Source organism: Lissotriton helveticus, chromosome 7, assembly GCF_964261635.1.
Source record: "Lissotriton helveticus chromosome 7, aLisHel1.1, whole genome shotgun sequence".
Classification (NCBI taxonomy): Eukaryota; Metazoa; Chordata; class Amphibia; order Caudata; family Salamandridae; genus Lissotriton; species Lissotriton helveticus.
Window position 1 is genome coordinate 79,333,981 of NC_136068.1, and position 144,179 is coordinate 79,478,159.

Genomic DNA, 144,179 nt, shown 5'->3' on the forward strand with positions numbered 1-144,179 from the left:
AAGACGTCTTTGTTTCCAGTTGGAGCTGAAAGGAGGTGAATGCAGACACCCCACGGACAGAGCAGGCTGGGTGCTTAACAGGCTCAGCCCTTTCAAAGGCTAAGGCTATAGGCAACTGTAGGACTGTTCATAGGGCCACGGTGTAGACAAGGGCTACTGGGTCCCAAATCTTGGTGGTTAAAGTCATCTGCACAGGTGTCCTGGGTCCTGCCTTATTATTGCTCTGCAAACCTGGCCAAATGCATCCCTTACTGCACTTAATTCTCAGGATAACAAGAGAGAACAGTCAAAGGCTTTGGATAAAGGTAGCATGGGAAGGAAGAGTTTAGAACAACAATCAACTAAAACCCAATAATATAATATCAAGCCCAGTGTTTAGCTTAATAAAAAAGGAATATGCTACTTACCAGTATGCATCTGTTCTTGGCATGTAGGGCTGCTGACATTTATATCTGTGCATAGATCGCCGCCTAGTGTTGGGTCCGGATGATTGCACATTGTTGTCCTGGAAGAGTCTTCGAAGTATCACGAGATAGGCGGCTCCTCCCTTGGACTACAGTGCGCATGGGCATCCTCTCCATCTTCAGATTGTTTTTCGCCATTGTGGCAGAGATGTAGTGTAATACAGTAAGTGATGACCATGCCTGAGAATGATTCTGAGTGCTACAGCTGCGACAGGCACCGGGGAGGAGGGCGGGCGATCTAAATGTCAGCAGCCCTACATGCCAAGAACAGATGCATACTGGTAAGTAGCATATTCCGTTCGAGGCATGTGGGCTGCTGAATTTATATCTGTGCATAGAATAAATAGCAGTATCCTCCTTAGCAGCGGTTGCCCGTTGCTGCAGCAGTCTGAAAAAGAGTTCTGAGAACAGTCTGACCTACAGCAGCTTGCTGTTTGGAGTGTACATCCACGCAGTAGTGTTTGGTGAATGTGTGTACGGTGGTCCATGTGGCTGCTCTACATATATCCTCTAGAGGAATGTTACCTAGGAAAGCCATGGATGCCCCTAACTTGCGTGTGAAATGCGCTCGTGGGGGAACTGTTAATGTGCGTTTAGCTTTTTGATAACAGATTTGTATGCACTTAACAATCCATCTGGCTATACCTGACTTGGAAATGGGGTTGCCTTTGTGTTGTGGAGAGAAGGCAACAAACAGTTGCTTAGTTTTCCTGAAATCCTTCGTCCTGTCTACGTAATACAGGAGAGCTCTTTTAACATCTAGTGTGTGCCGTGCCCTGTCTGCCACCGAGTCTGGATTTGGGAAGAAAACAGGCAGTTCTATGGTTTGGTTAATGTGGAACTGCGAAACCACCTTAGGCATGAATTTCGGGTTGGTACGCAGCACCACCCGATTAGCATGAATCTGTATGAATGGCTCCTGAATAGTTAGGGCTTGAAGCTCACTAACTCTCCGTAGCGAAGTTATTGCTACCAGAAAAGCCACTTTCCATGTTAGAAACTGTATCTCACAAGAGTGAAGAGGTTCAAAGGGTGGTCCCATTAGTCTGGTGAGAACTATGTTTAGATTCCAGACAGGTGAAGGAGGGTGTCTGGGAGGAATCACTCTTTTGAGTCCTTCCATAAAAGCTTTAATGGCTGGCACTCTAAAAAGAGAAAGATGCTGTCTGTTTTGAAGATAAGCTGCCATTGCGGCCAAATGTATCCGAATGGAACTATACGCCAGATTGCACCTGTATAGGTGCAACAAATAACATATAATGTTTTGCGTGGATGCATCTGGCGGATTTATGTCATTATTAGAACAGTAAATGACAAACCGCTTCCATTTGGCCGCATAGCATGCCCTGGTTGTAGGTCTCCTTGCCTCTTTGATGATGTCCATACAGTCAGGGGGCAGGTTGAGGTAGTCAAACTCTATGATTTTAGGAGCCATATTGCAAGGTTCAACTGTTGCGGATCTGGGTGCTGAATGTCTCCACGGTTCTGAGTGAGGAGACTGGGCTTGAGGCGCAGCCGTTGGTGAGGCACCACTGAAAGTTCTAGGAACGTGGTGTACCACGCTTGCCATGCCCACGTTGGAGCAACTAGGATGAGCGTCATGGAGTGCTGCCGCAGTTTGCGTGCCACCAGCGGTATGAGCGGTGCTGGAGGCAAAGCGTACGCAAATCTGCCTGACCAGTTCATCCATATCGCATTGCCCTGAGACTGCGGGCGTGGGAACCTGGCGGCGAAGGTTTGGCATTTTGCGTTTTCCTGTGTGGCGAATAGGTCTATCTCTGGATGACCCCACTGCTGGAAATATGGTTGGAGCACTGAGGGGTGTATCTCCCACTCGTGCATTTGGTGGCTGTGCCTGCTGAGCAGGTCCGCCATCTGGTTGTCTTTGCCTGGGAGATGTTGCGCCATGAGGAACATGTTCCTTTGAATGGCCCACTTCCACATGCTCTGGGCTAGATGAGACAATTGTGGAGAGTGCGTGCCTCCCTGCTTCTGGATGTAATACATGGCAGTCATGTTGTCCGCCCGGATCAGCACGACTTTGTTGCACAGATGCAGTCTGAAGGCCTTCATTGCCATGAAGATCGCCATGAGCTCCAACAGGTTGATATGCATCTTTTGCTGCTGCGCGGTCCATAGTCCCTGCACTGTATAATGGAAGACATGCGCTCCCCAACCCTGGAGAGATGCGTCCGTTGTCAGCACTATCTGTGGTACAGGCTCTTGGAACGGTCATCCCCTGCAAAGGTTTTGTGTGTTCCACCAATGCAGAGAGTTGTATGCACGACCGGTCACCAACACTAGGTCTTTTAGATGTCCGTGAGCCTGGTTCCACTGTCGTGCTAAGCACTCCTGAAGCGGACGCATGTGTAGCCTTGCGCGAGGGACTATAAAGAGGCAGGAGGCCATCATACCTATCAGCTGCATGAATACCTGCGCTAGGAGCGATTGTTGGGGCCTGGATTTCTGAATGAGCAATTGCATGCTGTTGACTCTGGCTGAGGTTGGGTGCGCTGTCGCTGTTAGAGTGTTGATTGTCACACCCAGGTACTCATGTGCGGGCTGAAGGTGAGTTTTGGGGTAATTTAGTGAAAATCCTAGACTGTGTAGGAGGTGAATTGTGCGGGACATGTGGCTGGCACATTGCTGGGCTGACTTTGCTTGAACAAGACAGTCGTCCAGATAAGGATAGACATGGATGTGTTGTCTCCGAAGGTGCGCCGCCACTGTTGCTAAGCACTTGGTGAACACCCTGGGGGCAGTAGTGACCCCGAAAGGCAGGACCTTGAACTGGTAATGCTGGTTGTTTATGGTGAACCGGAGATATTTCCTGTGTGCCGGGTGAACGGGAAAGTGGAAATATGCATCCGTTAGGTCTAGGGTTGCTAGGAAGTCTCCCTGAGTGAGCAATGGCAGTACCTGATGTAAAGTCAGCATGTGGAAGTGTTCTGACAAGATGTACTGGTTTAGGGGTCTGAGGTCTAGAATGGGCATGAGAGGCCCGTCCTTTTTTGGGATTAAGAAGTACAGTGAGTACACCCCTGTACCCTGCTGATGTAAAGGCACGAGTTCTATGGCCCCTTTTTGCAGCATGCAGAATACTTCTTGCTGCAATAAGTGAATGTGTTCTGCGGACATAGGACGGTGTCTTGGGGGTATGTTGGGTGGAGTGGAAGTTAGTTCTAGACAATAGCCGTGTTGGATAAGGTCTCTTACCCACCTGTCTGTGGTTATGCCTTTCCAGACTGGCAGGAACTGCTGGAGTCTTCCCCCGACTGGTGTTATATGGTCAGGGGGCAGTGACAAGACGTCACTGTTTATTGGTGACGGAGGATCTGGCATTATTATTTCCGCGTCCTCTGCCTTTGGTGCTGTTCCCACGATAGCCACCCCTATTGTTCTTGTTATAGGTGGTCTGCGTGCCCCCTCTGTTGTATTGGGCTTGTTGTGATGCTTGACCTCTGGAGGCTCCCCTGTTACCGGAGCGACGAAAGGAACTGCCCCTGAACTGTTGTGACTGCAGATCCCCCATGGATTTTCCTGTCTGTGTCTTTCTTCATTTTCTCAAGGGTTGTGTCTACATCAGGACCAAAGAGAAAATCAGGGTTAACCGGCTGGTTGAGTAAAGTAGTTTGTATCTCCGGTTTAAAACCAGAGATACGTAGCCAGGCATGCCGTCTAAGCATCACACTTGTGTTTATGGCCCTAGCTGCCGTGTCTGCTGCATCTAGCGCACACTTGATGGACGCATTTGAAATTAATTTCCTCTCTTGTATCAGCATTTCTGCTCCTTCCTTATAAGCCTCAGGCAGGTGTTGCATTAGCTGCTCTAACGTGTCGTAGTGTGCCCTATCGTATCTGGCTAATAGGGCCTGTATATTGGAGATCCTCCAAATATTTGCTGCTTGAGCCGCTACTCGCTTGCCAGATGCTTCAAAGATTTTGGATTCTTTGTCCGGAGGGGGAGCATCACCACTGGTTTGAGAGTTTGCCCTCTTACGAGCATTAGCCACGACGAGGGAGTCCAACGGGAGCTGGCCTTTGATGTACGTAGAGTCCACAGGTGCAGGCCGGTACTTCTTTTCAATCCTCGGGTTTACAACCCGTGCCCTTGTGGTCGCCTTGAAGATGTCAGTAGCGTGTTTAAGGACACCCTTTAGCATAGGCAATGTTTTTACTGATCTTTCTGATGTTAAGAAAGTATCAAACAAAAAGCCCTCCTCTACTGGGTCAGCATGCATGTCCACATCATGGTTTCTGGCTGCCCTTTCAATTAAAGCGTTAAACGCAGCCGTATCCTCAGTAGGCGAGGTTTTGATGGTATAGGACTGAACTTCAGGTGTGGTGTGTGGCTCACCAGGGTCAGTCCAGGCTTGATGGTCATCCTGATCTGTGTCAGCAGGATAATTGAACTCCTCTTCATTGTATCCCTCCCCTATATCCTCATAGGTGCGTGTGGGCGAATAGGAATAGTCTTGTTCATAGGACTCCACAGGCTCGGAAAGAACAGGTGAGGTTGCCGAGTCTCTTTTTCTTTTCAGAGGGATTTTGTATGACTCCAAAGGAGTCTCTGGAACTATTTTCCGTTTGTAAATGGTGAGTCTACCAGTATCTGAGTCGATGAACAGTTTTGACTGATTGTCATAGGAGGGTGGTTGGAACATCACATCATCCTCAGTGGACTGAGTCCTCGAAACTACAGACACTTTCTTGGTAGGGTCGGTGCCCTTTTGTGGCTCTAAGGCTTTTGGTCGAGCGGTTGGGGGCAGTCCATATTTAATAGGTTGTGTAGATGAACCGACCTTTTTTGAGGGTGTTGTAGTTTTCAATCCGACCAACTTTGTTGGATCACTGGGCTGCTTGCCGCTTTGCATCGATTCGAGCTGTTGGTGCGCAACAGGTACGCCTTTGTGCTTCGATGCGACGTGCTCTATCGGGCCGGGTGCACTTTTCGACTCTAAGTCCTTGCCCTGAAGGCCTTTTGGCCTCGCGAAAAGTGTTTTAAGTATAATCCGAACTTGAGTCGAGAAGGTACATCCGAACCCAATGGCGGAAAAAAACAATCTGAAGATGGAGAGGATGCCCATGCACACTGTAGTCCAAGGGAGGAGCCACCTATCTTGTGATACTTCGAAGACTCTTCCAGGACAACAATGTGCAATCATCCGGACCCAACACTAGGCGGCGATCTATGCACAGATATAAATTCAGCAGCCCACATGCCTCGAACATATGATTTTCAGCTCACAGCTAAACTAAATATTGCACAATTCAATGGATAGCAGAATACTGCACTCTATCAGTGTGGTACTATGACCCCCTTCCATTCCTTGTAATCTTCCTCCATCCCACTAAGGCCAAGAGTCAGGTCACCGTGCACATCCTTCAATGGGTTTAGGCAGGATTAGGCTCAGGTGCAGTTAGCTCAAATGCTCTCGCTATTTTAACTAAGCAGCACAGTTAAACAACTTATCGTCCCACTCTCCTTAAACCACAGTCTCCAGCGGGTGCCCCAGATCGTCTTGTCGTTCTTCGTGCCCCATATCCATTTGGATAGGCTAAGCCCAAAGTTTACTTGCCGAGGTGCTCTCACCTGTCCCGGATGTGTGGTGGATATGGATACATCCTGTTGCCTTCGTAGTGTGGACTGTTTATTACGGGTCCGTGGCGTCAGCCTTTCCAGATGTTGTCGCAGGACAGATTTGGGAGGTGGGTTTTTGTGGCAATGCTCAGCTGAGCATCAGGAGGCTTCTTGGTCAGCAGCCAACAGACATTCAGCAGAGATCATTGCAGCCTACAGGACAAATCATCAGGTAGTGAGATCCTCAGGCAGCGGCAGCCTCTGGGCAGATGGGGCTCTCCACGCGGCGGGGACGCAGTTCTCCAGCTCTTGAAGGTAGCAGTGGCAGCATCAGGCGATCAAAGACAATGCCAGCTGGCAGGTACACATTTCTGGCACAAACTTGGCACAACTAGCTAAATGAACTGCACAGACACCAGGGGGACCTCTTCACAGTACTGGTTTCTTGACACAAATAAGCAGCCCTATGCTAACATGGTCCTTATCAAATGTCTAATGGTAGTCCCGTCTTAGTCTTCCATCACTGCAGTGCATGGGTCTCCACCCTCCAGCCACAGGATTGTAGACAGTACACTTCCACTGTCTGGGGAAACAACTGTCACCTCAATTTTGCACCACGCTACAGTCAGGAGCATTCAAAATGCACACCACTGGCCTCAGTACTCAAACTCCCACAAACACAGAGACCTATTACCATGCACGATGATGCAGCATCAAGTGGCATGCAAGATCTGTGTGCGCCCCTACAGAAAGAAGCAGTCGCTACTTTCCTTTGTTTTTCAAATACTGATCCAAGATGGCGGATGCAACTTGATTGGTAAATAAAAAAATAAAATGATAATTTTACTTACGCGAAACACATTTTGACCTCAGTGTCATAATGACGGTACTGAACAGAGCACATGCTTAAAGGAGCTAGTACTTCTAACCCGCTGGTGGTCAAGGTGGCACGCCTTAAGCCACATAGTTGGTCTCCATTTTTTAAAATGTTTCAAGGCTCCTCCAACTATGGAGAAGAATCTTCCAGCTGCTGCTGTCCAAAAAGCAATTGCTTTCTGACCTGGTGGTCAACCGGAGGACAGTTGCGCTCATCAGGGCTAAAAATCTCATAATGCCCAGGTCTAAACGCACCAACTAGGGTGGAAGAAGCTATGTAACATGTATAGCCAAAGCATGGAACCTCCCTTCCATTCACATTAAATCCATGGCCACTTGCTATCTTTCAGAAAAGCATTGAAAACTTGGCTTTTCTGTAATTAGTAATTTTCTTCAACCCGTTTAGCAGAGCTAGCGCCAAGACACCTCTGTGTATCCGCGAGCTTTAAAAGTAGCTGTAACATAACAGTTTTGATATGGCTCAGGGGAAACATTGAATCTGGCTATAAAAATGGGCTTTCACATATTTATGTTATAGTGATTTGTTTAGCACACTAATCACCCAAGAGGGTATCCAGGCGCTTAGTTTACAGGCAAGTTCAATTTCCAAATAAAGAATTTCTAAAAGAGTGTTGCTTCAATTTCAGATTCATTCTGAAACATAATACTAAGAATGAAATAGATAAGTTTGCAAGTCACTATCCGCTTTTAACTCAAAGTGTTGAGTCTCTGATGGAATAGGTGGGAATAGTTGATTTGTAGTTGAAATTTCTAAAGAACAATACTGCTTTATTTCTGAAAGACACCCTACGCCTCTTTCAGGTGTAACTGTCATGGACGACCTGCTAGGAGTCGTAGGCAGAAATCACCCGCCTTTGTGTTTAATGTTTCTGCCAGGAAGTGTATAACCAAGGAAACATATTGACGATTCAGCGAGTTCCCGAGTTATCGAGCAACCCCATTAGTTGCCTTATCACATGGCACTGTCTGTGACAACCTACAACAACCTCCCTTTGTTGTGGACAAGAAGGCCTTCACATATATATATATTTATTTTTCGCCAGAAAAGAGAGCATATAGGGGCATATTTACAAGGGCCAGATCTCTTCTTTTTTGGCTTTTAAAGCCAAAAAAGCGGAGATAAAAATATCGCCCTATTTACAAGAGGTTGATAACATGCATTAGCGCATGTTTGCACCCTTTTACCCGACGCCTCCCTTTGCATCTCTAATGAGATGAAAAGTGGGCGTCACTGGGCAGTACAACCTTGTAAATATCGCTGATGTGCACATCGAGATATTTACAAGGCTGCCCACGGCCGCTGTTTTCACCAAAAACCAACATCTGCTAAAATGCAGACTTAGCTATACTTACCATTGGGGTAGATTATGGTGAAACGACCAGAGGGTCGTATCAGCAAGGTTATCGCTGTTTTCCATGGAACATCGCTGGGAAACCAGCGATGTTCCATGGAAAACACCACTATCGCTGGGAAATTCTCGCCATTGCGCTATGCTTTGTTAATACAGCGCTAGCATGGCAATAATTTTCTGCGAAAGCCGGCGATAACTATTCTCTTGCTAAGCGCGGCCAGCAATAATTATCGCTGCCGCTTGTTAATATGCCCTGCAGTCAGATACAAAAAACATATACTTGGGGACATAGATACATATCTTGAAGAATAAATATGTTACACTAACCACAAATGTTCATATACCATTTTATACTAATAATTATTAGGCATAAAAGGATCGGCGTTGGTACATACATAAATATCTAATAGCCCATTATTTCATTTATAAGACAAAGCTTATAGGAGTGTGACCTAACATGACCCAGAAGCAGGCCTGTCTCTACATCCAGGGTCGCCGCCCAACCAGTCCAAAAGGGGGACCAGATCTTTTGTCCCGCTTTCTGGCTTGTCTACCCATGCAGTTATCTAACGCTCTTTCCTGGTTGTCCATACCCATGAGACTTCCCATCCAGGCCTGAAACGAGGGAGGTTCTGAGTCTTTCCATCTGGTAGCTATTAAAATCCTAACAACAACTGATACAAAAACAAAATTAATTTGGGTAATGCCTAAGGAGTAGTTTCTGTCCAGTAACTCCAGTTCTGTAGTAGGGGTATCTCTGTTATAGTCATAATCTAGTGAATAGTCCCGCCCATGTGCGTGGACCCCGGAGCAATCAAAAATAATCTCTTACAGTGTCAAAAAATGCAGAAAAGCATAGACACTTAAGAGAGAATTTAAAGACAGATAATGCAGCCTAAAAAGGCTACACTGTCCAGTACTTCAACTAGAAATTCCACCATAAAATCCACAAAACAGCAAAAGCCTGTACAGATTTCCATTGCTTTAACAGCAAACTCCCTCAGGAATGATAGAGAGAAGAACCTGGACAGACAAGCCCCATAGGCTGCCATTATGTGGCTCAAAACAGGATACTGTGCCTTTAAGAGAATCTTCCAGAACCTTCTCCCAGTATCCCAGAATGCATAGCAGGTCCAACTTACTTTCATTTCTTTTTGAAGGCGTAACACGCCAGACCTGTAGCATTCCGTACATGAATATCTCTCTCCACCGGGGAGGAGGGCGGGCGCTTACGACTATAACAGAGATACCCCTACTACAGAACTGGAGTTACAGGACAGAAACTACTCCTTCTGTAGTAGGGGATCTCTGTGTATAGTCATAATCTAGTGAATAGAATGGCAAGCCCATCCCCACACCAAAGCGGCGGTGGAGAAAAGAGAATCAACACCACTATTGTGCGAACAGATTTCGCAGCGAAGCCTGTCCAACCTGAGCATCTGCCCTAGCATCAGAGTCCAGGCAGTAATGCTTAGCAAAGGTATGAACCGACTTCCAAGTGGCCGCCTTGCAGATTTCTGCAATCGGAACATTACGGAGCAATGCTGTCGTGGCAGCCTTGCCCCTGGTGGAATATGCCTTAGGCTTACCTCCTAAGGTCTTATTAGCTTTTTGGTAACACAGCTGTATGCAGGACACAATCCACCTAGAGATAGACTGCTTAGAGGTCGCAAGACCCGTCCTGACAGATCCATAATTGATGAACAATTGGTCTGACCTACGAATATCACTGGTTTTATCCAGATAAAATTTCAGCACCCTCCTAACATCCAGGGAATGCAAAGACCTTTCCGCTGGAGATGAAGGATTCTGAAAGAACGTAGGTAAAGATATAGTCTGGTTGATATGAAAATCAGAAACAACCTTGGGAAGAAACTTAGGGTGAGTACGCATAACAACCTTAGCAGCATGAAATACAGTATAAGGTTCTTGGCAACACAACGCCTGAATTTCACTCACCCTGCGGGCCGATGTAATGGCCACGAGGAACGCCGCCTTCCAGGACAGGTGCTGCAACGAAGCCTTATGAATAGGTTCAAAAGGCTCCTTCATCAATCTGGACAGCACCACATTCAATTCCCATGAAGGCGAAGGAAGCCTGACAGGAGGGAACACTTTCTTCAAGCCTTCCAAAAAATCTTTGATCACAGGGATCTGAAAGAAGGAAGTCTGTGAAGGGCATTTCCTGTAGGCAGTCAAAGCAGCCAGATGAACCTTAATGGAATGGACATTAAGGCCAGACTGCGCCAGATGTAGCAGATATGGAAGGATGACATCTTCCTTGCACGTCGTAGGGTCATAGTTCTTAGACTTGCACCATATGCAAAACCACTTCCACTTGTAAGCATAAGAAGTCCTAGTGGAAGGTCGCTTAGCCTCCTTCAGTATGTCCATACAATCCTCTGGGAGATTCAGATGGCCATATTGCACTATTTCAGGAGCCATGCCGCCAAACTCAAAGACGAGAGGTTGGGGTGCACCATTCGCCCCCCGAACTTCGTGAGAAGGTCCGGCCTGCACGGCAGCTTCATGTGAGGAAGGAGAGATCGGTGAAGCAGGTCCGTGAACCACCACTGCCTGGGCCATTCCGGGGCAATCAGAATCATCTTCGCCCTGGAGTGGGAGAGCTTGATGAGAACCGCTGGAATCAGGGGAATGGGTGGAAAAGCGTACAGAAAGCTGTTCGACCAGTTGATCCATAACGCGTTCCCCAGCGTCCCCGGCTGGTAGTACCTGGAGGCGAAGACTCGGCATTTGCTGTTTTCGGCGGTGGCGAACAGATCTACATCTGGAGTTCCCCACCTTGCGAAGACTTCTCCTAGTACTTCGTCGTTTACGACCCATTCGTGGTTTTCCTGAATCAGTCTGCTCAGCTCGTCTGCCTGAACATTCTGCACACCTGGCAGATGAGTGGCCGTTATCGAGAGTCCTCGAGCCAGAAGCCAATGCCAGATCGCCTGCGCCTCCTGAGACAGAGTGCGTGATCTCGAGCCCCCCCTGCTTGTTGAGGTAATACATCGTGGTCGTATTGTCCGTCTGTACAAGCAGAGAGTTGGTCCGGAAGGACGGGTGAAAAGCCTTCAGCGCCAAGTGAACAGCCCTGAGTTCCAGGAAATTGATGTGGTACGTGGACTCCGACGGGGACCACGTCCCTTGAATCTGCAGATCTCCGGAGTGCGCTCCCCATCCCAGGAGAGAAGCATCCGTCACGATAGTCTGAGTGGGAATGTCCTTGTGGAAGGGAACCCCTCTGAGGAGATCCTCCGATGAACACCACCACTTCAGAGACTGAAGAGCATGCAGAGACAGTCGTATCTTGTCGTCCCAAGAGCCTCTCCTCTGATCCCACTGATCTTCCAAGCACTCCTGCAGCGGTCTCATATGCAGCCGTGCATGTGGTGTCAGGAAGATGCAAGATGCCATCGACCCCAGCAGAGAAGACACCGTCCTCACTGTCGTGGATGGAGTGGACATGAGAGCCTGAGCCTTCCGAAGGAGTGATAAACGTCGCTCTTCCGAAGGAGACACGCTTGCCGACAGCGTATCGATGGAGGCTCCAGAGTACTGGATGCACTGGACCAGAGTCGGGACAGACTTGGACATGTTGATGTGCAACCCCAGCTTGTTCAAGAGAACGCACGTCTTCTGGAAGTGTGCTTGAGCTTCCGAGAAGGAGGAGGCCTTGATCAACCAATCGTCCAGGTATGGGTAGACAAACACCTTGTTCTTCCTCAGGTGTGCCGCTACCACTGCCATGCACTTCGAGAACGTCCGGGGCGCAGACTTCAGCCCGAACGGAAGTACCGTGTACTGATAGTGATTGGTGCCGACTTGAAATCGCAGGAACTTCCTGTGTTTGTGTGCAATGGGCACATGGAAGTACGCATCCTGTAGGTCTATGGCGCAAAGCCAGTCTCCCCGCTGCAGCTGAGGATAAATCTGATGCAACGACAGCATGCAAAACTTTTCTCTGCGAATCCATTTGTTTGCCTGTCGCAAGTCCAGAATGGGCCTGAACTCGTTCTTGTCCTTCTTGCGGACCAGAAAGAACCGGGAGTACAGACCTCTTCCTCTTTGAGACAGAGGTACCTCTTCTATCGCCCTTTTCCTTAAAAGGATGTCGGCCTCCGCCTGGAGCTCGCGCAGTTGATACTGCGAGCTGACCGGAGGAATCGATGGAGGAGGGCTGATGAACCGAAGACTGTATCCATTGCAAACGATATTCAGCACCCACTTGTCCTGAGTAATTTTTCTCCACTCTGCCAGAAAAAATTGAACGCTTCCCCCCCACCGGAGCGGGTAACGGACGAAGGGGAAGTAACCGCTCAGGGTCGAGACCCAGCCGGGTCATTGGTCGCGGTAGAGGACTGCTGTCCACCTCTACCCCTCTGACGTTTCTGGAAGGGTCTTCTGTATTGCTGCTGTTGCTGCTGCTGCTGTTGCCCAGAAGACTGTCCCCTTCCTCTACCCTGCGACCCGAACCGTCGTTGGAACTGGCGGTAGGGTTCCTTTTCTTTGGGCTTCTCCAAGCCCACAGCCGTCAGGGTTTCAGCCTCGGCCTTCATCCTGGCCATTTCGTCATCTGCGTGTTTCCCGAAGAGGGTGTCGCCGGAAAACGGCAGATTTGCCACTCGTTGTTGCGCTTCAGGTTTGAGCGACGTCAGCCGGAGCCAAGCATGGTGTCTCTGATTGATACCGTGGCAGTATCCATGCGCGGCCAACAGGGAGATATCCGCCGCGGCACTGATGGCCTGGTTCGAAACCAGCATCCCTTCCTGGACGATCTCCATGAAGTCCTCTTTCCTGTCACGCGGGACAAGGTCCGCAAACTGTTCCATGGAATCCCACAGTGCACGGTCGTACCGCCCCAACAACGCCGAGTCGCTGGAGGCCTTCATCGTCGTGGAAGACGTCCCACACGCCTTCCAGCCAGCGGAGTCAATCCAGCGGCTCTCCTTATCCGGAGGCACAGTGGAGGACGGTGAGGTAGCATGTAGTTTCCTGGCCGCCGTCACAATCACCGAATCAGGCACTGGGTCCTTCCGTAAGAAGGCCGGGTCCGACTCTGGAGCCCTGTACTTCTTGACAAGCCTGGAGGGAGTGGCTTTCACCACCGCCGGCGTAAGGAAGAGCTGTTCAGCAGGCTCAACCAGTCCTGGCACCAAAGGCAGTAGGGGGCGAGACAGGTGCTTCGTATGCAAAGTCTCGAAGATCACAGAAGTCGTGGGCGTAGGGGCTGTCACCTTGATCCCCAACTTCGCCGCCCCTCCCAGGAGAACCTCCTGGAACGTGCCAATGTCATCTATCGGAGATACCCTCGTCTCCGGTGAATCCGACAATGTAGGTGAATATGAACGGTTCCCAGAGGCCGAACGGGACCTGGACCTATGCCTCCTATGGCAATGTCTGGATCTCGAGGAGGATCCGTGTCCACTCCTAGATCTGTCTCTCCTCCCTGAGCGTGACCTCGATCTCCTGGGTCTGGGACGCTCCGCCGACTTCCCCGGGTCGGACGTCTTGGGCTTAGGAGGAACCTTCGACTTAGGAGTTTTCTTCGGAGGTGTCGGACGTCTGGGCATCGACACCGATCTCGGTGGAACCGGAGGAGGAGCACCAGGCACCGGGGCCTGTGGTCCTGCAGGTAGAGGAGGCAATGGAGGAGGGGTCGGAGCCCTCGGAGGAGGACCTCTAGGCAAAGGAGGAGGAGGAGGAGGTGTAATAGTCTTCTTCGGGGTATACACCTCTGAGTACGACGTTCCCGGCGAACCACCATCCTGTCCTGACTGAGGGGAGCCCCCCACAGTCCTCGGCCTGTCCTTACGACCCCCTGACGTCGAAGACCGGTGTTCAGACGTCGAACGTGGTCCCCTAGACGTCGAGCGGCCCTTCGGCGTCGACCGTTTCACACGCCTCGGCGTCGACCGGCTTCTATGCCTCGACGTCGATCCCGACCAGATGGACGATCCTCTAAACCTCGACAACGAGCGCTTACGCCTCGACGGCGACCTCGACGACGACCTCTTCGATCGCCTCGACGTCGACCTCGATCGCCTCGACGTCGACTTCTTCTGCGCCGGAGACCTCTTCCGCCTCGACGGCGACCTCGCCCTCTTCGACAGCGGCCTCGACGACGAGGATCCCCTCGACGACGACGATGTCCTCGCCCTCGACGGCGAACGGCGGTGTCGCCTCGACGGCGAGCGCCGACGCCGGGTCCTCCGATGCCATCCACTCGACGCCGAAGAAATCGACACCGGGTTCGACGGCGGCCTGTGTAAGTCCCTCGACGTCGACGGGCGACGTTTTCTCGACCCAGAGCCCTTGGGAGACCGTGAACTGGCCGTGGACCTTCCTCTCGACGTCGTGGTCAGAGCAACCGACCCAGACGGAGACCGTGGATGTTTGCTCGACTTCCTGCCCCTGGGGAGCCCCCCCCAGAGGCCTCAGCATGGGCAGTAGAAGCCCCTCCAAACACACCTTGAGCCTTCAGTCTTCTTTCTTCCAGGCCCTGAAGTCTAATCTTCCTCCTGTCCTTCAGGGTCCTGCCAGAGAAGCCTCTACAGATCACACACTCCTCAGGGATGTGGGAAGAGGGAAGGCAGAGGATACACACCTCATGGGGATCTGACTTGGCCTTCTTCCTGGAGCACTCCGGGCATTTGTCAAATAATGCAGGCATTATGGACAACAAAAGGGTGCAGAAAACCAAGAAGAAAGTCACCAAAGTACTTTAAAAGTACCCAAAATCGAATTTAGTGAAAAAACACCAACAAAACCCTTGAAAAGGGAGAGCTCAATGCTCCAGGGTCCTGCTTGCAGGAGCCGGAAAAAAGAACTGAAAGTAAGTTGGACCTGCTATGCATTCTGGGATACTGGGAGAAGGTTCTGGAAGATTCTCTTAAAGGCACAGTATCCTGTTTTGAGCCACATAATGGCAGCCTATGGGGCTTGTCTGTCCAGGTTCTTCTCTCTATCATTCCTGAGGGAGCTTGCTGTTAAAGCAATGCAAATCTGTACAGACTTATGCTGTTTTGTGGATTTTATGGTGGAATTTCTAGTTGAAGTACTGGACAGTGTAGCCTTTTTAGGCTGCATTATCGGTCTTTAAATTCTCTCTTAAGTGTCCATGCTTTTCTGCATTTTTTGACACTGTAAGAGATTATTTTTGATTGCTCCGGGGTCCATGCACATGGGCGGGACTATTCACTAGATTATGACTATACACAGAGATCCCCTACTACAGAAGCAGCTGTTATCATATCCAAGCAGCATCTTCACAGGGCTGAGGTGAATCCTTCTCTCAAATAATTTGTCCCAAAATACCTCTAGGTTATTTTTCAAGGGTATTAACTTGTCACAACTATAGAACATATGTACCAACTCAGCTGGGCCTTCCCCACACCTGGGGCATTTATCATCCACCCTTTTTCACCATCCAAAAAACTTAGCTGGGATATAGATTGAAAATTGTCTTGTAATGTTGAACCTTCAAATTAGCTGAGAGGAGCGTCTTTGAGGCTAATCCAAGTGACATAGTTAAATCAGTGTCCGCCTCCTCTAATTTCCTCGCCCAAGTTGGTTCAGTCTACTCAAGATCGTCTGGCGTATTGTCCATTAAGATATTATAAGCATTTCTTATCATACTTACCTTACTTATCAAAGGTTCTGGAAAAGCTGGTCAACAGACGACTTTCCACATTTTTGGAAGTTAATGGGTTGCTGGACGCTTCACAGACAGGGTTCCGGACAAACAATAGCACCGAAACTACACTCTTAGCGGTGACAGACAGTATTAGGACCAAGGTGGATCAAGGTAGTACAGTCGCTCTGATACTCCTTGATTTATCAGCGGCGTTTGATACCGTACCCCACCATCAATTATTGAATACTCTGGCAGAGAAAGGAATTCAAGACAAAGCACTTGGATGGTTACAATCGTTCCTAGCGGATCGAACCCAATCAGTTCGCCTGGGTGACTATACATCCCCTCCGCGACCTATAAAATACGGAGTTCCTCAGGGGGCGTCGTTGAGCCCAACTCTGTTCAACGTGTTCGTCTCCTCATTGGCAACCATCGGCAAAAAGTGGGGTGTCGAAATGTGCTCCTATGCGGATGACACCCAGCTGATGGTCACCATTGACAAAAATGATGACTCTAAAACTAGACTGACGAACTGCCTGACTGAACTGGCAACATGGATGCAGGATCATTGTCTTAGACTTAATGCTGACAAATCCGAAATTCTATTGTTCGGCAGAGGCACACAGGTCTGGGACAACAGTTGGTGGCCGAGCGATTTGGGCTTGCCTCCCAACCCGACTATAAAAGCTAAAAACTTAGGAATAACACTGGATAAGGACTTATCCATGAAATCTCATGTCTCCATAGTTTGCGGCAGAGGCTTCGGCCTTCTGAAGATGCTCAAACGACTATTCCCTTGGGTTCCGACAGATTGCAGGAGAACACTAGTCCAATCACTATCGCTGAGTAGGTTGGACTATGGTAATTCACTGTTTGTGGGAATGGCAGACTACCTATTTTCCAAATTGCAGCTGGTTCAGAATGCCGCTGCCAAAGCCATCTGTAATAAAAGAAAATACGACTCAGCCAAAAAATGCATGCGTGAGCTCCACTGGCTCCCAATGCGACAACGAGCCATTTTTAAACTGTTGTGTATTTCACACAAAGTACTCCACGATACAGGCCCCATCATCCTACATGACATGATCAGATTTCATAAACCCTCTAGAAACCTACGATCTTCCGGACGTCATAGATCATCCATCACCCGAGCTCGGACTGTCAGGATGGGAGAGAGGGCCTTCTCTCACATTGCCGCAACAAAATGGAACGAGTTACCCCACAAACTCAGAACAACTGACTGCTTCCTTTCATTTAGGAAACAACTAAAAACATTCCTTTTCCCTAGGCCAGATCAATAATTTCCAAAGTGCTGGCGTTAAATCACTTGCAATTTTTCCTCAGCGCCGTGATGTCCTTTTAGGATGAATGTTAGCGCTTTATAAATAAAATAAATACAAATACAAATACTGTTGTTACTATTAATTGCTTCTAGGAGAGGGTTAGTCTCTAAAGAGAGATCCACCACGCATTGTTTGAAGAATTCTTTAACTTGTAAGAACTTAAAATATGTACTGTCAGATATTCTGAAATCATCTGTAGATCCAAGAATGGGTGCAGTTGTCCAAGAGAAAATATGTCCCCCCAATCCTAACAAGGCTGCATTGCTGCCATTGCCGTCCAAATATTTCATAAAAGAGCGGCGGGAAAAGCGAGGATCGCCACATAGATGTGTATTTATTATAATTTGGTATCTTCATTAGTTTCCTAGCTTTATTCCAAACTTTCAAAACATTTATCGTGCACTTGAACCTAACTTTCCTAAAGTAGCTCAGCTCCAATTGTCCAAGCAACGTACCCCATACTGCTCTCCCAACTGTCAGCTCATAGATAGTAGGAAGAGCAGTGGTGTACCCCCTGATCCTCCCCATCCTTATTTTCTACTAAAAATAATATGCCCATTTATTGAATGAGAGCCTATCAATAATAGAGCATTAGGCTTGGGGTTGCCTAACCACCACGTTCCTGTGGGAACATAAGAAATTTGAGCGAGCGCATGACTTTCCCATATTGCCGAATAAAGTTAGTAAACAGAGTCTAGTTTATTAACTATAGTGCTTTCAATCTCTATAGGTATAGACCTAAACAGATATAAGGACTTTGGTAGCATTAATATTTTAAGAATATTACTCCGACCAATCATAATCAGGTGTAACATATTAATCCGCCTTAAGTCAGCAGATACTTTACTGATTAAAGGGTTGCAATGAATTTGGCTGATTGGGGTTAGAATTAGCCCCAAAGTGGATACAAAGTAAATAGCAGAATCCACTCTGCATGGATCGGAATAATCTATATTCTCCGTACAAGTTATCTGCGTCTTTTCCTTGTTTAATAAATATCCTGAAGTTAAGCCATATTCCCCAGCCATGGGTACAACCTCCTTCATTGCGCTCTCTGGGTCTGTGGTAAATATGGCAAGGTCATCTGCATATGCCAGCACCTTTGTTTCATAGCCATTTGTGATTACTGGTTTTATACCAGGGTGGAGTAGAATTTGTTCAATAAAAGGATTAATGTATAGGGCAAATAAAATTGGGGAACAAGGGCATCCTAGTCTTGTCCCTCTAGCCGCCTCTATTCTTTCTGATTGCTCACCCCTTAATTTAAGTCGGGCATACGGATCAGCATAAATAGCCTTGATCTCAGTAATCATTCTAGGGCTGAATCCCTTTACCTATAGAACATCTCATAGGTACTTCCAAGCCACTCAGTCAAATTCTTTTTCCGTGTTCAGGATCAAAGCAGTCTTATTCCTGGTTACTTCAGCAATGTCAAACAGGGAGAGAGCACACCTTATATGGTCAGTGGTCACCCTGCATGGTATGGCAGGGGGACCACCAACCAGATGAGCTATGACCCTTCCCAGCTGTGTCGCCAGGATCTTAGAATACAATTTGGTGTCAGTGTTTATAAGTGATAGAGGTCAGTGCGAGGTGGGATTAATAATCGGTTTACCCTTTTTTTGGAATACAGATATCTGTACCTTTCCAAGATTCGGGGGGGAAGCCCACCGCTTTGTATCCCTAAAACAGATCTAAAAGAAATGTGGCTAGTTCAATTTGCAGTACCATATAGAACTCTAGAGGTATTTTATCAGGACCTGCCGCATTTCCGGAGGGCAGTTGGTGTAATGCATTTAGTACTTCTGTGAGCAAAATCTCCTCTTCCAATTCTTGTCTAGTAGCCTGGTCTATTTTTCCACCCAAGTCCAGTACCTGGGCAATCCTGTGCCCACCCCCGAAGTCTCATCCTTATAACGGTTTCGATAAAATTCCTCAAATACACATACAATATCACCAACTTCTGTTGCACTTGTCCCGTCCGCTCTCTTAATTGACGAGATTATTGTTCCTAATAGTTTTCGTTCTAGAATTTAATGCTATATTAGTTTCCTGTCGTTCCTATAGGTCTACATGTCTCAATTTCAAGTTCAGGTCATAAGTTTCGCATTGCTTGCTGCTGAGGTCCTTTTAAATGTTGAACACTGCTGGGGGATCGAACGGGTTCGTATTACAAGAAGAGGAAGTATTTATGTCCACCATACCACTATTCTGCGGACCCCCCCCCCCACACACACACACACACACATTCTCAGTACTTTCCATATGGGTCTGAGCATCAGTAATCGTAAGCATTCCAGCACAATCCTTTAATATGGTATTTAAAGGGGAATGAGAAATTGAGTCTGGCATACCTCCATCTTGAGGGGCAGATGTCCTGGTTTTGTCTTTAGTCTCATCCCCCGGAGGTGCAGAAGCTGTCTCTGTACTCCATTGTTGGGAGCCTCCTGCCGCTTAGGACTAAAGCTCTTCCAGGAGGTGGCTGAGCCAGCACACTATTACAAAACTGAACTGGCATCACCTGACAGTGTGCTGCAATAGAGTCTAAACCACTCAAAAAAAGTGTCCCATGTAGTGGGGGGCAAATAGTGCGCACCGTGAGGCTTCCTTCCTGACTAACATTACACACTCCTCAAAAGGTCAAGAAGACTGTACAATTCACTAGGCAGAACCAGTCTAAAAAGCACAGGAGCCTATGTGTCTTTAATGATGGTAAAAACACATGGCTTTCAGGACCTCTACTAACGGCAAAATTAGGTAGGTACAATTAGTAGTCAATTTGTAGCGCTTGTTGCACTCTTTAATGCACCAAGATGCATAAAAACCTAAAGAGCATAAAAACCTAAAGAGCAAGCACATAGCAAAAATGTATTTTTCCTTATTTACAACTGAAGGAAGCCTAGAAGCGTTGATTGCTCACCTTTTCACATATACTCCAAATCAATAGTATGTCCCTGAAAGGCACAAACACTTTTTTACAACGAAATCAAAAGTTAAAAAAAACAAGCATTAGCAAAGAGAATAGGTCCCGCTTCTGGGACCTTATAAGTATTTAGTTATGCAGCACAATATCCTTGGTGCAACAACATCAAATGTTGCATGGCTAAATACTTATAAGGTCCCATAGGCGAGACCTAGTGGCAATGCCAATGCTCGTTTACTTCTACATTCCACGTCCTTTCATTTTTTTCGCCCTATCTATTCCAAGTAAATGTAAGTTATATGTAATATATTATTTCTCACTATCTCGGGAAGTACACAGAACTAGACATATTTTAGAGGGCCATATAGCTGTGCTGTCACTCAAGTTCCAGTGATGATATCGGTTCAAGCAGCAGACCGGTTACATCGGCCTTACAGGCTAGCGTCTCAGACAACACTAGTTATTATCGCTCAAATAACTGCATTTAATATACACTTCAAAATGCATTTAAGCTGTTCGCTAGGATCAGCTTGTCAGTTTGTGAAAAACACCCAATTTGCTATCGAATGCAAACAATCAATTCTTCTAAGCAAAAAATTATAACTATCTTGAAATAAAAACTTTTTGGATTTAAAATAAATGCATATTTGATGCTCTAAGATTAGGTTGTCATCTTCATCAAGTACACACAGTTCTACTGCTGCAGTCTCATACAGGATGCCTTAACTTTTAATTATTAATCTAGAAATGCCTATCTTATTCCAAAAATTGCAAATCTTATCAAGGGATACAGGATTATACCAGGGGTAGGTGCCATTGTTATGGACGCCTCCATACGGGGCGTGGACACCATTGTTGTAGACATGTCCACACTATTTCAAGCATTACCACCATTACGACAGTACCAGTAGCATGCCAGTTTTGTGCACCATTATACTACTGATGTCCAAAGTATGAAACATATGCCACTGACATGCCATGAAATCACTCAATATTCCAATAATTAGCACCACTATACCCCAGTCAGCCTCATGCAAAGGGTGTACACCCTCGGTTATCAATCGCTTAGATCAAGAGTACAGCTCATAGCGCTTTTGTCTATGGGGAGGTGTGATTTGTACCTAAAGAATTTGGAAAGTCGCACCTGCGTACGGGAGTCTTTGTAAATTTGGCAGCAAGAGAGCAGTTATACTCAACAAATCTGGCTACGAGAGTGCTATCTGCAACCTTAAGAGAACAGACTACTCTGTCTCCCAAATTAAGTGAGATGACTGCTATGCCGTTTACCCCTGCAGAGCAGCCTCCGCTCTGCCTTCAAAAGCAAGGGGACAAAATACTTGATCTCCCAAATGAAGCAAGCAGGCGAATCCTCTTACATTAAACATGCAGCCGGATGGAGATAACCTTTATATGAGAGGGCCGGCTCTCACTGTATCGATTGATTGGTCCTGCTGTCTCCGCCGTCCCTCTAACTCGCGCAGACGGCCTGAAGTCATGCGTGATGAAGCGGTCGGCCTCGGTCCCCCTGTTAAGCGAGCACACAGAGTGGTTCGGACAGCGGGGTACCAGTGTGGAGCTGTGGTTATCTTATTTCCAACATTGGCATGCACAGTGCTTCGTGAGGCACAGGTAATTAAATTGCGCTTCCAGCCGAAGGCTCCCTGGAGATGTCAAAGCCTCTATTCTTTCACCTCTCGCGCGGGGAGCGTGCACGCGCTCCTCTATCGGCTATCCTGCCGCGTTGATAGGGGTAGGACACGGGCTACAGACACGTCCTGCTCCTCCAGGGAGAAAATTGGAGTTTGGTTAAGCAGGCAGCGGGGGAGCAAGGGAGAGAGATGTGGGAGGCTGTTCCAAGTACCTTCAATGACAAGTGCTGAAACACAAGCGCGGCCCCGCAGCCACGAAAGTTAACTGAGTGAAAACTCGTCTACTTGCAGGAGCGAGCAGGGGCACCATCTGTTTGCAAGACAATTACAAACAGATGTCGCCAAAGCACGCTCCGGCAAGGAAAGCGCCAACGTGCACACCTTACAATTGAAAGCAATGCAAAGCGTGCACGTTTTTGGGCAAAAAAAAGCTGATCAATTCCAAGAGGTCCCCTTCTATGCAGCGCATGCGCGATGCGTAGGCGAGACCTAAAATGCACTACCACGTTTTACCCTTCTTGGTGGTCAATAGCCATCAGAAGAAAAATTAATGCTTCTGGGGACTAACCATGCATAGATGTCATCCATTAAGCTCAGGTCATACTTGTAGCAGAATCCATTTCACAGCAGTTACATCAGCACAAACAACGTCAAAATATACAATTGTGATGAACATTAATGTTGACACGATCAGTTGAACAAAGCAACACTACACGTATTTGTCTCCTCGCATATCTTTTATTCTTTCAACGTAGAATGTTTTTTTTTTGCATTTTCTTTTTGTATTAAATGAACCCTAGATAACTAGATACAAGTTTCACGATGCAAAAGGGCATGAAGCCCGACTTCCCTCTTTATCCCGCCTCCCACATCGGTTCTCCTTGCGTTCCTTGGCTGGGGTCAAGAGTTGGTAGTAACCCAAAAGCATACTCAATTTTATTAAATTATTTGGTATCCAACTTCCCGCAGCAAAAACGAGAACTCCCACCCTCCACCCACACCCCAAGATTGCTAAACAGGGACACTGCCATGCTGGCATAAGGAACTAAAAGCTGCTTTATGGAGAAAAAGAAAACCATATATTTTTAAATAAAGTGAACAGAAGCCAGAGCAATGAGGAAGAGTAATGAAAAAAGATATCAGGCTTCCCTGCAAAAAATAACCTTCCCCTTCCCCACATTGTTTCTTCTGTTGGGCTCTGAACTTCAATAGAGGGTTCTTCATGTTGCCGTCTGTACCTGTGGGAAAAAAGAAAAACAGACCATGAAAAGAGATAGGGGGGGGGGAGGGAGAATAGGTGGGACTACAGTCAAAGAAGGCAGGTAGGAGGGGCATAATGATATTGGTCACTCCTCTGGCCGGATTAGCTTCGAGGATAGGTCCAAGAATTCACAGACAGTCACCTCCAGGGCTGTAGGGGTGGGGAGGAGTGACACTCGGACACAGAGCTGCTATGTGCTAAGAGAGGTTGGACTCTGGAACTTGTACTAAGATGAGCCTGTGACTTCCAGAACTGTATAGAACAAGGGACTTGCACAGATCGGGAAAGTCAACCAATCACCTGTAGAACTGGATAAGCACTAGGGACTAGCGGACTAGCACAGGCATAAAGAGCCAGCACATCTATGTGTTACCCGCATGAGGTTGGCACAGGTACACAGAACATGCCACCTCCATTTCCTGCAACAAACTTCTGAAAAAGCTTTGAGAACAAAGAAATGATAAAAATGGAATAAGATAACAAATGGTAAGTAGAAATTAACCAGGCAATACCTAAAGAGAATGATTTTCAGAAAGAGAAGAAAAGCCTCTGCAAAAGGATTATCTATTGGCTGGTTAATGTTTCAATTCTTGAATGAATCCATGGCACACACCCTAACCAAGAGAAAGACTCTCAGATGATGGCCATATTGTATTTTATCTATGAAAGGAGGAATCCACAATATTCCTAAAATTTCTCTTTGTAACCCACACCTAACTTACAAGAGGTCCAGTTGTATCTTCAGGGGGTGACACTAGCGTCACCCATCTCTTGGTCTTCACCAGTCATATCGCCGTGTCTGTCTGGAGGGCGAGGCCTCCGGTCCCTGGATGGCCAAGGGGGCCCCTTCCAATGCAGCACGTCGACGGGATGCACCTCCCCGCTGCTGGGGCCGGTAATGCGATGTTTCCCTCTGGAACTCTTCATCGAAGGCTTGTGCCTCACCTAGTGAGAGAAAGAGATACAGGGTAAATGAGGAAATTATATTTACTAATCAAGCATACACAACTAACAGAATAGTTTCTTGGTGCCAGAATAACAGAATTCTTAAGGGTACTAATGTAACAAGCTTGTAAAAACTGGAAAAGCAGGCCAATCCTGTGATCGTATAGAACATGCAGTACTTGGCAGCAGTTCGATTATCCCGAGCCATCTTACTGGGACCTGACTTGGATCTAAATGGTGACATGAAGCAAGCAAACAAATTTTTTCAACAAGCACTTTTACACCGTACACCACATATCTAAGACTGGAACTTTTAGCAAACACTATGTACAGGGACGTCAGTAGCTAGCCCTCAAATCACAGAGTTATTTCATGGGCAGAAAGAGCCAACAATTACAGAAACAGCTAAATAAGTGTTGAACCTGAGGGCACGGGCTGAAGAGAAAATGTAATCCTATTTAGACACAGGTGGAATGACTAGATGGGCAAATATGGGATGGTCTGCTGGGTTGTGTGCTCCTCTGATCGTTTTTTTATAAAGTAAGTATACTTAATAAAGTCACAATTTTTAAGGTCTCACAGCACTGAGCAGACCCAAAGGGTGGAAAGATAGCAACGTTGGGCAAACTATTTCTTCAGAGACTACACACCTTGAGATTAATTATCATTCTTGGGTGATTAGAAGAAAAAAGCATAATATTGCCAAAATGTGTGTGGAGGAGCCCATGAAATTGGCCTATAGAAAGCCATCTGAACATGCCTAGAAAAATCTACCGTTGCCACTTTTGCTCTGGCTGCATGTGTCTAATGAAAGGAAAAGAATAGTTTTCAATTTTTTTCTGAAATGTAGGCAAGGGATAGTCAATCTAAGATCCAGCAATAGATTAGTCCGGAGGTGGGGGTGAGGCAGAGTGGGAAAAGCCTTTCAACCAAAGGTAGGCTTTATACATGAAAGTTGATGGAAGGTGATCGAGGAGTGTAAAAAAATTAATCAACTTTTGGAAATTTCTGGGTAGTCACCACGGATACATCTGTACACCATATATAGGGCCACATTTAGAGTTTGGGGCATGGGTTACTCGGTCACGAATATGATGGTATTACAGGTGCCGTAGGATAAAATTACACTTATAATAAGGCAGACAGGATATCCGTCACTTTTGTGGCAGAGTAACCCCATCCAACAAACTCTAAATCAAACTCCTTATACCTTAAAGGAGAACGGAATTCGAATTGGTAACTAAATAAGATTAGATAAAAGGGGTTTGGCTGAAGAACAACAAGGAGCAAAGGTGACAAATCCGGCTGCCTGGTTTTTGATTTATTGCAACCTAGCAATAAGACCATCTGAGGAGCCCAAATACAGTAAATTACAGTAGTCCAATCTGGACTCAATCATAGCTGCTACTGTAGTTTTCCGGGTTATCTACGGCACTGAGGGGGAAGAATGAGCCTCAGTTTCCTGAGTCAGTGAGTGCAGGAATAAACTACTGCAAATATCTGTCCTTCAACCGTAAGCTTATGGTCTGGCTTAACCCCCAGGTTTTTTTTATCATAGACGGGAATAATCAGTTTGCCAAAAGAAGGTGACCAAAGAGTGATTAACCATTGGGCATGGTTTTTCCCAGTCACTAGGATCTCTAATGTCTAAATTAATTTTAAGTCAATTCTGAGCCATCCAATTTTTAACCTCGCTCAAGCACTTTTTGAGTGTTGTAACAGATGCAGAGTTACCCATCTTAAAAATTGCAACAGTGTGTCATCCACATAAGTGTAAAATGTATACCCAAAAAAACAAATCAGTCTCAGCCCCTGAAAGGAAGGTAAAAAGTCTAGGTGTTATTCTTAACGATCAATTATCCTTTTCTGACCAGGTCAATTCTATTACATCTTTCTGTTATTGCACCCTGAAGAGCATAAGAAAAATCCTACCTTTCATCCCGATGGATCTAAAGAAAACAGTAATTGCAACCTTAATGTTATCAAGGATTGACTAATGTAATGCCCTTAATTTAGGTGCAAATAAAGGGACCATATGCAAGCTTCAATCACTTCAAAATGCGACATCACGTTTGCTACTTAAAATACCCAAATTTAGCTCAGTGTCGAAGGGATCCGAGAGCTGCACTGGTTGCCGGTCCAGGCGAGGGTTCAATTTAAGTCCTTGTGCATTGTCCAGAAGACCCTTTATGGGACAGGACCTGCATATTTCAATAATCAAATTAGATGGCACATCCCACAACGCAACCTCAGATCATCGACTGCCTCCTTGTTAGTCATACCCAAGCTAAGACGCCTCGATATACATGTGCTTTATAAAACCTTTATTTCATTTCATCAGGAGGAGCAGGTAAATGCAAAACGGAATGGAGAAAGGAAGGCTATCTGAAGGACTCCTAAAGCATCAATAGAGATGGCAGATAGGGTGAAAGAGTTTGCCTGTGTTAAAAGTAGAAAAGTACATTGCAGTGCCAAGAATAATACCACAATGCTTATAAAATAAAAAAATATATATATTACGCTACAAAAAGACTAGGAACAAGAAAGGCAAGGAAGAACACATGTACTTGGTCCATGCTCCAGGGAGGAGCTAACACAAGAAAGGAAGGGAAGCCTCCTGGAGCTAAGCAATTAGAATATTGCAAAAAAGAGTGACCACGCAAACCACTAATGGTATGCTGTGCGCAGGTTGTAGGAGCATTGAATTGTAAACAATATGTCTTGTAAACAATACGTCTCGCAACACAGTGCAATGCACAGTGTAGGCAAGACCTAAAAACTAAATACCACCAATCTTTGAAAGCATGCCTGTTTTGTAACCCCACATCTCGCACCAAAATAAGTCATCCACACAACCTGTTTCACCTAAAAGCCATTTATTAGGCTACACCTTCAAATGTGTGCCACCATAACCACATGCACTTTCATCCACTTTTAATGCTACCTTTAGCATCCACTATTCACCCTGTTTAATCACCATAATCCAGTTAAAACACAAACCACCCCAACAAGTTGCAATATTACTCAACCAAACTCTCACACACAGGCAATCTACACCCTGCATGTTCAGCCAGATACAACAGCAGTCAGCCAAGTTAAGCACCACTATGGTCCTCATACTCATCACGACTTGCAGCACCAATCGCACATAATAATCTGATAGAGACTTATAGCCGCAGATTCCTTACCTTAGAATTATCCCAAGGCATCAGACTGGAATGCGGAATTTTTTCGTGTGCATTACCCCTGGGCGCTGGTAGGTGGCGTCAACGTTCATGGCAGAAGTGACGTGCGTGGGGCACTACCCCTGATCGCGGTTAGTTCTTTTCATTCTGCGCCAGTCAGCGCAGATCTATAGAGAGCTACCCCCAGCCATTTTTTGACTGACCTTTTTTGACTTTTTGTCAAAGACTTTTTTAATATCCTCTTCTGGCGTGGCTAGATGTCAATTAGGAAGGTTGGCTTCAAACCCGGCGGCGCCTGTCACCTTGTTTGGCTCTGCTGCCGATCACAACGCAAAGGCCTGCATCTACTGCCGCACCAAGCTCCTTGACGCTCGCCGCCCTCGATCCTGGTCGAGAGGAATGTCCCGGGATTGGTCACAGAGCCCAAGATCCTCGTCACATTCAAAGTCTTCTTCGGGTAAGTCCCACAACAGAAAGAAAAAGTAAGAAGTCCAAGTGGTCTTCGACTTTGCCCAGTCAGTCGAAGTCATCCGACAAGACAAGGAAGCGTTGGCATTCGAGGCCTGGCTCCGTGGGTGAGCCTGCACCTGGGCCTGTTTCACATCTTCCAGAGTTTCCGGGAGCTTCATATCTGGGCGACCCGTTTCCGCTGGTGAGCCTTCGTGCCCCGCGAGGTGCCCCCACTGGTTCTCCGCTGACAGTCCGACCCTGGCTGCAGTCAAGCTCCATGGATCCAAAGACGGATCCGGACCGGCACCAGTAGTACCACCTCGACCTTCCCTGGTGCTGGTCCCAATGCCGACACTCCTGGCGCCATCCCCAATTACTGGCATGGTTTCTCCTCCTACCGTGGTTATGGAGGAGGAAGACTCTTTTGCTATGGTGGTAAGACGGGCAGTCAAGGCCCTGGACCTTAGCCCGCCCTCAGTGGCAGTCAAGACTAACGTCTTGACAGAGGTTCTTCAGCCAGGACTAACCCACTCTACCGTTTAATGAAGCCCTCGCAGATGTCCTGCTTGAAACACAGGGGCTTCTGTGAACAGGACAACTGCACCAGCACCACCTCACCCCACCCCACCCCACCCCTCTTTCCCTCATCCAACATCCTACCCTGGAAAGCTAAGTGATTCAAGCATTCACCTCTTGTGTAAATTCTGCTGCATTCCCTCCCACCGGATAAGGAATCCAAGAGCCTGGATACCTTAGGAAAGAGAATGTTTTCTTCCACAAGACTGGCACTGTGATCCGTGAACACCACGTGCCTTTTGGGCCATTACTTCCACGCACTGTGTGATTCTGTAGTGCGGTGCTGGCCATGGTCCGCAGGAGGCGCAGGCCATACTCTCCCAAATATGACAGATGGGAGACATGCAGCCAAGTTTACGATCAGACGTGGGCTGGACACGACCGACTCACTAGGCAGAGCGGTTTCCTTCACAGTGGAATTGCAATGCCACTCCTGGCTGAGGACGACTGGCTTTTTGGGGATGTCCAAGTGTCACTTATGGACATGCCCTTTGATGGTTTCGGTCTCTTCGTAGATAAGGCGGACTCGGCGCTAGAGCACTTCAAAGATACCAGAGCTACGGCTAGGTCCTTGGGCCTTACCATGGCCACCCACCAACCCCAGTCCGCCTTTTGCCCCTTTTGTGGCCACAGAAGGGGCTTTCTGCCATGACTTTACCTGCCCTGACACCACAACCATAAGATTCCAACACTCTGCGTGGCCGAGGACACAGTAAAATGGGATCCATGGATCAGCCAGAGATAGAGCCAGAGATAGAGCCAGACCAGTCCCCCATGCCTGCAGCCTCCAAACCCCTTTAGTTTGCACTCCTTCCATCATGGGCACACAATTGAAGGCAGGAGGATATGCTATCACCTGCTCCACTGGAGGTCAATACCATCGGACCGTTGGGTTCTTCAGATTGTCCAAAGGAGTTACTCCCTCCCCTTTGTAACTTCCCCTCCACCCATGCTACCCACTTGCGACAGGCTGATGGAGGATCATCTCTCCTTACTCCGCCAAAAAGTAGCTGCTCTCTTAGCCAAGAGAGCCATAGAGAGGATGCCGAAACCAGAAGAAGGTTGTGGTGGCTATTCCCGCTATTTTCTGGTGCCCAAAAAGGATGAAGGCCTTTATCCTACCCTAGGCCTGTGCCCTCTCAATTGCTTTCTGAAAAGGGAGAGATTTGAAATGCTCACGCTCCTGTCAGCATACTTCCACATTTTCGTCCTGCTTGCCCTCAGGCATTACCTGTGGTTCACAGTGGGCCACAAGCACTTTCAGTTCGCCGTGCTCCCTTTTGGACTTTACCATTGCCCCTCGGGTGTTCACCAAGGTGACTGCCGTAGTTGCAGCTCATCTGCAGAGATTAGGGTTGCCAGTCTTCCCCCTATCACGATGGCTGGCTGTTAAAGGGGGGCTTGCCCCAGGCTGTCGTTTCCCACCTCCAGACTACAGAGTACCTCCTGCACTTGCTGGGGTTCAGTATCAACGTGCCGATGTCACAGCTGACACTCCCTGACGCTCCCTTTCATTGGAGAGATTTTGGGCACGGTGCAGTTTTGGGCCTATCCTCCCATACAGCGAGTCCAGGATATTCAGGCTATGATGACGATATTTCAGCCTCTATCCTGGGTTTCGGCAGGACGGACTAAGGCTGCTGGGCCTCATTGCATCCTGCTTGTGACACATGCTCACTGGCATATGCAGGCTCTGCAGTGGGAACTGAAGTTCCAGTGGGCGCAGCATCGGAAGAATCTATCCAACATGGTCCAGATCTTGGAGGGAACTGCAAAAGATCTGCAATGGTAGTCAAACCACGATTGTGGAAGACCCGTGTCCTTTCCCAACCAGATCTGACAGTGGTGACAGATACATCACTCCTGGGATAGGCTAGCCATTGGCGGGGGTGGAGATCGGAGGCCTCTGCAGTAATCCAGACTCCACATCAAACTATTGGAGCTCTGGGTGATCCAGCGGGCATTAAAAGCCTTTCTGCCATCCATCAAAGGGAGGCTAGTGTAGGCAACACCACCTCCATGTGCTACTGCAAAAAACAGGGCGCGGTGAAGTCGTAGACCCTTTGTAAGAGGCCCTGAATCTCTGAAAATGGCTGGAAAATCAGGGTATGTCTCTGGTGGTTCAGTACCTGGCAGGCTCTCTGACCGCAGAGCGCACAAACTCAGGTAAAGATGCATAGTCTGTCATACTGTCATGCTCCAGACTCTTTTCCACAGCGCGGGGACACGCCAGATGGCGTAACCAGGCGCTTTATAAACCCCTTTATTATTATGATTATAGTGGATCACGAGTGACTTCTCCATCCAGGGGTGGTACAAAGCCTCTTTCAGCAGTGGGGAGAGCTTTGGCTAGATCGGTTTACCACCACCAAGAACATGCATGGTCAGCGGTTTTGCGTGATGGAGTTTCCAAGGCAGCTCTCGCTCGGAGAAGCTTTTCGTCTTGAGTGGAGCTCATTCCTCCTGAACACCTTTCCGCCAATATCACTCCTGCCCAGAGTTCTCAAGAAGATCAGGAACAACCGGGCCCAAGTCATCCTTGTGGCTCCAGACTGGGATCAGAGTTTGGTATACTGAACTGTTGAGAATGGCCACCGGTCCTCCGTTCAGACAGCCCCTTTGGGAGGATCTTCTGTAGCAGCAGCAGGGGAGGTTTCTCCACCTGAACCGGTTACCGCTCCACCTTCATGGGTAGAGATTGAGCGGTGACAGCTTTCAACCTTCCGCCTAAAATCTTTAATGTTATCTTGGGAGCCAGATGTTCCTCTACCAAGCATATGCCTGCTGTTAAGGCAAGTTTGTGGCATGGTGTGCAGAGAAACAGGTTGACCACTCCAACCCCCCTTTCTGCTCCCCTCTCTCAGGCCCTTCTATTTATCATCTCTTGCCCAGCAAAGATCTGCATTAGTCACCTTAAATGGCTATCTTTCTGCCATCTTACCTTTTCTGCAGTTGCTAGATCAGTCATCCGTGTTCAAATCCCCAGTAGTGAATAGGTTTTAAAAAGGTTTACAACATGCTTCCATCTTTGCACAGCATTATGCCTCAGTCGTACCTCAGTCTCGTCCTTACATTTCTTATGTGTGCTCACTGTGAGCCACTGCACGACTGTCCTCTCAGGCTCCTTGTCATCAAGACAGCCTTCCTTGTGCCATTAACATCTGCCTGGAGGGCCAGTGAGCTTCAGGCTTTATTATCCAACCCTCCATACCTGAACATGTACCCAGACAAGCAAGCTGGTGCTTCGCACTAGAGCTTTCTTTCTGCCAAAAGTTCACCCCTTTTCTCTTGGGCATGTCTATCACCCTGGCTACCTTTTGCGCTCCGCCACATCCCTCTAAGGAAGAGGAGCAACTTCAGCGACTGGACCCAAAAAGAGTGTTGTTCTACCTTGACAGCATGAAAGAGTTCTTGATGGACGACCAACTCTTCGTGGGGAATGTCGGAGCAAAGAAGGGAAAGGTAGTGCAGAAATGGACCAGCTCTTGATGGATCGTGCTCTGCATTAAGATCCACTACTCATTGGCCAAGAAGCAACCCTCTGAGGGTTTGTGTGCTCATTCTACCCATGCTATGGCCGAGACCACTGCGTTAGCACACAGAGTTCCAGTCCTGGATACCCGCCAGGCAGCAATGTGGGCTTCTATACACACACAATCATGAAGCATTACTGCTTGGACAGTTGGGTCTTTCGGGACGGGCACTTTGCTTGTTCGTTCCTGCACGACTTTCTAGTGTGGACCAGTTTTGCAGACACCTCCAGTGAGGTATTGTTTGGGTATCTTTTCTAAGTTAAGGAATCTGCGGCTAGAAGGCTTTATCACATGTACAAGTTCCTTACCTATGGTAATGCCATATCTGGAAGAGACTCTAGATGCAGACTTCTTACGACCCACCCATCCTCCCCGCTGCAGGAATGGATTTCTAGAGACAGGATGGTTCCCCTTTCAGGGGCCTAGATTTCCACACCAGTGGTCAGTGTTCTTCATGGCTCCGTGCTCCTGGCGTGGAAAGACATCAGTGTGCTGGGGTGGCACCTATAGGCACTTCACGTGCCACTTTCAGCACGGACGATGCCATGCAGAGCGGACCACCACCACCTACTGGCTCACAGGGGTACTGCTCACGAAAAAGGTCTGGATCCAGTACGACGCCTGGGGATAATTCAAAGGTAATCATTTTAAGGTAAAGGATCGGTGGCTAGATAGATTCTCTACCAGATAAGGCGCTACCGGAGGTAAGTACCTTGTTCTTCACCCTCCATCAGTCTCTTACAGAAACAATTCCAGCACAAATTGCTCAATTCTAAATATTAATTTCTCTACCAGATAAGGCGCTACCGGAGGTAAGTACCTTGTTCTTCACCCTCCATCAGTCTCTTACAGAAACAATTCCAGCACAAATTGCTCAATTCTAAATATTAATTACTCTACCACTCATTTTCTCACAGGCACTTTCATACAACTCAGTCACTCACACCACTTGATAAACTCACTCACCTGTAGCCGCTCACATCCCCTACTTTGACTACCAAGTCACTGTGCCACTTCTTACTGCATCTCTGAGCACTCACTCACTACATCCCTTACCATAGACATGTAACACCATCCAAGTCACTTACCTTCCAAGGTCACTTACAGTGTTCACCGACAGACGCCAGGCAATACTAGTCACCAAGCTACCCATCACAGCACTTGCCTATTCCACACACACTAACACTCATCTGCAGCCACTCTTACTTGAGCCAGCTTGCCATACCATGTATTCATATTTGGACATTAAAAACACTACTCACCTTCGTAACCAATTCCATGCATAAGTCACAATCAGGTACGTTACACGGCCATTCACAATATAATTTGGCCACTTTTATAACAATATTCACATCAGGATAATTCAATCACAACATCACCTGCCTCAGGCATTTGCACCACTTAATCACAGTATCCCTTCCAGTAGTTGGCCACATCACTTATCACGTCACCTACCATAATTCCTCACAACACCCCAGAAACTTCTCATTACTAGCAATGCACAGCACAAATACACAGCCATTCAACCAGTCACCTACATCTACTCACATCCCCTCAAACAACTTTCCCACCTTACAATGTTATTCATATAATTCAGTCACCTCACATAACTCAGCAACACAGCCAGTGTTCACCCGAAGCTACTCACCTTGCTACAACTTAACCCATAGGGAACGGAACAAAACTCAACCACACACATCACCACTCACTCCAAACACCAGGTATAACAGTACTTGTGTACATTGTTCAATCACCATGATATAGTTACACAACACCAAGCACACCAACTATGTGCAAGAACACTCATGCACACAATTACACAGAGCCCATTAATGCACCACACTATTCAACCACATGCAACACCAGTAACTGATTATCACTAAGTCATCTACATTTTCACCATTACTTACAGCAGCAGTCGCTGTGCACAATTCACACACCATCATCTTAATACAGCGGCACTTATTCGAAGAACATCTTAAACTACTTCGCCATCCATTAACTAGTCAGTCACTTCATCACTTGCCACATTACTCACTGGGACATTCAAACCCTCGCAAGACATAACTCACCCCTCACGTTGATGAATTATTCACTGTTCTACTTATTGCTACATCTTTTACCACCTACTCACTGCACCTCTTTGCATAGTCAATAATGTCACCTAAACTACTATCCTTTTGTAACTTACAGCACTCACCTACAGTTATTTGGCAGTACCAGTCATCCAAACACCCACCAATGGCACTTGCCACAATCGCTTAAATCTTCCACTCGCACAAGTACTCATTCGCATCTACTCATACTCGAGCCTGTTTCATACCACTCACTTTCAATCAGTGGTTCAAAACACCACTCACCTACGTAAACAATAACGTTTCACTCACAATCTTGCACCTGAACTTGCACAACGTGCCTTAGCTGCTTGCAAATTATCATTTACTTTCAAAACAGTTCCTTGCAACATATCTTGCCTCTGCTATTTGTCACTTATCCACTATCACTTCAACAGCAGACCACAATTCTTATTCACATCACTTACATTTCCTGAATGTACCTCCGAAAAGACGAATCACCTATACACAGTAATAATCCATATTCATTTAACACCACCAGTCTAGCTGATGCCGAGTCTGTTGTAAAATAAATGAATTGCTGTGTTTATGTGTAGAGTGGAGCGAGGGAGAGATTAGTGCATCTGTAGCCATGCCTACCATCCCTGAGATATTGTGGCTATAATTCTCCTTCTGTATGTCCATGTTCTGATTGTGATGACAGATGGTTGTGTCTGGTAGTTAGTGGTGTACTTGATCTGTCAGGGATCATAGACATTTTTACTGTCTTCCCAAATTCCAAGAGCTGTTGGATGTTTCTTATCTATCCTGGGAGGGAAGTCCATAATTTTGCTGCCATTGCAGAGAAGGCTGTTACACTCGGACAGTCAGCTGAGGTGCCAACCTAGAAAAAAAGGTTGCTGTCGTGGAAGCATATTTGGAGTTTTCTTTGTATGAAAGCTGGAGCCTAGCAAGATCGATGTGGACAATACAGAGTGTGGACAATACAGAGTGTATCTCGCTATGGGTAACAAGTGCATTGCATGGAAGGCTGGTGAAAGAGAAGGGCCTCCACATACAGTTCACTTATGCAATTAAAAGAAGGCGTCCCCAGGCTAATGATGATCTGAATCTTATATAGAAAACCTGGACGAGTGAAAAGACATTAGGGAGTCTGCACGGTAGAGAATGCACTTCTTGTGACTTTATCATATCAGGATCAGAGAAAGAGACAAAAACCTATCCTACAGTCCTGTTCGGAAGGTTTGGGCAAATTTTGCATTGTAAGTGGGAAGCTGCTGTTTCCTGGATCCTCTTCCATGTATAATGCCCAGAAAAAGTGTGAACAGCCAATGAAATTCTGTGGGGATCCATGTACTGCCTCGAGATTGTACATGACTAGATAAACAGGCATGCAATCTGATGGGGTGAGCAGGCAGGGACAAGGCTACTATGAATGGGCTCCTAGAAGCTAATCAGAGGGTGAAACAAATGAAAGGCCTGCTACTTCAGCACATATGATTGGCTGCCATTGCCAATCAGGGCATGTCTGTTGTTACATCCCTCTGATTGGCTTCTGGGAACCCTTTCACAGTGACAATGGGTAGCCCACGCTTTCTATAACTGTTTTGCAGTGCATGGTAACACTGCTCAGAAGAGAGAAGAAGAAAGATATGGGTGAACAGGTCAGGAAAGACAAGAAACGCATGTAAAAAGATAAGAAAAGGAAAGACACTGCTTAGAAGGAGTGCAACTAGGAGTGTCTCATTATTCAATATCTGAAGTGGCCCTTAAATCCAGGAACTTATGAATGTGAAGATATGTCCCGGTTTCATGGAAGAATGGAAGATTTATAACCTGTACTTTGGAATTGTGCAACGTATAGACCCTGTACCGAGGTTGGCATACTCCAGACTATGTTTAAAATGGCTGTCCTAGGGTGGCAAACACCAGGCAAGACGGTTACTTTGGAAGTGATGTTGTACACTCAAACCTGAATGTTTTAACCTGTTTTCCGTGGACATGGAGCACTATGTATGTTTCCTTTTTATAGCTTACATCCTCGGATTGCTTTCTACCACTTCCAACCTGACATTGCTGGATATCTCAGAAAGCCACCTTCCTCTATACTCATAAAACTCTAAATTAAAAAACAAACTTGATTCAATTCCACTTGATTACTCTCCTTCCTTTCTTCAGTGACCCTCTTCTTACCTTCCATCCTCTGCATGCTTTCTATTTCAGAGTAAATCCTCCTCTCAGTCTCATGCCGGTATGCCTTACTCTTCTTATTGAAATTATGTAAAAGGCGGATACCTCATTTCATAGATCACAGCATCTCCCGCTTTAAAACCCTGCCTCTGCTTTTTTAAAACATCCTTCACAAACCTTTTTATTCTCTTTTACAGTGAATGACAGGGACGGATAGGGCAATGTAACTGTAAAGGCTGCAGTGATGTAAGAAAGAGAATAGAACACTGTGCATTCCTTCAAGGGCATCTTTACCTCTAGTGTCCCATCATGTCCAGTAGGTGGTAGTTGACTCTTTTTGACACAATTGGAAAACAGGATAATGTCAACCGGACTTTCTCTCTTCCATTGGGGAGGATGAAGGGTTGCTTATGATGTAAATGGAGATACACCGGAGACAGAATTAAAGTTCAGGTAAGAAACCATTCCTTCTCTCTCAGGAGAACTCCACTGATGAACATAAGCACTGGATGGAATAGCTAGGTTATCCCTCAAGCAAGGAGGGAAGAGACAACAACGTATTATATTTAAGCAAAGAGCTTTGTCAAAGAGGCTTGCTCTATTTAGGCATCTGCTCTAGATTCTGAATCAAGACAATAGAGTTCTTGTAAAGGTGTGAACAGATCTCCAATTTGCTTCCTTGCAGATCTCAGAGACTGGAATATTTTTAAGTAATGCAACAGTATCCGCTTTACATCTGGTTTAATGGGCTTTTACTTTCCAGGTAAGGTTTGTTAGCTTTCTGGTACTCCAGGATTATACAAGAGATTATCCTTCTAGGTAAGGTTTGTTTCGATATGGCAAATCCTGTTTGTAAAAGGCCATAGTTTACAAATAATTGTTTGGATTTTCTCATGTCTTTACTGTTGTCCAGATTAAATTGTAACACCCTCTCACATCAAGAGTGTGAAGAGATCTCCCCGCAGGAGATGAAGGGGTTTGAGAGAATGCAGGCAAATTCATGATCAGTTTGAAATGGAAGCCTGACACTACTTTAGGAAGGAGGTGAGTCCTCATGTAAGGTCTGTGAGAACATAGAGCCCGAATTTCGCTAACTGTGTACAGAGATTATAGCTACTAAAAAGGAAATGAGATGGGGAAAAAGGCAGAGATGAGTAATAGGAATGTGGTACTACCCTAAAATACACAAAAAATCCCAAGAAATCAAAGATTAAAATTAACAGAGTGTATTTACTTGCACGAAACGTATCTGGCTCCCACAAGGTTAGCCAACATCATCCCTGGAGCATCTGATCAGTACCTGAAATGCCAAAGATCACAGGAAGACTTTTTTTTCATGACATGGTATGTGATTGTGATTTGGTCACACAATTCTGGAAAGATGTTCTGAAGGTCTTAACTGAAAAAAGAGGTAAATGATTGGAGTACAATCAACTGGGGAAAATACATAGACCGAAAAATGCAAAACAAACTTGTAGGTCCACGATCTTGCAGCACTGTTGGCTAAGAGGAATATAGCGATGACTTGAAAAGCAAGTCACCGCAGTAGGTATCAAACCATGGCTATTCAACATTAGAAAGCCAAGCAGGCTGAACTATCTGCCATTACAACACAACAAAGATTTCAAAGCAGAGACAGCTCTCTTAATGAGGCAGAGACAGCTCTCTTAATGAGGCAGAGACAGCTCTCTTAATGAGGCACTATTTTGCTAACAGAAGAGGCCAAAAAAAAAATGAAAGTGTTCCATGAATATTGTATGTAACCCAAGTCATAAAACACCTCACAGGACCAAGCAGTAATCTATAGTAACTGGGTGTTCACCGAGTTCTCCCCATCAGTCAAGAAAACACGGATTAAAAAGAACTGTTCCAAAGTCAAGATGCATATTGCAATAATGGTCATGGCACAGGGCTGATATGTGTAGGCTCATAAAAGAAGAATGGACTGATATTATGCGCTGTGGATCTCACAGAATAAGTTGGTACGTAAGGGGGTGCTACTGTTTACAGTTTAAGTTTGTTATATTGTGGACAAGCGCAAAGAAATGTTTGCTCATCATATTTTGCTGTTAGCTGATGTACACATACAAGGGGCAGGATAGGACTTAAATCTGTATTACATGAAGAACTAGAGTAAAGAGTAATTAAAAAACACATAATAAAAAAAGGCAGTGCTGAGGTCGTAGAAGTGAAAAATACGTTTTTAAATACTATGTGTCCTACCTTTGTATCCCATTTCGTAGTTGTGTTGATGGAATGTTTTGTAATAAGTTTCAAGTTGCTGCTTTACAGATCTCGTGTAGGAAAATGTTTTGTACAAATGATTGTTCTCTAATGGCATGAGATCTATGTCGGATGTTTGAACTTCATTCTTGTCTGCTAATGCAGGTCTGGATCAACTGAAAGGAACCCAGCTGTCTGACCGTGGGAGCTAGGATAGGGTTAACATGTTGTGGTTCACTGAGCCCATATTGAACTGCTGGTCAATGTCATCCATAAAAGAGAAGAAACGTGTCCTAAGGAAAGTCCCACTGACTGGACTATCAAAAAGAAGACTTAATTTTGAACACAACTCAATGGAAAATGCTACTTACCTGTATGCCCAGTGTCTACTTATTCACCTCAAAAACCGCATGGTTGGAACGAGAGTATATCTGACAGTTGCACTAAGTGCAGGTAGGATGGGCACATGGGAACAAATGGTTTGGAGATGTGTGATGCTACAGGAGGACAGGGATAAGGTTATTCTGTTTATTCGGGATACGTTAGGAACCCCAATAACTGAAGATTCAAAGGATATGCTACTGGGCAGCTCTAGACATTTGGGCTTGAGAACAAGGAACTGGAGAGCCTGGGGATTTATAGCACCATTAATAGCTACATCATTCATAACAAATAAGTGTAAATCTAGTGAACCGCTCACCTCCACAAAGTATTAAGGATTTCCGTTAAGGCACATCCCTGCCGAACAAGACACACTCTGGGGGGGAATAGCACCATCTCACCTATAAACAGTCAACTTCCTCCCCATAATGTTTGAGGTCTTACACTAAGGCCTCCCATTGGTAAGCGATAGGATGGCATCGCAGACCCCTAATTTGCCTTCCTGCAGATTGCTCTAGTCTCCATTTCAGCCCAGAATATGGCGTCTGTTAGACAGGAAGCCATAGTCGGGGGCAAGAGGGCCTCCAGCGCATTGCAACGCATCGTTTAGCTAGCAGATCTGTAAACCTCGTAGAAACTTTATGCTGGGGAATCTTGGAGATATGCCCATCATGCAGGCCTCTACTTAAATTTAATCTGCTCATGCCCGTACTGATTGTGTTCCCAGTAGCTTCTCAGCGACAGGCATTCCCAAAGGACATGTTTGACATGTCTGCGGGGGTGGTAGCAACGAAAGCAGTCTGCGCACGCCCCCGGAAACATGTGGCCAGTTTTCTGTGGTGTTAAATAAGCCTTATGCAGGATATTTAATGGAATGAAGCAGAATCTTGTGCTTCTGGAGAACTTTCAGGGTGATGCCAAGGCCCTCTGCAATTCCTTGTCTTGCAATGCTCTCGCTGATAGTTCCTCCTATGCTTCTCGGAGGGAATTGTAGGGAGATTTTGGTGTGATCTCAGATTGCTCTGTACAACCAGGTTACCAATCTACGGCCATTTCCCGTAGTATGTAGTGCCTGCAATAAGGCATTGATGGGGGTATTCTCGGTCTCTATTATCGGAGCCTTCTAAAGGATCCTCTAATCTGCCTTTATCGCAGAAGCTGGCCTTTCAGGAGGTTGAACTGGACGTGAAGTGTGGGAAAGGCCATTAGCTCACCCTCCCAGAGTGTAGAGACCAGCTTCATCCCACGTCTCCAGTTCCCAGGCCACAGGAGGGCCCGATTCCGATGTGAATCCAAACAGGGGAAGTGCAGGGGTTCTGGCTAAAAAGCAACAAATAACTGAAAATTTACCAGTCGTGGTTACTACAGCGGCAAACACATGCCGTATCTTGTGCCATGTTCTGAGGGTACTTTGAAAGGTACACTCAGAACCACCACTATAAAATGGCAGAATCCTGATAATAAGATGGCTGACAAGTTTAAAATACTTAGCAGCGTGTTCAGTTTCGCTGTTTGGGCCTGGTCAACTGAGCATCTAATTTCTTGCAGATGGATTCCTACAAACCATGTAGTTGGCCACTGAAATTGAGCTGCCAATTAGTACCCATAAAAGTCTGGGGCTCCCACACTCCCTCATCCGGTGGGAGTCTCCGCTTCACCAGTTTTATTCTTAGCCACCACAATCCCCTAATGAGGGTTATCAGTAGGACGTCTAGCTGTCTGGAGTCCTTCTTGGTACCGCAAGGAGAAGATTTCATTAATAATACAGTAGTCTTGGGACCATCAACATCTTGGCGATTGCTATGCATCCCAGAACGGAGAGTAACAAAGAGGAACAGAAGACCACCTGGGCCCGCTAGGCTCTCGTGGCCCTCCCCAGGTTATTCGTTCAATAGGTCAGTATGGGTTGTGTATATTGATGCAGAGGTATCGAAACGTAGTTGTGACTCGGTGTAAGCTGTGGGCTGCTAGTAGAATCTATTTCTCCACAACTTTCGCGTGAAAGGGAAGACATGCGATTTCTCAGGATGGACTCTTAGACCCGAGACCAGGGCAAAGGCTAAGAGATCTTGTGATAGCGGATTGAGATCGGTCTCAACATCTCGGATGTACACAAGCATATCATCTGCTTAGAGTAATACAGCATGTATGGTATTATCCAGGGGGATACCCTAGGTTAGACCATTCCTCCATAGCCACATAACGAAGGGCTCGATGGCCAACGTTAACAGCAAGTGTGACAAGGGGTAGCCCTGTCTTGTGCTCCTTGCTATCGAAAACGCTGCTATGTGTTGGCCAGTTTTCCCTTGCTAGGTGTACACTGTAAAGGAGCCTAATCCATCTGAGCAGTTGATGAGGTTGTCAAAACCGGTCTGGTGTTTTAAATAAGCATGGCAGTGTTAGTTATCCATATGTTCCTTTAGGAAAGGCGGAGTATGTGGTGTAGTACAATTGACAGGGCCATTTGCATCGGTTTGCTGCCCTCTTCGTTTATCAAGTAGGGCTCCAAACAATTTGGGCGCTTTATCTTCTCAGCTGTGCCTGCACTCCAGAGAGCATCCGCAGGGTGCCCAACGCCCTAACATTTCACATGTGAGCTATGTATTTACCAGGGTTCATCATCACGATTTAGGGAAGAATGAACGGTGCGCCATGACTGGAGGGCTCCCTGAGAGTTTGGCATCTTAGTTGTGTGGTCTAGGGGCCCAAATAGAATACTGTGTCCAGTAGGGGCCATACTGCCTCTCAACACCAACGCCCGGTCTGGCAAGAAAACTGTGCCGGACCATAATAGTAACAGAGAAACTGTCCACTCTGCTGAGAGCAGGCTTGTAGTAAGCAATATGGATCAAGTGCGTAACCATGGCTGATTGGGGCGTGAGGCTGAGGCAACGGCTCTGCTGGGTGGACGGACATCCCTTTGTAGTCGGAAGGTTTCTAGTCAGTGCTTGGGGTTTATATAAGGGTCTTGTTAGACCTGTCTGCTTCTGGGAAGACTCTAACCATCGTGATTTATTTTTGTCCCCCTTAGCCTCCCAGAGTTTCTATTTTTATTTTTACATATGTCCATCAGGAATTTTTTAATGCTGTCAGGGGGCTAGGTGTTCCTTGGCGATGACGCCATTTTTCCCTCATAACCTGTGAGGCCTAGTCAGCCCCCTTGAAAATCTAGGGATCTCCAGAAACCTAAGATGGTGTCCACCAACTGCCATAACGGACACTACTGGAGGACAGGTCCATAGGATAACATTAGGGAACTTTCTAGAATTGACTAGAGACTTCTGCAGGTCTCAGGCCACCCTATATAAGGCCAGTGACCAGCAGCCATTTTGTGCTGACCCCAGAGTAGAGGAGTGAGGCAGTGGTGAGAGGAGGTGGACACACTGAGAGCAGCTAGTTTGTCACTGAGGCTGACAGTTACTTCAGAGGATTGTTCCCCCTTCAGCCTTTGACCGATCCCTCTCTCAAGACAACCCCTACTAACAAAGAAATCGAACTACTGAAAGAAGAAGATCCTTTTATCTCAGCGCCCTCAGCAAAACCACCCAGAACACCCTTAACTGTGGGTATTCCTGACTGACCATATCCAGCGCTGTGCTTACCGGTATTGTGGATCAGCTGTAGGAAAGGTGGGCGTCTGTGGCACCTTAGCGCCTTGAAGAGCGAGGGCGCCGTGTCTGCGCAACCTTCCTGAGAGGCCGGAGCTGAAGGTGACTGAGGAGGAGCAGCGGCGCTGTATTAGCGGATTGCGGGACCCCGGGGGCACCAGCTGCGTCAAGCAGAGCAGGTAGTGCTTCCGCGCATGCTCCCAGCGCGCCCGCTATCGAGAGCAGGAGGGGCCTAGGGTCGGGCAGGCCCAGGAGATCAGCGTCAACGTGAAGAGCAGCGTCCTTCCTATGAGCGAGTGCGGAGGCGGAAGAGGTACGAGAGCGTCTGCGCATGCCCGGAGGTTCAGCGCGACTGCCGGCTTAGCTGAGGAGACGCCGGAAGATCTCCAAGAGCGCCGCCTCGTCCACAGTGACCCCCCCTGCGTGCGAGCGCTCTCTACGAGGCCAGCGCCTAAGGCGGAGTCTGACCGGCCAGCCCTAGCGTCCTGATGATAACCGGACCATTGTGCTGAACTGCAACACAGCCTCGGAGGCGGGCGCCAAGTAAAGATCTGTGAACTGTGGCGCACCGACCGCCACGACAGTAAGGAGAGAGGGGGGTTGAGAAAGGAACGTGCTAAATCGTTCTGGGTGTAGCGCTAGTATCACAAATCACAGCGCTTAATCGAGTGACCTGATAACCCAGCAACGTTAAGTCCTGAACTGTGTCAGAATAAGCAAAGGGGGGAAAAAGAGTCACATGACCCCAACTTCACTTCTGTAGGCTTCTGACAAGTGGCTATTAAGCTAGAAATTAGTAGGGAACTTAACCTAATATCAGTAGAGCGCTGACAGGTCTTGCTGGAAGGAAGCTTCCCTCAGAAACTCCTAGTAATGGTTGTGAGAAGCTGTAAAACCAGTGGTATTCTTACAAATCACTCTGTGTGTGTAAGCTAACACAAAGTTAAGGTGCAGATAAAAGTATAAAGGGCATACCCCTGAATGTAGTAAATTAACCAGTGAATTGGCAGGTTGTATTGTTGAAGTATTGCTGACATGGTGTACTAATGTAAGTAATCCTGCATAAGGTGAAACTAAAGGGTTTCCTGTAAATTATCAAAAGAGTTACTTTTATATCGTACTGAAACCTTGTTATTTGAATGTGGTTTTCTGCCCTTTTTCCACAGCTGGAGGAGTGAAAAGTAATCTCTCTAGTAGAAGTGTAATGACTATTCCTAAAAGTAATTGATGTTGTAACTTGTATGATTTCAAATCCAAAGAGCCATATTATTTTTATAAAAGGTAACGGTATTTTTACAAACAAAGGTGTTGTGTCTTTATTTTAGTGGTTCATCACTGTGTTACTGTGGGTGAGACTTGTAAGTACTTAGCCAACGCCTCGAGTTAGCTGTAGACCACTACTGTGCCAAGCTACCATATGTAGGCTTGGGTAATCTAGGTCCAACATAATTGGTGTTTCAGCGGTGGGATCACGGATTTGTACTTACACTCACTTATTAGTAACGCAGTGCTAACCACAAGACCTCACCTGGAGTTTTCTCCCTGCGGCCCTCCTAATTTATATTTTTGATTTTTCTAAATTTACTTCTGGTGGTGGGTGGAGGTTAACCTCAAGTCACTTCGTGGTTTTCTCCTGTGAGTAATTTTATACCATGGCAAAGCTGGAGGTGAATCTTAAAGAGTTGGAAGCCAATACTGTGGCCCAACTCAGGGATTGGTGTCAGCAGAACGGGGTATTTTTCAATAAAGGTGCCAAGAAAGGAGAGTTGCTGACAAGCATAAGGGCATGGTTAGAAGCTCGCCTAAGGGAGGAACCAGAAATGGAAGTGGGTGATGGGGACACTGTTACTGAGGCTGCATTGCTGAACCAAATGGGGAGAGGGAATCTTCTGACAGGTCCCAGGCTACCTTCCAGGGCAAGCAGCAGTGTTTCAGACAGGGGCTTAACCGAAGCCGAGCTGGAAGATAGGAGGGAGGAGAGGAGGTTGAAGATAGAACTAGCCAGGATGGACATGGAAAGGGAGGATAGGAGGTTGGCACATGAGCGAACCATCAAAGAGATGGATTTACAAGCCCTAAACCGAGGATCCCCCAAATCAGAGAATGGTGGCAGCGATACCCAGACCAACATCAAAGAACCTAGACCGTACCTACCAAAAGATATTATGGCTTGTTATGTACCCAGTGACGACATTGCTAAGTGGCTAGCCGCCTACGAGGTCTCGCTAAGGGCCCATGGGATTCTGGAAGTCCACTGGGGAGGTGGGTTGTACAAATACATGCCCCCCACTGGCAGGGATACTTTGTTGGCTCTTGACCAGAGTGAACAGACCTACTATCCGGCTATGAAATCAGCGCTGCTCAAGAAGTTTGGGTTGACCCCTGAGAAATATAGGCAAAAGTTCCGGGGTAGCTACAAGCTGGGCACGCAAAACTGGGTAGATTTCTTGGACTACGCCAGGAAGGCCCTGGAGGGTTGGGTAAGAGGCAGCGAAGTAGGAGACTATGAGGGACTATATGACCTCATACTCAAGGAACACCTACTCGAGAAGTGTCTTCCCGAACTAAGACAGCATCTGGTGGACAGCAAGCTGACCAGCCCCAGGAAGCTTGCTGAGGAGGCGGACATCTGGGTTAGTACCCGGGTGTCGACAAAGGGGACTGGAGGGAATTCCCAGAAGCAAGGACAGGGCGCCCCCCAGAGGAAAGAGGGAGGGGAAACTAAGAGGGAGTTCTCAAAAGGGCCACAAAATACTTCGCAAGGAAGGGGCAGAGGATTCATCCCCAAGAGTAACCCCCCTCGCAACCCTACCCCTGGCCAAAGCCAGCAGCCAAGGGTTGTTCATTGTTTTGAGTGTGGTGGTGTGGGACACTATAAAGGAGATGTGAGGTGCCCAAAAAGACCACCCCCTCCCACTGGAGGAAAAGCCCCGGGAATCACTAGTGTAGTGCTCGGGGAGGAGATACCTTTGGTTAATGGAGGGGAGCGGGCGGGTGTCACCTTAGTGTCCCTGGGAGATAAAGAGATGGTTCCCAAGACCCAGCTGCCCTCTAATACTACTAAGTATGAGCAGTGGGTCACCATCAATGGCCGAAGAGGGGAGGCTCTGAGAGACACAGGAGCCAGCATGACTATGGTAAGGAGTCAGCTGGTGTCTCCAGAGCAGGTCATCCCAGATGTACTCCATCCCGCCGTAATGGCTGACGGCAGATTGGGCCACTATCCTGTGGCTGAGGTTCCCTTTGAGTGGGGAGGGGTTGCAGGTCCACTTCGAGTTGCCGTAAGCCCTGCCGTGCCTGTTGACTGCCTGTTAGGGAATGATATGGAGCACAATGCTTGGAGGAGGGTGGAATACCAGACTCACTCTGAGATGCTGGGACCCCCTGACTGGACTTGTGTCAGCACAAGGTCCGCGACTGCCCGAAGGGGGAGTTCATTGACGCTGGAGCCTGGAACAATGGCCCAGCCGGCTGCCAGAGAGGAGAAGGACAGGAGGCCGGAGGACCCTGCCTCGACATCTCCACCTCGTGAGACAACTGGACCACCTGCGGAGGTGGATCTGGAGTCCACCGGGGAGAATGTTGCTTCCCTGGAAAACCTACCCATCCCAACTGAATGGCATGTGGAGGGAGGTCCTTCCCGGGAAGAGTTCTGCAAAGCTCAGAAAGAGTGTCCTACTCTCGAGGGGCTGCGGCAACAGGCCAACGCCCAGGCAGCGGGAAACATTGAAGGGAGCTACCAGATTTACTGGGAGGATGGACTCCTCTACAGTGAGCCCAAGACACCTGGCCACGGTTCAGCCAGAGCCTTGGTGGTCCCTCAATGCTTTAGAGCCTTTCTACTGGAACTGGCTCATGAGATACCATTGGCAGGACACCTAGGACAGGACAAGACCTTTGCCCGGCTTGTCCCCCATTTCTACTGGCCTCGAATGAAAGTGGCGTCGGATACATATTGTCGGACGTGTGTGTCTTGCCAAGCCAGTGGGAAAACTGGGGTGAAGCTAAAAGCTCCCCTGGAACCACTACCCGTCGTTAGCACCCCCTTTGAGAGGGTGGGCATCGACATTGTAGGGCCATTGGATCCACCAACTTCAGCTGGACATCGGTTCATACTGGTTTTGGTGGATCATGCCACCCGGTACCCAGAGGCAATACCTCTGAGGACCATCACTGCACCTGCAGTGGCAAGGGCCCTGATGGGGATTTTCACCAGAGTGGGCTTCCCCAAGGAGGTCATTTCCGACAGGGGGACTAACTTCCTTTCAGCATACATGCGGGCCATGTGGAAGGAGTGCGGCGTTACCTATCGGTTTACTACTCCCTATCACCCACAAACCAATGGTCTTGTGGAAAGGTTTAACAAAACCTTGAAAGGTATGATACGGAGTCTTCCTGAGAGCCTACGGAAGAAATGGGACATCCTCCTACCCTGTCTCTTGTTTTCCTACAGGGAAGTGCCACAGAAGGGAGTGGGCTTCAGCCCCTTCGAACTTTTGTATGGGCACCCTGTAAGGGGACCTCTCAGCCTGGTGAAAGACGGATGGGAACAGACTCCCAGGAAGCTTCCCCAGGACGTGGTGAGCTACATGCTGGCCTTCCGGAGCCAAATGGCTAAGTTGTGGAAGCAGGCTTCAGACAACTTGGAGGCCAGCCAAGCAGTTATGAAAGAGTGGTATGACCACAACGCTCACCCAGTGGAACTGGAGCCTGGACAGAAAGTGTGGGTAATGGAACCTGGAGAGCTAAATGCCCTCCAGGACCGTTGGACAGGCCCCTTTGAGGTTTTGGAGAAAAAGGGGAAGTCTACCTATTTGGTGGATCTTAAGACCCCGAGGCAGCCCCTCAGGGTGCTGCATGCCAATCGTCTCAAGCCACATCATGAGAGGCCCGAGGTTGTCTTAATGCTGGTGACCGATGGAGCAGAGGAAGAAGAAAGTGAACCTCTCCCTGATCTTCTCTCGTACAAAGAAAAAGATGGATCAGTGGAGGGAGTGATTCTCTCGCCATCCCTGACTTCTGAACAGCAAAGTGATTGCCGCCAGATCCTGGAGCAATTTTCTCCCCTGTTCTCCCTTGCCCAGGTAGGACCCACCTGTGTACCCATGACGTGGACACAGGAGACAGCCCACCTGTGAAATCTAAAATCTACCGGCTGTCGGACAAGGTGAAGGCCAACATCAAAAGTGAAGTCGCCAAGATGCTGGAACTAGGGGTGATTGAACCTTCTGGTAGCCCTTGGTCTAGCCCGGTGGTTTTGGTACCAAAAGCTGCCCCACCAGGCACCACACCTGAATTGAGATTCTGTGTGGACTACCGAGGCTTGAACTCAGTGACTAAAACTGATGCACATCCTATCCCACGGGCGGATGAGCTTATTGACCGGCTGGGAGCTGCCCAATACTTAAGTACCTTTGACCTAACTTCAGGGTACTGGCAGATTTCCCTTACCGAGGAGGCGAAGGAAAGGTCAGCCTTCTCTACACCTGAGGGACACTACCAATTTCGTGTGATGCCCTTTGGGCTCAAGAATGCCCCTGCCACTTTTCAGCGGCTGGTGAACAGGGTCCTTTCGGGAATGGAAGCTTTTTCTGCTGCATACCTGGACGACATTGCTGTCTTCAGCAGCAGCTGGGAGGACCATTTGCAGCACCTGCAAGCTGTTCTTCATGCCCTCCAACAGGCTGGCTTGACCATCAAGGCCAGCAAGTGTCAGATCGGACAAGGGTCGGTGGTGTACCTAGGTCACTTGGTGGGCAGGGGGACGGTGCAGCCCCTCCAGGCAAAGATTGAGACCATCATCGCCTGGGAGCCCCCCAAGACTCAAACCGAGGTCCGAGCCTTCCTGGGCCTCACTGGATACTACCGTCGCTTCGTGAAGGGGAATGGCACTATCGTGGCCCCCCTCACTGAACTTACTTCCAAGAAGCAACCCCGACGGGTAGTCTGGACAGAGGCTTGCCAGCGAGCCTTCATGACCTTGAAACAAGCATTGTGTTCCGCTCCCATTCTCAAGGCCCCTAATTTTGCTAGAGAATTCATTGTCCAAACAGATGCGTCAGAACATGGCATTGGGGCAGTGTTATCGCAGCTAAATGATGAGGGCTTGGATCAACCCGTGGTCTTCTTGTCCAGAAGGCTACTCCCCAGGGAAAGGAGATGGAGTACAATTGAGAGAGAAGCCTTTGCGGTGGTTTGGGCTCTGAAGAAGCTGCGACCATACCTGTTTGGTTCGCACTTCCTAGTTCAGACTGACCATCGCCCCCTTCGTTGGCTGATGCAAATGAAGGGGGAGAATCCCAAGTTGTTAAGGTGGTCCATCTCCCTACAGGGAATGGACTTTAGGGTGGAACACCGACCTGGGGCAGACCATGCCAACGCAGACGGTCTATCCAGATATTTCCGCCTTAGTGATGAGGACTCCCAAGGGGTTGGGTAGTTCTCCCCACTTTCAGCTGGGGGGGACGCGTGTTAGACCTGTCTGCTTCTGGGAAGACTCTAACCATCGTGATTTATTTTTGTCCCCCTTAGCCTCCCAGAGTTTCTATTTTTATTTTTACATATGTCCATCAGGAATTTTTTAATGCTGTCAGGGGGCTAGGTGTTCCTTGGCGATGACGCCATTTTTCCCTCATAACCTGTGAGGCCTAGTCAGCCCCCTTGAAAATCTAGGGATCTCCAGAAACCTAAGATGGTGTCCACCAACTGCCATAACGGACACTACTGGAGGACAGGTCCATAGGATAACATTAGGGAACTTTCTAGAATTGACTAGAGACTTCTGCAGGTCTCAGGCCACCCTATATAAGGCCAGTGACCAGCAGCCATTTTGTGCTGACCCCAGAGTAGAGGAGTGAGGCAGTGGTGAGAGGAGGTGGACACACTGAGAGCAGCTAGTTTGTCACTGAGGCTGACAGTTACTTCAGAGGATTGTTCCCCCTTCAGCCTTTGACCGATCCCTCTCTCAAGACAACCCCTACTAACAAAGAAATCGAACTACTGAAAGAAGAAGATCCTTTTATCTCAGCGCCCTCAGCAAAACCACCCAGAACACCCTTAACTGTGGGTATTCCTGACTGACCATATCCAGCGCTGTGCTTACCGGTATTGTGGATCAGCTGTAGGAAAGGTGGGCGTCTGTGGCACCTTAGCGCCTTGAAGAGCGAGGGCGCCGTGTCTGCGCAACCTTCCTGAGAGGCCGGAGCTGAAGGTGACTGAGGAGGAGCAGCGGCGCTGTATTAGCGGATTGCGGGACCCCGGGGGCACCAGCTGCGTCAAGCAGAGCAGGTAGTGCTTCCGCGCATGCTCCCAGCGCGCCCGCTATCGAGAGCAGGAGGGGCCTAGGGTCGGGCAGGCCCAGGAGATCAGCGTCAACGTGAAGAGCAGCGTCCTTCCTATGAGCGAGTGCGGAGGCGGAAGAGGTACGAGAGCGTCTGCGCATGCCCGGAGGTTCAGCGCGACTGCCGGCTTAGCTGAGGAGACGCCGGAAGATCTCCAAGAGCGCCGCCTCGTCCACAGTGACCCCCCCTGCGTGCGAGCGCTCTCTACGAGGCCAGCGCCTAAGGCGGAGTCTGACCGGCCAGCCCTAGCGTCCTGATGATAACCGGACCATTGTGCTGAACTGCAACACAGCCTCGGAGGCGGGCGCCAAGTAAAGATCTGTGAACTGTGGCGCACCGACCGCCACGACAGTAAGGAGAGAGGGGGGTTGAGAAAGGAACGTGCTAAATCGTTCTGGGTGTAGCGCTAGTATCACAAATCACAGCGCTTAATCGAGTGACCTGATAACCCAGCAACGTTAAGTCCTGAACTGTGTCAGAATAAGCAAAGGGGGGAAAAAGAGTCACATGACCCCAACTTCACTTCTGTAGGCTTCTGACAAGTGGCTATTAAGCTAGAAATTAGTAGGGAACTTAACCTAATATCAGTAGAGCGCTGACAGGTCTTGCTGGAAGGAAGCTTCCCTCAGAAACTCCTAGTAATGGTTGTGAGAAGCTGTAAAACCAGTGGTATTCTTACAAATCACTCTGTGTGTGTAAGCTAACACAAAGTTAAGGTGCAGATAAAAGTATAAAGGGCATACCCCTGAATGTAGTAAATTAACCAGTGAATTGGCAGGTTGTATTGTTGAAGTATTGCTGACATGGTGTACTAATGTAAGTAATCCTGCATAAGGTGAAACTAAAGGGTTTCCTGTAAATTATCAAAAGAGTTACTTTTATATCGTACTGAAACCTTGTTATTTGAATGTGGTTTTCTGCCCTTTTTCCACAGCTGGAGGAGTGAAAAGTAATCTCTCTAGTAGAAGTGTAATGACTATTCCTAAAAGTAATTGATGTTGTAACTTGTATGATTTCAAATCCAAAGAGCCATATTATTTTTATAAAAGGTAACGGTATTTTTACAAACAAAGGTGTTGTGTCTTTATTTTAGTGGTTCATCACTGTGTTACTGTGGGTGAGACTTGTAAGTACTTAGCCAACGCCTCGAGTTAGCTGTAGACCACTACTGTGCCAAGCTACCATATGTAGGCTTGGGTAATCTAGGTCCAACAGGTCTCATACAAGTTCATCTGCTGTTTTTGAAGTCACATCTGAAAGGATATTGGGCGTGTTGCTCAGGTCAGAGCCTGACAAGTCTCCACTGGACCCCTTGTATTCAGGTGGAAATCGCCTGATCCGGATCGCTGCCGCTGGTGTCTGGGCATCCCGGATCTGCTGAGGGGGTTCTCAGTATGGGTTCCAACTCTACTGATTCTGGTGCGTCTGGGCCATGCTCATCGTTGCTCGCACCGGGGACTGTTTTGGGAATTCCTCCGGGTACCTGGAACAGCGGGCAGTTGATCAATCTATGACCAGGTTTCTTTCGGTGACATGAAAAAGTGGACTTTTTGGTTCAGAATTACTTTTAACTTTGCCAGGTAGAGTAAAGCGTATGTTAGAGCCAATTCCCGCAAATGCTTCTAGACTGATTGGAATGAAGTCCTGTAGTGCTGTACCGTCAATGTAAAGTATGGGAAAATCAGTACTGTGGTATGATCCACTAATTGTGAGCCTCTTTTTGGGCGGCACCAAGGAGATCATCTCACTTTCTGAAGTTCAGGATTTTTGCTACAATTAGTTTTGGGGATGATCCCGGCAGGAGGGGGCCGGTTCCTCTTTACTGTAAACATGGGATAGAGGAAATGAGGGCACACGTTTTTGGAGCAATTATTCACTAAAGAAGGTGGCATTGGGGCCTTCAGTTATAATGTATGCCCACATTACGGAGATTTGTACACCTCACCATCCTCCGTTCGGTTTTCTAGTATCTGCACTTGTTCCGTCAGGGGTTGGAGCTCATTGGTGGGGGCTTTTGACTGTGGTTCTAGTTCCTTAAGAATTGTTCCTGCTTGGGATCACTCAGTTTTTTATGATCATACCTCAATATGTTGAGGTCGATAGTCAATGTACCCACTTTGGCCTCCAGAGGCACTCAAAACTCATAAATTGCTGCTAGGATTTGTGCTGTATCACCGGACTGTGCTGGCGTATCAGAGGGCTGCAGTGCAGGTGTGATTTCATGTAGATCTGCTGCAGCTGGAGTTATTGATTTAGCATCTGAGCCCGCTTGACCCCCTCTCTCCCCCCCCCCTCCGGCGTTTGGCGTGTTGAAACTAGCACCCACCCAATGGTGGCATGCTCAACCTTTTTTGTGGATTGGATGCAGCAGCTCGATTGACAGAAAGAGCCCAAGGGTGGACGAGGAGTGAAGTACTCTCTGTTGTGTGAGATTATGGCCCACCTCTGCCCCAGGGCTCAGGGGTGGCACAAGAAGCCAGGGTGAGGGCGCCCCTCACACAGCGGGACCTGCAACCATGTCTTGGGCCAGGGTTTGTCGCTCCAGACTCTCTGGGACAGTCCAGTGCCAGGCCCCTCAGACCTGCACAGCAGCCCCAGGGCTTCTCCTGAGGAGGGAGGCCTTTCCCCTGCCAGTCTCAGGGAACTTTCGAGTCCTAACCTTCTTCTGTGGTCGTCTCAGGTGTCACTGATTCAGGCACCACTGGGGGGGCGGGGTTTAAGGGGGAGGAGTTCCTCCACCCCTCAATTCCTCTCTCCAGCAGCCACGGTCGTCCTGGTGTCAGAGCCCAGACTCCTCACCACATGCCTGCGAGTTCTTAACCGGGTCTCTGCACCCTTCATGGCAGTAGTGCCTCCCGGTTCATGGGACTTCATGTCCGCAGCGTTCACCCAGCACAGGGCTTCAACACTGCAACTACGTTGGGCGGGAGCTGTGGCAATACGCCGTTCAGGAGCAGTTTAGCAGTGATCGATGGATATTATGACAGATTTAGGGGGCTGACTGTGTACCTCAATCACCCTACGTCCTCCCCATTTTAAGCGTTTAACCAATCCTCCCCCCAATCTACTGAATCAAGATTATCACTCTGTGCACATAATGTAAACCAGTACAATACGCTTCCCTAAGCAGCGGATGGCTTAAAGTGGAGTGGCTTGAAGTAGAAGCACTTGAAGTAAACAAGTCCTTCAATACTGTTGGTCGAATTACTGGTTTGCTTCCAGTTTGTCTATCAACAAAGTAGGTCTTAATTGGGTGTAGTGATGCCACATAGCTACTTGACAAAAGTCAGCATATAGGATTTTCCCTGCATCCAGATTGTAGATAAAATGTTGGCAAGCAATCTGGCCCTGCCTAATTATGGAACACGAAAGAAGAGCCTCCTCCCAACTTATTGAATTCTGCAAGAAGCTGAAGGCCTGACATTTCAAGTAGTCCCACACCTTCTCAGCGCCAGGATACACTCACAGGTAATAGTGAGTTCTACAAATCGGTATAACATAGCAATTGGAAAATCCCCTTCCTTGATGTGGTTATGCAAAGGCCCCAAATAACTTGTATTGAGCGAAGATATCTTCCCTCTTCCCCTTCACGCCACTCACTCTCTTCCAGGTTGATGTAGTCCTGCTGTTCCTCCCGGTCTCCAGTACGATGGTTTCGAGATCGCTGAATCACATGCCCTCGTTCACGGATATGATGTCCAACAGACATCTGTTCCAAGCCGCTGCTGGAGTCCCGCACCGTCCGTCGCGTTTCTCGCACCTGCAGATGAATAAAGCACACACCCACATTCAGAAACCATCTAAAATCTACCGTAGAAGTTTCAATCTCCTACTCAGAAACACTTGGAGCCCCCACTCAAGACCATAAACAAAGTTATGCTTCATGCCCCTGCCAACTTGCTCAGGAATCCTCCTGTCCCCGCTATAGAACCTTATGGTGCTACAACCTAGAACACCACAAGGCATCTCAAGCTCACTATAGATCCCACAAAATTGGAGGGGCACAGTATGAGAGAACTTAAGTGGGGTAATGATAACCAATGAGTGATGGACTGGCGAGTCAAGAATGAGTGAGAAATAAAAGAAAAGTCATAAATGGCAACAGGAAAACTCGAAATAACCAAGGGGGAAAAAGAAAGAGGCAAAAGCAAAGGGGAAAAAAACATTGGCTATGAGAAAGCCACATCCCTCAATCCATTAAAACATAGAATCCATCCTTTAACATAGAACTCACCCCACCCGGAGTTGCACGCATCTGGGAGGTCTCCTGGTACACCTTGGGGGCGCCATCTGGGGTCATGTTGGAGTATGAGACAAACGTGGAAGACGAATACGACTGGCAGGCTGGCATCCCGCTCTGAAAAAGAGGGTGAGCGTTTTTCTAAAAATATAAAAACTGTCTAACAAATGCTGTATGAAGAAACATAAGGCTAAGTGGAGGGCAGGGATAATTTTAAGAAACTCAGAGTAGAACTTACCATATTGCCCATCATGTTATTCATCATTCCAAACATATCAGCAATCCCTCCGCCCTAACAAAAAGAAGAAAAGGAGTTACTAAGAAGGAAAGTTCCAGTCCATCTTCAGTCAATCTGTACATGGTGAGCACCTCTGAATCCAAACCCTCAAATAGTTTATAATACCAAGGTATGCCTTCTCTGAGCGCCAGACTCCTTGTAGACTTGTACAAGCTGATCAGATGGTGCTCGGTCTAGGTTATCCATTATTTATGCTTAGGGAGTTTGGACTCCCTCCACCCTTAATGCAAACCCCATATAAGTCTTGCATTTGGCAAATTCTCTTTTGACCCAACCCTCCAATCAACTTGAACACTTGATCGACAGTGTCTTTTCACATCCTTCACTCACCATTGGAAAAGCTCCAAATGGTGCCATGGCTCCAGGCTGGAAGAGAAAAGAGGCAGGAAGAATGATGTTGGTGTAGCTTACAAAACAGGAGCTCCAAATTTCTGCTTGCCACTGTCAGCAGCTGGAGCAGCAGAGCCTCACCTGCACTCGTCTCACTGGGGCTGGGGCCGGAGCTGGTCGAGCTGCCCCAGGTGAGAATACACCACCGTCAGTGAGAGGAAGGAAAGGACTGAAGCCAAAACCACCCAGGCCTCCTGATAACATCCGGTTCATTTGTTGCTGGTGCATAGCAAAGGGGTCCCTGCAGATGAGGAGACAAAAAAAGGAAGACGTTAAATGCACGAAAGACAAGAGGGGTTAATGCAGAGAAAGAGGTGGAGGTCGCGATACACATTTTTTCCCCTTCTAGCCATCTGCGGCCAAGGCATCTAAAGTGAGCAGTGGAACCATTGACAGAAACAGGGCATTGCAAGTAGAAGAAATAAACTACGTACCCAGAAAAGTTGTGAAAACCCTTAATTATGAGCATTTACATAAACTTTGAGGCATATGTACAGGGTACATAAGGTAGGGTAAAAAAAATATTTACACCCACTCCCCAAAAATATTTTGAGAAGTCGCCCACTCCTTCGCTCTAGAAGCATCCACACAGACACTCATTCTTATGATTATTTCGGGGTGGTGGAAGCCTACCATCAAGCCTTTCATTTTTCCTTTGTTGACCACTCTTTTTTGACCTCCCATCGTACTTTCGTATTCACTCTATTCATTTTCCTCATTGACTCTGCCAAGGTTCTCTTCAGTATCCCCCGTGTATGTCTCTGGAATCATAGGGTGTCACCCTAAAATTGGACACTAACAAAACACTTGGTAGTGTATATTTTCCCAGCACACACCCTAACTTTTTTGTTTTTATCGCTTAGAGCAGACTTTTCTTTTGAAACTTTTCTAGATTCTTTCGCAGGGCACATGAAAACTCAAGTTTACACCAGCCCCAAATAGAAATCTACAGGCCAAAACGCTCAGAGCACAGCTGTGTCATGTATTAAAGTCACTGGGAACATTCGGTGCTCCAAAAAGTCAGATTACAAACAGCAAGTGAGACTGTATTCCAAGGAGAAGAATTCACAATAGATGACAAAGACTATGCATTAAGAAGTGTGGACTGGCACCTAGTGATCGAGACTCTACTCCATAATAGAAGACTCCAGTGGTATGGAATTTTATAAAATATCTACTTGTCTCTGTAGGTGCCAATGAGTGAGATGACAGATTATGGAAGTGTTTTTACTGTATCGGAGCTCTCAAAAGACTATGACCATGTTAGGGCTCACATTCATTCATGGTTTGGACTCCAGCATGACTCAGATTTTGACATCCAAAGATCACCTTATTGGGGTTGAAAGTAGGCGGGAATTGAAATGCTCTATGAATCTGTGCAATCGTACAAACTAGTTTAATGGTATTCATAAGCTCTTCTTCAATTTTTTTATACTGAAAAAGGTTCAAAATGAAATGTACTTCTGACAATGACGGGAGAAAATATTTTTCCAGAGTTGAAAAAAAATGTAGGAAAAGTGAATTTGCAATTGCTTAGCAGGTTTTTTTTCCACAACTAATTTTATTAATTTTTGTTTTGACATTACATGATGGCCTATCTACATTTGTAGTGCAATAACAACCAGTCGCCCACCCCCAATGGTACCCGCATATGTTACCAAGATCAAATCCACCATTTCTCTCATGAAAACCATTCTTAAAGACTCTGTATAGGGGATATGTGAATGTAATGGGGACCAGGAGCCTCATAGACCACCGTCAAATTGCCCAATCTCTGTGATTGAGTGCACCCATTCAAAAAGCAACCACAAAGTAAACCAAAGCAAAACATATCCTTCATCTAGTGAGAAAAGAGGTCTTATAGGATAGTTACTGCTTTTACAGTACCTCTCGAGGACTGAAACCTGAAAGACGATCCTAGAGTAAATGGTTATTTTCTACGTAGTCTTGAAGTTGCTTCAACCCTTCTCTCTCCAAATTTTGTTTGGGAGGTTTGCTATCAATCTACAGATGGCTAGTATTTTGGGGTCAGCTATTAGTTTCCCTCAGCTCCTAATCACCTGCCATATACAGACAGGAACTCTTCCCTTAAGACGGATGCATTTTAGATAGCTCCCATTTGAGTATACAGTAGGCATAGAGGTTTTTGATGGAAAAAGTTGTGCAGTGCTCTGCGGGTAAAGTTTCAAGCTTTAGCCTGGATGCTAGATTCATCAGGTCTTTTAACTGCACAAACGTTATACTTGCAAACTATACATGCAAACTAAACATGGAATTTTGAAGTCAAATTTTGCTAGTATAGAGAACCAGCAGAGTCTACCGAAGAGTGATTTAGTGTGGCTCAATATGGAATCCTGACCACAATTATGGCTGGATTATTTTACGTAAGCTAGAGATGAGACAGCAAACGTTTATGATGCCCTAGCTAAGGGAGAATTTCCATGGTCAAAGAGCAATACACTGGCAGCGGAGAGAGCTAATTTTCTTCTCTACCGAGTAAGGAACACAATTATTTTCAGAGGAGGCGCAGATAGAATGGACAGGAAAACAGCAATCCTGAAACTTGTTCAGTCAAATCTTAGGTTGAATGTGAAGTAAAAGTTTCATATTACCCCCAACAACGTCAAGATTCACAATCGTGCATGAGGCCAATATAACAGACAAGAAGTTCATGGTCCCTCCAACCAACTCCTCCCCACAATCATTACCTGTTTTGCCAGACTGCACTCTGAGCCCTATAATGGTCAACTGATGCCTGACCTCCATTTATTAGAAATCTTCTGCTCACAACCCACACACTGCTATACCTAAAAGGAGGTGTTTGGTGTACATGTAGAATTTAAAGCCATGGATCAAACTCTCCGGTGGCTCAGTATAGATTAGATGTTAAGACAGGAGAAGAGAAAAGGCCTGTGAATGGATGGCAAAGGACATGGTATTTGGTGGTGAAAGCGACACACACACACACACACTACAATTTGACAAAAAACGAGTCAATAACTGAAGGGTCAGTCAGCAAACACTGTCTCTTACAGTTTAGCATGGAGAATTCTATGGCCAAATGAATCAAATGCTGCAGCTGCAATCAATATCAGGAAACTGACCATTGACAACTTTGGCCAGATAAACATTATGGGATGCAATCACTGCTATACGTCATTGCTGATACAACAAGCATTTGCAATGCAATAGGTCTCGCCTTTACGTGAGTTTAAGCTATTGGCATTGGATATGACAATGCATTTTATTTATGTTTTAAAAGCCAAAACTTCAATAAAAGGCATTGTCATTTACAATGCCATTAGCTCAAACTGGCTTAAATGTGAGACCTATTGCATTGCAAATGCAAGGCACTGACGCCAGCGCGCTGGGGTTGGCTAAAGGCATGGACAACGGGAGGAGGGGCACCAGGCACCAAAGCACGTTCTGCATGCAGTAAAAGAAAGTGAAGAAAATAGTGCTCACAGTCAAAATAACACGCACCCTTTAACAAACATAGTATAGGGGCCAGTCGCAATGGGAGGTGACAAATGAAGAGGAGGCGTTACTAAGGAGACTAACAATCCTATTTTCGAATCAGAAGTCAGCATTTGAGACGGACTGACACAAGCCAACGGCAACAAGATGAATGATGCTTTCACCTTCGAGTCTGAGACACAAAAGAGATGCAAGGAAGTGTGTACGAGAGTGGTATTTTTTTTAAAGATCACAACAAAACAGAGCGAACAGGGAAAAAAAGATGAAATGAGGAGGTAGTAAACCTGTGGATTGTAGGAAGAATGACGAAAGAGGCGAACAAAGAGAGAAGGAGTGAGAAAGAGGGGAAGGGTGGGAGTGGAGACAGCAAGAAAGAAATGGAACAAGGAAGGGGTGAAGAAGAACAATGTAGGGAAATATGGCATAAAAGAGAGAAAAGTAACAACAAAGAAAGATAAATACATAAAGAATATTGGAAAGAAAGAACCACAGAAATATATAAAGATAAAGTACATGTAAAAGAAAGGACGAGACAAAGATTGACAAGAAAAATAAGGAAAAGGAAAGATAGAAGAAAGAATGGGAAGGCGACAGACAGGAAGAAAGAGCTGCCTTTTAGCATTTTATGGCAGGCGCTTTGTCTCGGCCCCTGTCAGTTCCTGCTTTCGCCTGGACAATGCCCCAGACTGAGGTGTGAAGTCCCTGGCAGGATGAAAGTAAAGGCCGGGGTGCCAATCAGGATGAAATTGTCCCCGGAGCCCGACTCAGATACCGGGCAGCCTCTCCGTCTCTGGAGGTGGAGGGGGCAGTGCATCGAAACACAAAATGAGGGCACTGAGCGCTACACCAAACCCCTCTCTTGGGTCCAAAAAGCCCTGTCCTGAAGCAAGCAGATGATTGATTGCAACAACTTACGCCCACCTTAGAGGGCAGGGAACTCTGCCGTGCTATAGACGGGGAGGCAATGGACGATATAGCTCAAGCACTCTGTACGCAGAGTATAATGTATTCTATCAGCTCAGATCTAAGCAAAAAAATTATATAGCACACATGACTAGCTGCTTTGTCTCTTGGCGCTTAAACAGTCAGAAAGTGTTCTTATTATGCAAATGTATTCTTCAGCTTTGGGAAGCTGGCCCAAGTCGGGCATACCCCGTTATGACCCAGAGGCTAGCTATTGACCACTGCAACAAGTATGAACATGAAGGTGCATGAACCCGCTCGGCTATCACAGAGTTGTGAAGCGCATCAACACAGAGTTTCACTCATGGCCTGGAATCGTTGCGCAATCACCGACATAAATCATTGATCCACCTTACCTGTGTTCGCAGACGTCAGGAGCAGCAGCACGGCCGTCGGCCACACCAGCCTTGCCGATGAGTGAGCGTGGAGGGGCCGCAGCGCCTGTGCCAGGGAGCAGCCCCCTGAAGGTGTGCTGTGTCCGGTCCACGTGAGGTTTTCACCCCAATTGAGTTTCCGTAGTTCGACTGAAACATATAGGAAGACGGTGGCGGCCTAGAACCGAGGAGAGCATGGCTTATCTGCGTGGGTGTCTGCAGTGAGGTGTCTCTATGGCAGAGTCTGACGAGGCCACCGGGCTCAGAGAGCGCATTGAGGGAAGCAGAGGGGTGCGCATGGCAGGATAGAGTACATATCAGCCTGTGCCGGCAACGGAAGCATAGCGCTGGAAGTAGGGGTGAAGTAGCAGTGGCGCTGGAACTAGGGGCGTGCATGTGATTCAGCGGGACTCAGATAACCCGAGAGGAATTCATCGGGTGATGAATGGGCAAGATGCAACCTTTTTTTCTTTTTGCAAACTACTGTTTTCCCTGTTTTTCAAGCATGTGAATATTTATTTCATGTATGTGCCTGCAAAATGAAAGTGAACCGCTGGGGGTGGGCTCACGGTGCGCGGCATCAGAGATGCGGGTGCCGTGCTAATAACCAAGCATGTGGGAGAAGTCAGAACGGGTGACTATGGAGAGGGGGCATATATGAAGTGTGGGGAAATAGAGAGGGGAAGCAAAACAAGTCGGCCTGGAGCACGCCTTAGAAGAGACGCGGGTTGGCAGGAGCGTGACGCAGTGAGCTTGCACGTTGGCGTTCCCTGCGGCTGGCGCGTTCACAGACCGGTGTATGCTCGTGCACCGGTCTGTACCACTTGGGGAGGCAAGACAATAAGGCTCGGCAGCGCGCTTCGCGCTGCAACGCAGGCGAGCCCTAAAAATACACACTTCAGATGACCACATATCACATCAAATGACAGAGTTAAAAGTATTTTGCCCACAGCATGTTGTCCGCATACCCAACCACAACCCTTACTCCATTGAATCCCAACTTTTGTGAATGGCCTTGAAACACATGTGGAACATCTCTTCAAGTAAAGAAATGGATTTGTAAAGGAGGTTTCTACCTGGCCCTTTATTTGGCATTTTTTTCAGCAGCTGGACGGTTGTCCAGTGAATATTGGTATGGCGAAGTAGGGTCTGTATGAACTATCTTAAAGGCGCAGTCTAGGTCACAAGTTTGCATGCTCTTTTTCAAGCTGGAATTTATATTTCAGTGTTGCCATCACTCCCTCGCCAAGAGACTCAATATTTGAGTTAAGCTAGTGTGGGGTGTGTGTGTGTGTTTTAGTAGATTTTGCGGATTCTTTCAGATGTGTTTTCTAACTATGTTGAAATGGGGTGAAGAAAAAAAGAATTGTCAGAAAGTTTTAGATTTCTGACTGCAAAAAATGTTTTCAATTTCCGTGGATATGATCAGGCTGTGGGGTTTCTCTTGTTCTAGTGACTCCTTTTCCTAATCTGTCCGTTTTCCATGTGCAGAGCTTTGCCTATAATTCATGGAAATAGAACCAGGACAAATGATTTTAGTTCAAAGAAAAGGTGTTTTAATGCTTATAGGTCAGTTTTGAAGGCTGGTACTGAACCACAAGTGCAATAGGTGGGCTTCAAGGTCCGCTGACTCCCTGAAGGCAACAGAGCAAAGAGAGGGCTAATAAAGGGATGACAAGAGGTGCATTCATCCTTACTTGGCATTTTATTTATTTATTTATAACATTTTTTAAAGCGCGAACAAGATCCCGAGGGATAACAGAGCGCTTTACATTATGATGGGAGGAAGGACAAAACCAATATCTGTAGGCAATATCCAAAAGAGTACGGGAGAGAAAGAAAATACATTGCAGATTACAACTAGGAGGGTAATACAATAAAACAAGTGTAGGCGGATAACAATGTTCAAGGGGGAGCTGTAACAAAAATAAGAACAAAGTCAGCAGGTGCAATGTCAACGGGCCTGTTAGGGTATGAACTTGTTCATTAGGAATCTTTTGGCTTACACTTTGAACGCCATCAATGAGGAGATTCTGTGAACTTCCGGTGGGAGAGAGTTCCAAATCTTAGGAGTGGCTCCGGAGAAAGCTCAGTGGCAGCTTCTCTTTTTCTTAAGGATACGTGGTTTCAGGAGGAGGGAGGAGGTACTTTTTGAGGCTCTTACTCCACAGGATAAGGTAAGTTTTTTTGCAAGGTACGTAGGAGTATTTAGGTGAAGGGCTTTGGGTGTGAGAACAGCAATCTTTAATTGAATTTGTGCTTCAAAAGGCAGCCAATTGAGGGATTTTAGGACTGGTGATATATGATCTTTTCGCTTGGAATCCGTAACCAGTCTAGCAGCCGAGTTAAGTGCAGCCCTTGTGCAGCCAGAACGTATTTGGTAAGGCCACAGAGGGCAGCACTGCCGTAGTCTAACCTTGGCAAGACAAGCACTTGAACCGCTTCCTTGAAATCATTTGGGGGAAGGAAAGGTTTGATATTTCTTAGAGTTCTCATCAAGTGGTTGGCTCCTTTGCATACATTGCTGATGTGACCTTTCATGTTCAGGTGCTTGTCCATGGTGATAACGAGAGACTTGCCTGCGTCTACAATAAGAGGCATACAGTTGAAAGCAGTGAGGTGGCTCAGCCAGAGGTCTAACTTGGGGATGAGATTCGGGGGGGGAGATGAGCAGGATTTCCGTTTTAGAGGTGTTGAGCAGTAGCTGATTCTCCGTTAACCAGTTTTGAGTAAACATTAAGGTAGTGTTAAGTGAGATGATTTCCGAGGATGCGATTTTCAAATATAATTGCGTGTCGTCTGCATTCATGTGGAAGAGAATGTTCATGGAATTTAGGGAGTGAGCAAGAGGTTCCAAGAAAAGATTGAAGAGGATAGGAGATAGAGCGGATCCTTGGGGGACCCCATGAGTAGGGGAGAGGGTGGTTTGCCTTGACTCTTTGAGTTCTGTGCTGAAGGAAGGATGAGAACTATAGTAACACCGGATCAGAAAAACCCATTCTATTTTGCAGAATGGATAGCAGGTTGTCCTGATTAAACGTGTTAAATGCGGAGGAAGGGTCGAGGAGGATCAGGAGGCAGGATTCATTTTGGTCGAGCATAATTAGGATGTCATCAAAAACGTGAGTGAGAGCCAATTCAGTGCTGTGCCACTTCCTAAAGCCTGATTGGTGCTGGTCTAGGAGTTGCTAGTTCTCTATGTGGGCACAGAGTTGAGATTGCACACATTTTTCTAGTAGTTTCGCTAAGGTGGGGATGTTGGAAATGGGGCGGAAGTTATTGAGATCAGATTTGTCAGCATTAGTTTTTTTTAGTATGGATGTTACCTGAGCTGCTTTTAGGCATTCTGGAATTATGCCTTGTGCTAGGGAAGCATTAACAATCCTAGTCCATGTGGGGATGAGAGCATTCTGGATTTCTTTGAAAATAGAAGGGGGCAAGGGGTTGCTGAAGTGGTTGGAAGGGTTGATATTCTGAAGAATCTTGAAGATATCATATTCGGTAAAGGAGCACCACGATGCATTGTTCTTGGGATTTTTGGAGGTCGCTTTAAGCCTCACAGAGGAGTCAATGGGTGAGGTAGTAATGGGAGAAGGAAGTAAAGCCTTCTTAGCGGCGAGGTCAATGGAGATGGTTCGAGATTTCTCAGTGAAGAAAGCGGCAGGATCATCGCAAGAAGGTGGGTTGCCACCAGGATCAGATTGGTTAGACCCAACGACTGATTGTTGTTTGACCAATTCGAAGAATTTCTTGGGGCGGTTTGCCACTTGATTCAATTGGTGTCTGAAGTAAGTCGCCTTAGCACTCTTGATTTCTTTGTTGTAACGGCTCCTGGCCTCTCTAAGGAGTTTTAGTTGGTCGATGAGGGATTGACTCGCCATGACCGTTCAAGTACCCTAAGGTTGCAGCGTTCTGAGTTTAAGTTTTCATTATACCAAGGTTTGGATATTTTTGTTGAGGCATTTTTTGGAGTGGAGTAATATTCTCCATGATGTTGGAGAGGGTTGAATTGTAGGCGTCGGTGAGTGATTGTACCTCAAATATATCAGCTTGAGAGGAGAGGGCAGATTTACAGTGGGCAGATAGCTTGTCAGAGTTTATAGCTCTTATGTCCCTTTTCCAGATCTTAGATTTTAGAGGATGAACCTTTCTCATCAATACTTCCCTGTTGAAATAAAAGAGGATGCAGTGGTGGTCGGACCAGTCACAAGGGGTGATGGACTCAATGGAGATAGACTGCTCTTTAGAAATAATGAGGTCTAACGTTTCTCCTTTGTTATGAGTTGGTTGGATACAGTGCTGATTAAGATCTTAATCAGTTAAGAAAGATTTAATGCAAGATACAGCGGGTCGTTGGTGTTAGACCAATGAAGGTTGAAATCACCAAGGAAGATTTTTGATACAGCTGAGACGATTTCCATTAGTTTCTCAGTGAAAGGGAGATGGTCGCCCGGGGGGTGATAAAAGGTGTGAAGTTTGCAGACAGGTAGGTTCATACTTGATATAGTGAGACCGAGGTATTCACAAGAGGTAGGCGTCAAGGAGTCGGATTGAGAAACCGAAAGTGTGTTTCTGTGAATACATACTTGTCCCCCATCCAGTTTCAGATCTCTGTCAAGCCTAATTAGATCATGAGTGGAGGGTACTAGGAGGTCTAAGATGGGAGTGGAAGTTGGATTTAGCCAAGTTTCGGTAAGGATGATAATGTCTAAATCATTGTGTTGGATGAGGTCGAAGATATTGGTGGCATGTTTACTGGCTGACCTGCAGTTAAGTAGTACACATTTAAGACGGGTGGATTTGGGGAGGGAGACAACAGAGATCTTCGCCCAGGTGAGGTTGTTAGTGTTACTGCAACTAAGATTGTGACAGGGTTCTCTGCACGGGTTGGACGGAATGGAAGGAATTTCTCTCGGAGGGTCTATGTTAGGTTCAGACAAGGTCGTGCTGGAGTTGTGAGAGACATCTGGATCAACGGTCGAAAGGTGGGACTCAAATCCACTGTGACAGACGTTAGCGTTAGGTCGTGGGGTAAGTTTGGAAAAGGACGTGTTAGTGTTGAGTGAGTCACGTGTCTTCTAAGACCAGCAGGATCTAAAATTCAAACATATTTTCCAGCCTTCTATGTGACATGGTACTCAAGTCAAGTCACACCTAAGGGAATATTCAACTGGCACACTGACTTGGGAGATGCAGAGTAGGCTTCCTGGTAGTGCAGTTCCAATGTAGGTAAATGATGGTGCAAATGACAGAAGCAAGGTTATGCTCATTGAAGTTCCTCGAGAAAGAACAAGAAAAAAAATCAGACCAAGAGAGGGCAAGAATGGCTTAGGAGCTGGTAAACTTCAGAAACTATGATTTGTGTATGATGATACCGTCTAATGAACTGTTTATTTGAGATGAACGGAAATTGATGAAATAACAAATACGCTAATACAAAAACATTGAATCAAAATATTGCTTGGAGATTTATTCTTGAAATCATTTGAACCTTTTTGAGAGCGGTGCGCCAAGGGTTGCCTCTGATAGACATTGGAGGCACTTGTTTTTGTTGAAACTTCAGAAACAAACACACCCTGTCCTTTGCGTTAGACAGATCTTACAAGGTGCATAGAAGACAAAAGGCAATGCCATGGAGAGAAAAAAAGGACATCTTAAAAAACTATGATTTGAGATAAACTATGGTTGTACTGCAAAAAAGAGATGGCTATAAGAGAGGTCATGAAGGAGCCGTCTGGTAGAGAAAAGAGGTATAGGAGAGCAGGAGTAGAAAAGCTTTCATGGACGAGATAAAGAGGTTACCCGACAAATGGAGATTACCTACTAGAAAGAAGGCGCGAGTTCACTTAAGAAAAAGTGGTGGGAGGAGGAGGAGGGAGAACATGGGGTGTCATATGGGTAAAAGTCAGAAATGTGTGTGTTCTGTAGTAAATAAGGGGAAAGGCCATTGATACTTCTTGCCCATTCACTCCCTGGCCTGGTGGTAAAAATGGAAGCCTGCCTAGTGGTTAATGTGCATGAAAGTACAATAAAGTTGTTCTCACATTCTTAAAAATAAAATTTTAATAGAAAGTTGTGCTCACATCATGAACATGGCTGCCGGGTCTTCAGGATCTCCATCCCTCATGAGACGGAACATGCTGGTCCAGCCGAGGCACACGTCCTAGTCACAGGTACTCCTTTCGACTGAAAAAAATAAAGATAAAGATAAGAGGCGGGCTATAGAGTTCTTGTAAATGGATTTGTTACTATATGAGGGAGACAGTTTGTGAGGAAAGCAAATAATCATCAATCTTGCTTTCCAGCTTCTGCAAATATTTGCATCTAATCAGAGAGCATTCTACTTGCTTCATATTGTTCAACTTTGCAAATGTGTGTTCACATTTTTTTACTGGAACCACTGTCAGTAGTGCAGTCCCATCTTACAACTTTTCCTTAAAGTGCTCCCCTGAATAAGAAAGGCATTGCGTTAACGTACCATGAATACAAATTGGAACACCATTAACACACGGACACAAATATTACCTTAACTGCAGACCGTGCCCTTCACTGGTCCACAATGTGATACTTTAAACTACCAGTCAAAGGGTTTGTGCTGCAGGGGGTTGGGCCTAATTTTCCCAAGGACAAAGTAAACATGAAAACTTGGGAGTCCTTGACTCCAAACAATATGTCCTGGTTGTCAGGCTTTAGGAATTCCACACCAGAGTACTGACACTCAAATTACTTTTTTACAAACCTTTTTTTTCCATACTATCAAGCCATATCATTTTTTTATTTAAAAGTTCCAATATTACTTATTTCTTGGATACCATTTAGGTTCCAAAACACAATGGTATTTATTTAGCGTTGGTACAGCTCAGTTCATCTTCGAAGGAAGATGGCGGACTAGAGCCGCCTGTGTCTCGCAGCTCCGCTAAAGCTCCCAGCTGGCTATGCGGACATGGCGTGGGTGATCAGAGGGATAGGCTTGCCCACAAGAATTATTTACTGACGGGGTGCAGGTTCTGCTACGCTTCCCCAGATTTCCCTTCTGATACAGCAGATGCTTGGATCTGGCTGCAGTCTCAGGTGCCACTGGCAGACATCGAGGAGGGTCTGCTGGCGAGTCTGCTGATCAGCTAGCTCCCGCTGCTCCTTTGAATCGGGAGTGTACTGGCCACGTCTTTCTGCACAAGAAACAACGCTAAGGTGCAGAATGGCGCTGCCGAAGAACGTGACGAAAACTGCCCGTACTACCCGATTACAAGCCAGCCTGCAGGAAGAAGACAGCTCAAAGAGCGGAGCTAAAAGTGCTCCAGCAAGAATGGGCAGACCTGCATTACGGCTCTTGGAAGCAGGTATGGCGGCTGAGCTGATTTCAGAGGGCGAGCTCCGCATCCAAACAGCGGATGCTATTGTATTTGCATCGCTACTTTCTAGCTTTCTACTATTTTAAAAAATACCGCTTTTGATATTTTGGTTAAAATCTCATTTCTTAAACCCTGTTTTTATAAATCATTATCGCGCCCACATACTTGCACGCTAAACTGTGCCCCTCACCGCTTGTAGAGCGGATTACTTCGTGTACTTCACGGTCACTCGAGGCGCCTCGCCGCCATCTTGGGGCTGTCTTGGACGTCGATCGTGCCACTTGTCTGAGCGCTCTAGTGCTCAGCTTGGACACCTGGTGAGCCTCTATTTAAAGCTCACACCCTCCCGCACAGCGGTGACGCGCAGCGGAAACGCCTGACTCGCGCCTGAGTCAGGCCAGAGTCTGCCCGTCAGCGCTGAGGAGGCGTGAGAGGCGGGAGACTCTGAGCTTTCTTCGGCTGTTTCACGTAATTTCCTGATTCAGGTATGTCACGGGATTTCTTATTATCTTTTCAGGAACCTCAGGCCCCTTGTCATGGCTCCTTAGTCCCGCTAAACTGGTATGGCCCTATTAGCTGTGCCCACTGTCACCAGACTCTAAGCACTGAACTGCCAACCGAGACACCTACAGACGCTTTGTTACTTCGGGGCGGGCTAATTAATGCACGCTCCTTAGCGAAAAATGCTCAGAACGTCTATGACCTAATTACTGAATCTCAGCTGGACTGTCTTTTCGTCACAGAGACGTGGCTGAAGCCATGGTGTAACCCTGTCTTAGCCATAGCCTTACCTCCTGACTTCCTTATCCAGCGGCTGGACAGACATGAACAGCGGGGAGGGGGCCTTGCAATTATCTACCGAACACCTTCAGATGTTCCATAGAACAACTGACGGAAATAAAAGAGGCAGAAGCACTGGCTTTTTCTATGGCAATCCATAACTCCCTTGTTTTCTCTGGGGCTCTCATTTATCGCCCCCCGGGCCCCTCCACCAAATTTTTGGACTCTGTAGGGGACGTGTTGAGTGATCTAACTCTCAGGTTTTCTAACTTTTCGGTGTTGGGTGATCTCAACCTGCATCTCGAGGCCCCAAATGATCCTGGAGTCAGCGGTTTTCTGGACACAATTGAAGTGTTGGGTCTCACTCTTGTGAATCGGGAATCTACCCATCAGGCAGGACATCTACTAGATTGTATTTGCTCCAACTTGTCTAGTTTAACAGCCAAACCCCCCCGGCCTCAGGTATGGACAGACCATTTTTTAATTCCCTTTCATATAGTTGGGACCTGGAAACCCACTATAAACTTTTTAAAATGTAATGACAAACCCCATAGGAAATTTATTCCAGACTGGAAGTCATTAGCCAGCAGACCTGATATCGCTGAAAAACTTAAGAATAGGCTACCAGTCTTTGCTGATTGTACCTCTTTGGACTATCAGACCTTTTGTGACTAGATTGCTGGAGCGGGCACGCTGCTCAAACCATCTAGAAACGAGAACTCTAAACCTAGGATGACAAAAAAAAAATGCCCTTTGGTTTTCACCAATGCTTAAGCTTGAATTAGGCGAAGTGAAAACACTAGAACGGAGATGGCGTCGTAATTACGACACCGCTGCACGTACCATCTATCTAGCAGCGAGACGGAAGTACCACTCAAGAATAAAATCAGCAAAAAAAACATACTATCTACAGGCTATCTCTTCAGCAGGCCAGGAACAAAAAGCAATCTTTAAGATTGTTAAAGATTTTATGCATCCTTCAGCTCTATCGCAAGAGATCCCTCCATCGCAAGATCTCTGTGATGCGATATCTGATTATTTTGATAATAAAATCTTGACCATCACAAAGACTTTCCCATCTGGAACTGCTGCAACAATAGATGTTGACGAGATAGCGAAGACGACTTCCCCCCTCCGCTTTGATGAGTTCGCCCCAGTACCTTTGGAGGAATCTGCTAAAGCCATTTTGGCCAGCAAATCGGGTTCCCCGTTTGATCCCTGTCCCCCTCCGGTGTTGCATCTTCTAATAGAGATGGTTAATCCTATGATTAACAATATCATCAATTCCTCTCTAGCAACTGCAAGCATCCCTAATGATTGGAAACTGGCAGCTGTAAAACCACTCCAAAAAAAGGCCCTTGCCGATCCTACTACCCTTTCCAACCTACGCCCGATTTCCTTGTTACCCATTCTTTTTAAGCTGACTGAAAAGTTTGTCAATAGTCAACTGACTAACTTTTTGGAGAAGAATAACGTTCTCCATCCCAATCAGTCAGGATTTCGGTTAGAACACTCTACCGAATCAGCCCTACTTTTCACTGCTGAAACTTTAAGGGCAGCAATGGACCAAGGAAAGCAGGCCGTCCTCATTCTACTTGACCTGTCGGCAGCCTTTGATACCGTATCCCACAACATCTTAATGGACCGGTTGGCTGCCGCAGGGGTAGGAGGACAGGTGTTGGCTTGGTGTAGGAACTTCCTTACCGACAGACGCCAAATAACTGTGTTAGGCCCATATCAATCTGAGGCAAAAAACGTCAGCTCGGGGGTGCCACAGGGCTCTAGTTTGAGCCCTGTTCTTTTCAATCTATATATGGCACCTCTGATGAATCTGATCGCGTCATTCAGGATCAGTTCTATCTCATACGCTGACGATACCCAGTTGATTTTGGTGTTGGATAGGGAACGGCCAGGTTGTGGTAAATAAATAAATAATACCCTATTTTTGACTAGGCATAAATCATAACAGATAGCTCAATAAAATAAGAGTCAAGATTCGAGGTAGTAGGAGTTCTGCAGGTTTATTACAGCATAAGGACAGGATCAGGACAACCTGCATAGGAACAGAATGGCAGGACTAGAGTGGCCCGGCAGCTGCCGGGGCTAGGTCTGGGATGAGCGCGCTAACTTTTCATAACAATACACAGGCATATATACATAGCGCGAACACATAGCATTACATTGCAGTAGGCGTAGCAGTGGGTGGAGCAGAAGGTGTGACGCGTAGCAGTCGCGAAAGATAACAGTAAAAGTAGGTGTAACTGGGCGTATACATAGACATGTGGTGCAGACGTAACAAAATATGTCATGGAATGGGCGGAAACATTGGAGGGGGCTACCTAAGGAGCCGGGACCTCTAACCTGGTGGTGCGCGTAAACTGGCAATGACGTGTCACTAGGAGAAGCTGGGGGCTATGAACTCTGTGCTAGGAGCAGAGACTAAAGTCTGGAGGGTCGGAGCGACATGTACCTAAACCCTATCTAGTATCTGATGTTTAGGGAACATGTTGATATAAACTAGAAGTCATGAGGGGAAAAGCTAACTTGACTCTAAGACTGGACCATGCATTATTCTACATGTAGTGCGTGATGAAGAATATTAAATGACCATTAAATACAGTATTTCTCTAACGTGGAGACGAGAAGGCTAGACAATGACGGAAACTATTGATGCAGTTCAGTAGCTTAGGAATGCAGAGAAGGAGGACTAAACTGATAGCTGGAATCATAACATACTCTTGGCAGACTCAGAGGCAGAGCCAGGCTGCACCGGGCACTGTGAGGCAGGAAGTAAGTGAAAGGTCGAGGATACAGGTGGGGGCTGAATCGCTCCTTAGCGAGGCTTCAGGAGACAGGAGCTGAATCTAGGGTCCGGGCCCTTTTGAGGCCTAGAAACGGGGACTTTATAATGGAATAACGTGCACACTGAGAAACGTGGCAACATTACTTTACATAGGCCTGATAATCGTATTATTCACGAGGACTGGAAACTGACATACTAGAGGTGGACACAACTGTAATTGCGTCATTAATCGGACATGGGGAATAACATATGCATATTGGTCATGCACACATAACATATGATGGATGAGGCGTAGGGACACAGAACATGGCAAAATTTACTTTTCCACATTCCCTCCTTGTCACTACGTTTCCATCAGGAAACATCAATATTCATGATACCATCTATCATTTCATACAGTACCATTTGTTCATCTCGAATTGTCTTGGAACGGGATTTAGAACGGGGCTTAGGACTAGGAATACAAGAGGTAGCACAAATGCCGCAAATCGCAGGGCCACATTGTATACAGAGGCAGCAGCTAAATATGATCGCTACTGCAATACCTAGAAAGGACAGGACTTTCCATCCCCAGGCGGAAATTATATTCCAGAACCAACCGGACCATGTCCAGGTGCCTGGATCTTGGTGTAACAGATGGGCAATTTTATGAAGTCTGGTTATAGCTGAATAAACAGACGGCGCGTTATTAGGAATGAAAATGCAACAACTAGATCCGAGGACTCTACAGGCCCCGCCCCTATCGGCCAGTATGACGTCAAGGACGAGACGATTCTGTAAAACGACAATTCTCATAAAGGATTGCTCTTCGGTTAAGTTACCTAGAGCGGAGGCAGTCTCATCTACTACAGCTTCAAGGGTTCTTGTTAACCTACGGATTAGCTTACTATTTACAACTGTACCTAAATAAGGGAAGACACCTTTATCTATATCAATGAATTGCTCTGCAGCGGTTTCAGTATAATCGACAATCGGGAGGTTTCTCTTGTGTCTAGTGTGTACTAGATGTGTGTTTCTATGATAGTCAGGTGGGGCTAGAAAAACAGGTGGCAGTAGGAAAGCAATGTAACAGGTTCCCTCCCAATCGAGGGGCAGACGAACATATGCGGTTTGACCACAAACAAAATATGAATGACGTGAAGCTTTGAAAATAGATTTCCCACTGTCACTATACTGGATAACAGTAGTACATTCACTATGTCCTACGTGTACAGAACCATAACTACGGACACATAATTCGCCTTTGACTGGTAGTACTGAAATAGCAGGTGAGTCTGGAGTAGTATCAGACTGGACATTCAGGACCATAAAATTCGACGAATAATTACCTAAATTGTATACTTCATTTTCTAGATCTAAACCTGTTCTGTGGGGGAAACCTTGCTTGTCTGGGAAACATGTACTGTTAAGAAAAGACATATCTGTTGAGGATGACGTTAACGTGGACCATGCTCCACACGAACCATTATGTGAGAATGGATAAGGAAAGAGTGGCAGAACTCCCTTCGGCATCTGGAAAGGGGGGAGTCGACCACACACCCAACAATTAGTGGCATTGCTGGTCTGGTGTGAATAATGTAACATACAGATAAATGAATTATTACGCATAGCGAGGCGGTATGAATATTCGTGAGGAGGCAGATCACTAAACGTGTGCTCTACTGTAGCATTAGCAGACTTATTTACATGAGGAACTGAGAAACACAGGAAAAGTGCGTAGCTAGTGCAGGAAATCATTATGCTGATAAATAATATGAAACTTAGAAAAACGATACATTGAATTGAGTTTTGACTGACTCTCTCACCATGGGGGTCTATTTTATACATGTCAGAAACAGTCTAACCGTTTCACCTAGGGGAGGACTTATACAATCAAACTGACTGACTTATTTTACTAGACCTTAGTTTTAACTTATACTCCTGCTGCGGAGTTTTCTCTAACAGGGAAGGGGTTGTAACAATGTCTTTTGCGGGACAGTCCTTAAGAGCAATGTCTTGGCAGTCTTTAAAATCCTGGGAATCCTTGGAAATGTTTTTAGAAACGGGTTTCAGTCCATTGAAAAGTTTTACATGAGAAAGGTGGACCCACCCCTTCCTGCCTTCCAGCTTGACGGCAGTACGGGTGGTCAAGAGGACCTGACGTGGCTCCTTCCAACGAGGTTCCAGCGGACTTGATCTGTCAAAATTCCGGACCATCACAAGGGAACCTGGAACGATTTCATGCGGTGCCACCTCGGTATTGTCTGGAAATGCGGCAGCAACCTGTGAACGACATGAGTTGAGGGCAGACATCAAGGAAGCTAGGTAATCTGTCAACATATTACATGAAACATCGGTAATACTTCGGGGTCTAGGAGTACCCCACATGTTAGGGGGGCGGCCGAATACGACCTCATACGGGGACAGACCTGATCTGGAATGTGCGACCATGCGCATATAAAACAAAGCGACTGGCAGAGCTACTAGCCAGTCCACACCCTTTTCTTTACAAACTTTGGCAATGCGGATTTTCAGAGTTTGATTATGTCTCTCGACTAGACCGGCTGCTTCGGGATGGCGTACACAATGGAACTTCCACTGGTACCCTAACAAAAGGGAAACGTGCTTCATGAGTTCAGATGAGAATGGCTGACCGTTATCAGAATATACGACTCTAGGGAGTCCATATCTAGGGAAGAATTCACGAACCAACTGCTTGGCAGTGGTCGCGGCTGTGTAATCTGGGACTGGATATGCTTCTGTCCACCTGGACAAAGCGCATACAACTACAAGGACATACTTGAAACCTCGACATCGCTCCATCTGAATATAATCCATCTGGAGGACCTCAAAAGGGTGGTCAGGGGGCTGGAAACCACCTTGTTCCACCGGGACACTTTTACCTGGATTAAACTGACAACATATCATACAGGTACGGACTTTCTGCTTGGCTGCAGCTCGTAAATGCTTGTTGAACCAAATGTTCTGGATACTGTCTAACATAGCTTTTTCTCCTAAATGTGCTGGACTATGTGCGGTATTAATAATGACTTGAACCATAGAGTCGGGGAGAAACCATGTGGCTCTACCCTTTGTTAACCATCCTTGATCTGTCTGGACCCCTCCTTGTTCGGACCATTTCTTGATTTCATCGGGAGTAGCATGTAACTGGATATCTATGACCTCTTGTGTAGGGTCCTTAACTGTCATACATGTAGTCGGATCTGGAGTGTGTGTCATGTTAACTGGAATGTCTGGAGTCTGTGCTGTAAGCTTGGCTGTGCGATCTGCTAGATCATTACCTTGGGAAATAATGTCAGTAACTTTCGTATGTGCTTTGCACTTCATGATAGCGATAGATGTCGGTAAATGTATGGCATCTAACAGAGCTTGGATAAGGAAACCATGCTGAATCTTGGTTCCATGAGAAGTCATGAAACCTCTCTCCTGCCAGAGCACTCCGAAGTCGTGTACAACTCCAAATGCGTAACGTGAATCTGTGTAAACATTAACTTTCAAGTTCTTGGCGTGTATACAGGCTTGTGTCAGAGCAACTAGCTCTGCTGCTTGAGCGGACAGGGTATCAATACGGTGTGTTTCAATAACTTCAGTGTCAGTAGTCACTGCATATGCGGCGACTAGTTTTCCTGTACTAGTTCTCATACATGAACCATCCACATAAAGTGTCAGGTCAGGATCTGGTAACGGAATGTCTGTCAGGTCTTGTCTTGGCTTTGTCGTAATGTTGACTACTTCCACGCAGTCATGTGTGTCAGGATTTGAATTAACTGATGGTAACAGTGTAGCAGGATTCAGGACGTTGCAGCGTCTAATTTCTATGTGTGGCTGAAACAGTGTCAATTCATAACCTGTTAAACGTGCAATTGTCAAGTGCTGAGTTTGTGTTCGGTTCAAAAGAACTTCTACTGAATGTGGGACTTGTACTGTCAGGGAGTGTCCTAAAACTATGGAATCACTTTGTCTGATAGCTAGTGCTGTGGCTGCAACTGACTTGAGGCACGCAGGCAACGCCTGGGCGACTGGATCTAGTGTGCTCGAAAAATAAGCACAGGGCTTGGATTGACCTGCTTGATCTTGTGTGAGAACAGATAATGCTGTACCTTTACGTTCAGTAACGAAAAGTGTAAAAGGCTTACTGTAGTTCGGTGTAGCTAGAGCTGGAGCTTGGCATAGGGCTTTCTTTAACTCGTTGAAACTAAGTGTATGTTCAGATGTCCAAGGGAGGACAGTCGATACGGCTGCCTCCTGTGTCGTTAACTGTATCAGTGGCTTGGCTAGAAATGCATACTGGGGAATCCATTGTCTACAATAAGAAGTAAGGCCAATAAAGGCACGTACCTCCTTCTGGGTTCTGGGCTGGGGAAGACTCGCTATTAACTGGATACGGTCGGGTGTCAACTGCCTACCCCTCTTGGACAGCAAGTGTCCTAAGTAGACCACTTGCTGGACACAGAATTGAAGCTTCGAAGGGGACACCTTGTGCCCCATCTCGGCTAGGAAATACAGAACTGTCAGTGATGCACGCTCGCAATCACGTTCAGAACGGGCTGTGATCAGTAGATCATCGACATACTGGAGCAGGGCAGTGTCAGTTGGCATGTGAATATTGTCTAGTTGTCTCTTAAGTGCTTGACTGTAAATACTAGGGCTTTCTGTGAAACCTTGAGGAGCGCGTGTGAACATATAGCTCCTTCCATTTAAACAAAATCCGAAAAGAAACTGGCTGTCTGGATGAATGGGAACACTAAAAAATGCATTCTTGAGATCTATGACAGTGAAGAACGTGGCTTCGAAATCAATGGCTGTTAATAGGGAAGAGATATCTGGGACAACTGGGTACTGAGGAATAATACATTTGTTAAGCTCTCGTAAATCAATCACTAATCGATATACTGGGGGTGCATTTGGATCAGTACGTTTCATGACTGGAATGATCGGAGAATTACATACATTGGAGTCAGTTTCTACAACTACTCCTTGAGCCATGAGCTCGTCAATAATCTTGGATAAGGCTGCTACAGCCTCAGGTGGCAATCTGTACTGTCTGATTCGTGGTAACACTACACCTGGTTTGAGAGTCACACGATGGGGTGTGATTTGCATATAACCTACATCAGTTGGACCTTGCGCCCATAAATGCTGCGGAACTTTAGACAGTCTTGAATCAAAATCTCGTAATACATAGTGACCCTTAAAGTCACGTAGGAACAATCGTATTCCCTCTGGGGAACAGCAAATAACTGCACCTAATTCTTTCAGTGTCTTAATGCCTAATAGATTTTCTGGACATGACTTAGTAAGTAACAGATCAGTAGTACGGGACAATGGACCTACTTCTAGAGTGACTGGCTTTGAAATCTCATTAACTATCGGTTTTCCTGAAAATCCAAGGGAAACATTTCTTGAGCCTGAGAGCGGAGCCCCTGGAACTTCGGCGTGACTAATTGTGGTCCTACTTGCCCCTGTATCAATCAAAAACTTTCTGTCTTTCCCTAATACTTGACTGTGAACATAGGGACCTTCTTGATCTACAGGTATCTCGATGAGAGGCAAGCCTACCTCCCTCTCTAGGCTGTTTCATGAATATGGCTGGTACTCTGGATACTCAGACTGTGCATACTGGTACATCTGCGATGTAACGTGCTGTGTTGCAGCAATAGGCTGCGGTACTGTAACTGTCTGTGGTGCATTCTGTGACTGAGGAATCTGTGAAACTTGTTCTTGTCTAGGCGGACGTGGTCTTTCTTTAGTCTTACCGGTAGCTATGTTGTGTTTCAGAACTGCACACTCATTTATAAAATGACCTGGCTGTTTACAATAATTGCAGTTCCCTTTAACGGGAGCTGCAGGATGACTGGCTTGATTCGGACCCCTCTTCTGACTGTCTTGAGGAACAGATTGTGCAACTAGCACTTTCATTTTCGTGTCTTTCATACGTTTTCTCTCGTGTTCTTGCTCTTCCCTGATTCTATTCTGGTGATACTGAAGCATCTGGAGCATCTGGGACGGAGTATTTGCTTGCCAGGTGCTTTCGACTTTCAAAACTCGATTTTTAATTTGTGGACTTGAATTCTCGACTAATTTAGTAACGAAAAGGTGAGGGTATGACTCACTACTTGTCTTGAGACCACTGTTAATACTGAAACATTTTTCAAACCTGGAATAAAAATCACTAATATCTTCATCTTGTTTCTGTTTACAGGCTGAGATTGCATCCCAGTCTTCTTTTCTCGTTGTTAATAATCTGGGTAAAACTTGAATCAATAATTCTGGTAATTCTTTACATTTATCTCCAAGACCGGTACCTGGTACTCGTGCCTTGTCTTCAGCTTCTAGAGCTGTCCAATCGATCTTTTTCTCTCCCACCTCCCATTCTTTTTCCTTTAGCTTTTCATACACCCCTGCGGGCAACAGAACCTTTAACATTTTAATGACATCTGGGTATGTGTATTCTCCCATACGGAGCATGTCTTTTAATTCTCGATGGAACCCTGCTGGATCTTTGTCATGACAGGGAATTAATTTCTTCATTTCAAGAAGTTCCATCTTTGATATTGGAGTGTATACAAACACTCGTTGCATTTCGCCACCCGTTCCTCTAACTGGGTGGACTTCCCGTAACGGATTCTGTCTGTCTATATAGAATGGTTTACTTTCTGGGGGTGAGACATGAACAAAATGCGGGTTCAAGAACGTTCTATATTTGTGACGCTGTTCTAGAATGACACTAATTAAATCGGTACCTAGACCTCTCCATTTATACTGGAGTAACTCGTTCAGGATATCATGTAACGGACCTGGATCAGAGTGCTGACCCTCATACAGAGTAATGAGGTGCTGAATCATATACATACCCACCAGTCGCTGCTCGGCTGGGGGCATTTTCAGAAACATTTGTGCCACTATTTCGTCTGGAAAAGTGGTAGAATCAGTAATCCATCGGACGGCTGATCGGGCTAGTTCTTGTTCATGCATGGTACTTAACTCACTATAACCGATTCGTGATTTCAGAATGTGATCGGTAGCTTGAAATACTTGTTCTAGAGAACCTTGTTCTGGTGCTGAATGATGAAAAATAGACTTGTGTTCTAGGCGTAAATGGCGATCTGGAAATCTAGATTTTCCTACATACGCTATTCTGGCGGGATTCTCGTCGTCTTCCTCTTCAGGATCAGACATACTTTCTTTCTCGCTTACTTGTGCTGCTTTACGCTGTTCGTGTATCTTTATTATCTCTTTACGGATTTTCTTGTACATACTTTCCATGGCACCGACGGTCTTGTGCTTACCCTCGGCTATATTATCACTCCACCTTGTCAGGATTCTCATTTCGGCGGAATCTTTAGTCGGGTAATCTTGTTCTCTTATTAGACAATTGATCAGGAACTTTAATATCATGAGCTGGATCTCGGCTTTCCTTTGAGACATGGCCTCGCCAATACTTTCTGGATCATCCCCTGTACGGATGAAACGATATATTCTGTCTAGGTCTTCTTTCATATTTGGTAGGGTGACTAGATACTCGGCCACCTTTCTTACACGGAACGAATATAAAACCATATTATCCTCGCCTGGGACTGGATCATAGCAACATTCGGCAAGGGATTTTCTTATTTCTGCAACAGTCTGATGTCTAGGCGTACGCTGTGACGCTTGTGCATGTAATTCGGCTAACGTTAAACGCTTGTGTGGCGGCGGGGTTTGAGGAGGACCTCCTCCTGCGGCCCCTAAACTAGAATCATCGACGGACATTCTTCGTGGCGGAGCGGGAAGTTGAAATGCTAGCTGGACCGGGGGTACCGTAGCAGGTACTCCGGTGTCTGGAAGAGCGGGAAGTGCCTGATTTACAGGGACTGGCGGAGCGCGAACAGGATTTGCATATTCTGGGACTGTGTCGTCCAAATAGGACGAAATAAAAATATCAGCTGCGGTCGGTTTGTGACGTAGCTTGGTCGGAACTAATGGTGGCGGGAAATTACTGGATGCCTCTGGGGTCGCTTTTGGCAAACCCTCGGCAAGAAGAGGATACATACCCCTAATGAGGGCATGCCTCTGTCTGTCTGACTGTTCGGCTTTGACTTGTTCACCTATCTCGATTAATTCTCTTTCTTGGGCTCGTTCCTGGGATTCTCTACTTAACTCTGACTTTCTGACTTCCTTTTCGGTTCTTCTATGAGCTTCCTTGCGCCATAACTCGATGGCATCTTTCTGTGACTGTCTGGCTTTCTTTTTCCATAATGCTTCCTCTACTCGCATGATACATTCGGCATCCCATGTACCCGATACGGGCCATCTATACTTTTCTTCTAACTGTTTGGTATACTCTACCCATAAATCTAAATACAATATGGCACTTATGCCATGTTTCTGATACATAAAATGACCTGGACTGTCCCTCGGCGGAACAGGAACTGCTGCTTCCAGCAGACCCTTTCTAGTTTTTAACTGACGTAACTTGGAAAATATAGGCATGACTGAACTGTAATCTGGACACACTACAATACACAATAAACACGAAATCACGTCACACTCATACCACAACATTAAAATACATGAAGAACATTATAAATAACAGTTTGAACAGAATATTACCTGGAATACTGAGAGCAGAAATACAAGAATTTTCTCGAGAACGGAACAGACTAGAATTACTGGATGCACTGCTGTAACAGTACGGAACATACCGGTCCCATAAAGGAACGCATCAAGACCCGTATCCACCTAGGTGAACACTTCGTTTGTGAGTCTGGGTACCACCAACCCACGGACCAGGAGTCAATTTAGATTGGTCCTGTCTAGATACTACCCCAGCAATGGTACTCACCGGGCAGCACGGAACGGAAGGCCTCGGACGGGACTGGACTGCTACGACGACGAACTTCGGACTTCGGACTTCAGTTACGGGTGGGCCTCCGGATACCTCGGACCTTGAACTCTCGGCTTGGGCTCTGGTCGGGACTCGCCGCGTTCCTCCACCGTCTCGTTCGGATGCTGGACCGCCTCCTCCGTCTCCTCCGTGGGCCTGAGGGATACTTGGAGCAGAAATATCTGCCAGTGCACGGTATGGTTCCGTCACGACTGCAGAGGGTCAGGGGGTCGGCGTGGCTTCACCGACGCGTGGGGAAAGGGCAAGTCCCTATTCGGGCGCCATTATGTGGTAAATAAATAAATAATACCCTATTTTTGACTAGGCATAAATCATAACAGATAGCTCAATAAAATAAGAGTCAAGATTCGAGGTAGTAGGAGTTCTGCAGGTTTATTACAGCATAAGGACAGGATCAGGACAACCTGCATAGGAACAGAATGGCAGGACTAGAGTGGCCCGGCAGCTGCCGGGGCTAGGTCTGGGATGAGCGCGCTAACTTTTCATAACAATACACAGGCATATATACATAGCGCGAACACATAGCATTACATTGCAGTAGGCGTAGCAGTGGGTGGAGCAGAAGGTGTGACGCGTAGCAGTCGCGAAAGATAACAGTAAAAGTAGGTGTAACTGGGCGTATACATAGACATGTGGTGCAGACGTAACAAAATATGTCATGGAATGGGCGGAAACATTGGAGGGGGCTACCTAAGGAGCCGGGACCTCTAACCTGGTGGTGCGCGTAAACTGGCAATGACGTGTCACTAGGAGAAGCTGGGGGCTATGAACTCTGTGCTAGGAGCAGAGACTAAAGTCTGGAGGGTCGGAGCGACATGTACCTAAACCCTATCTAGTATCTGATGTTTAGGGAACATGTTGATATAAACTAGAAGTCATGAGGGGAAAAGCTAACTTGACTCTAAGACTGGACCATGCATTATTCTACATGTAGTGCGTGATGAAGAATATTAAATGACCATTAAATACAGTATTTCTCTAACGTGGAGACGAGAAGGCTAGACAATGACGGAAACTATTGATGCAGTTCAGTAGCTTAGGAATGCAGAGAAGGAGGACTAAACTGATAGCTGGAATCATAACATACTCTTGGCAGACTCAGAGGCAGAGCCAGGCTGCACCGGGCACTGTGAGGCAGGAAGTAAGTGAAAGGTCGAGGATACAGGTGGGGGCTGAATCGCTCCTTAGCGAGGCTTCAGGAGACAGGAGCTGAATCTAGGGTCCGGGCCCTTTTGAGGCCTAGAAACGGGGACTTTATAATGGAATAACGTGCACACTGAGAAACGTGGCAACATTACTTTACATAGGCCTGATAATCGTATTATTCACGAGGACTGGAAACTGACATACTAGAGGTGGACACAACTGTAATTGCGTCATTAATCGGACATGGGGAATAACATATGCATATTGGTCATGCACACATAACATATGATGGATGAGGCGTAGGGACACAGAACATGGCAAAATTTACTTTTCCACAAGGTGCCGAAGAAGATCTTAGGGATTGTCTTGCAGCAACTTTTAAATGGATGAACAACAACCATTTGAAGTGCAACGCCGGAAAAAAGGAAATTCTACCTATAGGGAACCACAATCTTTTCTCTCCTACAGCATGCTGGCCACCAGATGCTGAAGTGCCACCCAACACAATTGCATCCGCCCGCAATTTGAGCGTTAAATTTGACAACCATTTATCCTTTAAACCCCAGGCTGTAGCAGTAGCAGGTATGTGTTTTCAAATTATTAAAGCACTTAGAAAGTTTTTTGATCTTCTCCCTTTATCGGCGAGGAAAACTGTCGCAGTAGCCTTAATAAATTCTAGGCTGGATTATTGTAATGGACTTTATGTCGGAGCAAACAAAATCGTTCTCCATAAATTACAGATGGTCCAAAATGCGGCAGCACGCCTCGTACTATGTCTGCCTCGTAAATCGTCAGCCTCAGCAGCCTTAAACACTCTACATTGGCTGCCAATAGGGAAAAGAATTCTATTCAAACTTCTCCTAATTACCTTTAGGGCATTCCACCAACGTGGCCCAACCTATCTTCGAAATGGGTTTAAAAGATACTATCCAGCGCGCTGTCTGAGATCTGCAAACCAGAACCTTCTCACTCCACCCTATTTTAAACTGGCCACAAAGGGTGGCAAATCCATCTTTGTACTGGGAACCAAAGCCTGGAACAAACTTCCCCTTTCCTTGCGGTCTCTTTCTCAAGAGGCTCCCTTTAGGAAAGCATTGAAAACCTGGATCTTTTCTTTGCCTGACGTCTCGTACAGGACCCTAGTGTAATGTGTGTGCAGAAATTAGGACATCCTTTTCCTTTCCCAACTCTTCCATCTGAGTTGTGTGAGCGCCAAGATACTCCTTGGAGTGGAAGCTGCGCGGTATAAATGTCACTTACATTACATTACATTAGCGCGACTCCTAAAAAAAAAACATAGACTGATTCTGCTGAGAGTTAACTATCGCCGGACTCCACTGAGTGTAAAAGTGGAGCCTGAAGCTGGGGGTGAGTTGTCTGTAAACCTGGATCAGGGGGCGAGTGCGGACCTGGGAGACTTGGGGGGGGGGGGGGGGGGGGGGGGGAAAGGGGGGGAGTAATCAGCCATTCAAGAGGATGATATCTCAGAAATGCCTGCTATGAGGTGCTGAAGCATTGAGAGGGACGGACAGCACTTTACTGAGGAGATTACTGGGGAGATTAATGGAGAAAACCCCTGCAGCGCCTCCCAAAAGTGTGTAATATTTAGTCCTATGGTCGACGGGCGCAAAGAGGATACTCAAACCGGCCAAATGACCAAGTTAATGCCAGTGGTCAATCTGAGGCGACTGCGAAATCAAAGAATAAAAGGTTAAATATGTCCGGCGTGGCAGCGGCAGAGCTGCCACTTTAAGGAAAAAAGATAATAAGGGAAAACCCCCGTAAGAAATCTTTTGACCCACAAGGCGCTAGCCTGTACAATAGCTCTGGAGCCGGCCGAGGTGGTGGTTTAGAGAATAGTCCACTTCAGGAAGTGGGTACAGGCAAAGTGTGAGGTCAGGGCATTGATCTCTCGCCTATCTGGCTCTGGCTTAGCAAGGGGCCAAGGTACGAGGATACAGCCAGTACTGAAAATAATGAGGGTGGTGCGGAGCAAGAGCCATACCGACCTCCCCGACTTATCCCCTAATTTGGCAGGATACCCTATTCAGAGCAGTCCAGATAGTCTGCCCGGACGCAGCGTGGAATTGGCTAACAAAATACAGACCGCCTCCCTGGGGGCTGAGTGTGAGATTGAGGAAGAACAGCTTATGGCGAAGGAGCCTTCACTAGCAGTAATACTGCAGGCCTTGCAATAACAACGGCGTGAAGCTCAGGACCACCATGCGCAGGTTAGGGCAGACTATCTCAGCATTAAGCAGTCACTGGATGAAGTAACAGGGACGGTGGCTAACATTACGAAGGATATGACTGAGCTACAGAGTAGGGTAGCAGAGACAGAGGAGTCAGTTACTTCTATCGCGCAGACTATCCAGTCACATGATCAACAGCTCCAGGCTTGTCAAGCTAAAATTGAGGATCTGTAAAACAGGCAAAGGCGGAATAACCTAAGACTGTTTGGGGTGCCGGAGGGCAAGGAGGAAGCTGATCTCCACGCCTTCGTGGTTCGACTTCTTCAAAATGCATTTCCGGATCTATCAGACTGGAACTGGGATTGCCAAGTTCAAAGAGCACATAGGCTCCCCCTAACACAGAGGCCTAATGCCCGATACCCCCACCTCATTTTTATTTTTGGGGGGAATTCTTTGTTGAGACAAGTATTGTCCTTTAAGGCTCGTCCCAATTCACCAGTAGCGGTGGATTCTTTATACATTTTTTTTTAGATCTGACTTAAGCCGTGCTACTATGGAAAATGGGACAACTTATTGATCCACTTAAAGCGACAGGGGCTCAAGTGTTTCTGCAGGAACCTTCAAGATTGAAAGTTATTAAAGATGGAAAGCCATTGTTCTTTGGTTTGTACTTGGAGGCCAAACTGGCACTAACAAAATGGCAGAAGGATTGAATATATGACATGAACACTTGATGGACAGCTTGAATCATGCTGAATCTTATTTAAAAAAAATCTTTTTGATATTTTTCTGTTGTGTCTCTGCTGAAAGGGGGTTGTGGGGTTAGGGGAGAAAGCGGACTAAAATTCGATTTATATGGAGACTGGGCCTAGATGGCTAAGGGGGTAGCACTGGGGTAAGCCGGCTCATAGCCCTTTTTCTTTTTTCTTACACTTATGAAGGGCCAGCTGGGGTTGGGCTTTGTGGGCTGCTGAGACGTAAGCTGCCATTTTCAGTGGCAGCTGTTGGGGGAGGGTGATTCCTTCTTTAGGAAACGGAGGGGGGTGGGCAGGTTAGCTTCAAGAAGGGGAGAAGGGTATTCTAGGGAGCGGGGGATAAAAAGGGAAAAAGTCAAAAAGAAGGTTTGCATTTCCTAGGTGGTGGGAGCTCAGTGGGTACTAATATTTTTGCTTTGAGGTTTTGTAATTTAATTAAAATGGCATGGCATTAATCAGGTGCTTATCTTGGAATGTGTCTGGGCTGAATAGGGGGCCTAAAAGACAATTAGTGGGGGAAGAGCTTAGGGCATATAAACCTCATTTAGAACTTTTAACAGAAATACACTTCGCATATAAGGACCGGGGTTTTCTTGAACAGTTGTGGTTTCAGATTATAGTCTGTACCTCTCAAAATGTGTCAATCAGAGGGACGGCTATTTTAGTATCTAAAACATTAGGCTGTCAAATTCACAAAGTTCTAACAGATCAAAGAGGGAGATGGGCTATTGCTCAAATTGAAATTAATACTGTGAGATATGTTTTTTGTGTTTTATATGATCCCAATGTTGATGATACGACTATATTTGATGATATCTGTTTAGAATTAGTGGGATGGCAGGGGGTTGTGGTTTTGATGGGAGTTTTTAATTGTGTAATTAACTATGGTATGGATTGGATTCCACCAGCGGGCCACTTGCCCTAAGAATGATGAAGGTGAGAGCTTCTATTTTAGAACTTATTCACTGCAGGATGCATGGCGCTTTTTGTATCCAAATAAGCAGGGATACACGTATTACTCCGCGCCACATCGGCAGTATTCAAGGATTGACATGGCCTGGGTTTCAGATGCTATTTTGACGGGGGCAGATATGGAGATATGTCCTAGGATTACATCTGACCACAATCGCATAATTTTTTCTTTTTGGGCTAACTCCACTCTTACGTTGCTCCCTTATTCACTTTTCCTTGGTACTTGGTTACAGATTCGCAGTTTTGGGATTTAATCTCTAAAAAAAATTCAGAATATCTTACAGATAATATAGGGTCTGCCCCGCTTGGGTTGTATGGGTTGCTATGAAAGGATTTATTAGGGTAGTCACTCAACAGTTCATCCACCAACAGAATAGGGAACGGGAGAGACAAACTAAAGATGCTTATCAAAAGCTTATCAGTTGCGAACTTCAACATGCCAAGGCCATTCGTCTGCAAAAACCAGACCAGGATCTTCTGTATGTTTCTCTTCTGGAGCAGAAGGCAGTGATTAACCCGTTCAGCGCGGCGCAAATTTTCGTGATGTGCTGAACGTTCTTAAAAACGGGTGTGGTCGTGACGGAACGGTTTCGTCATGAGCATGGAAGGGGTTAATAGGGTTTTAAAGGAAAAAGTAACAGCTTGTTTTATCAAACAGAAGACACTACAATATGAATATGGGGATAGGATCGGGAATGTTTTAGCTCATCAACTTATGGATACCCGCCTTAAAACCAAGATTAAGGCTATAAAGGGTGAGGGTGGCACTTCTTTTAGATGCCCCCAGGAGATAGCTAATCAGTTTTCTATTTTCTATCAGCAATTGTATTCCCCAGATCCAGCACAAGACTTAACTGATATGCAGTGCTACTTACAAGGGAGCAATTTGCCGACTCAGACAGAAGAAGATTCTCTGCTATTAGAGCAGGAGATTGCAGTGGAGGAAGTTTTGGAGGTGATAGGGTGGCTATCATCAGGGAAGGCGACAGAGGATGACTCCCTCCCGGCAGAACTCTATAAGTGTTGCAAAAGCCTCCTGGCCCCGGTGCTGCAGGTGTAATTTCTCAAGTAGGAATCACGGGATGAGTTCCAGATTCATGGAATATGGCTAACAATCTTTTTTTTTTTAAAAGATAAATGTCCAGAGGAATGGGCTTCCTACCGCCCAATTTCTTTAATCAATGCAGATGCAAAGGAGTTTACTAAGATATTGGCCACCGGGTTAGCTCCAATGATGGCCAGCCTGGTTTCTCCCCAGAAGCACTGGTTTATTCATGGGAGAGCTACTACTGCTCATGTTAACATGGCAATAGCAGCTTTTGATGCAGCGGGGGAGGGGGGGTGTTAAAAACTGAACTAGGTATGGTCTAATTGGATGCAGAAAAGGCATTCGACCGCGTGGCCTGGGAGTATCTCTGGGCAACACTCACTGCATTTGGGGTGAAGGCAAACTTCTGGAAACTGGTTTAGGCTATGTATTATAATTCGATGGCTAGGCTACAGTATTCAAATGTTCAAACTACCCCCTTTTCTATTCAGTGCGGTACGCGGCAGGGTTGTCCCCTCTTCTATTTGCTCGTTATATAGAGCCATTCATTTGAGCACTGTTGGCTAACAATCTGATTTGCCCGTTGAATATCGAACAGCGCCTACTCAAACTTACGCCATATGCCGATTATATAGCTATTTATACGGAGAAGCCACAGGAGACTATAGAAAATATCAACAGAGAGGCTAAGCTGTTTGGATGCTTCTCCGGCTACACGCTGCATAGCAATAAAACTCAAGTTCTGCTTAATTTCCAGTCGGACGTTCCGATTGAAGGGGCCTGTCCGAGGGTTACATATCTCGGTGTACAGATTTTGTCTAAAATTGAGCTTATACATTCACTAAACTATGTCTCTTTACTAACTACAACTGAAGGTGTGGCACAAGCTTCCACTTAGCATCTTAGGTAGATGCAATATAAAAATGAAGATACTTCCCAAGTTTCTTTATCTCTTTAGGTCCGCCCCACTCCGAATTCCTAATTTGTTTTTAAGAAGCTAGATAATGTCTTGAGCAGCTTCATCTGGGGCTATAAAAAAGTAAAGACCCGCTATTGGATTGACGAAGCTCCTTATACTCACGGTGGCTTTGATCTCCCTGATTTTAAACTTGATTTATGGGCTGTTTTTGTTGGGCATCTACGTAGTCTTATAAACCCTGAGCAAACAGACTTTTGGCATTGGTTGGTTCTTGGGAAGGGGGGGGGGCAGATGTTTTTATATCAAATTAATGACCCCAATTATTTTAAACGTGTACGGTTTAAGACTATTAAAGACTGTGTACACATATGGCAGGGCTAGGTATTGGGTGCATTTCTTGGGACAACTATATGACTGTAATGACTTTAAGACATTTGAGGATATCCAGCTGATATTTGATATCGCTCAACGTCTGTTTTTTAAATATTTACAGATTAGGGACTATTTTGTTAGAAACTTAGCAGTCCGGTCTGTTACAAGGTCAGATATGTGGGAGTGTATGTACGCTAAGAACCGGCATGCCACCTTCAGTAAGGCATATCAAATTCTTTGCCAGAACACAGCAGAGGGTTGTGAGAAATTAGCGGTTAAGTGGAGTGAGATTCTGGGAGAAAAATATTGCTATTGCTAATATGAAGATGGCTTTGGATAGGATTGCCCGATCCGTACATTCTGTAACCTTACGCCTGCAGCAATTTCGGACACTTTGTTTACTCTACTATACACCGGAAAGGATTGCTAGTTGGTCTCAAGGCGGGGCTGGATGGAGAGGGATTCATGGAGGGACACGTCAGAATTGCCCTAAATGCAGGTTATTTGCAGCTGGCATTGTTCATATGTTTGTTACGTGTCCTGTCTTAAAGTTGTTCTGGGATCAGATATTAGTAGCAATTAGCTATAGACTTGGTGGTGACATCAAGCTTTCAACATCTGAAAATATGTTAGGGTACAAGGAAGACTGTGGTCGGAATAGGCCTATACTGACAATTATGCTGGTTGCGATAGCTAGAGCCTGGATCTCTCCGAAACCCCCTACGGCGATGGAATGGTGGTTAATCCTTTAAGAAACCGGGGAAAGGGAAATAGCGCTGGCCAAAGCAAGAGGTATTCAAGTGCTACGAAAGTACAGGTCCATATGGGGCTGCTTAGAAGAGTCGTAAAACATTTGGTTAAAGCCTGCTCATTGCAATAGGGAAATATGGATATAAAAATGCCCCAGGAGAGCTCCTATCGCTTTTGCTTGTGTTATGCTTTGCTTTTGTTTTGATTCTTTGTTTGGCTCTCTTGTTTTTTGATTGTATGCTTCTACTTCTTTTTGACAATCAAAATTATATTAAAATATAAGAAGGTATTTATTTAGGGGCCGATTCCGATGTCGGACGGACTCAGGTCCGTCCGACATCGGTCAGGAGCCGTAACCGGCCAACCTGCTGTCGCCGGTTCCGGCCCTGCAAGTACGATGCGACCAAACCCTGTTCGGTCGCATTTGCATGCTTCACAATGCAAGCATGGATTCCGAGCGGAATGCATGTCTGCATCGTGTAAAGCAGGGTTGCAGTTCATCCCTGCACCCTGTGGCCGGCACCCCAAGGTGCAGGGATCAACAGGGGGGCACCATAGGTGCCCCCAGGCAGCCATTTGGCAGCCTCGCACCCATGGGGGGCCCTGCTGGGCGCCGCCAGAGACAGTTTCCGACTGCATTTTCGTGCCGGAAACACCGGCACGAAAAGGCAGTGAAAAACTGCAATCATGCTCCTTCGTCGTAAAGAGGCGACCGGGGAGTACTGAAGGCCTTGAGACCCTTACGGGTGAGTAGTGCGCTTTACAAATGATATGATTGATTGATTGATTTCCGGATGGCAGACGGGCTCTCCGAGCCAGTTGTAAGCCATCCGGAAATCCGAGTCGGATTCCATTCTGACCGAACCCATCAGAATGGCTCGGTCGGAAAAGGAATTCGGCCAGCACATTCCGATGCGGTCGGAATCGGCCCCGAACATGGTTCAGAGCCCTCCCGATCGGACTCGGCCCCGAACATGGTTCGGAGCCCTCCCGATCGGACTCGGCCCCGAACATGGTTCGGAGCCCTCCCGATCGGACTCGGCCCCGAACATGGTTCGGAGCCCTTCCGATCGGACTCGGCCCCGAACATGGTTCGGAGCCCTTCCGATCGGACTCGGCCCCGAACATGGTTCGGAGCCCTTCCGATCGGACTCGGCCCCTTAGTGTTTAAATACCACATAGACCCCTTGAGACAACATAATTTTAGGTTTTTACCAGGTCTGTACTGCATCCTGGTTATTGTGTTTTTCTGCAAAATACGCACAGATCTGAAGTACTCATTTTAAAACAATGTTGCCCAAATTTTACACTTTATTCATTGGGTTCACAGTCTTGCTATCATCTTTTCATTAACTTTTGCACTTTGAGTGAATGTTACACTTTTCTCAATTAACTACCATTGGGCACTGCACCCATTTATTTCTGCACAACTTGGTGTGCAGGCTTATTATATTTTTTAGTTACTGTGATTGACAGTATGTACGCTTCTTACATTAACACTGCATCCCTTATCTTGCTAGATGGAATCTCTTTCTGATTCCTACTTATTAGCACCTCCAACTTCTCGGTTTCCCTCTAAATGGTTTTTTAACATCATACAATGCTTTTGGCCCTCCAGCTATACTGGACTGTCCTTCTTCTAGTTAAAATATATGGCAAATGCACTTGAAATTTTATTTATTTATGACTTTTGCAGCCTTGAAAAAAATCTGTATTAGACTAAACAAGTGTCAGCTGCCTAATGTGTTTATAGTCTTACACAATCAAGAGCTGTCTGAACTTTTGAGGAACAAACAATAAAATCATGAGAAACACATGAATTTTTTCTGTCATAAGCAATTGAGATTTATTGCATGGACTGTTTGATGTGTGCTTCGGTGTGACTTTATATTTAATGGTACACAACCCTGTTTGACACCCATTCTGCATTGTATTCTTTTTTGAGAGATAATACATTCAATAGACTAAGAGCCTGATTTATAAATAGACTGACAGCCTGCCGTTCTGCCACGGAGAAGGAGTAAATGACAATTTATAAATGACCGCCAAGCAGGCGGCCATTTATAAAAGCATTGTCAAGAACTGCTGTCATGTAGGTTCCTGTCAATCCATTTTACACTGTGCTATGGGGCTGCGTCAGCAGGCTGCAGCCCTGTAGCACAGAGTATTCTTTTTGGTTTACACAAAAAAAATCCCACAACAGCATTTTCTTTTGTAAAGAAAAAAAGGTAATGTTCCCCTCACCATGGAAGTCTTCTCCCATGACCAGGGAAGCATTAATACTACTTTACTGTCCCTCACCACCAGGTTTTGCCTGGTCGTGAAAGACTATAGAACAAGCATTTGCAATGCAATAGGTCTCGCATTAGGAAAGTTTGAGCTATTGGTCTTGTAAATGACAAATGTTTTATTTATGTGTTGGTTTTGAAAATAGCGAAATTAATAGCTTTGTCATTTACAATGCTAATAGTTTTAACTTTCGGAAATGTGATACCTATAGCATTTGTAATGCAATGTGTTGTATTTACGTGACTTAGATGTATTGATATTAAAAATAACAATGGCTTTTAAATTTTTTTTATTAATACTTAAATAAAAGTTATTGTAATTTATAATGGCAATAGATTAAACTTTTGTAAATAACTTTTGTGAAGATTATGTTCAGTGTATTTGAACAGCCTATTAAATGGGAAGAGAAGTAAGGCATGCCTTCAGGATACTAAATCATATATATTTGTCAATAATGCGGCAAATAATGGTATAAATAAAACTCAAATATAAAAGACATCTTAGATATACACACTTTAGGAAACTGGAAAAGAGATACCCTAGACAGCTTGGCATAGCTGCTCCGGAAGGGCAAGAGTAGAAGCAGATCGCTCCTGATCACCAGCCAATATTATGTTTATTAGGATACCCCTGTAATCTCAATATTGTGAAGATAACACTCCTTTTGGGGGAGTTTCACTTTAAGAGACTGTAACATTCATATGGTGTATGACTAACTAAAACTAGCACTCAGTAATTGCTGCAGCACTCTCACTAGAGCACTCGCAGTGCCGCAGCACTCCCTCTCACTAGAGCACTCGCAGTGCCGCAGCACTCCCTCTCACTGGAGCACTCATTCACTGCTGTAGCACTCTCTCTCACGTTAGCACTCATTCACTGCTGTAGCACTCTCTCTCACTGTAGCACTCATTCACTGCTGTAGCACTCCCTCTCACTGTAGCACGCAGTTACTGCTGCAGCACTCACTAGAGCACTCACAGTGCTGCATCCCTCTCTCTCACTGGAGCACACAGTCACTGCTGCAGCACTCTCACAAGAGCACTCGCAGTGCCGCAGCACTCTCTCTCACTGGAGCAATCATTCACTGCTGCATCCCTCTCTCTCACTGTAGCACGCAGTCGCTGCTGCAGCACTCTCTCTCTCACTGTAGCACGCAGTCACTGCTGCAGCACTCACTAGAGCACTCACAGTGCTGCATCCCTCTCTCTCACTGGTGCACTCAGTCACTGCTGCAGCACTCTCACTAGAGGACTCGCAGTGCCGCAGCACTGTCTCTCACTAGAGAACCCACAGTCACTGTGCGTGAGGACGGCTAACCCCACTACTAAGGCTGTGTCCGAGAGGCCGGGTAACCCCACCACAGAGGCCGTGTTTGACTCTGTCTGAGAGGCTAGACTCTGGGCGTAGAGTAACTCCACCACCACCAGCCAGTGTGTGTCTGAGAGGCCGGTCCCCGGAGCCTTCTCTGGGGAAGACTTTCCACCTAGCCCACGAGATAAAGCTGAGCCTCTATCTCTGAGAAAAAGTGAGGTAAGAGCACCGCAGCCACCATTGTTCCCTCTTCCTCCCCCTGAAACACAGGAAGCCGCATGCCAGGAGGATTCAAAGGTCATTAAAAAAACACTGGATGAATCTGAGGGAAGTACACAACTCAAGCTCGGCTATTTTTTGGCCTGGCCCAGGCCCACCACCACAGTCAGTGCAGCACCCTCGGTGCCCGCAGCAGTGCAAGCGCTGCGTCAGTGTGTGACCCTGGGAGCCTGCTCCAGTGAAGGGCACCCACACGTCACTGAGGCTGGAGGACCCCAACACAAGCTGCAGGAAACCCCCGAGTTGTGTGACCATGTTTTCAAAGTAAACCGGAGAGTAGCACTCACTGATAGTACTATCTCTTACCTTCTCTTATTTCATGGGCTTAGATATGGCAGCGGCGCTTTATGAAGCGCTATGTGACGCAGGAGTTATTATTACCTGAGGAAGGAGGCGAAAAGATGCGGTGAATGGAGCTGGGAGTAGCAGGCATTGGGGCTGAGGTACAAAAGGGAGTAGGTCAGGACAGCACAGGGTAGAGGTGAAGGGGGGAAAGGAGGAGGAGGGAAGAAAGGGCAGAACCGGCTGGGAAAATGTATGGCGATGTGTGGGCAGGAAGAGCAATGGGCTGCGAAGGTTGATGGAGCGGAGCAGCCGGGGAGAGGTACAGGCATGGAGGGGTGCAGACCGAGACATGTGGGCAGAAACAGGGAAAGGGAACTGTGCGGCCAGGAAACGGTATGGGCTCGGAGAGCTGTGCGCTGGGAGAAGGGCTGACAGATAACTACGGGTTGGGAACAGGCTGGGAGACCTGCTGGCAGGAAGATGTGTTGCAGGCTTCGCCGTGAAATGGATCCCAAAAAAAAAATTTTTGTTACCCATGTTCTGAAGTACTTCCTTCGTTTTCATATGACTGTGATTGTGTTTGCTATCCGGTTGCTTTAATACTTGCACATGTGGAGTGAGACATTCAGATTCAGGCACCCGATTGTGGAACTTTTGTCTTCACAGCCTGCATTTCATCACAAATACAACTACCTTTAAAAACGAGTCCTCACCGCCTTCCCTCGGACGGTCCTGGTGGGCAAAATCCAAGTCACAGGGGCAGTCCGAGCCTGGAGAAGCGAGCTCCGTGTGCCGGCGCCGCTGAAAGCTGATCTTGCGGCGACCCGGAAGCTCTTGCCCGGCCGGCCAATCCGCTCGCGGCCGACGGGAAGTCCCGCCTCCCGAGGTCCGCGAGCTGCGAGCTACCGGCGCATGGAGCGCCCTGACGTCCGGGGTAGCCCGGGTCCCCAGGAGGGGGCCGGGGAAAAGGAGAAGTGTGGCGCCTGTTGCGGGGCTCCTCTGACCTGAGGGAGCCCCGATTTAGAGGATGAGACGCGCCGCGCCGTGAGGAGCCCCGCCCGAAGAGCGCAGTCGGTGAGTGGGGCCCAGGGCTGATGTGAAGTGCGTGCGTGCCTGTGTGTATGCCTGGGGGGGTGGGGAGGTGGGAGTGTGTGCGCGCGTGTGTGCGCGAAGGAAAGTGTGTGCGCATGCGTGACTGTGTGTGATTGAGAGAGAATGCGAGGTAGGGGATAGTGTGCCTGTATGTGTGCCTGTATGTGTGCCGTATGCCTGCGTGTGCATGCGCGCGCCTGTGTGTGTGTGTGTGTGTGCGTGCGTGCATGCAGAGGGGTGGGGGCTGTCTGTGTCTGTGTGAGAGCCAGGGCTTGCACCACGCATGCGCAGCTATCAGACGCTCGCTCCCGAGGTGAAATCCGACCTCGTCAAAGCGCGCGTCTGGTAGCTGTCCACTCTCCTAAATACGGGCAGCATAAGTTGTCGAGCTGATGCATTCATGCTTCGCATGAATGCAACATCACCTCGACCTAAAAATGGCTACATGTCCTCCCATCTAAATTGGGGAGGTGTACATGTAGCCATGTCTCTGGTGGCTCTTAATCTCCAGTGCCATCAGAGACATTTGGCCACCGCGGAGACAGAGTAGTCTCTGCCATTGCCACACTGAAGGTCTGCCAGCATATATATGGGGCGGCCAGACCACTATGTTGGCAGGAAGGGAACTCCGATGCGGCCGCAACAGAATTCCCTTTTTCTTCAACATATAAATAAGGCCATTAGTCGTCACCAAGTTTAAATGTACAATTCTGCAATTGTAGAAACTCAAGTAACTAGAAAACAAAATTATAGCACTTTCATCAACAGGAGAACGATTTATCCCACACAAGCTCTTGTAAAGTTGACCAATGCACAGTGCAGTAACTCTTCACCAACACAAACTGCCTTTCTAGACGCAAGTTCTGATGCCATAAATTGACATTCTACTTTGGAATCTGGATACCATTACATCTGCTCTACCAAAGCTGAGGGTTCAACATGGTGAATAAACAATTATTTTTTAGACTTTCCCTGCCAGTACAATTGCTTCCAAATTAAAGTAGTTAAGTGGACCATTACTGACTAACTTATTAAACAGTATTATTTGACCAACAATCCAGACTTAGCATATTAAATAATTTTTATTAAAAGTTTCAATTCCAAATGGCAATAAATAGGAGGGCAGATTATTGCTATACTTCAAAACGAAAGTTGCACCCATTTTTGACTTAGGCCCAAAATGACAGTTGTTCCTACTTTAAATAAATTTTAAATGTGTTTAACCACAACCGATCGGAAATTGTCTTTCATTTTTTAAATAATCAAGTTCTTTAACCCTTGAAACTCGAATTCCAAATCGGAGATTATACTTTTGCTGGGTAGGTTCGCATGAGTATTCCATTAAGCCTCCAATGTGCTTACTCACTGGGAGCTTTTATTGTTAGTTTGTCTACAAGGGCCCTGAACTGAGAGCACAATTTAGTTAGGTCCCCTTCATGCCTTAATAGAAATGGAAAATCTAGACAGTGCTTAACATGTTTGCCAAGAATAAAGGTGAAATCAATGATGTTGTATTAGATGGTATCCCACCAATATATTGAGCTGAAATGTCCAATGGGGATTGGAATTCATATGGTCTCAAGTCGAATAACAAAGCACTTCCTATAAATAGTTTTATGTAAAAAGACTGTATTTGGTTTGTCCCATCTATCATCTGTTTCAGAAAATATTTCAATTTTGGATTCTGTAATTGTCACATTAAATTTGCCAGACCATATAAATGTAGACTTCTTGCAGGGTACAAAAATTTCTCTGTGCAGCAAGGTGAGTTTTGGCTTAACATAGGTATTTTGAAAGCTTGGGGGGGGGGGAAGCCGTTTATATGGGTTACAAACAAAATAACGCATGTCTGATATTGCTGGGTGCACCTTCCAAGCCACAGCTTCAACTGAAGAATACATCATATTTACATTGTGGTGGACACATGGTTATCAATCTCTATTTATCTCTTTTTGACCGCTGCACATTATTCTTATGGGAGGTCTAATAATTAGTTTATTGCCATATATATTACATTTGGAAACAAGCTACCACTCCGGCAAGGCTTTATCGTATGCCATTAGTACAGCACAAAAATCTGATCAATTACTATGTCTCCTAACCTCTGCAACATTCCAGGAAAAGCATTTGTCTACTTCATGTAATGTTATTTTTTGCTAACAACTTATCAAAGCAACATAGTATTGTTCTTTTGTACAATAATGCAAAAAGTTCTCCTGTTCCCATAGTATTTGAAGAGTAATGCAACCTCAATACCGATGTATTCTCTGAAATGGGGGATTGTTGCACCCATTTTTGGAAAGAGGCTCCTTCTTACAGGAATTTTGCATGCGTTTAAAGTCCTAGTTGATATAAATCAAATCCTAAAACCAAAATATTGTTAATACAAGACTAGACAAAGTTATTTGTGTAATATATTTTGGAAAATTGGTCTTAGGCAAATGCACAATTAAAGTCAGAATAAATCAACTCTACATACTTTGATGAACTCACTGAATGAGTTACGATGTTTCAATGGAAAACTTGAAAACTCTGGCTAAATCTGATGGCAATTCAGACTCAGGAGCTTATTTACAAGAGGCCTGCGCTGCCAAAGTGTAACTTTTTTTGACGCTTCGGTGGCACAGGCTTCTCAATCATATCTATGAGGCGACACAGAGCCACCCTGCATGGCTTCGAATGACCTCATAGATATGAAGTAAGGCAAGGCAGCGCAAAGGACTGCCTGTGTTGCCTTACTCTGAGTCAAGGAGGCGTTCAATGAGCGTTGCGGTGGGTGTTCACAAGCAACACCCATGGACTTCAATGCTGGCCCAGATTTACAAAATCACAAACCTTTCGGCGGTGCCAAAACCTTACACCTCCCCAGATCAAGCGCACAAAGATATGTTTTCATTTCTCCTCGTTCTTTTCCTCTTTCCAGCACACACAGAATGAGGAAAATATCGCTCAGGGTTGTTTGAGCAGAATAGCACCTCTTCCTCCACAAAAACAAAATCCTGCCACAATGCAGACACCTTTCTACTGTGGTGGACAGGTGCCTGTGTGGGCGCTAGGCACCAAGTTGTGTGCCTGCGCTAGCTGAAAGGACAAGAATGCACTGTAAATACGGTACATTCCTGCCCTTTCACATTGGCTTAGGACAGCGCATACAAAAGATTTGTGGCGCTGCCCTATGCCAATTTTTTGTAAATGAGGCCCCCAGTTTAGAAGTTCGGGAGCCTCAACCATGAAGGTAACATCTCCAACACCAATGGCTAGCCCACATCAATTTAAATTACCAGTTACTGCGGGTCTAAAATGAACAGCAATATTCATTGGTTGCACTGTCATTTTAAATTAAAGGAAATCAAATAAAGGCAACACTATAGGGGACTATCCTTTTAAAAGACCTACAAGCTTAATCAACCTATAGAAATAAATAGGTGCTTCATATTAAACCCGAGGAAGACAAATCCTCATTATCATGGATCTCTGTATAAAGGCAATAAAGGACCCTGGGCCACACAAGCTACTCAGTGGAACCATTGAATAGGTACCAAACCTAAAACGTTGGTGGCGCCAAACCTAGCAGCAGGAAGATCACAGAGCTAGCACTAGAGGGCTGTGCATTAGTGTCAGTGAGCAGCACGTCAAATGGCCATCAATGAAAAGTGTGCAACAAGGCACGTGGCACCAACAGGCCAAATGAGGAACGGGCACCAATGGGTCAATCAAAAAGCTCTCAGCAGTTACCAACATGAAGAGTGTGCAGGGCATTTAACCAAATGAGGAGTAGAGCACATTGAGGAATGAAAAAGCTTGGCAGCAGAAAATACAGATGCCACATGGGCAAGTAAAGAGCTGCCACCTTTGGGTCAACAAAGAAGAAAAACGCCAGTGTGTCAGGTGAAGCATACTCGCCGTTGGGCACCACAGGGAGACTCAATAAGCGGGCACCATGTGCCCTATGAATAAAATAGACATTAATGGTAGCACGGGTGCCAGATGTCCATATGAGTAGCCATCAATCGTGGGCACTTGTGAGAAGAAGAAGAGCTCAATGTCGGGGTAATATTCTGTGGGAGCATCATAAGAGCAGGCGGAGGAGCACAATGCAGGCCCCGCTGGGCAAAGTAAAAGGCAGACACTGGTTGGCAGTTTTGTTACTAGTGGACAACTTGTGCGTCAATAGAAATAATTTAGTGTTCTCAATGTGGGGACTTGTGGGTGGGACCAGACACGTAGACATGGCACTGACAGGCACCGATAGAAAGCATTGGATCCAGTGCTCTGTTAAAGCTCCAGTGAGTGGCAGCATGTATAGTAAAGACCAGTAATAAGCAATGGTGGCCAGTATAAAGGGCAGGCAGTAGAGAGTAGTACAAAGAGCAAACACTATTGGGTCACAGGGAACAGTACTGCCAGCGAGCCGGATTAGGATCTCTCTAATTTAGGCAGCAGCACAAATGGGCATGGCGAGAGACATTCCCCGAGGTGGAGGTTTCGAAAAAGGGAATTAAGAAGGGCTGATTTGTGCAGGTTTGGGGTACCTTCTGAATGGGAAATGGAGAAGGGAAAGAAGGGGGAGGGTTGTCGCAGGAGGTAGTGGATGTGAACGGATGTGGAGAAAATTAGAAAGGCGGGGGATTTCTGGGGTTTGGGTGGTTAAATGGGCGCTGGATGGCGGATGTCATCGCCTCCTTACCTGTTATCCTCAGAGGGCTTTCTCTTCCTCCCTGCACAGCTCCTCCTTCTCTCTCTGCTCCGCGGTGTCTGCTTCTCAGGTTTCCCCGGCCTCTCGGTCCGAGGCCTCGGCTGCGTGTCCTGCAGCCCCCGCTGTGCCCTGAACCCGAAAGAAAAGCCCGAAGGCGGTCAGACGACCATAACACAACAACCGGCTCCCGGACCACTAAAGATCCAGTGTCAGGCCTTTCCGTCACCCTGCGGGGCTGGAAGTGACGACGCCGCGGCAGGAAGTGATGTCACGGTGCACCAGACAGGAAGAGATGCGACGACGACGGCTGTCGGCAGAGAGCGCGTAGCTGCATCACTGTGCGGGTTGATGTCATAAACGCCTCGTAGTTGCATCACTGTGCGTGTTGATGTCATAAACGCCTCGGACAGAGAGTGATGCGGTGTCAGCTCGGGGAAAGAAATGACGTTACGGCAGCCATGTGCGCGTCAGGGTCAAAGCGTGCTTATGTCACAGTCAAGATTGTCTGCCCTGCAGCAGGTGAACGAATGGGAACCCAAAGTTAAGCTTCGAATAGGGGGAAATATGGATTCGGTGGTTTGAGATTCAGCTGCTATTTGTAATCTTGAAAAACATTTTTATTGCCGTTTCATCATAAACTATAACAATTCAAAAGGTGAAAACTTAGAAAGTGTTACATTAAAGCCGAAAAGGCATAGTGAAAATTTGTAAATGTTACTTTACGTTTAGCCAAGTCCTTCACAATGAAGAGAGGAAGAGCACCCATTCTACTAGTAGCCCTAACGCAAACCCAAAACAGCACCAACTCTACTAGTAGCCCTAACGCAACCCCAAAACGGCACCCATTCTACTAGTAGCCTTAATCCCCAACCAAAAAAGAGCACCTCCTTACCTGTCTCCTGTTACCTTAACTTCGTATCCAAGTGTAAAAGGAGCAAGCGCCTATGTTCTGTAGAAAGGGCACAATTCACGTTGTCCAGAATGCAAATAGCTCCCTAGGCCCAGGGGCATCTTAAGTATTTTGGGGGCCCTGGGCTAAACGTATTTTGGGGGCCCCTGTTCAGGGCAGCTTTGAATTTTTGATCCAATTTCAGCTCTTTCATGCCCTCTTTCACCAGATCACCGACAGTGCACAGGCACACGCATCCACATTCTGAATGTGTTTACAACTAATATTTAGGCAGGGCACACGTCCTAAAAATAGAAGTGGGGGTACGCTTTCACCGGAAGTGACGTCACGACAGGAAGTGGCGTCACTAAAGGTGGCTCCGATCTCGTCCCAGAGAGGCCAAAGACTGAAGTCTGCAGAACAGAGTTGACTCTAACAGGGGGCCCCTTAAAAGGCTAGGGCCCTGGGCCACAGCCCACTTTGTCCATGCCTTAAAATGTCTCTACCTGGGCCCATCCCGAGAGGATCTCTGGGTCAGTTCCAGTGCCAGTCGTTTGGCATCCTCCGCCATCTGCATAATTTTGGTCAAAGGATCTGTGTGGTCTAACAATTTGTCTTGACAGGATCACCTAGTTCGATCAGTGCCCCCTTAGGCTCCTTAATTAGTTTGCCCATGAAAGTCACCATCTTGGTGTCCAGCACTGGAGTAGCTGTGACTTTATCATCAATGGAGGGCATCGGACATTCCGCCCCTTGCATGTTTCTTACCTCCTTGTCTAGTATTTGACATAACCTTTGTTTAAGATGAATGCCACCTTTTCCGAAGGCGCCCACTCCGAAGAACGGGGAAGCTTGATGTTGTCGGGATTGAATAGGTCTTTGGACATATCCTAGTGATTCGCTACTTTGGTGGTATTCGCTACTTTGGAGGTTTCATACTTTTGCTTTTTCTTGGTCCCACCAGATGGGTGCCATTTTCATTGATCTTTTAGATTCTCTATCTGAATTATCCAAATCAGGAAAAACATGTTTTTCTTCATGTTGGTCAGACCACTGGTTGGATTCGGGCTAATATCCGGTTGGAAAAGGCACGTGGGTGGCATATCCTTCTCTGTTCAAGCAGCCAAACTATGGAACTCTTTACCCCCCAACATAAGATCCACCGACAACCACCTTATCTTCAGAAAACTACTCAAGATCTGGCTCTTCCCCACATAAGCACCATACGGAAATAGAAATTTACAGCATATCCCTCTGTATATAAGCATTTGTTTTCACTATAAATATGTACCTATCTTTGTGTATTACTTTATAAAACATGTAAAACAATTATGTTGTTAAGAGAAGAAAAATAAAAAATAATAATAATATTCATCAATAAATAAAATTCATCTTTGGTCTACATGTACATAATTCCATTGTACATCTATGTACCTTCCATGTACTTGGATCTGTGTGTCTGTTACTTTTCTCCTGAAAAAGCATATCCAATGCACTACCGTATTTCTCATCCTGTGCCTCTATCAATATATTTAATCTAAATATACTTACTTCCTTTATGTATCTATATACTTTCAATGTACTTATGGATCTATATATTTATCACTTTCTTCTAATTTAGCATTTCCAATGCACTAGCCTATTTCTCAGCCTATACTTCGCTCAATATATCTTCTAGCCCAACCTTCTGACTCATCTCAAACTTCTTTCTACTACTCCTTCTAATGCACTACCCTATCTCTCATCCTATAGCTCTATCAATATATCCTCTACATCCACTCTCTCATTTATCCCAAACCCCATACCACCACTACGATCGCCAAAATAACCTTTTCTAGACGCTCTTCTGCTCTACCCCTCCTTGCATCATCTGACACCTCTTTTTACTACGACGATCCCCTAAAACAAACATTTCTAAATTCTCCCCTCTGACTCCTTCCCTCCAAAACTCCTTTTTACTCATCCAAAAGCCTCTTCCTACTGCTAAGACTAAAAAAAAAATCCTTCACTCTTTTATCCCTCCACTATCCTTTTTCAATCAAAATTAACAGACTAACATGTTCACTTCTCAAATTCCATATTCAACTATACTAATATACTGCCTGAATAACATATCTACTACTCAAATTACTTCATATTTATACTATACTAATTTTCAACACTAATCCTTTATGGGTTCCGGAGTGGCGTGCTACTCGCCAGAAAAGCGCTTCAACACCCATCAGGGGTAACAAGTGCTACATGAATGCAAATCTTTCTTCCCCTTTTATCCATCCGCTATCCTTCTCACTCCAAGTAACAAACTAATATCCACAACTGAAATTACCTCATATTTCACCATATTAATTCACCACTAATCCTTTTTAGGCTCCCTGAATAGCATGCGTCAACAAGCGAGCGATAAATAAATACAAACCTTTGTCCTACTCTATCCTTCTGCTATCATTCCAAATCCAAATAACTGACTAACCTATCCACCACTTAAAATGTACTTGATTGTTTCACTATACTAATTCAACACTAATCCTCTATGGGTCCCGGAGTAGCGAGCTACCCCGCCGAAAAAGTGCTTCGACGCCTCGTCAGGGGTAGTAAGCGCTATATAAATGCAATTACAATACAATTACAATGTATCAGCTATGTTCTATCAGTTAATGAGCAACGACAATTTAACTACCCCCCAACTTGTTTATGGGATTAATTATTCTAGTTAAATAAAAAGGAAATCCCTTGAGAATAGGTACAAAAAAACAGACATTCACCAAAGCAGTCCCGCTTGCAGCACGGCCAGGGATTTGAGGAGCACATTGGGCGGGTTTCAAAATGGAGGACACAACTTCTCAGACTTTGTTAACCGGCATCGAACAGTAGTGCTCTGGCCCCCCTTGCCTTACCATGCATCTGTTCCCAGGGTCGGTTTGGTATCACAATTTGGCCTGGGCACAGAAAAAAAAACGGCCCACATTCGCGGGGCGTGCCCTTTCATGAAACACCATTTGGTTACTCTCAGAGGTCTCATTTGTAGAGAAATGTTTGGTAAATTAAGTATTTTAAAGCTTATAGAGCCAATAACATTGGTAAAGACTAGGAGTACTGCAGTTCTGAAAACTGAATACTTATTTGCAGTCTTAATGCTCTACACAATTCAGTTAGGCACTCTATCTCAACCAGCTACGTCCTTGACTCTGATCTTCACATAAACCAGAAATCTAGCATAAAGCCAAGGGAAAAGGTTTAGGCTGGAATATTTGGGAATAGAACATGTAATAAAAGTAAGAGAAAGAGCAGCTCCAAACCTATGCATAGGAGAAAATTATGAAAAACACTCGAAAGAAATGAAAGCTACCTCAATCAGGAGGATCTTGTTTTTCTTTTGATCCTGTTGGGAAGTGTTTCCTTGTCATGCGTGATGGTCACGGAGGTGCGGTTATCGTGTTATGGGACGGAGCACTTAGAAGTGGGTTTGATGAAGAAGTGTGAGAAACATGCACACAGTTTATGGTTTTTAGTAAGCTGGCAGCTTTTAGCTGCTCTACAGGTTTCCTATTGTATTTCTCTTTACATAGTTCATGCCGCTTTGAGTGGGTGTCTTTGGAAGCTTCTTGTTTATTATTAGTTTGTCGTCTCCCTTCACACACTAGCTGTTGCTTCCTCCTTCCTACTCCACCCATCCACCTCTGCTGTAACCCTATGATATTTTATTAATTTATTAAACAGAGCGTGGTAGCAATTGCCAACAGCTGCTCAAACTTATTAAAAAGTGCTTCGCACTACGTGGAATTTCATTTCTTTTTATTTACTGATTTATTTATTTACTTTTTTTATTCCATCGGTTCACCTCTCCCACCTTCTCACTTCGGACGATTGCTCAGTGGGTTACATGCACTTTGATGAGGTTTGAACCTTGAGTCTACTAACATTTTCATCCTTTCCATGTGGATGAAATGGCACCAGTACAAAACACTACTGCTTTCCTAGTACATATACCTTCATGGTATCCGTTTAGTCAACAATGCAGCCCAGAATACTGCTCTCATGGTGAGCAAATGTATGACGTCCCTGCACACCCACAATACTTGGAGTGTATTGTAGCTCTCAGAAGCTCCCTTTGTAGATGCAGATTTTGCAGGATGGTACAGCAATGTCTGTGGTCATGATGTGCACATCTTTGATGTCGCTGGTACAGGTCTGGACGAGAAGACATCAGCGCTGTACAGTACAACAGCAAAGATGTGCAACTAATTATTAATCTACTATTAACCTTTAATCTTGGGTTCCGGGGTAGTTTGAAACTCATAACAAAGCGCTTCAACTCCTCGTCAGGGGTAGTAAAAGCTATATAAATACAATTTACAATATGTTAATTAAGCATGCATTTCTGTGGGATGAAAGGCAGCCCTCAGTCTTATTTACATTTTCAATTTTTTACAACTGTTTTGCTTTTCTCTGAAAGGCAACATGGCTTTTAAGTTCATTTGATGGTACATCGCAAGAATACGCAAAAAAGAGGGAGGTCCCCTTACTAATCCAATTTAGGACAAGGGGCAAAGTACACAAAAGATGAAATACATCTATATGTTTTTTTATTGTAATTCATAAGTTTATGTTTAGGTTGAGGACATCAATCTTTTCTGATTTGGGAGTCTTTCATCTTCTGTGTACATCGCAAGAATACACATAAATATACTCCCCATAATTTTAATCAGCATAATTTCTTTCAGCGAAACACAATTCCACTCCACACAGTATCATTCAACACAATTCAACAGCACACCACATAATTTAACTCAACAACACATTTACACAATACACCGCATACATCCAATCCACACCACACAATATCACATCATGCCACAAAAATTCAACACACCACATAATTAAACTGCACAACATTCCACTACACAACTCAAAACACCATTCCACATAATTGCACTCCATAACACACAATCCAACTCTACATAATTCCAGTACACTCAAAACCACATAATTACTATCCACATAATTTCACTGTACACAATGCCACATAATTCTACATCACACAATTCCACAACTAACAATTCCAATCCAACCCACCTAATTCCACTCTGCACCACATACCTCTACTCCATTCCATAACACATTGGTAAAACACATATTCATTTACATAAAAAACTCTACCTCTCGCAAATGTGAGACCTAGTGGCATTGCCAATGTTTGTTTTTTATTGTTCTTCATTTTCACAGCTTTTGTATAGTGTGAGCGGCTAATTGAGCGCTATTCATGAGCACCAATTACAGTACACAAGATCAGATTTTTTTTTATTTAAGGGGCTGGGAGATGATCTGTGTAGGAAAGTAGGTTCTGCTTCTATGGTTACCAATACTTTTTGCCTGGTGCTAAGCTGTATTTGACTAGCCTGACTGGGTTCCTGCTAATCAGGACCCCAGTATATCTGCTTTCTCCCTAAATTGTTATGTTCAGTACTTAGTTACCCATACCCAGATCATAGGTACACCGGAGGTCTCCCATGGGCTGAAGCATGTATTATGCCACCCATGAGAGACCATTCAAAATGGAACTACAGGCCTGCCATTGCAGCCTGTGTAAGTTGGTGCTTGCACCACTTACTAAAGATATAGGTTTCCTATATCTAGAGTCATTGCACTTAAAACCTATAAGTCACCCCTCTAGCAGGCTTTTACAATCCTGGAGGCAGGGTGCTTGGTTCTAAGTTAGAGGGTGCCCCTGCTTGAGCAGGACACCCCTGCAGCCTACAGAGTCCATTCTCCCGGGTTGTCAGTGAAGCAGCCATATACTATACAGAGGGGCACCGCGTAGTTATGCGATGACCATCTCAAAACTGGCTGCAACAAACCCTATCATGTTTGGTATCAAACATGTTGGAATCATACCCTTACACCGTAAACAGAGTGGGAGGTATGATTCCAAGCACTGGAAGAGCCCTTCTTTAGGCTCTCAGTGCTCCCGGTACCAGCCTTCTTGACCCGGACAGCACAAAATGGTTGCTGCCGACCAGAGACAGGATTCTGCCCTCCTGCTGCTTAACCAAGCTCGAGCAGGGGAAGGCAGAACAGTAGGCATCCTGTTACAAGGAGGTGTGCCCACCTCCTAGACAGGATTTAGAGTATTGGGGTGGGGTGGGTGCGCTTGCCAGCACCACTGAGTCTGCTTGAGGGGCACATTTGGTGTCCGTGTGCTTAGTCCAGTTCAAACCATTCCTGGGAGCCGTTGGCTCCCGCTCTGGCGTGAAACTGGACAAACCTCACCTGTCCATACCCTCCCCTGGGAGGGTCCCCTAAACCTTCCCAACCCTTTTTTTAGGGTACTTAAAGGCTTATCTGGGTGTAGGTCCCTAGATTAATTTGTGGGATAAGATTCAGATCAGACACGGGCGTGGTGGCTCTCTAACCTTCTGTCTTCCACGTGGTTTCTTCAGGGTCCACTGGAAAGGGTGCTTAATCTTTAAAAATCCAAAAGTGACTTACTAGAGTTTACGGAGTGCGCAGTCGTGTTCCCACACTGCACATCCTCTCCATGGGGTCCCTATCTACTCACCTTGGGTGGTTCCTTGGGTCCCCAGCACATCTGCGTCCTCTCGACTGGGTCTTGACCTGATTCATGGTTCTTATACCACTTTTTTAGTGTATGGTTTGGTCCCCCCTGGGTCCACTGTGTATTTTGTGCTATTTACTGTGTTTAAGTATTGTGCATATCTCCAGTTAGGAGATATTTCCATGTGTTAAAGCGTATTATATAATAAATACAGCTTTTTTATTAAATACTTTGTATGGTTCTTTTTCACTTAATCTATACTATAAGATTGCATTCTGGTAAAATAAGCTGCTTTACACTACTTCTGGACTAAGCCTGAAGGCTTCTCTCCACAGCTACCACTTAGAGAGTTTCTAAGGTTGTCTAAGACCACTTAAATCACTATAAGGGTTGTCTGGACTGGTGCAAGGTGCCCCCTTACATTAGTGGACATCATATACCAGGCCAGCCTCTCACAAAGTGATGTGCCCAGAATCACAGGATGTTGAGAGCAGACGCCAGGACTCAAACCTGATCCCCCATCTCTGCAACTCTGACCTTCAGGTCACATATGCCTATGCACATGCACATGCACATGCACATGCACATGCATGAAGGTGGGTAGATATTGTTCTTGGGAAGAATACTGGGGCCAAGGTGACAATAGCGTACAGCATGAGCAATAGAACAATTGCCAGGCCCCTTCTATTAATAAATTACTCCCCAGCCCTCCATTACTGGAGCAACTGAACAACATCAAGGCCCCTTCTATTACTAAATTACACAGCCCACCCCAGCCCTTCACTGCCTCAGGCATGGGAGGGAATTAAGTATTAGAACAACTCCTGGGCCATCCATAGGGGTGGGGGCTGAGGTGAAGATAGCCCAAGTCCGCAACATCCCCAGTCCCCCACAGCGAAGCCCAGCATAAACCCACTCTCCCCTGCCCATTATGCTCTGAATGAGAATGAGGGCGAGGTGTCAGATGAATATACAGTTTCTGGGCTGCATTGGCCCCAGGGGCCGAGGCGAGAATGGCCTGAATAACACCTGATGCTCAGGGGACCCGATTACCCCAGTCATCTGATCTCCAGCCCACCATCAGGGCGATTGTTTTGGCAGGGGATCAAGGAGAGGCCACAGCTGATAATCGCCCAAGGGCCATGTCACACGGCACCCCAGCAAGGCTGCTTTACTCTCCCGGTCCAGTGCCTTCTGTTGGATGTGAAAGGGAAACAAACGACCCACAGAGGGCACTGAGACACCAGCCCATCGGCCGATGCCCTACTGCCTGTATTGCCAACCGTCCCGGTCTGTTCCTGAGGCACAGGGAGTGGGTAGGGCGCGTAAGGAACAGGGTGCCCCAAGTGGCACTGGTTGCAGTACCCGCTTAACAAAGATTACTGCGGGAGAGGGAGTGCGGAAGGGAAGGGGATCCTGCACCAATACCTCCACACACGCACACCAACTCAGTTGCGCCAGTCGACACTTAGCTCAAATGCGATTGGAGACAACTCCGTACTCAATGACTCCAGTTAGGGACCACTATGAGTCCCCAGAGTAATACTGTTCTAAGTACCACAGTCTGCACAGGAAATATAGCCATATGAGGAGAAAACTTAAGGAGCCGTTATCTCAGGCTGCCATGAGCAGAAAAGAAAACGGACAAGGTATGGATGTCATGCCTTATTATACTGTTTTGGATACTATGATTGGTTAGAAGGGTCATGTGATTGATGACACGTTACACGTATTAATGGGAGTTGTCGTTTTATTTTTTGCTGCTGTGAGTTTTTAGTAAAGCAAGACTAGCATAATCAGAGCCTCCAGTCCTGCATTGAACCAAGATTTATGTGTGTGAATAAATTATAACCAATACACACAAAACTTCATCATGAGATGCTGTTGACGGGGGGCGAGGCCTGCAGGGGCAACATGGCGGATGCAACTTGAGTTCGCTCCGCCACTTATCCCCTTTAGCCGTTAAATTCCTCCGCTTTATTGCAGCAACCATAGTGAGGTGCCGTAACGGATTGCTGGGCGAGCCCCCAGGCCTTTGTTGGAGTGAAGACGGCAACATGGTTAATACTGCCCGAGCACCTGGAGCCAGGAGTTGGACCCGACTGAAAATGAGCGGTCTGGGTGGAGCCTGCTGACTCGCCCGTGAAGCGGATACGGTTGCTGTGGGGTCGGCAGCAGAGGGGGTGGTCACGTCGCGCCTCTTAAAAAAGATACACTGAGTTGATTAAGGCGCCACCCAGTAAGAGGAGGGACAAGTGGTGCTGAAACTCCTGGAATTGACTGCGGCCTTGGGAGCGGCCCGAGCCCTCTCGAGCTTACAGTGGAGGCGGCGTGAGCAGGGGCTGCCTACTGAAGGAGTGAAGTCTAGAGAGAGCTAGGACCAGTGATGCCCGGTGAGAGTGGAAACGAGCGGTGCTGCGACTCCGTAATCCAGGCTTTAGGCGCGGCCCGGTCGGGGCACACTCGGGCTGAGAGCATATCCGACACATGTGGGTGTGTGCACTGGCCAGAGTGCCCCGCCCCCCTCTTCCCCCTCACAAAAAAGACTGCAGCAGCTGCCGGTGGGCCCCAAGATGCAGAAAACTGGCACAGTGGTGCCCGACCTTACGAGGGGAAAGTAATCACAACTGGTGCCTCCCAGTAAGGGAAAGGACAGCAGCGCAGCATAGTGTTAACTGTTCGAGGCCTCAGCAGTGACTGGGCCGGTCCGATTTGGTTATAGCAAGAATCTGAGCAGAGCCGGGAGCTAGCTGGTGAGCCTAGGGAAGAGGCCGAGGTCGCCTGTGGGGCCCGTGGAAAAGCGTAGCGTTGTTGCAGGGGCCTGGCCTGTAGGAGCAACAAGTGTCTGACCCCTGTGGGTGCGGGCGCTGAAGATGGGTCTTGGGCGGTACTGAAGCCAGAAGTGGTGTGCGCAGGGTAGAGCGAAGGGACACTCTGCCGAATTAAAAAGAGCCACGATAAAGTGATGTCCAGCTGAGAGAAGGCCTGGGGTTGTATTGCTACAACGTTCGCAATTGTTGGTACGAGCTGAACCATGAGACAAAGCAGCCTATTGGCTACAACAACACATACAAACCCAGACAACTATAAGGGGGAAAAGGGAAAGAGGGCCTTTGCCTGTGGACATCCGTGCACAAAGGACTATTGCAAAACATACTTGACCAAGAGGAGGGGTTGATAGCCAGGATTACAGTGTGCTGGAGGAGGGTGCGACCTGCAACACTCCGTAACAGAGGGAGGGCCCTAGGCTCAATACACAGGGCGATAGATGGGTGATATATAGAAGCTACTCCATCAGACCAGAACACAGCAACTGGCCACACTAGTGGAGGGATTGGGGGGTTGGCCCATCCTGCCGCTTCTGCCTGAAAGTGCAGCACAACGAATCCGGAAGATTCTCCAATTATACCGTTCTGTACTGCCGGGAGAACCGCGACTACTGGTGCGCACTGGAGAACCTGGCTGGACCAATGGGCCGCACTAAAGGAGCTGGGACGAGGAACTCCTTGCAAGTTGCAGACCCGGTAGACCTGGATCAAACGCAACCACCAACACAACAGGACCCCGTGAATGATCGATTTGATGCCATTTTGAATGCCATAGAATGATCCAGGGAGTTGATGGAATCCAAAATAGATAAAGTTGCGCTGGATCTTACGTTGCTGCATGCGGATCACAGGAAATTGGGAGACCGAGTCACTGCAGTGGAGCAGGATGTTACAGAACTAAAGCCTGCCACTGACTTCCTGGAGAAGCAGCAAAATGTGCATGAGGTCAGAATACAATACCTTGTAGACAGGGTGGAAGATGCGGTGGATCGATCCAGGAGGACCAATGTCCGCTTGATTGGGCTGCCGGGGAAGGGGGGCTGAGGGTCAGGATGCAGTAGCCTTTCTGGAACAATAGCTTAACGATATACTACCCTCTTCCTTTTTTTCTCACTTCTTTACCATAGATCGAGCACACTGCATTCCGAGCAGAAGACCGGCACCAGGTACTGGGGTGCCCTCACTTATATTATAACTGCTACACTTCAGGGATAGAGACATGATCCTGCAGGAAACCAGGAAGCTATCAGAAGTCAGGCTTGACAGTCTAAAGGTCCTATTCTTCCTGGACTTCGCAATCAAGGTCCAACTCCAATGGGGATCTTTCCTGCAAGTTAAAGGGAAGCTTTGACAATTCAACGTCTCATATTGATTGCTCTATCCAGCAAGACTTTGAGTGGTCTCTGATGGGAGAACAAGGTTCTTTGCCACACCACAGGGCACTTGGGACTGGCTCGAAACCACGGCCAGTTTGCGGTTCTTTGACCAAGAGGCAATCCGGTCACCTGGAGGGGCGATGCGAGCGGAATGAGGAATCGTCGCTGACGGTCCAAGAAACTGAACCCCGGCCTGTCAATGGCACCTGGCCAGTATCAAATTTGACAGGAGCAAAAGGCGGCGGTTCGAGAAGCAGAGAGGATAGCGGAAGCTGCAGAGGCGGTCAGCAAGGAGGGAACCTCTACGGCAGCTGGACTATCGGATGTGGTATAACTCCGAATGCCTGATGTCACGCCACAGACTTCTGATGGTATTGTATAAATGCTGGGGTCACGGTGATGGCATCACAAACTATCAAAAGAACTACACCCCAAGGACATTTGGTATTGTCACTCTTGTATTGTTGGTTATGCTTGGGGGCTTGCACAACTGATACCGCATCTAGGCTTACACATGGAGCTCACAGGCTATTTCAGCTGTCTACATTATTATACGTAACGACATGAGACACCTGGGGATTTCACAGTGGCATGCTCTGCACTGCCTTACACTTCTTCACGTTTTCCCTTATACAGGAACCAATTGGTTATACGGACAGTTTCCTTTCCATCAGGGTTTGGGTAGCACCTCTTGTGTATGGAGGCCACCCTAGTAATGTTCCCCTTCTGCCATGTTGGCTCATTCATTTTGCCTTTAGTTATGAAGGCTTCCTTGGGTGAGGGGGGAATGGGCAAAGCTATAGCGCTCTGCCAATTTACACACACGGCTGCATGCACAGGTCGGGTCCATTCTACTTTCACATATCGAGATGTTGTGACAAGCCATACGATACTTACCTGGAATGTGCGGGTCTCCGCACACCATCTCTCAGATATGTGGTCTACTCTTGCCTCAAGAGACTTGGGGCCCGATGTAGGTAGCCCTTTACCGGTCGGTAACGGCCCAAAATCGGTAAAATCGGCCGTTACCGACCGGTATTGCGAAAAAGAGATGTAGGAGTCAAAAATATACCGAATCGGTAAATATGAATCGGGAAAATACCGATTCTGTATTTTCCAAATACATATTTACCGAATCGGTATGTACCGATACCTTATTTACCGAGTCCTTATTCACCGAATCGGTAAATAAGAAATCGGAAAAAATGCCCATCGAGATGTAGGAAAGGCCAAAAATACCGAATTCAATGAAATTCGGGATTTAAGAGTCGGTATTTACCATGGACTGAAAGCAGGTGGTAACCATGTGCAGCCTATAAAAATGGGCCCAAAATGCAACAGTGTTGCAAAAATGGCGGCAGTCTATGTGATTGCGAGGAGGCGAAGGCTACAGGCTGCAGGTCTGACGGTATGGCAAAGGGAGGAGCAGGTATACAGGCAGAGGATCACTCTGTTCCAATTGACTGAGCCTGAGATACTCCAGAGGTACAGGCTGCACCCCAGGACCATCATGGACCTAATAAGGGACCTCCACCCATACCTGGATCACCCAACACCCAGGGCCTATGCCATCCCACCCCATGTCCAGGTGCTGTGTAGCTTACACCTGCTGGCCTCTGGGAGCTACCAGAGTGTGATAGCTGCAGTAGGAGGTGTATCCCAGAGCTGTCTGTCCCGTTTTTTCAGGAAGTTTCTGGATGCCATGACGCAGAGAATGGGACATTACATCCGGTTCCCTGACACACCTGCGGAACTTGCAAAGACAACAACTGATTTCTATGGACTGGCACACTTCCTGCATGTGATAGGCTGCATAGATGGCACCCACATTCCCGTATGCCCACCTGCAGCCACCGAACACATATACAGAAACCGTAAGTCTACGCACTCCATCAATGTGCAGGTGATATGCAATGCAGGCAACATCATTACCGACATATTGGCCAAATTTCCTGGGAGCACGCACGACTCCTACATTTTCCAGAACAGCGGAATATACTCACGGCTAGTTGCTGGAGATTTTGGAGATGGATATCTGCTAGGTAAATATGTGTAACACACCCTGCAATGAATGGCAGCTGAATGTGCAATGTGATTGTAACGCATCTACCTCTCATTCCCTCCCAGGTGATAGTGCATATGCCCTGCGTTCCCTTGTGCTCACACCGTACCTCAACCCAACCAACAGAGCCGAAAGGCGATACAATGTGGCACACAGGTCTACTCGCAACGTAGTGGAGCGAACATTTGGACTCCTCAAGAGCAGGTTCCGCTGCCTCCACAAGAGTGGAGGTGCTCGACAGTACACCCCCATCCTGTGTTGCAAGATAATAGTGACCTGTGCCATTTTGCACAATCTGGCTACCAAGGAAGGCACAGAGGTGGAGTTGACACATCACGAGAACATCGATGAGGACCAAGAACATGCAGAGGCCCAGGCAACAGGACCAGCAGCACTAGATGGTAGATTGAGACGGACAGAAATTACACGTCGATATTTCTAGGTAATGTATGACACATAGACAGGTGTAGTGTTTGACAAGTGTAGTTTAATCTGCACTACATCATCATTGTCACATCTGAAAGGGCTTCATTAATCAAAGTCAATGTCTCTGGCTGCTCCTGCTCAGTTGCCGTCACTGTGTGCAGTTCAGTAAATCAGCACCATAGGTCAGTGCTTGCGTCCACGCACCACATTGCGCGATTGTTGTGCCTGGCTTTCAGATTACCAACTGGGGCCTGATTCTGCATGGCGGCGCCTGCCGCTCTTGCGCACCTCCGGAACTGGTGTGCTAGCGCCACTCCTGCTGCTTGACCCCTCTGTCTCCTCCACACCCGTGTCACCAGCATTGCCAGTGTTAGTGTTGAGCATCTGCTCCATCGCAGACGTCACTCTACCCATGCCCCGTGTCAAGTCTGTGCAGCAGTGCACTACTGCATCCTGCATGGAAATAGAGCGTCTGCACAGTAGTGAGGTACTTGTGGCAAATCTATTCATCGCCTTAGTTTGTTGGCGCATGTACTGTCGATCCCTGGGACGCTGCAGATGGTCCCTGTCCAGCTTATCCGACAGTCCTCCCATGTAAGTGGAGATGTCTGTAATCCCCTTAGCAATTTGATCCAGGCTTGATGCAATGTGGCCTATGCCCTTGTCCATGTTGGACATTTTACTGTTCATGCAGCGGACCTGCCTATGCATGGCTAACAGTGCTTTGGCCTGCTGGCGCTGTACCTTCACCATTGTGCCCTCCAGGCCACAGAAGACACTCTCCCCTTCCTGCCCCTCCCCACCCTCACGTGCCCTCCTGCCAAGTACACTGGTGCGCGCAGCGCCTGCTGCTGTCGGTGGTCTTGCCCTGTCAGCCACAGGTGCATTCTTGTGGGGGATATCATCCTCATCCTCCGAATCAGAGGTTTGCAGGATCCTCTGAGGGGGCTCCTCATGCCTACTTGCCCCTCCCGGGATGGACACCCTGGACATTGCAATGGGTATGGTTGTCAGTTCAGGTGATCCGAACAACAGAGGGGAAAGTGGGACAGGTGTTGTGGGTCGGTCTGGTGATGAGGCTGCCTGGGTGGTGTCGTTGCCTCCTTCTGCCGCCCTGTGACCAGATTGTCTCTTCTCTTTCTCCCCTCTCTTAGGTGCTGGTGCCCTCTCCTCCCTTGGTGGTGCTGAACTGCGTGAGGACTCTCCTGTGGAATGAAATTAACATAGGGTCACTGTTGTTGTTCATCTGTGTGTAGTTCTTAAATAAATAGTCTACACATCTTTGCCCTGTGCACATTGTGTGTTTGGTGATGTGTGTGGCATAACAACACAAAAGGACTGTCAATGGTCTGTACAACTTATGGGGGCAAAGAAAAATGTGACGGATTCTGTGTCTACCTGTAAAGTGTGTACAACAAAAAGGAAATGAATCCCATCAGTCCACCCATATGGCAGAGCTTCATCATCTGGGATAGAACCAAAGATGGTCCTATTAGGGAGCCACACATCTGTTGGAATTATGTGCTTCTCCAAACCCAAGGAACCACCAGTGATGGATCATACCAAAAATCAAATCAGTTTGGAATGGTGTGGGATGTTAAATTGCAGTGAGAAAAAATGTGTGCAAAAAATATCAAAAAGTGAAATGTAAAATTGGCTACCATGATTTAAGGAAAACTTTATTAGGGAAAATCATGGTGTCAAAATTAAAATGAGTGTGAGACAGTTTGACACAATAACTGTCTATTAAGGATGGTATGGTCAACATGTTTCAGCCATTGTAGGAAAGTTAAGCCTACCGGGCTTTCGTCAGGACCTCTTAAACACTACTGCAATTAAGCTTAACCCGAGCTTAGTGATAAAAACAAAAATTAACACAAATAAATGATACCAAACATCCTACCGTACATTGGATTTTCCAGACGGGGGATGTCTGTTTCATAAAGTATTTAGGATTCTTTCCCAAAAATTCTTGGGAGAAAGCCTCATCTCTTCCTGGCCATTGCTCAGGGTTGGAGGCCCCGCTTTGTCCGTCGGTACCCCTGGACTGATCCTGAGCCAGGATCAGTCCAGGGTGGAGTGCTTCAATCTGATTGGTTGGATTCTCAGGGCCTTGGTTGTGGGGTGTGGTGGGGGTCCCTGATTGGTTGGCAGGCTCACATGGCTGTTTTTCAAACTCACGATTCGGTAATTACCGAATCGGTAAAATCCGAATCGGTAAAGATTTATCCGATTCGGTAAATCCCATTCATTCCTATGGGCCAGGAGGCCCATAGGAATGCTTGGGTTTCACCGACTCGGAATTTACCGACTCAGAATTTTCCGAATCGGTAAATACCGATTTGGGTTACCGAGTCATTCCGAATCGGTAACTTTTACCGATTTTTTACCTACATTCCATTTACCGATTCTGAAACACCGATTCGTTATGAGTCGGTATTTTACATCTGGCCCATAATGAGCACATTGCCCTCTTACAAGAGACACATTTAATTAGTGCTGAAACTGTCAGGCAGCAGAGAAAGTGGAGGGGTAAGGTGTATGCCACTGATTACTCAGTATTTGCACCAGGGGCCTTAATTTGGGTCCGCCCAGGCACACCCTTTACAGTGGAGGAGGTCCTTGCCAATTATGACGGCAGATATGTGTTTTTAAAAGACAGGTTGGATGGGTGCTACATTTTGTTCTGCAATGTGTATGCCCCTAATACAGACCAGGGTCAATTTTGTAGATCGCTCTCCCAAATATTAACAAAATGGTGCGACATACCATGGCTGATCGGAGGAGATTTTAATAGCATCATGGACACTGCATTCACTTTGCCCTGTATGGAGATCCAAATGTTCCTCTTCACAGTCTCTGCAACATGCAGAGACTGCCTCCTGAAAATTTGGCTGTAGTGGCTTACAATTTCCTCTACAGCCACCTGTAGTTCCTCTGGGCTGAATTTGATCTTCCGTTTTCTCTCCCCACCATCCTTTTGGCCTTCAGTTGACTCCATCCTGTAGCACTGCTTGCCTGTGGCTGTTCTGCTCCTCTCACCTCTGCTGAAATGTTTGTTCTGTTGGTTTGCACCTGCATGGGTGTGGCCACTCCCAGGTACTGGGGTGGAGTGCTTCAATCTGATTGGTTGGATTCTCAGGGCCTTGGTTGTGGGGTGTGGTGGGGGTCCCTGATTGGTTGGCAGGCTCACATGGCTGTTTTCAAACTCACGATTCGGTAATTACCGAATCGGTAAAATCCGAATCGGTAAAGATTTATCCGATTCGGTAAATCCCATTCATTCCTATGGGCCAGGAGGCCCATAGGAATGCTTGGGTTTCACCGACTCGGAATTTACCGACTCAGAATTTTCCGAATCGGTAAATACCGATTTGGGTTACCGAGTCATTCCGAATCGGTAACTTTTACCGATTTTTTACCTACATTCCTTTTACCGATTCTGAAACACCGATTCGTTATGAGTCGGTATTTTACATCTGGCCCATAATGAGCACATTGCCCTCTTACAAGAGACACATTTAATTAGTGCTGAAACTGTCAGGCAGCAGAGAAAGTGGAGGGGTAAGGTGTATGCCACTGATTACTCAGTATTTACACAAGGGGCCTTAATTTGGGTCCGCCCAGGCACACCCTTTACAGTGGAGGAGGTCCTTGCCAATTATGACGGCAGATATGTGTTTTTAAAAGACAGGTTGGATGGGTGCTACATTTTGTTCTGCAATGTGTATGCCCCTAATACAGACCAGGGTCAATTTTGTAGATCGCTCTCCCAAATATTAACAAAATGGTGCGACATACCATGGCTGATCGGAGGAGATTTCAATAGCATCATGGACACTGGGTTAGATAGAGCCATTCCCTCCCTTAGATGTACGGCCGGCACAATCAATTCCACGGTACTGAGCGGATGGGTGCATGGGTGGGACCTGGTTGACGTTTGGAGGCATCATAACCCTGGAGAAAAGATATATTCATTCTACTCCGTGCCCCACAACCTACATGTACGATTAGACAGATTTCTCAGCTAACCCTCCTTACTCCCATACATAATGGGCTCAGATTACCGAGGTAGTACACATTCCGACCACAACCCGCATTACGTTACATTGGCATGGGAATGCAGGACTCCTGAAATCCCTATGTGGCCATTACAGCCGATGATGCTGGAGGACCCACTCTTTAGAGACACAACAGAGGAGGCCATCAGTGATTACTTCATGCACAGTACTGGGACGGCTTCCTCCAATATGGTGGTGTGGGTTGCCATGAAGGTTACAATACGTGGGAAGTGTCTGGGACTGGGCTATGGCTTGAAGAGGCAAATAGATTTGGAACTGCTTGCAGTGGAAAAGGACATACTGGCTTTAGATCTCGAGCAATAGAAGACTCCTCTATTAGAAAAAACACATGGAACTCCTAGGGTGCCAGATGTGTTTGAATTTCGCGGCACACTCAACGACAGCACACACTTTTCCGGGTAATGCGCAGTGCTACGGGGCTTGGCCGGCAGCGGGCTTCTAGTCTTGGATCTAGAGCAAGCCTTTGATACGGTGGAGTGGCCTTATATGTTTACGGTGTTGCAACGCTTTGGGGTTTGGTCCATATTTCTTAAACTTAGTCAAACTACTGTATGGAGCACCTGCCATACAAGTCCGTTGAGGAACTTTATTCTCAATGTCCGTACCGTTTGGGAGAGGAACTAGGCAAAGGTGCCCCCCTTCCCCACTAATTGTTTTCCTAGCCATAGAACCATTGGCTGTAGCTCTGCGTCAATCAGCAGATCATTGGGGTATACAGCTAGGAGCGGAGACACATGCCATGTGACTCTGGGCAATAGCTTGCTTAATCTTCCCGACGGCCCCCAGCGCCTAGAGACCCTTACGGGTGATTGTGCGCTTTACAAATGTGGATTATTATTATTATTATTATGCCATTTCGCTCTATCTGGTTGATATCTTGCTTTATATCAGGGACCAAGAGGCAATACCCCTGATCATCTCCAACACACTCAAACTATTTGCTACAATATCAGGATTGGGTGTGAACTGGGGAAAATCATGCTTATTTCCCTTCACTCCTAACACAGATGCCCCTCAACTGATGGTGGATGGTGCATTAGTGGCCTGGCAGCCGGTTGTGTTTCGGTATTTGGGTGTAAGAATTTATCACATGGATCGGGATCTCCTGGATGGTAACTTATCCAGGGCAATCACAGCTTTAAGATCTCAATTAGAATTCTGGAAAATGCTCAACCTCTCTGTTGCAGGTAAGGTAGCGCTTATTAAAATGATATTGCTACCACAACTGCTATATTATTTTGCTAACTTTCCAATATACTTGCCAGCGTCATTTTTTTCAACCGCTGGAGGGGATCATGAGAAACCTCATATGGAACAAGATGTGCTGCAGGGTGACGCTTGCTAAATTGTACTTACCCCAGACACAGGGCGGGTTGGCTCTGCCCAACATGGAACACTATTACTTGGCGTCCCAAATACAATGGGTTATTCTGTTCAAAACATTTTGCATACTCTTAAATTATCCCAACATGAATAATGGATTTTCATTTCTCCATTGACTACCATTTCTATGGCCAGGGAATTTCAGTATTTTATTTGAAGTAAATGGCGGAACTCCACCTCACTGATATGGTGGAATGTGGACCCCCGTACATGTTGGACAGACTCCTTTTTATCTTTCATCCATGTACTAGGACACATACATCACTTCCCCTCCTGGTGCAGAGAGCCCAAAAATGCTTCCGTAGAGCTCTACATCTTACCGTACATGTTACACCATATGCGCCCACAGTGCCACTACTAGGAATGCTGAAGGGGGGGCAGAGTTAGAACCGCAGAACTTGTAGACTGGCAAGACGCCAGCCGCGGTCGGCAGTAGGAGTTCCTGCAGGGCGGTGACGTGGGGAGGGGGTGGGGCAGGGTGGGGGGTAGTAATGTATGGATTACGGATTTTAACAGGTAAGTAAACATATAAATAAATAAAACGACTTTTGTTGCGTGCACTGCATCACCAAATGCGATGCAGTGTGCGCAACAAAATTAGTTTTATTTATTTATATGTTTACTTACCTGTTAAACTCCGTAATCCATATATTACTACCCCCCACCCTGCCCCTCTACACGTCACCGCCCTACAGGAACTCCTACTGCTGACCGCAGTTGCGAGACGCTGATATACACACACTGGGAGACCTATATGTGGAGGGCACGTTGCAGCCTTTCATTTCTTTGACTGAAGAAGAGGGCGTCCCTCCTGGACAATTCCTAAACCACGCCTCCTGAATGGCCCTGCTGAGACTTCATTGGGAGTGATATATCGATGGAACTCCCGACACATCTCCTGATGCAGTATATACACGTGATGGGTACGGGACGACACCTCAAAAAATTGTTTGCAGAATCTCTCCTCAAACACACTAGGGCTGACTTGACACCCTTGCTTAATATATGGGAGGCAGATCTGACACGACCCTGTACACCCAAAGAATGGGTTATGTTGCTGGAGAGCCCTAGACAAATTTCCAGAAATGCACGGTTTAGGCTGATTCGCTTCTATATAGTCCACAGAGCCTATCTATCCCCAGATAAATGTAAAAATGTAAATTGATACTTGTATAGCGCACTACTCACCCGCAAGGGTCTGAAGACACTTGTACGAATACCGCTGTGGAACCCATCCTGGCTTTTCCTGTGAGGTGTCCACTCCTGGGCAGGGTGGAGGCCAGGCATCCTTAGCGTTGTGGGGGCCGTTGTGGAGATTAAGCAAGCTATTGCCCAGAGTTGCAGAGTGGGACTCCATGATTGGAATAGGCACCGAGGCGAGAATTATCAGGTCCGGGGAATTTTGAGCCCAAGACCCGCCAAGGCGGGGAATTGAAACCTGGTCCCCGGCTAGACCTCTGCATCAGGATCTGCCGCTCTAAACATTGAGCCACACTTCTCCACCATTGAGCCACACTTCTCCACTTATTATTGATAAAATCAATAGGTATTTTAACAGGGTGAATGCTTGTTGCCCACGCTGCAAAATGTTAGATGCAGGCCTCCTACATATGTTGTGTTCATGCCCCAGATTGCAAGGCTATTGGCACGGAGTGATCCAGTTATTGAACACAAGCGCAGCCAAGGCTTTGCCAAGTATGTGTGGTGGCCTGCATTACAGGGATATTTCCCAGAAATATGAAACATAAGATCTCCAGATTTTTAGACTTGAGTTTAGTGGTGGCCAAAAAACTTTCCACGCGTCGATGGAAGGCAGACGACCCCCATCACTTCAAGCCTGGGCTCAGTTCATGCTGAACTGGGCTAAGGCTGAGGCTGTCTCAGGGCTAAGAGAAGACAAGCTGGGACTTTCGTAAGTACCCCAACAGCCTGCAACACGATTCTAATGGCATTTCAAGTAGCAATAGCTCCGGACAACCCTCCAGATATTCCTAACACCAACTAATCTAGCCTACACATAGGCTGTAGTGTGATATGATAACAATGTGGTTGGAAACACACATCTCACAGCAAGCACACTGGACCAGTATGCAGTAGTATGACACTGAGGTTGACACACCTAAACTTGTGAAAATGGTATTATTGTGGTAGACATGGATCGTCTCCCCCCCCACCCCAGCGTTCCCTGTTCCCCCCTCTGTTTCTTTGTTGTTAAAAGTTTTACTATAATATATCTGATAGCTTGATCATCAGCCCTGATGCTACAGCGTAGCAAAAGGAGTCATTAGACATATGCATGTGGAACACCTTTGTGTGCAAAATATATTGAAATAGTAACAAGCCATGATCGACATTATATAACTGTTGTATCAGTTGTACATTATTACGCTGCACAGATATGGAAGGGGTATCTGTGATCTGTTCATACACCGGTACAATGCCTTGAATAATTTGATTCTTGTAAATGCCAACTGGTTCTGCAAATATTGAGTCTGTTTGTAATAAGTGTAACATATATAAAAAAAATCAATAAACAGATCAAACAAAAAAAAAATGAGATGCTGTTGACAACTGACAAACAAACAAGTAAAATGCTTGTGAAGTTCTATGAGCACAACCATGAGAGGACAGAAAGGTGGGCGGACAAAGGAAAGAGAGAGGGATAGGATATAAGACATCTCTCTCCTGAACATGACAGCAAAAACAACTTTCTATATCATTCTGCAAGATGGAATCCTGGTCCTTCCAAACCTTTTCCCTCTTCCAGCAATAGCACCATTACACTCAAAATATTCTGAACTTCAGAAGAACTGCAGGGCTCTCTAGAATTGGTCTCCATACACTCCTGACCTCAAAGTTCGGGCATTTGTTGGTGATCGGCTAAGGTTTTCCTTGTGGGAAGGGGGACCAATCGAACACTGGGTCTCGGCTTAATAGAAAATTCCTCATCGCATTCATACTCTCACAAGTTTGTATGCATTTAAAAATTCTTTTAACCTGTCAACACTTTCAATCTTGGGTGACAACACTTTTCTTATTGTGTTCAACAATTCTATGAGGGTAGGAGAATTTGGAACCCCCTTTATCAGTCTAACCTGGTCGTTGAATCCTGACGTAGTCTTCCATAGCAATATGGAGAGTTTTGACTCTGTTGGCATTATCAAAATGTTACTTAGTGCAAGTCTGTTGAGACTATGCACATCTCTTCACCTCTAGGAGTTTGGGTTTGGAAAAATTGAATTTGCCCTGTGTGAGAAAGTGCCTGTTTTAACATGGCTAGCCCTCCACTTTTTGCCTGTTAATTGATGTGGTGTTGATTGTAGTGCACAGGGACCTGCCAACCAGGTCCCCATTGCCAGTGCTTCTTCCCTAAAACATATCCACTATTGGTGCTTCTGCCCTCTGTAAGTCCCTATTAAGTGGTACTGTGGGTACCTTGGGCCTGGAAGCTGAAGAGGGTCCCCTGGTACCCCCCTCACTAGGACATGCTACTCCCCCTGCAGCTTGCATGCCCATGTGGAAGGAAACATGACAAAGTCGACATGGCATCCTGCCTGGGTGCCATACCAGCCAGCGCTGCCTGTAGGTATAAGTAAGTCACCTTACAGCCCTAAGGCTGAGTAGATATGCCCCTAATATACTTAAGTCCATTCTTAAATGTTGTAAGTGCCAGGGAAGCCATAAGGAGTACATGGGCTGGAAACTCGACAACTCAAGTTCCTCAGCACCATGACGGGTTCACTGAAACCAGGAGTGTTTGGTACCAAAAAACTGCTTGTAGCAAATCTACACTCATGCCAGTGTGAGATTTATTACAACATGTACTCAGAGGGCACATCAGAGGTGCCCTCTGAAAACCTACTGACCCTGGTGTGGGCACTGACTGGCTTTAGGCAGCCTGCCACACACAGACATGTTTCTAGACCCCTGGGTGGAGAGCTTCTGCTGTCTGGGACCAGAAACAATGCACATCCTGGGCAGAGGTGTCACACCTTGTCCCCCACTAAAGGCCAGTGCTCAAAGTGGAAGCTTCAAAGGGCCGGCCGTCTTTGTAATGCTACCTCCAGGCTCTGCTGCTAGCAGCAGATGGCAGCCCCTGGTTTACACCCCCACTTTAGCCGTGAAAACCAGCAGGAAACCTCAGAGAGACTAGAGGTGTGCCCACCTTTGCCAACACCAACCCTCAGGTGGAGGAGGCCAAGTTAAGCTCACTTTTCAGTCCTCTACATTTGGAGATGAGGGGAGTCCTTCAATCAGGGCTAGGTCTATGCCCCCTCCCACTGGAGGGTGGCATAGTAGTGGGTGTAGTCACCCCAAGTAGGGAGCCCATTGGTCCTACCTACTACTCCCTCTAAAACCCCCCTAGATGTAGAATTTAGGAGGCTCCCCCAGACCTAGAAGCTAGATCTGCGACAACCTAAGAAGAAAGAAGACATCCCTGCAGAGAAGACTGAAGATGATGACTGCCTTGGCCCCAGCCCCACCGATCTGTCTCCAACTTCGATGAACCTGCAACATGTCTTGCAGTCAGCTACCTCTGAAAACCCTCGGAGGACTGCTGCCTTCGAAAAAGACTCCAATCTCCTGTGGACAATGGACCTGTCCAGAAGAAATCTACTCCAAGGGCTATGAATCCATCTGGAACCGTGACTGGTGCCGACCCTGCACCCGACGCCCACAGCCCTAGTCTGAGTGGCTCACCTGCACAGTGAAGTCTCCCCAGCGATCCTGACCTCAAGTCCAGTGTTGGCTGACCACTCCGAACCTCCACAACTGCGCCTGCAGTGTGAATCCAGAGGCTCCCCCTGCTGGTGACTGGATCTGTTATGAAGACTTTGAAGTCAAAAGGCACCCCTGCACCCGATGCCCCTGGACTTTGACAAGCTGAACCGACGGTGCCCCTATTCACCCCCTACACCTCAACCTATCTCTGTTGTCGATGATCTCCCTTCTGCAACCTCCGGTGCAAGTCCTGCAGCCTGTTTGTCTACAACAGATTCATCATTGAAGAGCATTTGGCACCCAACACCGAAATCGCAACCTGCACACAGTCACCACTGTACCACTGGTGGTGTATGCTTGTTGCTGCTTTGTGGCCCCCCTTGTGCTTGTCCTAACCCCCAAAGCTTGGCCCCTGCAGCCAATCTATTTACCTGCAAAGAGCGTGGCCTCGAGCACCCCCAGTCTCTATTGAAACGCATTGGGCTGAAATCAGATTTTGACCTCTGCATCCAGACGCCGCTCTCCCGCTGGTGGTGCAGTTTTTTTTCTCACCTGCCCCTTGCCCCTTGCTGACATTTGGACAAGTAGAATGGAACTTAAAGTGTGATACTTACCTGTTTAAGATTGATTTCCCTATAGGATACCATTGAACTTTTCAGATTTTGCACTGTCAACTTTTGAAATTGAAAAGTATTTTTATTTAAAAACGTACTTACCTTGGTCTTAAAATAAAGTGTAAACAAAGCTTATCTATCTAAAATTGGTATGGATCTCCTTTTTTGAATAGTGTGTCCTTTATTGTCAATGTTGTGCAATAAATGTCTTACACTCCTCTGTGTTAGGCCTAAGGCTGCTTGCCCAAACTACCGCTAAGAGAGCACATTGGGTTACATTGAGCCCTGTACACTTTTGGGGAACCCCTGGACTCTGTGCACAGTATAACCACCTCGTGGTATACCATATACAGAGCCAGCTTCATCCGCCCCAAGACAGCTTTCCCTTGAGCCACCATTGACATACTTCAGAGGTGGAGGGTCTCCTCTCAATAAGAAGAATGGGCTGGTGCCCATGGCACTATTGGGGGATATTCTGTAAGTCCGGCATTACCTCTCATAGATGCCTACAGACAAGGAAATGTGATATTGGAAGTCTAGGTGTGCATTGTCCTTAAGAAAATGAATACATTCTTCAGCATGCCCACTGCACTGTGAGTTGGAAGAGGCAATCCTCAAGTGGGTTATACCATGAACACAGAGAAAAACAGTTATTTTGGTGGAAGTAAGCTGCACCCCATTTTCTGTAAAATCTGTCTCAGGGAAGCTCTCCTAGCTAAAGACTTCATTGAGGAATTCTAAAACTGCTCTCTTAACAAATGTACCATCTGACCTTTTACAATGATAATCGAGGACTAGAGCATGTTGCACGTGAAAGGGAAGTTATAAAAGGGTCTGGCAATATCAAACCCCAACTTATGCAATGTGAATTCAGCCCAGCGAACTGGTTGTAAAGAGGCATAATGATATCTTCAGATTGTTATCCCTGAACATGCACACCTGACACTCTGGTGTAACAATTGGCATCCAAGCCAATTCGGGACCACAAGAAATGCATCCTCTACACCCCCTTGATGAATTCCATTCCCATGATAATTGCTACAATGTGGTCTGTACCCAGGTTCTTAGGGATACTGGGTTGCCCCATTATAGTTAATGACTTCCATTTTCAGGCGCAAAACAACAGTTGATGGACAGAATGCAGAACAATGTCATACTGTAGTGTAGTTCCTATCTTCCCAATAGGCTCTGCGCATTGGAATAATACCTACAGCAGTAAAGGCCTAGGCCAGACGTTAACTAGGTCTACTACTGTCGATACTAGACTTAAGTTTTGGGTTTGCCAGCGTAGCTCAGAGTTCGCTAGAAACTTTCTCGAATGTTCAGGAAAGAATTAACTCCCCTGATTAGACAAGAAGGGATTTAGTTTCTGACAACCATAGAACATGACAACTTTGCTCTCCCCTAATCAAGAGTATATCTCCAGAGTCGTGTGAGCACAAGGCAATTATTTTACTCAGTCAGTACGTGCATTCTTAGTCTCATCAGATTGTAGAGAAAAGGAAGAGACGGGCGTGTTCAATAAAAAGGTGTTATTTATTGATCAGTCTCTTTTCTCATACAAGAGAAATGGATCGATATTATTGCAATACTTATAGTTAAGTAAAGTGCATACATTAAAAGCAATAGTATAAAATAATACTGTAAAAACATTGATATGGTTTCTGAGCCATATGATGTTTAAAATGATTAAAATATATTTACATACACATATACATTTGACTAAACGTACTCAACTGGTGTTTCTAAATACGCCTACCCCGTGTACCTGACCTAAGTCTAATGCGTGGGCGGGAATAGAAAGTTACAGTTTAAGTTAAGTTTGTTTTTGCCAAGTGAATAACTAAAGAATTCTCTGTGAGGGGTTATTCAGTTCTGTACCTGGAAGTTAGGATGAATGAGGAATGGTATCTCTTTCTCTGCTCTCGATATTCCAGGCTGCCTGTGAGGGCTGCCCGAAAACGCCGGTGCTGGGTCTCTCGGTAGGAGATAGCAGCGCGTCTCTCAGCGCGTCAGGAAGGCGGGGCTGCTGCCAGCGGGGTCTGCTCTGCTTCTGGGCTTCGGCAAGTATGGCTGCTCCGTCTCGTCACCACGCGTGTGTTTGCATAGGGCAAGATCGGCAATATTTATACCTTAAAGGTGCCGAGATTGACGTAAGGATGGACATAGATACGTCAATAAAGATGTCATACGACTTGCTCGTTAGCACATTCTTTTACTGAAGTTCTCTGTGAAATCAAAACAATGGCCGCACGGATTTTCCAGGTTGTCATAGGTTTGATTTGTTATGAGAACGTCGTATGCCTTATCAGGGGCTGGAGGAATGTCGCTTGTCTAATTAGATCTTAAGCGTTATGACCTAATCAGATAACACGTTCCTGTGCCGTAGTGTGACTGCGTCAGATAACGGTATCTGCATCATGGGGGCTTTTCTTGCCTCATGGGCTGACTGTTAGTTAACTTGATAGTTAGTTTAACCAGAATAGGGTCAGGAATAGGGGGATCGATTCAGAACCTATAGGAATACATGACACCCACTCCACGCTAACTATGGTCATATTTACTAATCTATGCATAGTATAACATAGTACAACATACTATAGAGTATAGTGTATACCTCACCACCCCAAAATACATTAATGCATTTTGAAATTTTCAAATATACTGAAAAATTGCAGTCATATATATTGTATGCACTTAAGCTATGAATTAAACGCTAAAGTAAACACGCATTTGTAGACATTATTGCTTATTTGGTATATGAGAAATACACATGAAATGGCTCTTAATATGGCTATACAGAAAGAAAGTTCGAGACCATTTCATCACATAATAAAATATTTGTGAACATACCAGCGGGCAACTAAAGTTTATAAAGTATCTAAAAATAGAAATCTTAGTTCTCTAGGAATAGTTTCTTACTTTAAGCAGAAGATAAGTGTCCCGAAAATTTTGTAAAAAATAATTTGGGGCTGCTAAAAAATTGTTGTCCGTGAACTGGTGGGAAAAATTGTTCATGTGACTTTACCAGTGGTATCAGAAATATTTAAGATTTCGCTCAGGATTTCCGCGAAATGTACGGGGGAATTAGTCGATAATAATGTATGTATCTCTGCAGTCGTCCTTGCGACTTGTAGATCATACGTTTCTTTTGATGACGTGAGCCTTGTAGGCGTCTGAAGAAGCACTGTTTTCATTCTGCTTAAAGTATCTATTCGAATAGAAGTAATTTTCAAACTGGGCCATGCCCTTGCCTCCCTGTCTGGAAAGGAGCTGGGGAACAAAGAACGTCCACAGCACTTGACCTTCGCAGTCGTAGTGACTAGATAAGGAGTCCCGGGCATAAGACTACAACATTTGCGGTCTACAATAAGAATGTAACTCCCATTATAGAGTCTTTGAAAGAATGGTTCTATTTCTGTTGCAGGTGCGCCTTGCTGGTGACATGAAAGGTTGTATGAATTCCCTTCACAGGCTCCATGCAAACTAATTCCGTTACACAGAAGCGTGCCGCTTAGTGACATGGCACAATTGTTGCCACTAAGAAACACTTTCTGTCCTTTATTACTGACACATGCATGTGAATAGGGCAGGTTCCAAGTTGTTTTAAGGTACCCCTTCCCCAATTTCTCGTACATGCCAGCCTGTATATATTTTTGGCAGTATTGAAACCTGAAGGTTGAGATTGGAATATTTATGATTCCGTGGATTATCCATTCACTGACAGGTCGTTCTGACATTGTCATTCGTAATCTTTCTAGTTTTTCAATGCTCAAGATTGTATAATCAGCACCCTTTTGCGCCATACCGATTTGTCTATCAGTAAGGTTAAAGATTTGGAATAGTGACGTTGTGTTAATTAAACGCCAAGGCACATAGCCTGAACGCAGATTTTGTAACGTCCAGCCAAGCTGTACAATAGAACGCAATTGTGACTGACCATGTTGTAATAATAGTAAGTCTTGCGATAATATATCGATTGCTGAAGACACAATGCTGTCCAATGAAAAAATTCTGGAGGACAGAGTCATTTACCCATTGTCCACTACAGAAAGTGATTTTTCCAAATTAATACGGTCAATTTCCCGTATTCTTTCTGCTGTTTCAATTTGATTAACCTTCCAGGCCTCATTGTATGCTGCATATACAGAGGCTGCTATGAAACGCTTTTGACGCTGTTTGCGTGGTCCCATTATGAAATCACGCAAGTCAGCACCATCAGTAAGTAAAGTTAGGTGTTGCTTAATTTCAGGCAGTGTGGAAGTTTGTAGCCACTGAAGGCATAATTTGCCCACACTGTAGGTTGTTATTATCCCTGGGTGATGTCTTTGGGGATATCTAGGGTCTGGCCTGGTCATTTTGAACCCCTGTGTTTTATTCAGGAATCTGTCTTGACAGTTATTTGTATCTGTGGGCCAGATTAACCATTGTTTCCAATCAGCATGTGTTCTGTTTTGGTTTAATATATGGTTTACGTCTATCTCTTCATCCGTATCAGAGCTATTGCTAAACATTGTTGGCTTTGGAATAGACGGTTTATTTAAATCTTTGATTTTGGCCAGGCCAAGACAGGTGGTTTGTTGAACAGTGTCATTTAAAAATATCATTTGTTCTGGGATCATGCAAGCTCTAAACAAAGCTTCTAAACCCTGTACTTGCCATTCTTTTGTACCCCAAACACTTTTCAAATCAACATTTTTGTCCCAATAATCAAATCCAAAAGTATTCATTTCTTCGAAGAATGAATCTGAATATATCAACTTTGTGTTGGTTATCATGGTTTTCATCCCTGTCTTGTTTGACAATTTAAAATAGAATGTTTCAGCATTACTTGTGTTAAAACCTGAAAAATATGAATATTTGTCGTAAACGGTTCTTGAGCTCCCTTTTGGAGGTGTTGCACAATGTTCCCATTGATTATAATTTAAAACATTTCTAGGTTGTGCAGATTTATGTAAAAAATGGTTACCATAGTGGTTATAGCAATACATACTATCATAATTTGTAGAACCTTGCAAATAATCATGTTTTGTAAATTTAGCAGACATTACTAAGTCAGACATCATGTTATTAATGCTTCCGAAGTCCCAATCATCAGCAAATGAGTTTGGTTTTGCAAAGTCACTCAAGGAGAACTTGATTTGGTGTGGATATTTCAGGATCTCGACCGGACCATAAATTTCATAGTCAGTGTTGTCCCAGGCTACCCCACCAGGTATAGGATTGGCTGTGAAGTTGGCTGAAGAAAGTTCTCTTTTCTCGACGTGTGAAGATGTGTGTGGTTTGAGGACCAAGTTGATGTTCTGACTTGCTGTGTCCATTTTAGCATATTTTCCCTCAATGAAGCGTCCCAAAGTTAATACCATGATGAGCCAAAGTATGAGGATAAATGCACCAAAACCCACCCAAAATTCAATCCATGGAGAAATCAGATATGTTTCTTTCAGTTGGTTCAAAAGTTCCTTAGCTTTGTCTTTAAAGGATTTTGATGATGGCTGTGTCTTTGATTCACTGAGGCTTTCAGAGGAATCATCTAAGTTGATGAAGTAGCCGGATGCAGTTCTGTCAATTGTTCCAATTGCTTCAGGATTTTTGTTGCTTGCATTTTCACTTGGTACTTCATTATAGATTGGTGTGTCTCTGCTAAATGTTTTTATTTGGGTTTTCAGAGGTCTGAGTTCTATTGCATTGTTGCATAGTCCTTGTTGTTCTTCTGTAGGCGTTTCGAATGTGATGAGCCTCTTTGTTAGGACCTCTGTACTGGTAGCAAACCTTGGTGTTCTGCTACTTATTGGGAGTCCACTTGGCCTACTGTTTGTTATCGGCCACATGTTGTGGTTTTACCAGGTCGATGGATACAACTCGGTTCTCCTTTTTACCAGCAAGTGGCGGTAGTACAACTGATCTTGTCCCGTTGACAGACAAGATAGGAACTGCTTTTCTGTAAGAAGGCCCAAATTCCTTCTTTACCGCGATCTTCTCCCTGACTAGATCCCCGACTTTTGGAATCCAGACAGGTCTTGCTGGGACAGGTGGTGATTCTTCAGTGGTTCTTGGCTGTTGTTTCAACTGTATGTTGCTCAGGTCTTTTCTTGTTTTGTTTAAGTCCTGCAAAATAGCCAAACGGTCTTTGACATCAAAGCTTTTTTCTTTAACCACTGAAGTCTGACTGTCGAGGTCAGAGATAATCATTCTAGTTCCAAATAATAATTCGTACGGACTGAATTCCTTCAGAGAATTTCTTGGCAAGTTATTTAGACTACGTTGGACACTTGTTAGATGTTTGACCCACCCAGCTCCCGAACCTAATTTCCTTTCCGCTATAGATTGCTTTATGCCTTGGTTTTTTCTTTACACCATCCGGTACCCTCAGGAAGGAAGTGAGAAGATTCCCGCTGGACTGTGCTCATTCGGCCATGTTTCCCCCCAGGCTGGTGGGCTTGAGTGAAAACAATGGTCGAACGTAGCATGCTCTTAGCGTATATGCCATTTAGACTCGCAAATCTTTGTATAACAGTCCGGACGTCAGCCGAGTGCTGGTGATCTACATTATAAGTGGAAACTAGCCTGTATATGTTAATCGCAAGCCCTGCTTTTTATTGGTCATATTATCTGCCTTGATACGACGAGGTATTAAACTGTTTCTCTCCCCACTGCGATCTCTGTTGCAGTTTGGGCAGTTTTTTACAAACATGGTGTAATGCAGGCTCATGCCTGGCCACCAGTACCGTGATTGTAATTCTTCCAGAGAATCTTTCAGTTTGAGGTGTCTGAGACCCTCGCCCATATGTGCGTCTGCGATTAACAAGCTTCTCCTGTCCATGTTTGGAATCACTCTATCCCCCACTCCAGGGATTCGAGTAAAAGGGACGGAGTTTGCATCGATTATGTATGTATAATTGAGTGGATAGTTGATCGGTAACGCTGAGCAGTCGCCTTTTGATGACGTTTTCACCGCCAGCACTGTTTCACCGTCAATGTATTTTAATGTACGCTTTTTTCGATCTACGGGAGCCGGTTTAGTGGCTGCCGCTGTGGTTGTCTCAGCCAATGAATTCCCTACAACGTGAACGCCATCACGCTTATGACTCAGTGAGTGAGTCACGTGAGTCTTTGGTAGTTCTTTTTGTAAAAGAGCTATTTGTTCCCAGAGCAGTTTCTGCTTTATTGGTGCATCTGTGTCATCTTTGTAACCGTTTTGAATCCATGTCTGCAAATCGCTGTTATATGATTTGACGCAGTAATATGAATCTGACACTATAAGTGTCGGGAATTCGCGATCCGCATTATCTAGCGCCATTTTCAATGCTATTATTTCCGTTTGTTGTTCTGAATTAGTTTCAACTGAGTGTGTTTTTGTTAATAGAGGTCTTAGTTTACCTCCGCGCCACACTTCTTTTGTAATCTCACATGTGGGGTTGTATGCTTGTTCTCCCCAAACGGAGGGTTGAGCATGTCCGTCTGTATAGATTACACAGGCGTAATGTCGTAGAGGCAGAATGTCGATTGGCAGAGGATACGTCTTTTCATATTTTAGATTTTTTAATTCTTCTAGTTCTTTAGAAAATTGTCAACCAGGCTATACTTGATAATTCATATCCTACGTATAAGACCGTTAAATGGGCAATTCTGGATTTTTTAAAGTTGAATTTGTAACCCTCTGCTGCGAACCCAAGTATTATGGTGTTCACTCTTTTCAAGTGAGTATCCAAGTCATCGTCTGTTAAGTAAATGTCATCGACATAAGATAATGCTTCATCATCATATAGATGTAGTAATTCTGTTACTCTCGCTGAGAATACCCCCGGGCTGTTCTTGTACCCCTGGGCTAACCGACAGAATTGCTTTTGAGTGCCATTTACTGAGAATGCAGTTAAAGATCTGCTCTCTGGTGCTATGTTTTGACAAAAGAATCCATTGGAGATGTCCAAGGTTGTTTTGTATTTTTTGCGCACTATGTTATTCATTAGTGCAGCACTGTGTGAGTTTTGCACTGCAAAGGTTTTGCAACATGTGTTAAGGTGTCGGTAATCCAAAACTAGACGATATGAATTGTCTGGTTTGGAGACCGGAAACAAAGGATTGTTCATTTGTGAGGTGCAAGTTTCAATCACCCCCTGGTATTCTAGCTGATCTAGTATTTCATTTACCTGTTTTTTAGCTTCTTGCTTAATTGGGTACTGCCTTTGTGCAGTAGGTTGTGATTTTAACTGGATTTTGTGAGGAGGAGAATCCTCATCCCATCCTACATGATTTTTATATAAAGCAGGTGCTAAGGCCACTGCCCACTTTCTAGCAAGTGTGTATTTTTTATGAATCGGGATTTGATTCGAGAAGGCAGGCATAATTACTTCTTCGCCATGAGGGCACTCCCTGACAAACTCTGGTGGCCAGTCTTTTTCAGCTAGAAGGATGTCATAACCCTTGGAGAGGTTATCCCAAAATAGTCCCCTTATTTTCCTAGTCTTATCTCCCTCTATACGTAATGTTATCTCGTATATCTTGTGGGGTTTGCTAACTCTGGTGTCTGCAGTTTCCACTTGAAGATATTCATTCGTGCCACTGTCTCCAGATGATTCATAAGGACTTTGCGAGCTATGCTCACTTCTGCTGCGCTGTCTAGCATTGTCTGAGCCCACTCTCCGTTTTTCAGTTGTGTCCTCAGTATTCTCTGCATTGTTAACTACCTTGATACTGGCTACCTTCTTTTTTGGAAATTGTAATTTCTTTTTTTGTTGAGCATGTTCCTTGTCTTTGGACTTGGCGTGCTCTTCTCTTTGTTCTGATCGTCCTCTTCTTTCCGATTTCTGCGAGGAAGTCTGAAAAGATTGAGAGGGACGTGTATCAATGTCTTTATATCTATCAGGTTTTTTAATATTATCCCTATTTCTAAGGTTATATCTTTTCCCAGAGGGGTCACTCTGGGGTGACCTGTGTCTCTGGTTCGGAGATTTCTCCCTTCGCCTAGGAGACCTTCCTCGGGACTGGAATTTCTTTTCTTTTGGATTGGATTGTTTGTTTCCATCCCAGTTCTTTTTTGGTGAATTATTATTAAAAAATATTTTTTCTGGATTTTCAGTCAGTTGCGGTTTTACTGGTATTCCACCTAAACTATCTCTACCTAGTTCTTCATAGGATTTCTCTATGATTCTGGCAATTTCAGCTGGTTGGTCTGCTATATCTGTCTCTTTTAACCTCTGGCGGATCGCCACGTTTGCTGCTTCACCTTTTATATTGGCTAATAATATAGCCGAGACCTGCTTGAAGTCTTTCAGTAATTTCATACCAAGAGTTAAAGCTGGTTCTGGACCGTATTCATCTTGAATTTGTTTTAGCACATCTGGTATTATCGAAATGGATGGAACACCGTGCGTTTTTGTGTAGATTGAAGCAAAGACTGTACCCCAAGTGTCACAGTCCTCTATGTGTGGTGCGATTCCCATTGTGAGACATATAGTCAGAATCCTGTGTTTTTCTAGCGGGGTGGTGTCAGGAAACACGCCTCTATTTGGGTGATTTTCTGTGCCAACCAGAATGGTATTTGTTCCCGTTTAGCCGGAACTTTACCTAGGCAGGATTGGATGTTCTGTGGTGTGATTTTATTTGTGTTCCCCTGGTGAGGGGTCAGCTGTGGAAGTTTAATCGCTGGCTGAATTGTTGAAGTCCGCATTACATACTGGACTAATTGTCTATGAATTTTTAGTAATTGTTTTAGCTGTATTAACAGCTCTCCAGTAGACATTCCTTCGATGTCTGGGTGTGGTGTGTATCCGGCTAAGACCGGCCACGTTGCTCCTGGTCTACCTAAAGGACCGAGCCTTGTAATGTGATTGTTATGTATTAGGGCGCCATCAAATAAGAACAAATGCTCTTGGAATTTGAGTGGTACTTCCACCTCCTCGAAAGGAGTGTAAATGTCGGGTGGAACCTCTATTTTGTAATAGTGGAAGTACTTTGTTACAGCATTTGCTGCTGGAAAATGTATCCATGTATAGTATACCTCTGTCTGCCGATATTCGTGTGCCTCAATTACGAATATGACTGTGCCACCTCTAGGTGTCAGTCCATTTTCTATAAGTTTTAAGGTTATAGATTTCCTTTTGGCGACCGGGATGAGTATTATATGCCCGTCCGCATCTAGTGCTGCAGTATCAGCTGCTACTATTTCAGCTGCTAATCTAACTGCCTCTCTTTCTTCATCACTGTCTCCCATTTTACCGACAGGATGGTATTATGTTTGTTTGCAGATCAGGTTTCTTATGGAACAAAGATTAGATGCACAATATTTTGGAACAGTGTATCCTTCAACGTTGACTATACCAAGAACCTTACATAGGAGTTCCCTCCTGCGAGGTTTTGGAGGATATTACCTTTCACCCACTCCAGACGTCTTTGGAGTATTTGGGAAAAGGGGTCTGAGTGAGAAAGCACGACTGAGTTACTCTAAATGTCTTACGTTAGTTTTATCGCCCTTTCCAAACACGTTGGGCGCCATGTAGTGTAGTTCCTATCTTCCCAATAGGCTCTGCGCATTGGAATAATACCTACAGCAGTAAAGGCCTAGGCCAGACGTTAACTAGGTCTACTACTGTCGATACTAGACTTAAGTTTTGGGTTTGCCAGCGTAGCTCAGAGTTCGCTAGAAACTTTCTCGAATGTTCAGGAAAGAATTAACTCCCCTGATTAGACAAGAAGGGATTTAGTTTCTGACAACCATAGAACATGACAACTTTGCTCTCCCCTAATCAAGAGTATATCTCCAGAGTCGTGTGAGCACAAGGCAATTATTTTACTCAGTCAGTACGTGCATTCTTAGTCTCATCAGATTGTAGAGAAAAGGAAGAGACGGGCGTGTTCAATAAAAAGGTGTTATTTATTGATCAGTCTCTTTTCTCATACAAGAGAAATGGATCGATATTATTGCAATACTTATAGTTAAGTAAAGTGCATACATTAAAAGCAATAGTATAAAATAATACTGTAAAAACATTGATATGGTTTCTGAGCCATATGATGTTTAAAATGATTAAAATATATTTACATACACATATACATTTGACTAAACGTACTCAACTGGTGTTTCTAAATACGCCTACCCCGTGTACCTGACCTAAGTCTAATGCGTGGGCGGGAATAGAAAGTTACAGTTTAAGTTAAGTTTGTTTTTGCCAAGTGAATAACTAAAGAATTCTCTGTGAGGGGTTATTCAGTTCTGTACCTGGAAGTTAGGATGAATGAGGAATGGTATCTCTTTCTCTGCTCTCGATATTCCAGGCTGCCTGCGAGGGCTGCCCGAAAACGCCGGTGCTGGGTCTCTCGGTAGGAGATAGCAGCGCGTCTCTCAGCGCGTCAGGAAGGCGGGGCTGCTGCCAGCGGGGTCTGCTCTGCTTCTGGGCTTCGGCAAGTATGGCTGCTCCGTCTCGTCACCACGCGTGTGTTTGCATGGGGCAAGATCGGCAATATTTATACCTTAAAGGTGCCGAGATTGACGTAAGGATGGACATAGATACGTCAATAAAGATGTCATACGACTTGCTCGTTAGCACATTCTTTTACTGAAGTTCTCTGTGAAATCAAAACAATGGCCGCACGGATTTTCCAGGCTGTCATAGGTTTGATTTGTTATGAGAACGTCGTATGCCTTATCAGGGGCTGGAGGAATGTCGCTTGTCTAATTAGATCTTAAGCGTTATGACCTAATCAGATAACACGTTCCTGTGCCGTAGTGTGACTGCGTCAGATAACGGTATCTGCATCATGGGGGCTTTTCTTGCCTCATGGGCTGACTGTTAGTTAACTTGATAGTTAGTTTAACCAGAATAGGGTCAGGAATAGGGGGATCGATTCAGAACCTATAGGAATACATGACAATACATTCACCCCAGTACAGAGATCTGGGCCTAAATCCATCGTTTTTTTGCACTCCACACCACCCCAGGTCAGACATGGCCATATGCAAATCAGCCTTGACCCTGGACCTCATGGGAACAGTCCAGCCCGAACTGCCAAGCCATGTCTTTCCTGGACCGGAATCAAGCATCCTAGGACCGGTTTCTGGCTATCAGCCGTCTTCAGCCAGGATAGCTTGACTCCAGTGGTGTGGAGAGCATGGGACTCACGTCTGAGCATACCCATCCCACTCGGGGTGACAAATGCAAAACAACAGTTGATGGACAGAATGCAGAACAATGTCATACATTCACCCCAGTACAGAGATCTGGGCCTAAATCTATCGTTTTTTTTGCACTCCACACCACCCCAGGTCAGACATGGCCATATGCAAATCAGTCTGACCCTGTGCCTCATGGGAACAGTCCAGCCCGAACTGCCAAGCCATGACTTCATTGGACCGGAAACAAGCTTCCGAGGACCGATTTCTGGCATTTCAGCCGTCTTCAGCCCGGCTTGCTTGAATTTAGGCTCACTCACAAACTAAGCTCAATAGCCTTCTGTTCCCTCAGTCCGACAGTCTCCTGCTCACTCAGCGCAACAGCTAACTGCTCCCTTGATCAACAGTCTCCCACTAACTCAAAGCTCACCCTTCTGCTCTCTCATCTCAACAACCTCCTACTCTTCAAAGCAGTCAGGCTTCTGCTCTCTCAGCCCAATAGTCTTCAGTTCCCATAGAATTACGGCTGAACAGCCTTCTACTCCCTCAGCCTGTCGGCCTTCTATTCCCTCAGCCTGACAACCTAAAACTGACAGTCTCCTGCTCCCCCGGGCCAACAGTTTCCTCTGCTGCCAGGTCGATAGCCTCAGGCTGACATCCTCATCCTGATATTCTTGTGCTTTTGCAGACTCTTGCAACCTGACGGCCTATCACTCTTAGGGACCCACAGCCTTTTGATCAGCCAGCCTGACAACTGCTCACTCCTGCAACCATCCTCACTTGTACCACTTTGTTCGCCTAAGTTGGCAGGGTATGCTCAGACGTGAGTCCCTTGCTCACTTTGCCACTGTATTCAAGGATGCCGGGCTGAAGACGGCTGAAATGCCAGAAACCGGTCCTCGGAAGCTTGTTTCCGGTCCAGGGAAGTCATGGCTTGGCAGTTCGGGCTGGACTGTTCCCTTGAGGCACAGGGTCAGACTGATTTGCATATGGCCATGTCTGTACTGGGGTGGCGGAGTGGGCTAAGGAACGGTGATGGATTAAACCCAGATCAGTTGACTGGGGGTGAGTGTTTGTATTGTCAACGCTCCGTCCATCATCACCTTTGGTGTTGCTTTGTTCGCCGTAAGTTGGCAGGGTATGCTCAGACGTGAGTCCCTTGCTCACTTTGCCACTGGAGTCAAGCAAGCCCGGCTGAAGAACCTTCCAGCACATATTTCTTGCCAAACCAAAACCATCATCTTATCGTACTGCACTCATGACAGCTCATGTACGTAACCAGTTTTGAGGGTGCAAACATCCCTCAAATTTGCCATTACAGCCATTTCCTCAAACCCCTTCCCCTGTTCTTGTCTATTGTTAATTGGCATGCAACAGGCTCAGCAATAAACAACAACCTTGTCACCCCCTACCACCCAAAGAGGAACCTTCGATCTACGGATGCTTTCCTTGCAGTAGTTCCTAGAGTGAAAAGAGCCAGGACCGGGGGCAGGCTATTCTCGCTGAACACCACCAAGCTCTGGAATGCTCTCCCCCTCTCTCTCCGCTCCAACCCTGACCTGCTTTCATTCCGGAAAAACCTGAAAACACTACTATTCGCCAAACCCCTTTAGCCCTACTCTCCCTGGTCCGTCTCATCTCTCTGTTCTTACTCAGCGCTTGGACGCCCGTGGGCAGCAACCGCGCTTAACAAATCCATTTCCATTCCATTCCATTCCATTCCAACATAAAAAGTCTGCAGGTGGATTGATCCTTCAAGAGAAATAATGAACTTCGAAACAGTACTCGTGTAGTTTATAGCTCAGTCTGTCAATCTATGCAATCTTGCATGTGTAGTGTATGGGATTCAGTGAGCAGCCGCGCCATGGTGCCCTTTAGCTCCCTAACTGTGTCCTCTACTTCGGATAACTCTCTCAAGTGTGCAACAAAGGTCTTGCTGGAGCAAAGAGACATCGACCTGGACCACACTAGTCATAGCCTCAAAGAGAAGTTTTTGAGCCATTGATGGCCTGCAAGATTATTGAGGTAGAGGTTGGGTTGCTTGGAGATGTGAGTGTTGGGGGCAGTCATAGTCCATGCCACCTGGCGATATATCTGCCGTGGTCCGGGTGGTGTATTTATTGATCTTCACTGGTGTGCTGATGGAGGCTGAATTGTCTGTCACCTAGAATTGCCGTTGGAGGACAAGTGAGTAACTATGGGATCGATTATGATGGCGGACGGATTGCCTCCGCAGGGCCCGTTGTGGGCCCCCAGGGTGAAGGGTGTGTGGGGGTGCACATGGGGGCAGGCACCGCGCGGTGCCTGCCGCTTTGTGCATGCAAATGCACAGCATGCATTTTTAACTTTGCGGCGGGTGCTGCTTAAAGCAGCACCCGCCGCAATGTTAAATATACGGGATGTGACCGCCAGGGTGGCGGTCGCATCCTAATTCCAACGGAGGGAACGCCGCCGCCCCTGCGGACGGTCCCTCCACCTCGGGGGTGGCGGACGGACGCAGGTCCGTCCGCCATCATAATCGACCCCTTCGTTTCAATGGAGGTATGGGAGGGACAGGTGTAGAGGACAAAACTGCCACCTCCTAATAACAGTCCAATCTGTGTAAAAGCCCTTCACCTCTGGTGTGACAAAGCAGTGTCAATCTGGGTGGGGTCAGTGCAGTCCATACTGTAAGGCGCCCCTCTCCCACAGGGCCCCATGGGTGAAGTCCAGCTGGTCACCCCCTCTCAGCAGTTTCACAATAAAGGGACAGGGGATGTAGCTGCCAGGAGGTGACAATAACAAGGAAGTGGGCAACAACTACAGAGGCAGCCGCCCGGGCTGGGTCTCCGTAATGCAGCGATGGAGTGAGGGCAGTGTTCACGAGGGTCTCAAGTGGAAGAGGAATGGGGCAAGGGCGTCCACGGGCTAGGGCCTTGTCTGTCGGCACTGGAGCCGAGTCAGGGCTCTGAAGAGCTTCTAAAGACAGACCGGCCCTGAATCACCATCCAGCCCTCAGAGAATGGTGATCGGTCAAGCAGGACAGGCTCGCCAGCAAGTACAGCCCAAGCTCTCGTCGGTCGCTGTGGGCCACGTGCCTCCCAGGGGATCTCACTGTTTATCTCCATCCAGGGACCCAGGGGTCACTCAGATGATTTCTGCCATTGGACACCTATGCTGGGACATCCCATTAGCTTCTCTCTCCCTGGTCCCAAAGGCAACCCTATGAAAAGCCAGGATATGTGGCAGGCAGGGTTCGTGCTAGGATTGCCCACTTCATAGGTCTGTCAGGGGTCACGGCTGTCTTAGCAATCTCCGACTGGGTCTGCCCAGTGCTTTAAATGGGCCGGTACTGTCCGGTACGGAGTACCGGCACCTTTTTATTTTGAGTGGAGGAGTACCGGCACTTCTCAAGAGAAATGCTATACTTTTAATTGAAGAGTACGAACACTTCTCAAAATCAAGCAGGTACTCTGCTACAGAGTACCTGCACTTCTATTTTTCCATTTCAAGCTCTGGGTCTGCCGTCATATCAGGCCCACTCTTGTCACTACTGACTGAGCGCTGCTGTCTTGTGCTCGACGTTTGAGCTGTTCGTAGTTCCCACCACCTCCAGTGCCCAGTTCACCGCGGCCTCAGTGGCCAGGGAGTATAAATCGTGGCGGTGCACAAACAGAGACTGCAGTAGAGTGCAGGATAACAGTGCAAGGGAGGATGGTGCACTGGTTGAAAGCACCACCCATTTTGGGTGCCTAGCCACGCGGACTGAAGGAGCCAGGCTTGATGTCAGGTGTAAGTAGAGAGTTCACTCTGATCACCAAGACTTATTCAAAACATTCCTTAGTGACAATCATGAACTGGAAACCAGAATCTGCCATTAGTGTTACTTTTTCCTGCAGGACTTGCAGCATACACATGGGTGGCTTGTCTGGACTGTCCTTCTTCATGCTGCTCATATTTTTTTACCACCTTTACCATATTGTCTGCCTTGCCGCTAGTCTTAATGTCCTTAGCGACTGGGGCTTCTTCAGATATCCTTACTACTTTCTTTTTCAGATACTTTTTATTCTGGAGAAGTGACTCAGGGCCATATTACCAAGATGTGCGTTAAAAAACGCACATTGCACATTTCCCTATCGCCGTCTATCGCCGGATTTTATCGCCGGGTTAGCTCGTCATTATCAACGCGCAACACATAGGCGATATTAGATCCGGCGATAGGGAACATTAGCGCGTGAAAACAAGCGTTGTTGTCACACGCTAATATGTACCTTGATAATATGGGGGGGTGGATTCAGCTTTATGATCCACACCCCCATGTAATCAATGCCTAACACCAAATCAGAGCAGGCGTTGGGAGACCTGCGATAAACGAGTTTATCGCAGGTCTCCTTCTCCCAACGCCTGCCTTGGTAATAGGGTGTTACCACCTCTGACCACATTTAACATGTGGTTGGGCGTGGGAACGCCCACTTTGCATGTCATTAGCGATGTTTCTCGCTGACATGCAAAGTGGGCTTGAGGCAGGCGTTAGCATGCCCTTGTTAATAGGGCGCTAGAAGTATCGCCGCTTTCTCTGCACAATTCGCCGAAAAAGCGGCGATACTTCACCTTGGTAATATGGCCCTCAATCTTCCCCAGTAGCAACACTTGTGGTTGAGAGCTCCATATACCTTGAATGGTGCCATGGTGTTGCTGCTGCCAGCCTGGTTACAGGCAATTCTATTCTCCTGCTTTTTGCTCTTGTCTTGGTTGTCTTGTTATTACACAACTGATATCATTGTCATGTTTCTTTTCAGTTCATTCTTCTTTTATCTCTTTGACCCATGACACAGATTGATTGTAAGGCATCAGTCTTTATGACCCTTTCCAATGTGCGGTCACTCAGTACCTACAAGTCTTTCCAATTTTCTTCTACTTATGGTGTTGACCATGAGTTGGGATCTTGTCTGAACGCTACAAAGTTGCATGTAGCATACAGGCGTCCAAGAGTAATCAAAAAATTATCAAAGGGTCACCTTCCTTTTCTCACCAAATATAGAAGTGGTATATTTGTAAAGTGATACTCACTGCAGGTTTGCAGTAATTTTCCAGTCTTAACATTGCCTCTTCATAGTAATCGTATGCGTCCTTAACCTCAGGAGGCTACATGTTGGGAATAGTCCTAAAAATCTACAGCCTTTGTGAGCCTAATCAATGTAGTAAAATGCATTTTCTATGGTTTGCAGTCATTCCTTTTACCGTCAATTGCTACAAAGTATGGTAAGAACTCCTTCTATTGTTTCCATGGAATAGGAGCACCTCTTTGGCACTACAGAACTTTTGATGGTGGCTCAAAATTCATTTGGATGGAAGGTAGAAGAATAGAGGGGCATATTAACAAGCCCCTTATCGCCACGTTATTGGCACTTTTCTGCCGATAACGCGGCGATATCTGCATTAAAGCCACGCTAATTGACTTAACGCTGCCTTGGTAATAGGGCCACTTTCACGATAAACTCATCGTGAAAGGGGGCGTGCAGTGGGTTTTGCGGTGGGCGTTTCACCGCAACACCCATTCACTTCGACGCTGCCACCTATTATTAAAAGAGGCGATAATAGGTGGCAGCGCCGAATTTACAGGTCCGACCTGTTCTTAAGGTGGCGAAACGAAAAGAAATGCTTCATTTCTCCTCGTTTTTGCGTTTTCCATGTGTGCAGCACACATGGAAAAAGCAAAATGCCATGGTTTGTTTATGTACAGGAATGTGTCCCTTCCTGTACATAAACAAACCTCTTTTTAAAAATTCCAATTTGTAACTTACATGTGTGCTGCATGAAGCAGCACACATGTAAGTTACAAAATGGCATTTAAGCTTTGTTTATGTGCAGGAAGGAACTCCTTCCTGTACATAAACAAACCTTCCCTGCCTGCGCTGGCATTAAGTTGTAAAACTTATCGCCATCGCAGGGGAAAACGCTAGGCTGCACCATATCCTTGGTAATATGGTGCAGTCTAGCGTTTCTGAAGTGGCGAAGAGAGGCGTTAAGCCAAGGCGGCTAACACCTCTCTTCGCCACTTTGCTGCTAATATGCCCCAGAGTTCCAGATAATTGATAATAGCAAGGATCAATGGGTAGAGCAGAAGAGATGCCGGAAGGGTTAGCAGTGCAATTGCTATGCTGTGAGTTATGAACTAAATTTGACAGCATGTGAAATGAGGCAAAGTACATGTGGCAAAGTAGTGAAGAATTTAAATAATCCGGGGAAAGGGATTTGTAATGTGTAATAAAATCCAAACAGTTGAAAAGTTAGTGATAAACTGTGCACACCAAGATGGCTGCTGCATGCTTCGGATTGCACACACCTATTAGGGACTATTCAGAAAGGCAACTTTACACATGAGTAATTCTACACATACAAATTTACACTTTGTTGTATATTTAATAGTTTTGGCTATTCACCATTTCCGAGTGTACATTTACTATAAAGTGTAGATTCACCCCATTCAACAAGACAAAGAGCCAAATTTATGAGTGTAAGGTTACTACAGCCAAAAAAAGATTTTTAGTAAGGCAAGCTCAACACATGGCCACTCACTGGCACTACAACACCTGGCACTTTAATACCCTATCACAGAAAATAATGAAGGAGGAGATTAAATAGACCCCCATTGCAAATAATAATAAAATAAAATAATTTAGTTTCACTTATTAAAAATATATTTAACTTTAATTTAATGTTAAAGTATTATATATGAATAAAACATATTATATGGTAAAATACTTTGATAACATTTTAATTTAAAACATAATGTAACAATTTTATTTCCATAGAAAAATGGTATTGACTTTGGTACATGGATAACAATTTGCACATGCACTCGACGACACATTACAGAAAGTACGAGAACAATATCTGCCCGTGCCCCAATAAACAAATGATACATGTTGAGAAGCGTTGCCCAAGGCCTCTTCAGTCCAGCCCATAATGAGCCCACCACTTTCACCATGTTTTAGCATGCGTCGTGGGACGTCCACGCGCATCTTATACAGCTTCCTCCTGTTTCACGCACAAATTCATTCTCACCCACCATTCCGTAAGGAGAGGGGTTCCAGCTTTTTCCCAGTATTTACTAATATTTCTTTTTGCAATCAATATCCCAAGCCCCATGAGTGTTTGATCGCCCTTAGGACCCCTAGGATTGTTGAGGATGCACAACAGAGGGATCCCCAGTGAGGCCATAATTGAGGTTCCCAATACTCTCGACAGTGTGGCGAATAGCCGGGACCAATATTCTGTTGCGATCGGAGATCCCATGTGGTAGAAGTTCCTTTCCCCTTTCTGGGCATCTAAAGTAGGTTGGTGCAAACAGTCTGAGTGCCTCCCACAGTTGCTGGGGCATGAGGTAAGTGTGGTGTAGGTAGTTTATATGGATGAGACACAGGCATGCTGAAATGGCTAGCGTACGGGGCACCATGCCATCCTCTTTCCAATCATCATCATTCAGGAAGCCTGGTCACCTCTCTCAGTGTGCAAGCGGGAAGTTCTGGAGTACATACAGCATGAGCGAAAGGAACATCATTTTAAATAATGCCACCTTGCCCCGGTGGTTGAGGGGCTGTTTGGTCCATCTGTCTATATCTTCCTGGGCCCTCCGGAGGAGTGGTTGAAGATTCAAGCTCCAACTCAACCCAGGTTCCCATGACACCTGCACCCCCAGGTACAGGAAGCTAAGACGGTGAATCAGGAGGCATGTGCTACCTGGTCTCGTCCCCTCTAAGGGGAGACAGGAGGTATTTAGCCCAGTTTACTTGCAAACTGGACGCCAACTCGAAGGCCTCCAGAAGGTGCATCAAGTGTCACATCGGGTCACGCCATAAACAAATGGACATCATCTGCATATAGGGATATTCTGTCCTCCAGTGTTTTTCCCCAGTGAAACCCCAGACCTGGGAATCATAGCGCACCAATACCGCCAGCTGTTCGATAGCTAAAGCACAGAGGAGAGAGGATGGATCTAGAATCTGGAGTTGATTGCACTATTCATCCATACTTAGGCCTGTGGCTTTGCGTATAGAATGCGGATATATGATCTAAAATGGGGTTCAATTCCCATTTTAGGCAGCATCTTCTCCAGAAACTCCCAGTACAAAGAATCAAAGGCTTTTACAAAGTCAGTGAGCATAAGTAGGTTGGGGCATAGCAGGGACCAGTATTGGGCCAGCGACAGATGAGCCCTCCAAATGCAGTGACGTGTGCTGCAATGGGGAATAAAGCAGTACTGATCCAGATGAACCAGGAGGTCCAGTATGTGGAGGAAGCGCCTTGCCAAAACTTTGGCACACAATTGTACTACTGTGTTTATGAGGGAGATTGGGTGATAGGAGGCTGATTGGTCTGGTGGCCGACCCCTAGCAATGGACACCAGGTACATTTCCAAGATAGGTGGTAGGATAGGTGGGCCGAATTTACAATAGTATTCAGTCAGAAACAGGTCGAGTCCCTCACTCATGGAAAGAAGCAATCATTGTTCTGATTTTGAAGCCCGGTAAAGATCCCTTAAGGGCAGACTCATACCGGCCAATCTCCCTGCTGAATGCCGATTACAAGATCTTTATGGGTATTTTAGCGGGGAGATTGGCCAAACTGACACCTAAATTAATTCATACAGATCAGAAGGGCTTTGTGGCTGGAAGACATATTGAAGATCAAACTCACCTTTTAATCGGGAATATCGATTTAGCTGTACAAAGATCGGAACCCTTGGCCGTGGTTGCTTTAGACGCAGCCAAGGCGTTTGACAAAGTCTGTTGGGGATATCTGTGGGGAGTTTTGGAAATAATGGGGTTTGGTCCAGTATTTATCCAGACCCTAAAGAATTGCTATAAGGGAGCCTCTGCACGGATCCTTTTAAATGGCTTATTAACACCAGGCTTTAACATACACCGGGGAACCAGGCAGGGGTGTCCTATTTCCCCGTTATTGTTAAATTTATACATTGAACCCTTGGCTCAAGGTATTAGGCTTGATGAAATTATAACTCCATTTCGGTCAGGTCCGTATAGTTCAAAATTGGCCCTGTATGCGGATGACTTGATATTATACACAAGTGATCCAGGTGTAGCTATTGCTCGGATAGAGGAGTTGTCGGCAGAATTTGGGGCTATATCAGGATATGAGGTAAATAGATCCAAGACAGAGGTCATGTGTTGGAACGTAGATCAATGGAGTGGTACTGTGAGTCCTGAGTTTAGATACCTAGGGATATATATTGTGAAGGAACTAGATCGCATCCCCAAGTTAAATTTGGACAGAATAATTAGAGAAATGGACCGTTTGTACAGCAGATGGAAGAATCTCCCATTAACTATCTACGGGAAAGTTAACTTAGTAAAGATGGTCATTCTCCCAAGCTTTCTTATCTGTTTTCTACAATACCATTAACATTCCCAAAGAAAGATATCAGAAAGGCACAGAGTAAAATAGGAAGCTTTGTGTGGGGGGACAAAGGGGTTCGCCTGACTTGGAAGAAGCTTAGACGAAGGTTATTAAAAGGAGGGTTAGCTCTCCCCGATATCAGTCTGTATGTAGTGGCATTCCAGTTTAAGAGCATCCGGATGCTACTTACTAAGCCAGTTGATTCATCCTGGGGTAGATTGCTGGGAGAAATGGTGAGAGTTGAAGGGGGAAGTGGAGGTGAGGCCTTTATGTACAAATTTGGATCCCCGAGATACTTCAAGCGGGTTCGTCTGAAGACTGTAAAGACAGCTTTAGAGATATGGTATAGGGTAAGGGTAAGCAGTGGGATTGGCTATTATTCAGATTTAGTGCCAGTGTGGGACTCACCAGGAACCCCGGACAGCCTGAAAGATGCCCTGGCGATACC

The 144,179-nt window shown here is 46.2% G+C and overlaps 1 protein-coding gene across 1 annotated transcript; it reads right to left on the reverse strand.

Moving 5' to 3' along the window:
- Positions 1-22,569: 22,569 nt before the first annotated feature.
- Positions 22,570-97,647, reverse strand: MLF2 (myeloid leukemia factor 2). The gene is made up of 9 exons (XM_078651536.1): positions 97,280-97,647; positions 65,444-65,546; positions 54,628-54,787; positions 54,487-54,522; positions 54,097-54,150; positions 53,853-53,975; positions 53,219-53,378; positions 23,835-24,057; positions 22,570-23,089 (listed from the first exon to the last, which is right to left on the reverse strand). Exons 2-8 carry the CDS (start codon positions 65,497-65,499, stop codon positions 23,891-23,893), a joined length of 756 nt encoding a protein of 251 aa, XP_078507662.1. The 5' UTR covers positions 65,500-65,546; positions 97,280-97,647; the 3' UTR covers positions 22,570-23,089; positions 23,835-23,890.
- Positions 97,648-144,179: the final 46,532 nt, after the last annotated feature.

Excerpts from the sequence above, each read along its gene's own strand:
- MLF2 (XM_078651536.1), bottom strand. The coding sequence starts at position 65,499 with ATGTTCCGTCTCATGAGGGATGGAGATCCTGAAGACCCGGCAGCCATG. Across the intron at positions 53,976-54,096 it reads ATAACATGATGGGCAATATG|AGCGGGATGCCAGCCTGCCA; the intron begins GTAAGTTCTACT and ends CCTCTTTTTCAG. Across the intron at positions 53,379-53,852 it reads TGCGTGCAACTCCGGGTGGG|GTGCGAGAAACGCGACGGAC; the intron begins GTGAGTTCTATG and ends ATTCATCTGCAG.